Source organism: Meles meles, chromosome 5 (assembly GCF_922984935.1).
Source record: "Meles meles chromosome 5, mMelMel3.1 paternal haplotype, whole genome shotgun sequence".
Classification (NCBI taxonomy): domain Eukaryota; kingdom Metazoa; phylum Chordata; class Mammalia; order Carnivora; family Mustelidae; genus Meles; species Meles meles.
Genome location: NC_060070.1, coordinates 41,071,851 through 41,216,029, shown reverse-complemented (window position 1 = coordinate 41,216,029; position 144,179 = coordinate 41,071,851). Strand labels below are relative to the sequence as shown.

The following is a 144,179-nucleotide window of genomic DNA, read 5'->3' as shown; positions in this document are numbered from 1 at the left end:
GATAACTTAAAAGGGCGAGAAATTAATACGTAATGTATCATCACCCTTATGTCCTAGACCGAATACAGCCCAAATGGGCACCACAGGTCTGGGGTGGGCCTGGCCCCCTTCTCTGCCTGTAAGAGCTGAAGTCCAGTCATAGGAAGGTTTTAGCTCAAGAGCTGGCATTAGATAAGAGAAGCTGGACATAGAAGGCAACATAGAAGCTGACACATAAACTCAAGTGGAGGGAGATATTTGCCAGGAAAATTGTCAGGTGGGAGGAACCAGAGTTCTAAAACACTCAGAAGAGGGTAGTCGGGCACGAAGGAGAACCTCAGACTCGGGCCACTAGACCTGTGCCACAGGATTTCCTGATTCTCCTGAAAGGAGTCTCATCGTGACTGGTTTAAGTACAGATGAACAGCTCTCCAGCATGTACTGGAGATGAGCATTAATCGCTCATTTACATACACTCCATCACTTAATCCCCAAAGCGGTCCTGAAGTAAGCGAGCGCCCCTTTGCATAAGGAAGCTGAGGCTGGGAGAGGGGAAGTCATGCCCTCAAGGCCACATATCCCATCAGAGGCAGGGTCTGCCTCGTTCTAAATCCCCAGACTCATGGTACAAGTTCAGAATAGTCCGCTTTTGATACTAATATGAATTATCAGTTAACACTTACGGATTGCTTTTATAAAGGCTTCACTGTTGCATTTGTTCCTCACAAAAGCATAATGAGTTGATGCTATTATGTAAAAAGGAAACTGGGGCTGAGGGAGCTCATTTGTTCGGAGTTGCCAGTTCTTTAAAATTATGACAATGTGACGTCTCACCTCAAAGCTGGAAACTGTAACCTTTATTTACTTCCTTCCGCACGTCCGTTTGCCTCTGCTGCCTGGGAGATGGGAATGCTGGACCCAAAGCGCAGCATTCAGAACTCGCTGAAATTTTCTCCCACCACTGAACATTGCCTGTACTGGGCAGGGTTTACTGGAAGGGGATTCTATTAAATAGAATGAGTCTGATTAGGAGAAGGCAGGGCAAAGCCAGGACTGCAGAGTCCATGTGAATCTCTGAACTTGTTTTCTCGCTGTGAAATGGAGGAACTGGACAAAATACTCTCCAAGCTCCCCTTTACTTCCGATTTCTATGGTTCTAGAAGATGGAAAATGGACATTTTTGTGTGGAGAAGGGAAAGGTCTGAGAACATTACCACCAACTGTGTTCTCCAACTTCTAACCATATGGTGTTTGTTCTTTTTTAACTATCATGTAAAAAAGAATCAGTCCTTCCTTTAATTCCTGAATTTCAGGGAAATATTCTTAATCTCTGGAGACTTATTAGTTTCAAAATATGGGACTCTACCCTTGAATTAGTACCTTAAGAATATCAAACAATATTCACAAGGCCTTGTCCTCTGTGGGTGGTCTTCTCTTCAATTTAACAACAATTAAACAAGAGTTTTACCCCAGAATGTGCTGAGTCCCCAAAATGCAAAATTTGGGAGGTGTATTGAAGTAATAGGTTAAAAAATCCCAAGAGTTAATAATCTATAAGCATACTTCTAGCTGATTTTTAAAACTTACCAAGTGTTGTATATACTCCCAAGGGAATACTTACAAATACAGAAATTGAAGCTGGTTTATAAACTTCCCGTGATAGTCTGCCGCCTCTAACCTGTAGCACAGGACAGTGAATTTGTACTCCTCCCCTAGACTGCACCTGCCTGAAGGTTGGAGGCCACATCTCCTATATCTTATCTTTCCACAGCCCTGGTTCAGTGCTGTCCCTGTTTGTTGAACTGGATGGATTTTTAGGAAAGAAGAGTTCACCGGTTCACTTAGTGCATCTGCTGCTGGGCAGTTTTCATGGAATGTTCTTCTCCAACACAGCTAAGGCATATCTGCAGGTATTGTGCTCCTCATAGGTGGGAGCAGGGCAAAGAGCAGGGTTACTGGGAGCCTCTGCAAGCAGAGACTGGTTTGGTTCTGGAGATGACTCCCAGCTCATTTGTTGGTATTTTAGCAGAGGCCCAAATCACACCAGCACTATGTTGTAGGAACCAGCTACACATGAACACATAACTGGGCTTCCCTGGTCCCACCTCCACTGGCAATAGAAGAGGCTTCTTCCACCTTAAAAGCAAGGACTTATCCTGCATTTAGTCTCTAAGAGCTTGTGGTTTTCCATGTGGCTGGATATAAGGGTCATTACGAGGTCTCACCCACTCTGCCATCTTTCCTACTAATCTACTATCGTACGAGCTGGACGTTCCCATCTTTAGATTTTATATAGACCGTGTTAATACACATCATCACAAGTTGGTGATAGGGCCATCTACTCCTTCTTGAATGAACTCAGAGCAGACAGTGTAAAGATCCAGGTAGGGGGAGTCACAGGAAGCGAGGGAACATCGTGACTCGGGACATGGGACAGGCAAGCTCAGAAGCAGGTGTATGTTAGCCGTGACTGTATTCCCAGGGCTTGGACCTGAAGTCGGGACTAAATTGTGCCAAAGGAAACAAGGGTAGTCAGAGCTCCCCAAGTTGCTGGGTATTAAGCAAAGGGACCATAAAGGAAGATTAGAGAAGTCCAACCAGGATCTCCAAGAGAAGCAGAGTGTCCCTGTGCCGGTTTTCACTTTGTCTTGTCTTGGCCCTCCAAATTTCTTCTCTATTTACTGGGATGCAGGACACCATTCTGGAGCTGTTAACCTTTGCCTTAGTTCCTATTATATGAGACTGAGCAATGACGTTCAACCCATAGAGAAAACATAGGCCAGACATAGGTTAAAAGTTTTGTTTTGTTTTGTTGAGTAGCTGTAGATATGAACCATAGGAGTGTAGGATTAGAACTGGTTCTGATCTCTAGCACTTTTCCCTCCTGGGAACCTCACTGAACACCAATATCCTCATCTGTGAAATGGGACAACAGTAAGGATTCCTTGTCAGGACTGTTGAGGAGATCAAGTGGGGTAATGTTTAAGACAATGTGCGAAGCAGAGAGCTCCATAAGGTGTTAATTAGTCATTATCTTCATTGCCAGTCCCTCATTTGGTGCCTCTTTCACAGCAATTACGGTACTGAATTCTGGGTGGCCTCCATTACCTTAGGTTTACCAGATGTAAGTGTCTCCCCACCCCCCCCCACAACCCAGATTTATTGTGTTTAAACAATTGATGGATCTACCTAATGCCCTTATTTGAAGATGATGTAGTCACAGTCTATGTGGTTTTGTGAGCCAGCAAAGAATAGTTTAATGGTTCAATTAGCTCCTTGAGGAGATACATGGTGCTTGAGATATGCCAAATAAGCAGCATGCAACCTCTGTGGGGAGAGAAGAAGTCAGCCGACTTCTTGTGAAGACACAGCTTCCTACAGAGCCAGATGTAGTTCGCATTTTCCTCTTGCTTTTTCCCAATAGCAGTGCTCAGGGGGGATAAACTTTACTTAACCTAATTAATTTTAATCACAGCTTTCAAATCTCATACTGTGAAAAGAATTACAAATTGGAATACATTAATAGAAGCCATAGTTTATGCTGTAAGCTAATCATGAAATGTGCATTTACATTTTCTGCATGAGTTTGCAATTACCACTAAAATAAAATTCCGTTATGTCCTTTTAAATTACCAAAATGTGAAGAGCAGGTTGAACCAGGCCCATTTTTGTGCTAAATTACTAGCAGAATGTCTAAATTTCCAAGAATTAGACAGCTTTCTTCATTGGAGCTGTAACAAGGAATGATTTCCAGTCGTCTGCTCCAAGCTATTTCTGTTTTTAAATAATCTTTTAGACTAACTGCGCAAATGTCTCACCTGCTTTTCCAAGTGGTCCTTTGAGTTGAGTATAGAGGAGAAAATATTTATCTATATCTAGATAGAGAAATATGTGCCTGTATGCATACAGATGTGTATCTCTAGACCTATAGGTGTATTTAGATCTATATGTGTAATTTTGCTTTTTGGTTCCACGTAGACTTTTATTGTATGGAGGTGTGTATGCAAGTCAATGCTCCTTCGTTCCTCAGAGGATTTGAGACCATTTAGAGGAAACACAGAGGGTATGGTAATAAGATTTTTTTTTAAAGATTTTATTTATTTATTTGACAGAGAGAGAGATCACAAGTAGGCAGAGAGGCAGGCAGAGAGAGAGGAGGAAGCAGGCTCCCTGCTGAGCAGAGAGCCCGATGTGGGGCTAGATCCCAGGACCCTGGGATCATGACCTGAGCCGAAGGCAGCGGCTTAATCCACTGAGCCACTCAGGCGCCCCCGATAATAAGATTTTAATAAAGCATAAGTTCCCAAATTAGAATAGAATGGCCGGACACCTGCGGAGTAATGTCATTGCTTCTATGTGTGCAGGGCTCCGCGGGTTTTGTTTAGCTCCCTTCACAGGCTTCCCCTCCCTTGGTCCTGAGCGAGGCGCACAGCGGGGACCCGCTCCACCTCTGAGGAGACTGGGTGTGGCAGGGAGGAGCAGAGTGGGTCTTTCAACTCCAGGCTGAGGCTCATTCTAGAGAAAGGCTCCTGGCCGCTAGAAGCACAGTTTTTGGTCTGTGAGAGCGAGGACGAACAGGCAGGCATAAGCAGTGACCGGGTGCTCCCCGCAGGCTGATGTCCATGTGCACAGCGTGGCGAGGCCCTTGCTCCTCCAGAGCACTTTACGGAGCTTCTGCTGGCTGGTTTGGCCCCTCGGCTGAACTCACTGAGGCTCTGGCTTCCTGGGACTATTTCATATTGAAGTGCCTGGGAATGTTCTTAGTCTCTCTCTGGCTGGTTCTGAAGCAAGGCACAGACAGAGCCCCCATGACAACAACAACAAGAGGAAAAGCAGCTCCCAGTGACTGATGGCTTACGGTGTTCTAGACACTTTGTCATATTATATAGTCTTCCCATTCAGTGCCCTGTCTTCTTTCTTCTCAGGTAAATATTCCACTTCTGCCAAAGTTTCTATTCAGGATGGCTTTAAGATGCCCACCAGCCACTCTGTCTACCGAGGCACAGTCCAAGACCACGAGGGCTCTTCCCCTTGGCGGGTCTACATGGAGGCAGAGGACCTTCAGCGCCAAGAGGGCCAGGACTCTATTTCCAAGAGTGGTCTGGATGCCCGGTCTGCTTCAGATGCCAGCTCCTCCGGACCTGCTTTCCTCCTGGCCTGCTGCTTCCTTTATTCATGGCTCATATCACTTGCTTTGGATTCAGATATCCAGGGTGGATCTCATCCATCGTTATGAAGAACAGTGGACAGTGTGTGGCACCTGAAAGCCTTGGGCTTTCAGATTGTGCAGACCTGGGTGTGAACTGTGGCTCCACAGTGTGTCTGCTGGGAAGTTGGATGATTTACTGAATTGCTCTGCACTTCCAGTTCCTTATTCATTAGCAGGGATTTATAGTCTGCTTTGCAAGGGCTTTGGATGAAGATGAAATGCGACATCTGCGTGAAGCATAAATTCGGTCCCTGGCGCACAGTCAGTGCTAAGTACCCTGACTCTGAGTGAGGCTTTACCTGGGTCCTCGCCTAACTCCTTCTTCCTTTCTGTGCCCCTTAGTATCTTAACACCTGTCACAGGAGGTATCTGGGCCCATTTTCTGAGCATGTGCCAGCCCCATACAACTATCTCTACCTCCTTCGCTCCCATTTCCACCCTTTACTTCTTGGTCTGTGGAGCCAAACCTGAAGGCCTGGACCCCTGCCTTGTGTCCCAGGTGCCCGGAGGACCCAAACATGGGCCTCTGGCAGACTCTGCACCACTGACCAGTGATTTGAGGGTCGTGAGTCCCCTATGGTCCGTCTGGGTTGGCAGGTGACCAAGACTGCCACAAGTGCATCGGATCTTGCTACCCAGAGTGTGCTCCGTGGACCGCAGCACTGGCACCTGGGAGCTTCTTAGACATGCAGAATCCTGGGCCACTGAGTCAGAGTCTGCATCTTTTCAAGACCTCCAGTGATGCCCATGGGCATCAAGCCTTGAGAAGTCCTGGATTGGCCTCTAGAAGACGAGGGCCCCGCAAATCATTTCTACGGAAGAACTCGGGTTCTTTGTTCCAGGGCTGAGCACTGGTTTCTTCAGAGTCTCCAATAGATGAGTTCAAAACAAACGTTAAAGTCAAATTTATCTGTGTCGGAGTCAGTTTTGTCTTCTTTCTAGGTTGTCTAAAGCAAACCTTTGAATCTCTTTCTCGTGCTCGCTTCGGCAGCACATATACTGAATCTCTTTCTCTAAGACGCACAAATAATCCAGGATGCTGGTCACTTGTTTCAGATCAACCTGCGACGTGTCTCCACTGCCATTCAGTCAAGTGTCCCAGGCCATACCTCCTCCAGCTCTTTCCACTCATGGAAACACCATCACACACACAAAGGCAGACACATACACACAGTTGCATACATGTATGTGGGCATATATTACACACACACGCCCGGGGCCATACCACTTCCTACCCCTGGACCTGAGCTTATGTTGTCTCTTCTGCCTGGGATGTCTTCATGCCCTCGTTTGGCTGAATTTGAGTCTTCCTTTAAGTTTCATTTAAAGTCAGCTCAGGGGCACCTGGCTGGTTCAGTCAGTGGAGTAAGCCACCCTTCCCTGGGTCTCGGGGTTGTGAGTTCAAGCCCCACATTGGGTGTAGAGATGACTTAAAAATAAAATCTAAATAAATGAAGTATCCGCTCAGCCAGCGCCGCCATTTTGCCCTCACAGGACCTGTTATACAATGGCTGTGGGATGGCCTCTCTGCTGCTGCACATGGCATTACGATGTTCTGTTTATGGCTCGGTCACGTCCTGGAAACAGTGAACCCAGGGAGCGCAAGGACCAGGCCATATTTATTCAGCTTCGATTCTCCAGCACCGAACACAACGTCAGGGGCATTGTAGATGCTCTGAAAATGCTTATTGCATAAATGAAGCGGTAAAAAGCTCAGATTGTTCTAGTGGCTTGGCATTTTGTCCTTTGAAGTTTAATCAGAATGCAACAAAATGACTGCAGACTCAAAGCATTTGGGGAAAATTCTGTAAAACCTTGCAACCCGAGTGGAAAAAGCAGATCAAAGGGAAATTAGACGGTAATTTGTTATTCAAAAAAATTCTAATTAGAGAATATTAGAGAAAATATTAGAGAAAATTTTAATTAGAGAATATTCTCGTTGAAATTAAGAACTCCCAGGGAAATACTTCATATGTTCGAGTATCCCTCCTCACACTTCTCCACCAGCCGCGGCAGGCAGGACTGAGCAGCCTTTGTGAGGGAAAGCTCCGAGGAGGGCAGCACACAGCACAATGAGACGCCCGGCACTGACTTGGCATTCTGCCCTTGGCACCGGTAAGCCTTTCACCCCTCCTCGGGAGAAGGTGGCAAAACCGACAGGACTTGATGGCTGAGATAAGAAACTCTGAGCATAACTGTGCTGGATGCACACAACCGGACTGTCACAGGCAGGATTTGGCATTCTGGAACCTCCTCTCACATCAACCAGTCTTTCCCCCACCTCAGAAGGTCATCCTTTTTTTTTTTTTTATTTTAAGATTTTTTTTTTAAAGATTTTATTTATTTATTTGTCAGAGAGAGAGAGAGCACATGCAGGCAGGGTGGCAGGAAGAGGCAGAGAGAGAAGCAGGCTCCCTGCTGGACAAGGAGCCCGATGCAGAACTCGATCTCAGAATCCTGAGATCATGACCTGAGTTGAAGGCAGTGGCTTAACCGACTGAGCCACCCAGGTGTCCCAGGTCATCTCTTTTGACAAACATTATACACCAAACCCTAAGATTCTTTGTAAGGAGGGAGTCAGGACTGGATCAGTGTTTTCTTGACTTTGGGATGTCACAGAGCCATAAAATTGTTGAAACTCAAGTTTAAGGATGACTGCGTTTCAAATTGCCAGATTTGTTTTCCTAACTAGAAATGCTAAGAAAATCCATGATCAAAATTATGTCATAAAAGAAAATACATGTTGACATTTTAAAAAATGATCCCAGAAGAAAGCCCGGCTTTTTAAAAAGTGAATTCATTTAGCTTTATGAAACACTCACCATATTTTCGTTATTTTTTCTCATTTCACAACAGGCCAATGACAACGGGCGGTAGTTTGGAGCAGTGTTTGGGAGACACGGGCTTTGCCAACCTTTAATATGCTAGCTCTGTGTATTTGTCGAAATCCCGAAGCCAAGGTTTTGTAGCAGAAAAGTGGGTGAAAGCTTGTGTGCGGCCATTCCACGCCCGGGCAGTCGCCAGCTTGCTCTTTATGTAACTGTGGCCAGACACACGGCTCACTCATGCCGTTGTGTTCATTAAAGAAGATGGAGGACATGAAAGTTTGGTGTGATTTTTCTAGGGAGTTTGAGGTAGGATTAGGCCAAGCAAAAGGTTTGAGCTGAGGACTTTATCCCATGGTGTACCCTACTCTCTTTTGCTTTGTCCCTATAAGGAAAATAAAGAAGATAACTTAGTACTGGGATGTGAATTTGGGCACTTAATGCTAAGGGAAAATAAAAAAGAACAAAAAACTTCGTGTATAAGAAAACTATGGCATTAAAAAGACAAAAAATAATTACAGTGATTGGTTGAAGGAGGGGGGTTGTGGATAGATTTTTCTGTCATGAATTCCAAGTTTGGTTACTCTGTTTATATTAGTTTGGGAATTTAAAAGTGATTTTGAGAAAAATTGAAGAATTACGTCTTCTGGGACTTTTAGGGATGTCCCTGAAATGCTGTAAGAGCAAGGTGCAAACTAATGAATGTGTTGTGGCAGACTGTGTTTTCTAAAGATGGCCTAACACCACTGTCCCTCCCACAGACTTCTCCTCCAAAGAACCTAACACTCCTCCCACTGAGCTCTTCCCTTTGAACCTGGCCAGATCTTTGTAATGGCCTCAACCAACTGAGTACAGCAGAAGGGATACAATGTGACCTTTGAGGCTAGATTATGAAAATGTCATATACTTCTGCTCTGCTTTCTTGGGATACCACCCCTTGAATTCAGCGGCCATGCTATGATGAAGTTCAAGGAAGCAGCCCGTGTAGGTTGTCCACACGTAGCTGTTCTGGTTGACAATCCAAATGAGGACCCAATATCAACCGCCAGATGTGGAAGTGAAGAAGCCTCCAGATGATCCAATCTCCAGGCTTGGACTCTGTCTAGAGGCCTCAGACACCAAGGAGAAGAGATGGCTGGCTGTCCTTTCTGTGCCTGGGGGAAATTCCTGATTCACAGAATCCCTAATTCTAAGCAAAATTAAGTGATTATATTATTAAGGTTTGATACACATACCATTAAGGTTTGATACACATATAAAGAATGTGTGTGTAGTATCATTCTCTTTCTGTAAAAGAGCAATCAAGAGCAAAAATGAAATTCTTGTACATCTCTCTCTCTATACAGTGGACCTGCGAACAATGCAGGGGGTTAGAAGTGGCACCCCACCCACCCCAGCTGAAAATCCGTAGATAACTTTTGACTCCCCTAAAACTTAGCTACCTAACTACAAATAGCCTACTCATGACTGGAAACCTTACTGATAACATAAACAGTCGAGTAACACATACTTTGTATGTTTTATAGATATTATATACTGTATTCTTATAAAAAATAAGCTAGATAAAGGAAATGTAAAGAAAATCACAAGGAGGAGAAAATACATTTACAGTACTATACTGTATTGATGGAAAAAAATCCTGCGCAGCTGAAACCTGTGTTGTCCAAATGTCAGCTGTATATACAAAAACACCCTTGCACAGACACATAACTTAAAAAATTGTTAGTGTGTTAAAATGTACAAAACATAAAATTTACTATTTTAGTCTTTTGACTTTTAAAAAATATAACTGATATATAGCCATTTCAACCATTTTGAAGTGTAAATATGCACATTGTTGTACAGTCATTGCCACCATTCATCTCCAAAACTTTTTCCATCTTCCCAAATGGAAGCTGTACCTCGTTAACACTAACATCCCACTCCCACCTCCCCTCGTCCCTAACAGCCACCCTTCTACTTTCTGTCTTTATGAATTTGACTACGCTAGGCACCTCATGTAAGTGAATCATACAGTATTTGTCCTCTTATAACTGGCTTACAGCACTTAGCATAATTTCTCATAGGTTCACCCATACTGTAGCACATGTCAGCATTTCCTTCTTTTTTAAGGATGAATAATATTCCACTGTATGAGTGTACCATATTTTGTTTATACATTCATCTGTCAGTGGACACTTGGGTTGCTTCTACTTGCAGTAAATAATGCCATTGTGGTGTGACACACAGACTTGCTGAGTTACTATGATACACGCCTGAAACTAAGTTAACACTGTGTGTCAGCTACACACTTCAATTAAAAAATAATGTGATTATAAATAACGTTACAATGAACACAGGTGTGCAGATATCTGCTCAAGTCCCTGTTTTCAATTCTTTGGGGTACATACCCGGAAGTGGAATTTGGGGATCACATGGTAACGTTTTTCATAGTGACTGTACCATTTTACATTCCCACCAGCAGTGCATAAGGGTTCGTCTCTCCACCTCTTCAACAATACTTACTATTTTGTAATTTTGTTTTTTATTTTTTTTATAACAGCCATCCCAGTAGGTGTAAAGTGGTATCTCACTGTGGCATCTCAATTTCATTTGCATTTCCCTAATTATTATTATTGTTGAGCATCTTTTCATGTGCTTACTTATCATTTGTATATTTTCTTTGGAGAAAGAGATATTTAAGTTCTTTGCCCATTTTTATATTGGGTTACTAGGGTCTTTTGTTTGTATACAATCTCTTAAATGTATATGTACAAGAACAAGGCAGAGGCAGGAAAAAAAATGGACAACAGAGTGTTACCTCAAAGAGTGCGTTCTGGGAATGGGAAGAGCAGGACAAGTGAGTCCTCTTTGCCTATTATGACACATACTGCCAGTTTTCACTTGTCACCAACATGTGTCACTAATTGAATAAAGAAAAAAATGGAATGAAATTATCAATAAAATGTTATTTTGCTTAAGTATCTTAAAATACCTGACTCAAGGTTTTTTTGTTTTTGTGTTTTTTTAATTGTACAACCAGGAAAATGAAATAGTCTAGAGCTGACAGACCCCTCTAGCAAATTTCACAGGTAAAATTTCAATAGTGAGAAGAAAACTTCATTGTTCTGGTTGAAGATCCTTGGCCTGCCTTCCCTCCCCCGCCTCCTCCCTTCTGGAAAGAGCTCAGACTAAGAGAGGAGCCTGTCTCTCTTTAAAGAGAGTATTTGTTTCCATGGTAACTTGCGTTCTTCATCTTCAGAGTTGTAAAGTGGGAAATTCTATTACAGGTTTATCCAGGCACTTGCTTTTGAAATGGTGTCTGATATTAGCTGTTTGTTTCATTCACCTTTGCTGCTCAGGAATCTTTTGAAATATTGCTGAATTTTGAATTTGATCAAATAGAGGAAGTAAAAGAAAACAAAATGAAGCTGATTATAATCAGTCTGATTGGGCCTGCTGAACTGTATGCTTAAAAATAGTGAAATGGTTAAAATGTAAACTGCACATCATGTGTATTTTACCACAATGAGAACAGTATTCATATTTTTCCAACTGGAAAATACAAAAGTTTCTGCAATTGCTAAAGGAAAGCACATTAAGCAAAACATTATTACCTGAGAGTCTTGGGCTCCTAGGTTTTTTCCCCCAACTTTTTTGAGGTATAATGGAAAGAAAAAAATTATATATATTTAAGGTATATAACTTGAGGTTTTGATACATATTTTTTTTTTTTGGTGAAATGATCACCACAATCAAGCTAATTAACATATGTACCACCATAGTTTCCTCCGCCTCCGCCTCCGCCTCCGCCTCCTCCTTTTTTTGACTATTTTAGATTCCACATACAAGTGAGATCAGGAAGACTTTGCCCATGTTGTTGCAAATGACAGAATTTCCTTCTTTTTCAGGGGTGAATAATATTCTATTTCACACACACACACACACACACACACACACCCATTTTCTTTACCCATTCATCAACAGACATTTGGGTTGTTTCCATGCTTTGGTTACTGCGAATAATGATGCAATGAACACGTGAGTACAGATATCTTTTTTTTTTTTAAGATTTTATTTATTTGACAGACAGAGATCACAAGTAGGCAGAGAGGCAGGCAGAGAGAGAGAGAGAGAGAGGAGGAAGCATGCTCCCTGATGAGCAGAAAGCCCAATGTGAGGCTGGATCCCAGGACCCTGAGATCATGACCTTAGCCGAAGGCAGAGGCTTTAACCCACTGAGCCACCCAGGTGCCCCGAGTACAGATATCTTTTTGAGATTTGGGCTCCTATGAAGCTTTCCTTCATCCTTAGACTCAAGAAAATTCCAGATTTCACTTTCTTTCATTATCTTCAGTTTTGAAGCATTTAAAATGCTTCCCTTTTCCCATGAAAGATGATGAAAGTACTATGTTCAGTAGCCCTTACCTCCAGAGATATTACTTCATTCCCAGCTCTTGCCTGGGAGGAATCTGCTGTCTGACTAGGGTAATCAAAGAATACAAATTATCCCAGAATTGCAAGGAATCTCTGTGGTTAGCTCCTCTGTTGTCCTACCAAAGTAGGCTCCCCTCTCCAGTATCTCCAACAGGTAGGCATTGTTTGCCTGATTACTTCCAGTGATGAGTAGCTCTCTACCTCCCAGGATGCCCATTCCACCTTCGATCAGTCTCACTTTCTACACATTCAGCCAATGGTTTGTCTTGGCCCCGCGCCAGGCACTGGAGACACAAAAGGGAGTAAGAAGGACGTGGTCCTGCTCTCGTAAAGTTTACAAGAGATTCTTCATCTGTCTTTGAGGCTGAAATCTTGCTCCTTTAACTTAAGCTCATTTGTTTTAATTATGCCTGCAGTCATAAAGAGTGCACGATGCCATTCGTGTGTGCCTGCCGTGGGCAGCCCGGTGCTAAGAGCCTTGGTGGCTTTATTCCTTTCACTCTTCTTGGGAATCCTATGAGGGAGAGACCATCACTGTCTCCATTTTGCCACTGAAATTAAGATTTAGATTTTATTTTTTTTTTAAATTTATTTCACAGAGAGAGATCACAGTAGGCAGAGAGGCAGGCAGAGAGAGAGAGAGAGGGAAGCAGGCTCCCTGCCAAGCAGAGAGCCTGATGCGGGACTCGATCCCAGGACCCCGAGATCATGACCTGAGCCGAAGGCAGCGGCTTAAACCACTGAGCCACCCAGGCGCCCCTGAAATTAAGATTTAGAAGGTTAAGTATCTTGCCGAAGATCATATAGTTAGCATCTGCTTCTGCATTCATATTCATTCATTCATTCTTCACACACTGGCTGAGAATCTACCGTGTAACCAACCTGCAATGGAGAAAAACTTGGTGGTGGCTGTCCCAAAGAACTCACAGACAAATGGGGAAAGACATCGAGCCACGAACAGGTACAGTGCAATGTGCCAGCTGTGCTGTGACAGTGACGACAACACGGAGGAAGGTCTCTCATCTGGTCGTTGGGTCCAGTGAGGCTCCCGATGAACACAGCCAGCCCCTGCTGCTTTCTGTCACACATCTGACCCCTCTAATCCATCCATCCATCCATCCATCACCTGAATCCCAAGTGATGTTTAAACTGGGACCTGGTTTTGTCACATTTTTTCACTTCTTTGTGCAGCCAACAAGTATTTTGAGTGCATCAATCAGATATGGCCAGGACATTTACAGAATTTGTAAGGTAGGTAAGAAGAAGAGAGAGAGAGATCAAAAGGATCATTAAAAAAAAAAAAAAAGCATACAGCCACTGTGGAAAACAGTTTGACAGTTTCTCAAAAAGTTAAGCATAAAATTACCATATGACTAGCAATTCCACTCCTAGGTATATACCTAAAGGAACCGAAAACAGGTACTCGTACCTGTACACAACTGTTCAAGCAGCACTATTCACAACAGCCAAAAGACAGAAACAACCCAAGCGTTCATCAGGAGAGGAACAGGAAAACAAAACATTGTGGTATCTATACGGTGGAAAGTTACCTAGTCATATAAAGGAGCACCGAATGCTACATATCATACAATTCTTTTTATATAGAATATCCAGAATAGGTTAAATACATACAGACAGAAAAGAGATGGTTGTGTTGCAGCCGGGAGGAGGGAAGAATAGGGCGTAACTGGTAATGGGTACAGGGTTTTCTTTTGCGGTGATGAAAATGTTTTGAAACTAGGTAGTGGTGGTCCTGCAACACTGAATGTGGTCAATGCCGCTGAATCGTATGTTTCAAAAATGTTTTGTTATGCGAATTTCACCCCCCAAACCCCCCCAAAGCATAACAAAGGAGCCTATTTTAGATTGGGATCAAGGAAGGATTCTTTTTTTTTTTATTTTTTTTATTTTTATTTGTTTATTTACAGCATAACAGTGTTCATTGTTTTGGCATCACACCCAGTGCTCCATGCAGTACGTGCCCTCCCTATTACCCACCACCTGGTTCCTCAACCTCCCAACCCCCCACCCCCCTGCCGCCCCTTCATAACCCTCTGGTTGTTTTTCAGAGTCCATAGTCTCTCATGGTTCATCTCCCCTTCCAGTTTCCCTCAACTCCCTCTCCTCTCCATCTCCCCATGTCCTCCATGTTATTTGTTATGCTCCACAAATAAGTGAGACCATATGATACTTGACTCTCTCTGCTTGACTTATTTCGCTCAGCATAATTTCTTCCAGTCCCGTCCATGTTGCTACAAAAGTTGGGTATTCATCCTTTCTGATGGAGGCATAATACTCCATTGTGTATATGGACCACATCTTCCTTATCCATTCATCCGTTGAAGGGCATCTTGGTTCTTTCCACAGTTTGGCGACTGTAGCCATTGCTGCAATAAGCATTGGGGTACAGATGGCCCTTCTTTTCACTACATCTGTATCTTTGGGGAAAATACCCAGCAGTGCAATTGCAGGGTCATAGGGAAGCTCTATTCTTAATTTCTTCAGGAATCTCCACACTGTTCTCCAAAGTGGCTGCACTAACTTGCATTCCCACCAACAGTGTAAGAGGGTTCCCCTTTCTCCACATCCTCTCCAGCACACGTTGTTTCCTGTCTTGCTAATTTTGGCCATTCTAACTGGTGTCAGGTGGTATCTCAATGTGGTTTTAATTTGAATCTCCCTGATGGCTAGTGATGATGAACATTTTTTCATGTGTCTGATAGCCATTTGTATGTCTTCATTGGAGAAGTGTCTGTTCATATCTTCTGCCCATTTTTTGATAGGATTATCTGTTTTGTGTGTGTTGAGTTTGAGAAGTTCTTTATAGATCCTGGATATCAACCTTTTGTCTGTACTGTCATCTGCAAATATCTTCTCCCATTCCGTGGTTTGCCTCTTTGTTTTGTTGACTGTTTCCTTTGCTGTGCAGAAGCTTTTGATCTTGATGAAGTCCCAAAAGTTCATTTTTGCTTTTGTTTCCTTGGCCTTTGGAGACATATCTTGAAAGAAGTTGCTGCACCAATTCTCCTGAAGCTGTTCCAAAAAATTGAAGCAGAAGGAAAACTTCCAGACTCTTTTTATGAAGCCAGCATTACCCTGATCCCCAAATCAGGCAAAGACCCTACCAAAAAGGAGAATTTCAGACCAATATCACTGATGAATATGGATGCAAAGATTCTCAACAAGATCCTAGCAAACAGGATGCAGCAGCACATTAAAAAGATTATCCACCATGACCAGGTGGGATTCATCCCTGGGTTGCAAGGTTGGTTCAACATTCGCAAATCAATCAGTGTGATAGAACACATCAATAAGAGAAGAGAGAAGAACCACATGGTCCTCTCAATTGATGCAGAAAAAGCATTTGACAAAATCCAGCATCCGTTCCTGATGAAAACGCTTCAGAGTATAGGGATAGAGGGAACATTCCTGAACTTCATAAAATCTATCTATGAAAGACCCAAAGCAAATATCATCTTCAATGGGAAAAAGCTTGCAGCCTTCCCACTGAGATCAGGAACACGACAAGGATGCCCACTCTCACCACTCTTGTTCAACATAGTATTAGAAGTACTAGCAACGGCAATCAGACAACAAAGAGAAATAAAAGGTATCCAAATTGGCAAGGAAGAAGTCAAACTCTCTCTCTTCGCAGATGACATGATTCTTTATATGGAAAACCCCAAAGACTCCACCCCCAAACTACTAGAACTCATACAGCAATTCAGTAACGTGGCAGGATACAAAGTCAATGTACAGAAATCAGTGGCTTTCTTATACACCAACAATGAAAATACAGAAAGGGAAATTAGAGAATCGATTCCATTTACTATAGCACCAAGAACCATAAGATACCTGGGCATAAACCTAACCAAAGAAGTAAAGGACCTGTACTCGAGGAACTACAGAACACTCATGAAAGAAACTGAAGAAGACACAAAAAGATGGAAGACTGTTCCATGCTCTTGGATTGGAAGAATAAACATTGTTAAAATGTCTATACTGCCTAGAGCAATCTATACTTTTAATGCCATTCCGATCAAAATTCCACCGATATTTTTCAAAGAGCTGGAGCAAATAATCCTAAAATTTGTATGGAGCCAGAAGAGACCCCGAATTGCTAAGGAAATGTTGAAAAACAAAAACAAAACTGGCGGCATCACGTTACCCGATTTCAAGCTTTACTACAAAGCTGTGATCACCAAGACAGCGTGGTACTGGCATAAAAACAGACACATAGACCAGTGGAACAGAGTGGAGAGCCCAGATATGGACCCTCAACTCTATGGTCAAATAATCTTCGACAAAACAGGAAAAAATATTCAATGGAAAAAAGACAGTCTCTTCAATAAATGGTGCTGGGAAAACTGGACAGTGATATGTAGAAGAATGAAACTCGACCATTCTCTTACACCGTACACAAAGATAAACTCGAAATGGATAAAAGACCTCAACGTGAGACAGGAATCTCTCAGAATCCTAGAGGAGAACATAGGCAGTAACCTCTTCGATATCAGTCAAGGAAGGATTCTATGAGGAAGCACCGTTGTCTCAGCTGAGCAAGCGTTAGCTGGGAGCAGGTTGTGAGAAGACCCCTCTGGGAAGACGTGGGTGTGGACGGAGCTGCAGGGGAGGCCGTGGCAGAATGATAAGGATCTATAGACTGGTAACGGGTCTCTGATCTTATTGCAAATACCACGGGACATCTGGAGAGTTTTAAGCCGGGGCAGTCACAGTAGCCTACACGTTATGACTTTTGATTTCCACAGGAATGGACAGCAGGGGGAAAAGAGCAGAGCAGGGATGCGGGAAGAACGCAGTGCACAACGGCGACCTGGAGGAAGGCTCCCTGAGCTTCCAGTTTGGTTCCCTTCAGAGACACACATGTCATCGTGACCTTGTCCCTTCCCATTCCCCTGGCTCACTTCACCCTGCTCACCTCACAGCCTCTACTGCAGCCATATAGAACAGCCCTCAGAACTCAAGAGGTACCACAGTCTCTTACTCCAGGCCCCTGAACATTGATTGCTCTCCTATCCTGAAACATTTCCCTGTAATATCTGGCGAACTTCTTTTCAACCTGCAGTGTGCAGCTAAGGCTCATAGGGTCCTGGCCCCAGGCTACTGTAGGGTCCCCTCCCATCCCCCGGAGCTCCCTCCAGCACTCTGACCTAATTCCATGATGGCACATATCACAAGGTTTTGTTTTTTTTTTTGCCTATTTTACACCCTTGTTTTTTTTCATTAACCCATGAATGCCTCCAGGCAGGAACGCCTTTGTCCTGGTGCCTGCACCATCCACTGTGGTAAATGAATTCTTTTATGAGACGTTAGTCAGAACTCAAGGTGCCCCCCCCCATTCCCCTGTCCCACCCCAGGTCTGCTTTGAATTCTTGGTTAGCATCATTTCTTTTTTTCTCCGTAGATCTCCATTCCCACCCTCCCACAGATACGGTCCCTTGCTGAAATGTTTGCCTCTTTCCACTTTTCAGGGTATCCGTCCTTAGACATATCAATCACATTTTAGTTCTGCAGACTTCTCAATGGTGAACAAGCCTCCCATCATTGCTTTTGTTAGTGCTGACACACGGTTCAGTACAATATTTTCCTTCCTTTTTTGTGACACTGCTAAGCTCTTTAGTGTGAAGACCAGAAATTCAGAAATAACTGATTTTTAAATAAACACAGATGGTTCTAATGGACATTTAGCTCTCATATTGCCAAGTATTGGTCAAGTTTTTACTCTTGAAGATTCTGTTTTGAAGATACATTCATTTCGTCGTTATTCAGGACCTTATCCATTTCCTGAAAACATTTACCTATTACTTCCCGACTGTAGCATAACATTAAGAGTCCAAGCAGCTTGTACTGAGTCCCACCTCTGCCATACACTAGCAGGGTCACCTCAAGCAAAAAGTTTCACCTCCCCATGCTTTTGTGTCCTCTTTTGTAAACTGGGGGGGTGGGGGGGTAATGACGATACCTACCTGAGAGTTTCTGTGAACTCTGGACAAGTTACTACTTCTAATACACTCAGAACAGTGGCTGGAGTTTGCAGCAGCAACAATTACCTTCCCAGGAAGGGGAAACAGAGGGGAGTGGCTGTGTGTGCAAGGCAGCTGGGAGCTCCTGTCTGCACAACTTCTCCTGTTCCTTTCTCCTTTCTTTGCAGAGTGAAGACAAGCTGGAGAAAGTTGACTTGGGCGAAGTGTGCTGCTGCCTGTGCAGTGAACTCTAACAATACAACCTGACTGCAGAACACGTCTTTCTGAAGCCACAACAGCTCTAGGGACCTTGGTTTGGTCATCACGGTACCCTCCCATTTATCAAACTGATAAAAAATATTCTTTTGAATGCCTAGACCAAAAAATTGTCCCACCTAAAGAAAAAAGAAATAACATTCCTGACAACATAGCTTTAACTTGATTTTCATATGAAAGACTGAATTGGTAAGAAAAACCTAAAATCTAAGACAGTCCAAGGAAAACGTTGAGATGGAAAATACTTCTTTGCTTAGCTAAAGAAAAGGTGACTTTTGTCTTTAGCGGAGCAAAATCATCATGACTGAGCCATTGCTACTTTTTGACTCTATCAATTTTCCGATTAACCTTTAATGAGGATTTATGCCCTGCTTGCCTCAAAAAGTAGAAGCAGTTCATAACTTCAATACAATGGGTAATAAAATAAGAGATTAAAGTGCAGACTCACCACCTGCAGAGGATGTAGATGGCCTAGATGTCATCTACTTGGCACGTGTGTTCCTCAGGCGCAGGACATGGAGCCAGACACCTCCTTGGGGTTGGGCAAGGATTAGGAGAGGAAGGATTGGCAAACTTCAATGAAGGTTAGGAAGGCAGTTCAGCCAGGTAGTTGGAGCCTGGAGCCCAGAGAGGAAGGTGACCAGTGGAAGGTAACTGGCCATGCAGACGAGCAGCTGACCTTGGAAAGTTCCAGCAGGGCATCATGGGCTACAGGATGGGATCTCTGGGAACAGACCATATTTGGATGTCAGATAGGCAGGGAATGGGCAATCTGAGTTGGATCAGCTGTTAACGTATTTGGTGTTCTTGGTGGTGGGATTAGGGCCTACAATGGGCAAGATCAAGGCAGAACTCCAGCCCTAAAGGGAAACTGTCATCCTATGAGGATATAAGCTCAGCCAGATGAGCAGTAAGGGGACCTTACATTGAATTCCTGAGCTGCCCACACTCCCGGGGTGTGGATAGGCCTGAGTCAAGTCACGTGCAGGATGATGGCAGGCATGTGGTAGTAGGAAAAGGCTCTCCCTGACTGGTGGTAGCAGTTAGGTAAGCTATCTACTGCAAGAGGCTGAAAACCCAAGTTGCTGTAGCTTCCTGTGTACAGACATTTACTGCTTATTGATAAATTGGAGAGTACGTTCTCAGGGTTGGTGGGGCAGCACGTTAAGGTCATTCCCATCCTCTGCTCCATCGCCCTTATATGTGGGTTTTCGGTCACCGTCATCACATGATGGTTCCAAGTATTACATCCTCACGGTGTCTTAAGCAGGAAGGACAGATGGGAGCAAAGCCTGCTTCCTTCTAGGCCTGTCTAGAAAAAGGTTTTTTGGGAGCCCCCAGCAGTCTTCCTTCCCCCCACTGCCCACTGGCCATATCTAGGTTATTTAGCCACCCCAACTGCTAACAGAAGTTCAAAATGCAAATCTCTTGTGTCCAGCCTCCACAGAGGCGAGAGAGAAGGGTGATAAAGATAATGATTGCTGGAATTGTTTTTTGCATAAATTGTTTATTTAATGTAATTTTTCCCTCCTTTTCCCCTTAATTTGAACAGTACCCTAGATGCCCCTTCCCCCTCCCTTGTCAGAAGAATATTAAATTGCTTTGGCTCCTTTTAGGAAAAGATGGTATTGATTTTCTCATGGAGAGTTCATCCCTCTGAGACCGACCAATCAATCCTTATTCTTCAGGGTCAGGTGTTAAGAGTCTGTGAGCCTCGCCCTGCAACTTGCAGCCCACAGGGAGGGTGAGGCACCAGCAGCTGGAAGGACAGCAGCCGGAGACAATTCTACCCTACATCCCTTGTCTTGGAAAACTGCCAAACTCTCATGGGCCAAGAAGAGTCAATTTCAGGCAGTTGAGTTTTCACTTGTGACTTCTGTCTCACCTCATCCCAATCTATGACCTTGGACAGAAAAGGCCTAAGGATATAATTATAAAAACAAAAAGTATGTAACTGTGAGGCATGAATTTCCTTATATGCTAAAAGCATAGAGACTTGAAGACTGAAAATATCTGTTCTCCCAGCCTAAATGGTTTAGGAAACAGTTGAGCAAGAAGGCCATTTTAGGGTCGTCTGACCTGGAGGTACTGTCTTTAGGGGACGAACATGCTACCGACCTGGGTACACCTTGGGGAGGAATGTAGGGCCACTGAGCATATTATTTACAAGTATGGAGTTGTTAAAAAGAAACAACAGGTCCCAAATGGAGTCACCTATGCTAATCCCCATTCCAGCAGACCAAGACTTAATACCTAACCTAACTGAAATTCTAGCCTCCTCCAGGAATGGAATTTGGAACCAATCTGTCTGAAATATCCCTATCAACGCTAGTGAGATAATCTGCATGACAGACTCCTGCCTTTCCCCCACAGCAAAGTGGCTGGGGCACCTGGGTGGCTGTCAGCTAAGCATCTGCCTCTTGATTTTGGCTCAGGTCATTATCTCAAGGTCTTGGGATTCAGCCCTGAATCAGGCTCCCTGCCCAGAGGGGAGTCTGCGTGAGGATTTCTCTCCCTCTCCCTTTCCTCCTCCCCGCCCCCGCTTCTGCTCTCTTGGTCTCTCTAAAATAAATAAATAAATCTTAAAAAAAAAAAAAAAGGAAAGAAAACTGACATTGCCTAAAATAATTTTTTTTTTAAATGACTTCCTTCCCATACCCCATTCTGGCTATAAAAGCCTTCCATTTTGTACAGCTCCTCAGAGCTCCTTTCTCCTTGCTAGATGTGATATTGCTCAATTCATGAACTGCTAAATAAAGTCAATTAGATCTTCAGATCCACTCACCTGAAAATGGTTTTTAACAGGGCAAACAGAAGCAGATTGAGAGCCAGAGGTGGGGCATAACTTGCTCGTTTTGCTAGAAGATATATTGGATTTTAAAGATTTTTATTTATTTGACAGAGATCACATGTAGGCAGAGAGGCAGGCAGAGAGAAGAGGAAGCAGGCCCCCTGCTGAGCAGAGAGTCTGCTGTGGGGCTTGATTCCAGGACCCTGGCATCATGACCTGAGCCTAAGGCAGAGGCTTTAACCCACTGAGCCACCCAGGTGCCCCCATACATTATATTTTAAAACTAAATGCACGTATCACCTCAAAAAATTAAAATATATCTTTAAAATGCATCAAAGTAGTAAGACAAATTGTTAATTTACTTGCTGAGGTGTCTTCGGCTTCTTTGCTCTGAAGCTCCTGCCCCCCCAGCCTGTGGTCAGGCCGCCGTGGATGTGCTATACAGTCAAGGCCCTTAATGAGCTGACCCAGCAGGCAGTAGAGCAGGAGGCGTCAGCATTTCAGGGCTGATGTGGCCAATTTAGGCCCATCCATGTTGTGGCAAATGGCAAGACTTCATTCCTTTTTATGACTGGGTAATATTTCATCACACACACACACACACACACACACAATCTTTATCCCCTCACTTATCAATGGGCACTTTGGCTGCTGCTTCCGTATCTTGGCTATTGTGAATAATGCTGCAATAAATATATGGGTGCTTGTATCTTTTTGAATTAATGTTTTCATTTTTCTTTGGGTAAATACCCAGTGGCAGAATCATTCAATCATAGGGGAATTCTATCTTTAACTTTTTGAGGAACCTCCGTACTGTTTTCCACAGTAGCTGTGCCAGTTTGCATTCCTACCAACCGTACACGAGGGTTCCTTTTCCTCCACATGCTCACCAATACTTGTTATTTCTCATGTTTCGTTAAACTTATTCCAGGATAGTCTGGGAGTCTCCATGAAAAGTGAAATCAGGGCACCTGGGTGGTTCAGTGGGTTAAGCCTCTGCCTTTAGCTCAGATCATGATCTCAGGGTCCTGGGATGGAGTCCCACATTGGGCTCTCTGTTCTGCAGGGAGCTGCTTCCTCCTCTCTCTCTTTCTGCCTGCCTCACCACCTACTTGTGATCTCTGTCAAATAAATAAATAAAATCTTAAAAAAAAAAAGTGAAATCGCATTTTGGGATAGAACATTCCTTTTGAGAAATCTAAGGATTAGGAGCACCTGTATAGAACGATATATATGAAGAAATTATGAAATATTGCATAATGACCACAAATATTTAATTAAAAAATACGTTAAACCTCAGAAATGTCTACTGACAGGGAAAGATTAAATTATGTAAATGATGTAGTTTCTTAAAGGACTGAATCATATATGTTAAGGACTGATGTCCATGATCTATTGCTACATGAAAATATGACACTGAAGGGCAGATATATGATGCTGTTTTGGTTAAAAAAAAAAAGCAAAAGCAGAAGTCTGCATGTATAATATGACATGCATATGAATACTGAAAACAGTAGGGAAGGATACTCTTAATAGATTGTTACCTTTTATGTAATTGTGAATTATTCGGCATGTTTAATGAGAATAGGCAACTTTGTAATTTGAAAATCTAAGTTTGAAGGAGGAGGAGGCAGAAGTGGAGATAGAACAGTGGGAAGTCATGCATGGTCTATGGGGACACAGGTGGCTGTTGGAGGGTAGGAATTACAGATTTGTATTTGTGTATTTGCTAAAAGATTCTGCAACAAGAATATGCATTTCTTGGTTTACAAAAAAGTGATTTACATTTTTGAAATAAATGTTTTAAATCATAGTATTTTAAAGTCATTTTATCAATAAATAAGACTTCATAAAATGTATTTATAGGTATTTATAGCATACAGAATGTAACTAACCTGATGAAGGCCTGCAAAGATAATTGTTTTTGGATAATGAAGAATATTCTTTTCTTTTTAAATTGATCTTATGATTACCACAGTCTGTAAGTAGTGACACAGTCTAATAAATGAGGAGGGAAAGAGGGAAAACACAAGAGCACAGCATAATGAATTGGTCTATAACCATCTAGAAGAGAACAAATTGCAACTAGCAGTTTTTCAGAGTACATCTGCAGCCACACATGTAATGAATCGTAACTCTGCACCCCAATAAGTTTTCTGATCTGAAGCACACAAGGAAAGCTTCAAATCGCATTGTCTCCCTTAAGGGAAATAAATGGTGAATTCGAAAATCAATGAGGAACAAATCCCAATCTCACTGAGACAGGCAGCTTATAGTTATGAGCAGACTCCCATCAACAGACTACACAGGTAGACAGAAAATTTGCATAGATAAGCAAAGCACCTTTGTGCCTATGTGATCAGACTCTGAAGCCAGGAACCAGAGGAGCTGGGTCCTTTTCGTGAACACATACCTCTACTAGCAATGAAATGTCTTTTTTACTTTGCTTACTCATTCCTTTAATAGTGGATAGAGGGAGAGTTTCCTGCTGTGCCTCTGTTCAGGTCCTGCTGATACTGTCAACCACTTGCGGACATGACAAAAGACTAGAGAAAATACTGAAGAGAGATACCTTAGTTTTAAAGCTACTTTAGCTTATTCACATACTTAGGAAGCCCCAGATGAGTCTGCTTTTTCCAGTATTAGCTATGCCAACCATCACAGTTAAAACTACATGCTGTGGGGCGCCTGGGTGGCTCAGTGGGTTAAGCCTCTGCCTTCAGCTCAGGTCATAATCCCGGGGTCTTGGGATCGAGCCCCGCATCGGGCTCTCTGCTCAGCGGGGAGCCTGCTTCCTCCTCTCTCTCTGCTTGCCTCTCTGCCTACTTGTGATCTCTCTCTGTCAAATAAATAAATAAAAATTCTTTAAAAACAAAAACAAAAAAACTACATGCTGCTAGCAAAAGTGGCTATCTTTTCTCTTTTTTAGTACAGGATGCGGGGAGGGGCAGAGTGAGAGTGGAAGAGAATCTTAAGCAGGTTCCAAGCACAGTGCCCAGTGTGGAGCCAGATGCAGGCTTGACCTCACAACCCTGAGATCATGACCTGAGCAAAAATCAAGTGTTGGACACCTAACTGACCTAGCCACCCAGGCATCCCCATAACTGACTATCCTAAAAGGAAAGAAAGAAAGCACATACTCTTTGGTAGGCTGATACATCCAAAACATATAGGAAATCAGCTTTTATATTTTTCCTTGCCTAAACAAGCTAGTACCTGAGCCAGTTCTGCTGCCTGAAATGTTTAAACATTGCTATAATTGTTCCTTAGAACTTCATTTAGGATCTGAACAACCTGCCACTTCCCTTAAATAACAACCTGTCACAGTGACAAATGTGGAGGTGGCTGGTCCGCAATGCAAAAGTAGTCTGTTTCAGCAGACTGCTCCATGTACCAGAAACAGTCAGGTTCATTAAAATGAAGGAATAAAGTATGCTCCTACTGAGACACAGTGCTTTGGTTATTTGAGGGAAGAGGTTTTATTTTATACTTAAAAATAGTCAAATGGGGCTTAGAAGTATTAAATATATTAAAGATTTCCTTTACCATCTTTGTACCAAATTCTCTTTTTCTGCTAGCTGGTAGGATTGGGGCATTTTATGATCTAGTAGAATGTGACATTTCATCGCACAGGACTCTCCCCTACAAACTGATTTCAAGAATATGTGGATATACTTCTTCACTTTTCTTTGGTGAATAGTCATCTTGCTTTTTTAGTGAAGGAAAGAAGGAAAATGAAAAGAACCATAGTAGCGAGGACAGGGTCAGACTATTCACTGACATGACAATCTTCAGTTTTTATTATTTGTAATTCCAAGCTAGGCATGCCACCTATAGATGAAATGGTAACAAGTACATTTCTGCTTTCTCCTAGATTGGCATTCATCAAATTGCTCCTGGACATGGGGAAGGAGGTGCAGTCACAATGACTTTGCTTTGGAGCCTGAAAACCAGAGGGTTATAACTGACTGTGAAGGAAAAGCAATTCCCTGGAGGAAAAAGATCTGGGAGGCAGACTGGTTCTGGGCCTGGTTAGATGCCACCTTGTTGTTGGGAGTCAGGAGGCCCAGCCAGTTTCTATGCCGAGTGCACAAGATCGCCTAGATCCAATTCTAAATGCCTGTTATCCTAGTTTTGTTAATGATCCCTCCCGCATTCTCCACTAGGGCAAATTCATTTTTTCTGTCACATATACTTAAGGTGTTGATGATAAGAAAGAACTGAATCAAATTTTGGGGGGGAAATAGAATTGAATGTGTATTTGTCAACTCATTTCAGGAAAGATCCTAAGTCCTCTCATTTACAGTAACAATGTTAACATAAATTCTTTGTAGTTCTTTTAAAAATGTTACGGTGATTCAGGAATCAGTAAATGGTCTGTGAACGAATGTAAAAGTCAAGCTCCCCATAGATCTTTAAGACTGTAGGAAGAGTCCTGGATTTGGGCCAAATTATTGCTTCTCTGCACAGGGGATGCTCCTGCAAGGCCAGCATAATGGAGAGTCTCCGATAAAACGGCAGGGTAGCGTTCGCTGATACAACATATGACCCATTGTAAGACTTGCTGTATTAAACCTGAGGGACGCTGAAACAGCTGCCTCCAAACATAAGTGGAAATTGAACTTAATACTCTAATCACCATAAATTGTAGTGATAATTTGTGTAAAACCATAAGTATATGCTATGACTAAATGAGTCATTTACAGAATATCCTTTCAGTTATTAACTTGGCATAAATACTAATCCCTGAAGATTAAGTTGAACACTAATCACTTTGAACATTCAAGGACCTTTTGTAATCCCGAGTTTCTTATTTACATATGATAATTTCCCTGGTGGTAGCTGAGCAGGGCTGATCATTGCTATGTAAGCAATAATGAAGGACAAGGCAAGCTGGAACAAGGGATGGGGTTTTCCTCTCTTCTCCCAAACCCTCCCTTTCCTTCGTTCCCAACTTGAGCTTAATTAAAACTCCTCAGAACTTGGCTCTGATAACTAGAGGGCCAAACCAGCCCTGAAATGCTGACGCCTCCCGCACCTCTGCCTGCTGGGTCAGCTCTTTAAGGGCCTTGACTGTATAGCACATCCATGGCGGCCTGACCGCAGGCTGGGGGGGCAGGAACTTCAGAGCAAAAAAGCAGAAGACACCTCAGTAAGTAAATTAACAATTTGTCTTACTTCTTTTATGCATTTTAAGATACATTTTAATTTTTCAAGGTGATACGTACATTTAGTTTTAAAATCCAGTGTATCTTCTAGCAAAACGAGCAAGTCATGCCCCACCTCTGGCTCTCAATCTGCTTCTGTTTGCCCTGTTAAAAACCATTTTCAGGTGAGTAGATCTGAAGATCTAATTGGCTTTATTCAGCAGTTCATGAATTGAGCAACATCACATCTAGCAAGGAGAAAGGAGCTCTGAGGAGCTGTACAAAATGGAAGGCTTTTATAGCCAGAATGGGGTATGGGCAAGGAAGTCATTAAAAAAAAAAAAAAAAAAGGATTATTTCAGGCAAGGTCACCTTCCTATGGGGGGAAGGAGGGGTCTATAATGTAGATTAACTCAGGGAATTTCACCTAGAGTGTATAATGCTAAGTGAAATTAAATCACAGAAAGACAAATACCATATGATTTCACTAACGTGGAATTTGAAAAATGAAACAAATGAATAAAGAAGAAAAAAAAAGAGACAACATTAAAGACTTTTAAACACAGAGAATAAACTGGTGGTTGCCAGAAGGGGAGATGTGTGAAAGGATGAGAGAAATAGATAAAGGGGATTGGGAGTACACTTATCTTGATGAGTGCTGAGAAATATACGGAGCTGTTCAATCACGGTACACCTGAAACTAATATATAACACTGTGTATCAATGTAACAGTGTAACATTACACTGTATGTTAATTACACTTGAATAAAAACTACTAAAAATAATTTCATAGGAAAGAACAAAAAGGTTTTTCTTTGACAAATATGATTAAGAAAATGAAAAAGGCAAGCCATGGACTGGGAGAAACCATTCACAGCACAAATATCAGACGTAAAACTGCAACAAGAGTATATATAAGTCTCACAACTCAATATTACAAGTAATAACCCATTAAAAAATGGACAAAGGATTTTAACAGACACTAAACAAAATAAATTATATGAAAGCCCAATAAGCATATGCCAATATACTGATAATCATTAGCTGTCAAGTAAATATTCAAATTGAAACTGCTGTAAGTTATGACTACACACCCATTAGGATGGCTAAAATTAAAAAAAAAACTGAGCATACCAAATGCTGACAAGGATGTGGAGCAACTGTAATTCTGATACTTCTCTAGTACTGCTGCTGGGAATGTAGAATCACATAGGTACTCTGGAGAAGTTTGGCAGTTTCTTAATAAGTTAAATATATACCTACCATAAAACTTCAGAGTATTTACTTCCACTTCCACTTCCAAGTATTTACCCCAAAGAAATGAAAACACCTGTCTATGTGAAGACTTGTACACAAATGTTCATAGAAGCTTTATTTGTTAAGAGTCAAAAACTGGAAACCGCAAATATCCATCAGTAGTCAAGTTCATTGACAAACTGTGCTGCAACTATACAATGGGATCCTGCTGAAAAATAACAGATGGTCAAACTACTCACACACGCAGCAAGCAACGTAGGTGAATATCAAAATCATTATGCTGAGTGAAAAACCAGCCAAAAGAGATTATATTCTATAGGTTAAATTCTAGAAAATGCCAAATAATTAGTTATAGAAAGCAGATTAATGGTTGTCTGGGAAAGGGGGTGGGATGCATTATCAAGGGGTACAAGGACACTTTTGGAATTGGGGAGAGTCAACATCCTGACTGTGGTGGTTTCACAGATGTATACGTCTTACAAAACTTATCAAATTTACACCCGAGTATGTGCAGTTTGTATGAAAATTACACATTAACTGTTGAGCATCTGTTTCCTAAGAACTTTAGAATCACTTGGTCCAGTTCAAAACAACCTACTCCCAACCCTACTGGGTTTCTGGCGGAAATTACAGTAAACAAATAACCTATAATACATACAGGTACATAACAATTTTTATGATACTGTTTTCTCATTTAGGAAAATGTTAAGTTCGTATTTTATTTTATACTATTTATTATGGTTATAGTGTTCATCAGCCCTATATCCAGTATTTTATAGTATTATTGCCATTTTTAGTTGGAGTAAAAGAAAACCTCCAGTAACAATCTGATTGTTATTATTTATAGAAAAAAACTAATTTTTAAAAAAGATTTGACAGAGATCACAAGTAGGCAGAGAGGCAGGCAGAGATAGAGAGAGGAGGAAGCAGGCTCTCTGCTAAGCAGAGAGCCCGATGTGGGGCTCGATCCCAGGACCCTGGGATCATGACCTGAGCTGAAGGCAGAGGCTTTAACCCACTGGGCCATCCCGGCGCCCCAGAAAAAAAAACAAATTTTGACATGTATTAGATATAGTCACTCTAGCAAATTCTCTAACTTTTAGAATTTAAGTAGTCTTGTGGGATTTCTATATAATTTACATTCTGCAAATAAAGATAATCTTGTTTCTTCATTTCAGTGTTTATATTTATTATTCTGTTTTGGGGTCTTTTTATCAGCTAGAACTTTAAAAAAATGTTGAATGACAGTGTACCTGTGCTTTGTTTCAGATTTTAATTAAAATGTTTCAGATTTAGTGAAAATGATTATCATTTAACTATTTAATATGCTATTGGTTTAGATCTGTGATCTTTATCGAGTTTGGGAAATTCCATTTTAGTTCTTTTATTTGTAAAATGTTCCAACTGTCCTTTAGGCATCTATTGATAGAACTGTACAGTTTATTTATGTATGTAATGAATTACACTGATAAGATTTTTTTTAAAGTGCTGCATTTTTGTTATAAACACTACTTCATGTGTCAATCTTTCAGTATTTTCAAACACTCAATTCGGACAGATAAATATTATCAAGTGTAGAACTCTATCACACTGTCAGCCTTAAAAGTTATTTTACCACCAAAATGGATCTGGAAGTAGCAGAGGAATTGCAGTTCAGAACATATAAGATATGGGAAACCATAACCAAGTCAGATCAAAGGACAGGAACAGTACTTTATATAGAGAAAAGGAATGAGTTGGGAGGAACTCGTTTGAACCAAAGTCTATTGGGGGAAAGTAAGAGTTCAGGGTGGTGACAGTTTCTCATTGGCTGAATTGTGGTATTTTCTTATTGGTTGGGCTAGTTGCTGGGCTTGGAGAAATTTTTTCTTCCTTCTGCTGGAGTAGTCAAGGAGGTTTCTTTCTATTGGGAGTGTAAGTTATGTCTCTTCCTGTTCGGGTTTGCATTGGTAATGAGCACAAAAACTCCCCCTTCTGGCCTCTTGACTCCATTCTATTTTATTTTTTTATTTAAGTAATCTCTACACTAAACATGGGGCTTGAACTCACAATCCTGATAGTGAGAGTTACATACTACACCGACTGAGCCTGCCAAGTGTCCCTTCCATTTTAAAAGAGGTTTCCTTGATTCAGTTTCACAATACTTTTTAATGGACATAAAATATTACCTGGTGTAGATCTACTGTAACTTACTTAACATGGATTAATGGCTATTATAAAGACTTTATTTGAGAGAGAAAATGAGAGAGAGAATGAGAGAGAGCATGAGAGAGGTCAGCTGGAGAAGCAGACTCCCTGCGGAGCAGGGAGCCTGATGTAGGACTCGATCCTGGGACTCCAGGATCATGACCTGAGCTGAAGGCAGTCACTTAACCCACTGAGCCACCCAGGTGCCCCTAGATTGCTTTTTAAAACCTCAATGCTGGGGTGCCTGGATGGTTCAGTCGATTGAGCATCTGACTCTTGGTTTTCGCTCTTGTCATGATCTTGGGGTCCTGGGATCTAGCTCTGCATCAAGTCCCACATTGGGCTCTGCACTCAGCTGGGAGTCTGCTTGTCCCTCTCCCTCTGCTCCTCCCCTTGCTCTCTTGCAAATAAATACTTAAAAATAAAAACAATTCAATGCTGTGATAAACATAATTGTCTAAGTATAACTCTAAAATGATTTGATTTCACCTTTTTTTGAAAGATTTTATCTATTTGACAGTGAGAGAGAGCACAAATAGGCAGAATGGCAGGTGAGAGAGAAGCAGGCTCCCTGCTGATCAGAGCACCCAATGCAGGGCTCAATCCCAGGATGCTGGGATCATGAGCTGAGCTGAAGGCAGAAGTTTAACCAACAGCCACCCGGGCGCCCATCACCTTTACTCTCTATACTTCCTCCATAGAGATGGGAGTGGTAGAAAAGAGAAAGTTCGTATATTTAAAACTTCTTGAATTTCTGATGTTCAGGTATCAATAACTCCTTGTATAGAAAGGAAGTTTTCTCCCTCAGGCTCTACTTTCCTAAAGCCCTTTTGAGTTGCCCTTCTATAGTTTTTGAAGTTCTAGCTCTGCATCTTTCCTAATCTTATCCTTACCTCCATATTTCTGTGTTTCAAGAATCTCAGGGATATGGTAGATTTTATCTTTCACTGACTCATTCATGATTCTGACTCCAATTACAATGTGTGGGTGTTTCCCCCCATACCAAGCCATTCGACACCAGCTGGGTGTCCTACAATTCAACTCAATTCTGACACTGTCTACTCAGATACAGAATGAGATTCCACAGGTTAAGGGTTCAGTCCTACAAGACTACCTCCTGTCCCCATTTCTAGCACCAATTCCAAGTCCAGGTTGTCATCTGTGCTTCTGACCTGACTGCCTATGTAAGTCAGAGGTCCCAACAATATCTTCCTTGGAATGGATTAATTTCCTGAAGTGGCTCACAGAACTTAGGAGAAGCATTTTACTCACTAAATCACCAGTTTGTTATAAAAGAATATCACCCAGGAAGAGCCAGATGGAAGAGATGCACAGGGCAAGGTATTGGAAATGATACAGTTTCAATGCCTTCCATGTGCATCCCTCTCCTCCAATCTTCATGTGTTTACCAACTCAGGAGTAATCTGAGTCTTGTTCTTTTGGGGTTTTTATGGAGGCTCCATTACACAGGCATGACCAATTAAAATATTGGCCTTTGGTGACTGAATTCCATCTCCAGTCCTTCTTTCCTCCCTGAAGTTCAGCGGAGGGGAATGAAAGAAAGTTCCCACCTTCAAACCAGGTAGTTGGCTCCCCTGGCAACCAACTCCCATCCCCACCTAGGGGCTTTTCCAAAAACCATTTCATTAACAAAGTGAGACATCTTTATTGTTCTCACCACCTAAGAAATTCCAGCTGTGTGCCAGGATCAAGAAGGGAAAATATAGATTTCTTATTACACATCACATCTCACACTCCTCCTGTTAGCTTTCACAACACTAGATGGGTTAGAATCTAGTAAATTTACAATGGCAATACCCCTTCTATCTGCTCTATGGTGTGAGTAATTCTATAATCTGTCAGTGTAACAGAATCACTTCGGGAACTGGAAAAAAAAAGTTTATTTCCCTGAATAAATAGCCTGTCATTGTGAAGCCAAATTTCAGAGGCTGGGGTCCCTAGAATGTCTATTAATAAGAATAAGGAAACAATTTAGAGCCATTAAAATTCTGACTTTTTTTTTTTTTCTCTCTCCTCTTGTTGAGACTGAGCTTCATCCTCACCAAAATCCATGGGAGAACCTTTGGAATCCCCTCCCTTTGGGTCAACCCCTACCTGCAAGGATCCAGGTTGGGGCCAGTAGTGGAAGGGAAATTCCTCTCCCTGTGGGACTCATGCAAGGACTCCAGTGGTTGAGTGGTGGAGACTACCTGTCCTCTAAATCTTTTCGATCCTTCATTTGTAACTGAATTCCTACCTTCTGGTTAGGCATATGGCTGCCCATTTATATAGACTTCTTCAGCCTCCCTTCAAGTAGGGTAAATTCACATGACAGCGTTCTGGCAAGCAGATGGGAGCCTAAGTAACTGTACCTTCGCTGCTCTTGCCCTTTCTGCCTCCTCTTTGGCTAGGAGGCAGATGAGCAAAACTATATTACTTTAGACTTTTGCTCTGAGAAAGAAAAAAACTGCTATCTTGTTTAAGCTATTATTTTGGGCAGCAGCCAAAGTTATGTCCGTATGAATCACAGCGCATGGAGCACAGAGACTGGAGAATTTTCTGATATGACTGCAAAAGACAGTAAAAATGGGAGAAATACTCAGCTTAGGCCAAGGAACTTATACCACTTCAACTGTCCTGTACATAAAATGTAGAATCATGAATGGGGAGACAGGATTATGTAGTCGGACATGAGTTTTAGTATGAATTTTTAAGTAAGACTATTGTCCAGCAATGTACTAATATATACGAGCCCAAATGTACTGAAATATTGCTTGTAAGCATATAAATTTTAAATTTTGTATGTAGCTTAGAGAATAAAGACATGTTTCCAATCCTGAAAGAAATAATATCTGTTAAAAGGTTCTCATGGAAGACACAAAAGAAACAAGAGTGGTATCAATTTTTGCCAAGTAATATGCTCACATTTTAGATGATACTAGGATACTCGGATACTAGGATCTAGGTAGTATCTTTGCAGGAAACAGATTAAAAGTCAACAAGGCATGTGAAGTAATACTACCATTTTTACTTCAACCATAAAAAGTTATAACCGTTTTCAGGTTTCTTCAGTCTCTAATTTGAATTTAGTAAATTTATCAATGTTTAATGTAGTTTCTCCTATAATACCTAAAGAAGAGGTGTCCACCAGAAGAAACAAAAAACAAGTCTGAGAAGGAAATGCATTTTGTATATTACTTTTGTTTTTCAGAAGATAAATATCCAGCATTTGTTCGGTGATTTCTGGTGTATTCAAAGCAATTATCCTGATGCCATATGGCATCTACAAGAGATCACTGACCACTACATTACAGGATAAAAAAATGCATTTCGTTACTTGGAAATATAAAAGCACCATGGAGGTGCCTGGGTGGCTCAAATCGTTAAAAGCATCGGCCTTGGGCTTAGGTCAGGATCCCAGGGTCCTGGGACTGAGCCCTACAGCGGGTTCCCTGCTCAGTGTGGAGTCTGCTTCTCTTTCTCCCTCTGCCCCTCTCGCCTTACCCCCTCTCATGCACTTTCTCTCTCAAATAATAAAACCTTTAAAAAAGCACCACAAGACTCAGATAAAGTTAAAGAAGCATTTGATTCTCAAAAAGAGAATCACTGAAAAAACTGACATGAAGGGCAGTTCATTTCACAAACTGTTTTGGTGGGGCCTCATGGCAGTAGGGATGAGAAACTGAGAGCGGTTACTAATTACTGATGGAAAAGGAACACAGGCCCTGGCAGTAAGCAATACATGAGCTACCAGTGTAATCTTATTTATTTCTATGGGCACCACTATAGCAGACAGGACCACCAACAGCATCTGTAGAAAATACCCATATCAAATACTATATACAGAAGACTGTTTTGTTATTTGAAATAGAGTTTCCCAGGTTTCTCAGTAGCAGAACAGCAGCCACAATCTAAATGAAAATGGAAGGAGTAACTTTTAAGAAGTCACACTGATCAACTGTATTTGCTGAAAACTATCATGAACCTACTAATAGGCTGCTACTGTCCACATCTGTGTTGCATTTGTAACACCTAAATGCAGAGACAAACAGGCTGACTTTAACAAACAACCCAAGGGATTTTGTAAGCAAAGTATTAGGGTTCTGAAAATGTAAAAATAAAGTGATCTGATATGTTTCAGAAGAGAACATGACACAATCAAGCTGGCTACAATGGACACATCGAAAGTCTCTTCAAACCCATGTTTTCTCTTGAAGACTGACAGTGAAAAGTTCTCAAGTATCACTAAGAATGGTTTAATTAAAATTTCCTGTGAAAGGCATTAAAACAACTATTCAAGAGGGGAAAAAAAGCTTAAAAAGTAAATACATAATGAGTGATTTTATTGTTTACAATTGTAGAAAATGCAAACAAATTTTTATTGTTAGAAAGCACTGTGCCTGAGGCCTGAAGTAAAGGGAGGGAAGGACTGTAAAGGGGAATGGAAGACCCTGGGGAGTGGGGATAGAAATATTCATTACGTATTTTGTTTGTTGGATGGTTTCCTGAGTGTATGAGCATGTCAAAACTCAGTAAACTGCATTACACATCATTATATGGATGCAGTTTCTTATATAAAAATTATATCCCAATTAAAAAAAAAGAACAAAAAAGTAAAAACAGAAATACAAAAATAAACCAAAAATGAAAAAGCCTGAAGCCTTTCCGAAGAGTGGAGAACAAGTCTTCTTTCTAGACCAAGTCTCACAACATCATTTCCATTTCCATTTTTAGCATGTCATTCAGCTGAGGGGAGTGGAAGAATGAAGGCACCCCACTCATTGAATAAATGAATGTGAAAGCTGAAGCATTCAGCAAGTTTTAAGTTACAGTATGGCAGAATGGTTTGGAGCACAGACTTGGTTTTAAAAGACACATGTGGGTCTCAGTGTTGGCTTTGTTGTGATCTAGAGAGTGGTCACAAAGCCTCTGTGCCTGCAAGTGATCTCATATCTTCCCCCCATCGTTTGCATTTCTCATGCTCTTCTTCGCATCATGGGATGATGGGGGCTGCAGCATCCCCTTGCATGAGATTCTGCCTAAAACAGATGATGGGGGAAAAGGAGACTCAGGCACAAGTCTTAACCTTTAGCAGCCTAATTTTCCATCTGGGAAATGAGAATATGATCTAACTACCATGTGACTAAAGAGAACATGTAACTGGGCATTAGCCACAGGAGCTTCACTTATAACATGGCTCAATAAATATTTGTTAAAGGAATGAGTGAACGATGAATGAGCTGATTTGCTAAAATGAAGGTCGAGTTTGTAAAAGTTTATGTGTACCTTATGTGATGGCTGGGAGACTAGGAAGTTGATAAAGGAATGGAATACTTCATGTAAGGTAGATAACCTAGAGGAAATCAGTTTTCTAATGAGAAGAATCACTCAGTAACGTATATGCCATATTGTACTTTATATAAATCATGATTTAATGAAACTGTGAAGAGTACCCATTTAACAAAAAAATGTGAATTGTTATAGATGGATATGTTAACTGGCCAGTGACTTACCCTCTCAAAAATCTGATTACGTTATAATTGTGTTGAGTATTTTAAGAGTACTCACTTTTCAGTTTTTATTTAATTTCATGTAAGGTAAAACACTCCTATAGCAGAATAGCTCACAGCTCATTTGCTGATATAAATCATTAACCATTTTTATAAACAAGTTTAGAATAACCATCTGAATTTTATTACAAACAAAAATAAATCTAAAAAGCTTCCTTCAAGTATACAGTATACACAAGGATTTTTGCATTACACTGTTTCACATAAAATGTTCTGAATGACAGACGTAGAACTTCCTACCATTTGAAGAGAGAAGTTCACTGCTGAAAGCCACACACAGAAAGAAAAGAGCATCACAGGCAAGGCCTGTGATCTCTGGCTACAAGCAGGAGCTGAAACTAGGAACACAGAAAAACTTGGGAGAAAAAAAACCACATTAAGTACTCTAAAATGGTTCAGCAAAAAGTCAAACAATTGTAAACAACTTTTAAGCAAATCTCTTCAATATGCGGTGCTGCTCTAAAGTAAATGTTAAATGATTTTCATTTGACTCAGTTATTTTTAATGCTGAGGAGTGTCTCTCTCTAGACTTTGTTTTCTTTCGCTTGAGGAAAAAAAAATGTAATTAGGGATTGTTTGTGAATTTTTTACATGAGGGCCTTTAAGCCACTTGCTTGTCTGTTCACTATTTCTACCCAAAAATGAGGGTTAGAATAAAAAGTAAAATTTTTTTTATAAGTAAAACATTTGGCTCCTTGTTAAAATTTGTTTGAAGGTTTGATGGTGAGGATGCTGGATAAAACCGGCTGTAGATTTTAATTATCCCTGCTGCCCTTTTCTCCCATCAAGGATAACCAGGACTTAAAAGGTATGAGCTTTGCAACACAAGTACTTTAAAACCAAGTAGCCTGAAGTACACTCAGTGTCTAGGAGAATTACAGTGTGAGAATGAAGGAACTTACTGTAAACAAACAAGCAAGGGTTCAATAACTTTTTTTTTTTTTTTTTGCATTTGGCACCATGACTTAACACTACTGTTTTCTTCCATTTTCCTATGTGAGATTTTTATAAAGTAATTACATGTAATAATAATAAATTTTCCCTTTATGTAATATATAGCAAAAACACATTAATGACTAGAAATAAAATCTGAAATCTATAATGCTAAATCCTAATGGAAAGGTCAAGCATTAGCATCCACACTTGAAGATCTCATGCTCTGAAATAATCAGAAAAGTCTCTGAACACTGACTAGGTCCCTTTCGGTGGAGTGACACATACATATCACAAGCAGCAATGCTATGAACGGGTTATACTTTTCCTTACTCTACAGTTCTTTTCTATGTCAATTTTATTTTACTATTGATATGTTGAGACAGTATACTTTTAGTTAGGTAATCAAATTGGGAACGACAGCCCTTTCTTTTATTTAAATAAAGTAATGGTAGACATTTATTTACTGGAAACTTTCTGATAACATTTTGAGGAAGCTAAAAATGACACAGTTTAGTACAAACTGTCTTTTACCTTTATTGCTTGTATACACAGGAATACATTATAAAACTCAGAAGGAGGAGAAAAAAATAACAGAAGAAAAAGTTACCTGCTTTAGCATTTTTAAGAATAGTTTTGATAACTTCTTAGATCAACTTGCTTATCTGAAACAGAGCAAAACTACAATACAATCATGATGTAATTCTAATAATCACAGCAATTATGCTTTCATTTTTAATTTTCTCTTCATAAACATTAATGCTATAAAAATGAGGTTGATGACATCCTTGTTTAAAAGACACCTTGTACTGGTATCAAAATGTGATTTATTTTAATACCAACTGAAAAAATAGAGCTTATATAGTCTATTATTTCAATGAATTTATTACCTTTATTTTCAAAGTTGGTAGCAAAGTTATTGTTAACAATATAAATTTTCTCTTTATAAGTGTTGAAATTCCCTTAAAAGTGTTGAAAGGCAGCAGGCATTCTAGGATGGGCTTGCAAGGAAAATCAATTACTCCAATGTTGATAAATAGTATATTTCATGAATTTATATTTATTTCTTTAATTTCCTTACTAACTTCTCCTGATTTGCCAGGTTTTTTACTCTTTTGGTATCATAAAAGAAATCTAAGCCCAAGCCTTTTAGCTGGAGCAATTTATTCCATTTTCAATTATTTCTCTTTAGTTTTTCAAATATAAACAAACAATCCAATAATCATTGCAGGAAGGAATGATCATTTAAGTTGGATCGTGTTCATTTACCTTTTAATTTCATTTAAGAGATATTACTATTAGAGTGATAAAATCTTTACAGTTTCAACACACATACACTCAATCACAAAATTAAAATCTTTGTATCTTAAAAAAAAGGTTCCATTTTGTTCAATGTATCATAGTCAGATTTTAGTCAAATGAAATATGTTCTCATTAAATACAGCAGCCACCACTTACCTTTAAATATTTTATGGACGGAACTAAGTTTAGTACTGATTGAAGGATGCTGGCATCAGAGCCCTCACTCGCAACTATCGCTAAATGTTCTGGATTTCTATAATGTACCACCGATTATTCTAGATTTATAATACCCTGTCTTTAACTTGGTATATACCATCTTTTGGAAAAAAAAAATGTTTTTTGAGATGAGATACAAGAACAAAATCATTCTTGAGGTTCCACCTCGAAAAAAAGACGATGTTTGCACATAGCAGCTAGTTTGATACCCCCTGTTTTTGTTAGGCTAGCCTTCACACAATGAGCATGCATATACAGCCATGGTTCATTGCATCTGTTTTGAAGTTGAGAACTGCTGCTTATTCAAGTCACAGATGCCTCCATGTTATGCAAGGAGACAGTTGAACTGCATGTCCACCATAAGAAAAAGAAAATAAACGATGAAACAAAATGCAGCAAATACAGGCAGTTGGCATTCAGAACACGCCCAAAAGCTAATACTCATGAATTGTCATTATAAGGGCTTTTTTCCTAAAAAAAAAAAAAAAAAAAGTCTTTCTTTGCATATTTTAAAATTTAAAGGTCCCAGAGAATCATGAAGTGCCTTGTCGTTTTTGCTGCTGACTTCTGATGACCTCTAGTTGTTTTTTGCATTGCTGGTAGTAAGTAGAAAGGCTTTTGTTTTCATCTAAAAGCTTTTTATGTTCCTGTACCAGACGAGATGTATTTTGCTGGTCCTTTTCATCCTGGTCCAGTTCTGCAACTAGTTCTTGCCTGAAAACAAATACCACACAATAAAATATTGTATGTGATAGAAAAATTCATACTAATAACTGATGAGCTTGACTTTTTAGGACTTTTATTCTGGGTTGATCATTATGCATCTTAGGTATACTTATCAAATACACTTGTGGGCTAGAATAAAAACTATCACCCATTAGTCTGTGTACCCATAGAAACACCATAATCCTTTTGTAAGTAACTGTACTTAGACAAGTAGTGAATGCAGATAAAATGGTATAATACAATTTTTAGATACTAGTTTCCTGAGCACAGGAAAATAACATGTTTTATCATTCACATTCCACTTTTACACTCATGAACTTTTATTCATGCTTTGAAGTTACAGTCTTATTTAACTACAGTACAAAGTGGGGGCTCATATAACATGTGCAAGCTAATTAAAATAGATGCTACCAACTTAGAATCTATTTCCTATTTTAAAAGTGAGAACTACAAAGTACCACTTTCAAATGAGTTAACTCACTTTTACGAACATTTTCAGGAAAGAGCTTTAGACACTTTTACAGCCTGATAAAACTTTGGGAGATGTTCAATATTAACTCCTAAAGTGAAGTTCCTGGATATAACTGAATAATTAATGAAAAGCCTTTAGATGATTTTCTTATAATATTTCTCATTTAAAGTATTTAAAATTGATTAAAACTGTCACAATTTTCACACTCCCTTAATCCATCATTTATTTTTTCTAGCACACAACTAATTCCTCTTTCAAATGAACAAAGTATGGATTAATTATGTGAAAGAAAGAGATTTTTTTTTAACATGAAGTGTCAACAGTTCTACAATTAGCAGACTCTAATATTTATTTACTGTATATCCTTTAAGTTATTGAGGTGAAATCATTTTAACAGTAGGAGCTCGTTTTTCTTTTTTTTTTTTTGGGGGGGGGAGTACAAAAAAAAACTTTCCACGAATTACTTCAGGAAGCAAGAAATTTTCATTTATTTAGGTTAAAATGAACAGAGGGAATCCTATTACCATGTATACATATAGTTGCCTTGATTCTGTCCTATAGCATTTCATTTCAGTTACCACAATAATTAAGCTTCAGAGGTATAGAATTTCAGGAGGATCATGCTTAAGAAAACTAAGTTTTTGTTTTGTTTTTTAGAATTTCAAATAAAAGGACCATGAAAACTGGTTTTTAAGAAAAGGGAGAAGGAAGGCAGCCTCTTTATAACTCTCAGAAAAACATATGTGAGTATAAAACTCCCCAGAAAAACACTCACACGTATAAAATAAAGTAATTCTACTCTCTTAAACATATACCTAGAAAGAATATATCTACAAAATATTTTTTTATTATTATTTTTTATGTTAACATATAACATATTATTTTCCCCAGGGGTACATGTCTGTGAATCATTGGGCTTACACATTTCATAGCACTCACACCACGCACAGCTGAGTATTAGTAAATCAAGTTATTTTATCTATGTCTAAAGAAATAATAAATCTTCATACCTATAAATCTAAACAGCTTTTAGCTTTAAAATTCTTAGGACATAAAACATGTTTATATAACACCAGTTTATTTTCCTTAATTTTAATATAGTATATGTAGTCAAAAGGGATGAATTTTGCATTAAAAAAAAGCCCAAAGTTGCTTTAAACTTAAAGATGAACACATGTAAAACCTTCAAGTTGGAAATATAGTTGACCCTGGAACAACATGGGTCTGAACTACATGGATCCACTTACACATGGATTTTTGTACAGTACTGTAAATGTATTTTCTTTTCCTTATGATTTCCCTAATAAAACTTTTTCTCTAGCTTACTTTATTCTAGGAATAAAGTACATAATACATATAACATATAAAATACGTGTTAATTGACTGTTTATGTTATTGGTAAGGATTCTAGTCAACAGTAGGCCAATAGCATTTTTGAGGAGTCAAAATTTACATATGGATTTTTGGATGAGTAGGGGTTCAGCACCCCAACCCTCAAGCTGTTCAAGGGTCAACTCTGTGCTTAACGATTAGTTCTAAAAATTACAAAGTTTTCATGTTTTCCAACAATATTTCACCATAACATATTTTAAATTCAAAATACTAATGTGTTTTATTCATAAAAGATAACTTACTTTCTCTGTAATAACAATGCAATTTCTGTTTGAACTTTCATATATTCTTGTGCCATTTTACAATGCTGTTCAAACACTGCCATAGATTCTTTGGAGTTTGGGCACGGTGCTAGAGGCTAAAAATAAATCAGGACTCTTAAAACATAATTCAATCAAATTTCAATATCAAGCTGAGAGTTAAGACAGTAACTGTGATATGTTTTTATAGCACTGAAGCAGTTGTCTTTTAAAAATAAGTGTTAAACCATGGTCTAGAAAATTTCAGTGTCCTTTTGACAGAGTTAACTCAGAATATAAATTCACACTCGCTGTTTTAACACCTTTGTTGTTACAGAGAATCATGACCAGAGTATCACTGGCCTCTGGTTTTACATTTCAGGTTGTCAAACTGTATTATACCAAAAGAAGCTTCTAGCTCTCATACTCATGAGGAGACAGTGAAGTGTATTACTTAAATTCTCAGTCACTATGAATATGACAGTGTACCACGAAATCTATTAAGTAGAAATGAGCTTATGTAAATTTTTATACTATAGCACTAAAATTAAAGAGCAAAAATGCTATTTTTGATATTCTTGGCATTCCTTTTTTTTTTTTTGAGAAAGTGAGAGAATCTCAAGCAGGCTCCCCAACCAGTAGAAAGCCCAACATGGGGCTCTGCTTCATAACCCTGAGAACAGGACCTGAGCCAAAATCAAGAGTTGGATCTTACAGAGCCTGGGTGGCTCAGTCATTAAGCATCTGCCTTCAGTTCAGGTAATGATCCCAGGGCTCTGGGATCAAGCCCCACATCAGGCTCTCTGCTCTGGGGAGTCTGCTTCTCCCTCTCCCACTCCCCCTGCTTGTATTCCCTCTCTCACTGTGTCTCTGTCAAATAAATAAATAAAATCTTAAAAAAAAAAAAAAAGAAAAAAAAAGGAGTTGGGTGCTTAAGGAATCCAGGTGACCCTCCCACATTCTTGGTATTCTTAAACAAATAAATGGAAATATTTAAAGACAACTGTTAAGAACTTAAGACTACCAATTTTAACGCCCCCCCCACCCCCCCAGCCACCCAGGTGCCCCATGACTACCAACTTTACATCTGATTAACTTCACTGGACAAGTCATTTTAACTTGATTTTAGAAAGTTTAAGGAGGCCATCTAAAAGCATAAATAAATGAATATATGATGCCAGATATAAACAAAACTGTCCACTTTCTAGACAATGTCTAAACTTTTTCTAAGGAAAAAGTAAACATTCACTGAGAAAGTACTCTTTTACCTGTAGTTGGTGATCCAGTGTAAGATAAGCCATTGGGATAGAGTTATCTGATCCATTGGTATCTGGAATTCAAGTATGTGTTTTATTTTCTATCATGAATAATCACAAGCAAAACACAAGAGAGCATGCATGAATATTAGCATTTTTTCCTAAAGTAAATAATACATTAAAGTTATTGTTATTAATAATGAAGAGAGTCTATTTCTGAATTCTAAAGGTAAAAACGTAACATCCAATCACCAGATAATCAGAATGCAACCATACTCTAGCACAATTTAAGTTGGTTATAAATTGTGTAATGTGACAGGTCATAAGCCCTTGTTCAATTAAAAAGAAAAACTTCTACCCTTGAGACTAATACTACATTATATGTTAAACAACTTGAATTTAAGTAAAATCCTGAAAGAAAACAAAAACAAAGATAGTGGTATGGGACCTTTATATTTTAAATTCAGTTTTCATTGACTCTCCTAGTCTAACCTCATATCTCTTGATCATGCTGTTTACTATAATGCTGTGTCAATTCCCTGAATATTAGCATTCTTTAATGGAAAAAATGTGTGTGGGGGGAGACACATTCTCTTCCAGTGGACTATCTTAAAATCATATATATTCTAGTGTGAACCCCTTCCCACCTCTCCTAATGAGAATCACTGCAGAAAATGGAAGATGTTTTTGAGGGGAGTACATTGAACACAGGTGTAATGAATAGTAGGGAAACTGTAGCTCGATGTCATGGTGGGGGACGATTAAATCAAACCTGTTGATTTTATCAAAGCATTTAAACAGACAGCTTTTATTAGTATTTCATTTTTTCTTTTTTTAAGATTTTATTTATTTGACAGAGATCACAAGTAGGCAGAGAGGCAGGCAGAGAGAGAGAGGAAGGGAAGCAGGCTCCCCGCTGAGCAGAGAACCGGATGTGGGGCTCGATCCCAGGACCCTGGGATCATGACCTGAGCCGAAGACAGAGGCTTTAACCCACTGAGCCATCCAGGCGCCCCTTTTATTTGTATTTCAAAAGAGGTAAACTGTCATAACAACTTGCATGAGTCACATGGGATTAACGTTTATGCCTCCAGAAGCAGGCAGGGCAACTGTGAAGTAATATGGACTTTTTTATTTCAGAAGTAGCTACTTTCCCAATGTTAGGAAAGAGTAAATGAGTTAAATAAGTGAATTGTTCAAGGGCATCTGGGTGGCTCAGTTGGTTAAGCGTCTGCCTTAAGCTCAGGTCATGACTCCAGGGTCTTGGAATTGAGCCCCACGTCGGGTTCTCTGCATGGCGGAGAACCTGCTTCTCCCTCGCCCTCCCGTTCTACCTGTTTGTGGTCTGTCAAATAAATATATAAATAATCTTAAAAAAAGAAAGTGAACTGTTCATCCCTTCTCCTAACAAGTGACTCCTTGAAAGAGTGGTGCAGATAAATGTAAGTTCGGGCTGAAGCAAGGCATGGCATGCAATGCAATAAAAATCTAGGACAGTCTGATGGTTTGGTAACTTCAATAATTTACTACTGACTGATATTCTAGTTTTCTTTTGCAAAGCCATTGTGAATGTGCTTGAAAGTAACTCCAAAAGCTAAGCTAAATCAAACGATGTAAGAAAATGCATGTAAGAAATACCATACAATGCTAACATATAGTAAGCTGTCAATACGTGGTGGTGATGGTTACTATTACTGTTGTTATTATTGACGCTAAATGGAGAATTAGGAAAGAAGGGCAGTTTTACATACTTAAGTTTGTATTTCAGATTGAAAAAGTAATGTTTAAAAAAAGTAATGTTTATTATATACCGGAGTGCAATAAAGAGTGGAGTGTAGTGCCTAGTACAGTCTTCTTACCTACCCTAAAATCATATAGTAACGTAAGTATTCTTCTGGAATGGCTAAACAAAAACTACATTTACCTTATTATCTCTCTAACTCTTTCCCTACCCACAACAACAGTTTCAAACTATGCGCCCATGGAACACTACTTTCCGCAAAAGTACAAATGATTAAAAATTATTTCCCCCGGGCTTTATAGGAAGAATTAAGTATTGTGAACTCATTCAACATTTCTATTCTTATTACTTTCTTAAATCTTTCATACTTGATATATCTTATCAAATAAGCACCCTGTCATCTGATATATATTTACTTTTTAAAAAATTTTTATTTTTTTTAAAGATTGTATTTATTTGAGAGAGAGAGAGAAAGCACTAGAGCACACAAGCAGCGGGATGGGGAGCCGGAAAGGGAGAAGGCGGCCAGTGTCGGGTTCCATCCCAGGATCCTGGAATCATGACCTCAGCTGAAGGCAGATGCTTAACTGAAAGAGCCACACAGGTGCCCCTCTGATACATATTTTAAAATTAAGTATATCAGTGTTTCACAGTATTCAGGGAATAGAAAAAAAAATTCCTGGATTGTTCTATTAACTTTTAAAACACTGAGCTTTGCACTGCATATTCAGTAGTTTTTTAAATTACATAAAGCATGATGAGTTTTTTATTTTTAATGTGTCAGTATTATGACTCTAATAAGATTGTAAGCAGTGGGCCATGTCTTATACTTCGAATCTTTGCAAATAAGAAAAACTCTTTGGTGGGTTTTTCCCTCTCTGTGGCTCCCTCTACTGTGTCTAGCTATCTAACTGCTCTTGGGTATATATGTCTTTCTTTATTCTCTGTATATTATAAATATAAATCCAAGAGCACTCATTATGTGCTATGATTATTAAATTGATATGCTTTTTATTTTTCTCTGAAAATGGATAGAAATCCCTCCTCTTTTAAAATAAAACTACCTAATTAATTAGGTTACTTAAACTTATGTATGCACTTCTAAATTTTTCCTGAATCAGGGAGACTTCAAAGAAAAAGGCTTTACCAATAGCTCTTCCCTGTAATTTATTGTATTAGCTTGATTATCAGTACTTTTCTTAGAAACAATGCAAAGCTGAACATCATTAAATATAAGCTTAAACCAGTTTCAACTTCTAAAATTATATTCAAAATTATCTATAATTATAACCACATACTTGCTGTATTTCAAAGGAAAGACAAAATTCAGTTGAATTTTGGACCTAGATATGATTTCTAGCTATTGGTATTTTAGGTCCCAGCAAAGAAAAAAATGAGATTGGGTTTGAAAGGCTGGAAGAACACATGAAGTAGGGGAAAAAAAAAATCAGAAGTGAGAGGGACATAAGAGAATTTTTTTTTTCTTTTTACATAAGAGAATTTTTATTTTACCTCCATGAATTCACAATTCCATTGACTGGCATGGCTAGATTAGTCTAGGCTGAAGTCAGGAGGCCCTGCAAGTTGAGCACTAGGTCTCAGCAAATGCTGTAATGTCAGGGCAAGTACTCCCTCACCAGAGGGTTGATGAACCAGAAAAGAGCTAACCTTACCTGAATGTTAATGATCAAATCTGTCAAGAGCATTTCCCTACCTACCTCTGAGAAAAAGCACATTGTGACAAATTCTGCATATGTGCTGAGTAGTGAATGTTCTGGTCAATCCGGGGTTGGGCTTGCTAGGGGTGAAACTTAGAGGAGTTTTTGGCACCACTAAATTTAAACTTACTAAAACTAGAGGGTACACCCCTGGCTAAACTTAGTTGTATCTTACATGAAAGAGAGAAAGCTACTCAGTTAATTTTTTTAAATTAAATTATGAACTTGACTAAGCCATGCCAAATATCTATAAATACTTACAAGGAGTGTTTGTTTGTAAAGGGAGAAAGCGGACTTTTTAATTTCAATTTAATTGGCACTATTAATAACACAGTTGATCTTAAATAAAATCACAAATGGTTTCATTTTCCAAGGCCTAAGAGATCATCTTTCCCTCTCTGACACAATGACGTATAAATAATAAATTTTTATAGAACCATACTGATGAGTATTTATCAGGGAATTCTCTGAATGCTAAGGAAAGTTAATTCCACTGTGGCACATAACTTCCTGCTTGCCCATAATAAAAACTATTCCATCATTAGATTTTAATACTAGTATTTTGACCAGTTAGTCATTCATGTTAGGGAGTTTTAGTATTATTATTACTATTTTTAAAAGATTTTATTTATTTATTTGACACAGAGAGAGAGAGATCACAGGTAGGCAGGCAGAGAGAGAGGGGGAAGCAGGCTCCCTGCTCCTCCTAGTGGAGGCGCCACTAGGGAGTTTTAATTTAACAGGCTTTTTAAGGTCTAATTAACAGGAATTTATATAACATTAATGGCTAGAAATTTTTTTTCTTACTGAAGTACATGGTATCTCATGTCTTTAAAACAAAAGACTAAGATGATTATTTTTATTATCCTACTGATTTTAGTTATTTAAATGATAATGGACTTTACTACTATCACCTGTAGGATGGATCAAAAATAGGAAAATCTGAGACTTAAGAATTAAGAATACAGTATCTTCCTCTGTAGAGGAAAAAAACCATCTTTAATATAGATGGTTAGTATCTGGGGAGAATATGCAGAAGGCAAGACAATCTACCTCAGTACTCAAAAACTCATCTTTAAGTTTATTGCTAAATATCTGATTTTATTAATATGAAAATCTACTCTAAAATGCCTGCCTTTATAAAGATCAGTGTCATGACACAAATAAATGAAAACAAATATGATGAATTCAACTTCTTAATTATAGTGAGGAAATACACTGGTCACCTGTGGAATCATCAGGAGTCCATGGATGACTTCGAGTTGGCTTTTCTGAGGTTGGTCCTGAGGTAGTGATCATTCTGACGCTAGGACTGGACGACCTACTGCTTACCTATAGGAAGAAATGATAGGAGAACAAATGTGATTTTTATGTGAAAAAAAGATAAGAGAAAATTTTCATTATAAAGCAAAGGACAGCCTTTCATTTCTATCACTAGAGGTCTTGAAATACTCTTGAAAAAAATAAATAAATCCTCTAAGATTTTATACACAGACACATACACACACGTCTGTACATATGTATACACACAAACATAAAATTTATATGCACTCATGCATAATACCCCTTAAAAATTGATGAGCTTTCAAGAAAGTAAGAGAAATGCTCTGAGACCAGAAATAAAGCAGGATCAGGAGTCCAGTAAGTGCCTAAACTGTTAGCCCTGGGAATTTCAAATGAACACCGATGACCTAAAACTTTTGTTTTGACTATGTTCTGCACTCAGAGGAATAGGCATTAAGTCTTAGCCTTTGTAGGATGGGAATAAGACTGGAGAACTGCTGTGCTTAAAGCTAAAACCCAAGAAAGACTTCAGTCTTGGGGAAAGAGTGAACTAGGAATAAAGATCTACCCTACAAAAGCAGAGAGCAAATAAATTTGTCTGTCTTGGGAGTGGCTCTGGGTGGAGGGGAGAAATGTATCCACTGTGAATTCATAAAATATTTACATAACTGTTGGATGATACAACAAATCCCAACCACAATCAATCCCAAGCAGAAAAAAATAACAGAACTACAATAATGAATTAAACATGGGTCATATTATAGTCAATTCTAGAGAAAAAAGAAAATAGAAGATAGCAGAAAGTAGGCAAAGATAGATTATTCGCAAAACCATCCAGTTAGATTCTTAATAGCAAAAAGGAAGCCAGAAGAAGGTGGAGTATCTTTAAGCTGCTAAAAGAAAATAACTACTATCTTAGAATTGCTTGGCCAACAAAAACATAAAGAATGAGGTCAAAATAACATTCTTAGACAAAAATGGACTCTACCATCCATAAGCTCTTTTTAAAAAATTTTTTAAATTTTTAATTTTTTTTTCATCCATAAGCTCTTACAACAATTTCTAAAGCACGTAGTTTAGGGTTAAGAAAAAGTTTTCCCTGATTGAACGACCAAGTTGCAATCAGAAATACTGGTAAACATAAGGATGATTCTATGCACAGAAAGTATTAAACAATGGGAACATGACTAATTTTCAAAATTACCAAGCAAACAGATAATAAGACAGTACTAAAAACTTGAATAACAATAGCATAAGCAAGAGAAGCACTGATTTAAAAATCCTCATAATGTTGAAGATGAGGTAAAGATATTAACTTCAGGTTGAGTATGAGTGTTAAAATTTCACAGGTAGTTACCAGAAGTAGTAATATATGAGATCCCCAAATTACAAAGACAAATAATGGGATGAGAAATATATTTGTTCAATTCAAAGGAAGCCAAAAAAAAGAGCAAAAAGGGAAATAAGAGAAAGCATAAGATAAAAAGGAACAAATCAATCAGTAACCATAATATAAATGGATTAATTTTTTGAGTTAAGATATTTAAAAAATCAGACTGTAAGGTTGGATTAAATGCTCTTTATAAGAGACAGCTCTAATTCACAGGGTAGAGAAACCAGGAAGTTAAAGGATGAAAAAAGACAGGCAAACCTACCCAAAATAAAGTTATGTAGCTATATTAATATGAGAGGGAATACATTTTAGGATTAAAAAAAAATTACTACAGAAAGAGATAACATGATTAGTGAGTTAATTCATTACATAACAATTCAAAATTTATATGCTCTACCTATTGTAAGATATGCTATATCTATACATAGCCTCCAAACAGATATTCCAAACAATAAAACTGCAAGGAGAAAGGGACATAATCACCACTATATTTCAGTATTTTAATATTCCTCGGTAAATAATTTATAAAACCAGACCAAAAAATAAGATACGATACCAGTAAAACCTGAACTGCATTAAGAAGAAAGCTTGATCTAAACATATCAATGAACCCTATACTTAAAAACTGGAGAATATGCATTCTTTTTAAGCACCATGGAACATTTATGAAAACTGATCATGTGCTAGCTATAAGGCAAATCTCAAAAAAGTTAAAAAAAATTATTTTTGTACTGACTTAAAGTTAACCTTAAAAATCTCAGATATTTGGACATTTATTCTAAATAACTCACTGTTCAAAGAAAGCAACGTGGAAACGAGAAAGTATTTGAACTGAGTTTTACCATGAAACACAGTAAAACCTGTGGGATGCAACTACAGAGGCACTTGGAGAAAAATACTTAATTCCAAGTATTTAGATGAAAAAAATTAGAAGCAGTGACAGTTTATAAGCTAGAGATTTAACTTATAAAATTGGAAAAAGACAAAGTCATTAGCCTCCCCTCAAAAATAATAAAATAAGAATTAGAGTACTATAAATTGGTGATTAGTAAATTAAAAATAAAACAAAAAATTAAAGAAGTGAAATAGATTCTAAAAAATATAGAAATCACTGAAGTTTCTATACATTACAGAAAACACCAACCTCAGAGGATTTTACAGTTGAGTTCTATCAAGCACTTACCATTCTGAAGAAATTATTCTAGAAAAAAGAAACACTTCCTGACTCATTCTGTAAGGCAGTAAATCTGATTAAGAAATAAGGATAGAAAAAGAAAAACTGCTAGGCAACTTCACTAATGAATATAGGGGCAAAAGTCAAAGTCCTAAAAATTATATTAGCAAATGGAATTTGGCAGTATAAAAACAATAAAAATCATTTGAAAAGTAGAGGTTATCCTATAAATGCAAAGGTCACTTTGTGCTAGGAATTCTATTAATCCAATTCATCATAGTAACAGATTAAAGGAGAAAAATCTCAACAGATGCATAAAAAAAGCATTTGAAAAAATTTAATAGCCATTTATGAAACTACATTTAACAAACTTGAATTCCATTTAAGAGAAGATAGTTTTTTTTTTTTTTTTAAAGATTTTATTTATTTATTTATTTGACAGACAGAGAGCACAAGTAGACAGAGAGGCAGGCAGAGAGAGAGAGGGAAGCAGGCTCGCCGCGGAGCAGAGAGCCCGATGTGGGACTCGATCCCAGGACCCTGAGATCATGACCCGAGCCGAAGGCAGCGGCTTAACCCACTGAGCCACCCAGGCGCCCCAAGAGAAGATAGTTTCTTAACTAGAGAACTAGTATTTATAAAAAGTCTAGAAATGTGGTAGCACAGAAAATGGCATTGTAGGCTGGTGGAAGACAGAAAGGTCACAGGCAAGGAGCACACACAGGCAGAGTCATGGGAATTGATCATATTCCATTTCTTAAGCTGGGTGGTGGATTCATAAGTGTTCATTTTATTATCAGGCTTTATAACTTGCATATTACATATACTCTTATGTATTAATATTTCATATATTAAAAATTCTCAAAGGACATTATGATTTAAAATGGATTTTATAAGACTCTTAAAAAAAAAGATTTTATTTATTTGTCTCAGAGAGAGAGAGAGAGTGCGTGTGCACACACAAGCAGGCAGAGTGACAGGCAGAGGCGGAGAGAGAAGCGGGCTCCCTGCCTAGCAAGGAGCCCGATGCGGGACTTGATTCCAAGACCCTGGGATCATGACCTGAGCTGAAGGCAGTGGCTTAACTGAGCCACCCAGGCGTCCCTATAAGACTCTTTTTTAAAAAAGCACCTTTTTTTCTTAAAAGTGTTACGGATACTCAGAAAAGAATATGGAGTTATACAAAGTAAAACATAAAAAGTACATAAATTCAAAAAATCTTCAATAGAAACACTCAAAGACAGCATCAAGTAAAATGAGGGGCAATACATAGTTGTAGAAAGTCCCCATGAGTAGAAATTAGCAGATATGAGTTCTAATTATGGTACTATGTCTAATTTAGTTTACTTCAAGAAGTCTTGTTTTCTTTATCTAGAGAGGGGGTGGAGCTGGGTTAAAGATGTGGTAACTTGGGCGCCTGGGTGGCTCAGTGGTTTAAGCCGCTGCCTTCGGCTCAGGTCATGATCTCAGGGGCCTGGGATCGAGTCCCGCATCGGGCTCTCTGCTCCACAGGGAGCCTGCTTCCCTCTCACTCTCTCTCTGCCTGCCTCTCTGCCTACTTGTGATCTCTCTCTGTCAAATACATAAATTAAAAAAAAATCTTAAAAAAAAAAAAAAAGATGTGGTAACTTTTAGTATTTCATCCACTGCTACAGTTCTATTATCTTAAGCCTTGAAAACTCAAAATGGATTGAGGATACTAAAACTGTAAAAGGCACTTGTATAACAATTTTGGAAATAAATCACAAAATAATTCTGAAGAAAAGACTGATGGAATATTACTTTCATCTTGGGTACCTAAGAAATTGCTTTAGAAATTCCAAAAAAGCTTTCCTATACCACAAACAATTTTCAACTCCTTATTAGACTGGTCTTTCCAAAACCCTAGTTTATTCATGTTATACTTACAAAGGTGCCCTGTGTATAACAATGCTCATTGTTTTTCTCTCCTCATTGATAATTCTTCTTCATCCTTTAGGGCCCTGCTGGGATTGCCTTCAACACGTTATGTTCATTCTTGCTACATCCTTGGTTCTCTGAGCACAAAGCCAGATCCAATGTTTGAAGACTACTTTATTCTAGCAGCATCTACAAATGTTCATCTACTGGTTGTGAATGGATCAATTCTGAAATTCCCACCCTGGCATTCCTGACCCTCCATCGGCAGGTTTTACCTTACCTATCCGGATTATCTCTCCTCTGACAATTCCTTATGCCCCTCTTTCTCTTCCTGCTTTTAATCTTGACCCTATATTCATTTAAGGATTATATGGTCTAACGCAAAGAGCAAATATGGTAAGTGCACTACATGAATCTGACATTTTATACATCAAAATAATTGAGTATCAGCGAGTTCACATGATTTAGTCTAATACTTTGTGGATTTAAATCTCAGTTCTGCCATCGTTGGCTGTGTGAACTTGAATAAGTTGTCTTTTGGCGCCTTAAGCTCATTTATCAAGTGTGGTTGAATAATAGTAATAGTTAAGAAGTCAGGCACTGGAAACAATACAACCCAGAGTCTGAATCTCTGTCTGCTATTTATTAGCAGTGTGGCTTTACTAAGTTGTTTAACCTCTAAGCCTTAAGAAGTAAAATGAGGACAGTACTACCTGCCTCATCAGTTTGTAAAAAAATCAAATGAAATAAAGTATCTGAAGTATTTTCTGACACAATAAAAATGTTCACTAAGTGGCTGATTATTAGGTTGTAAATATAAGATGGGAATACATGAATGAACTTGCAGCACCTAACAATTCTCTCAAGATTAAAATCACAGTTCTTTTTATAAAACAGTGACTAAACCCTGTAACAAAGACACTTTTCTTCTTTGAATTTGGCTGTATTTATAGTCTGCTACTACATAAACCTCAACTTGAGACTGAAATAGTTTATATTACTCTCAATGTTTGTTATTCCTCAAAAACATTATAATATACTAAGGGCAGAGATCATGTGTATTTGTATACTGTACTCCCCAGGATTTAAGAAATTACTGAATATATAATAACTACAAAATAAATACTCATTGAATAAAATGGTAATATAAGCTCTTAGTACTCAGATATAAGACTGGTGCTTAGGCTTATTTACCTTTTGTATACAAGAAAGAATATAGACCAAAAGAATCAGTGATGAAATTCATTAACACTTACTTTTGGATGCTGCTACCCTTGGTAAAAAAAAAAAGTACAGATACTATGACATTACTCCTGAGTCCTTTAAACCTTCTTCTGTGTGTGTGTGTGTGTGTGTGTGTGTGTGTTTTAGAGAGGGAGGGAGGAAGGGAGAGAGGGAGTGGGAGAGAGAATCTTAAGCAGGCTCTATGCCTAACTTGGAGTCTGATATGGGGCTTGATCTCACAACCCTGAGATCATGACCTGAGCTGAAATCAAGAGTCAGATGTTTAACCGGCTGAGCCACCTACGTGCCCGAAGGCTAATATTTTGGTATATGTGCTGCCGAAGCGAGCACCGAAGGCTAATATTTTAAAGTCAAGTTTCAAAACTAGTTTTTCCTGAAAACTACAGGAAAAGCCATCATGAGCTAAATTTATATCCATAAATTAAGTCTTCATACTTCAATAAATTGGTTTTTCAATGAGTAACAATATGCTAAAACGTTCATATAAAAAAACTGAAGAAATATTAAAAAATAAGCCATAATTATATTTCTTGAACATCTGAAAAATATAAGGTAATAAATAAGAGGATCACGTAATATTTGACAATTAAAAAAATCAAACTAGTTTATGGGCTAAATTTATGTTGCTGCTTGCAAACTACTAAGGGAGAAGTTTTAGTTTATAGTAGCTACTAAAAAAATTATTGGTCAAATTCTTATGTTCATGTATGCTCTCAAATTAATAAAACTCATTTGGGTTGCCTCTTTCTTCAAGACATTTATAATTACTTTATTCTATTCTTAAACAAATTGTAAAAACTTTAAGAGAGATGGAAAAACTTGATTTACGACAAGGTTGGATGTGAAAGTGGTTACAAGAGTATAGAAATGCCATACTGAAATTTAAGGCAAAAGAATAAAAAGTCAAATTTAAACCAGAGGGCAAATTACCATTGGTAGACATGAAACAGGATTGGACTTTGCCCAGAACTTTATCTCAATATTTATAAAAAGGAATTGGGAGTTCTTTTGCAGACAAAAATAAAGCTTTGCTTTTTATGTCTCACCTGAATGACTGGGAAAATATTTTTGTAAGTAAAAAATTTATGGCCAGTGCTACCATTAAGACTGACATTTAAAAGCTATTTAAAACCTTCAGTTGCTAAAATTATATAAGCACAAAGCACAGAGATTAAAGATTTATATGATAATTTTGCTGAAGTAACATCTGAATAATATAAACATTAAAAAGAAACAGGTATCAATTAGTGATGTGGATTTACAAGGGTACTTCCTCCATTATGATAGTCACAGATAATTAAATCTATACATGACAGGTAATACTGAAAACATTCTTTCTAATCTGAAGGTATAGGATCAATATAATTCTAGCTTCACTATAGTTCATTATAAGGAAATTTTAGAATTTTATTATTCTTATATGGTCTTTAAATTCTCCAAAGAAAGGTATACTATGAACCAGGAATTATTTAAAACTATTATGTAAGCCTCTGATTTAGAGCTTTAACAGAAAATTATTTATACTGAAGGAGGTGCAGACTGAAGACAGATAGAAGTAGTAGTATAATAAATTATATCCCTTAAATAAATAACTGATATGTGATAAAAGGCCTTTAGTGCTAATACTTTCTATGATCCCTAACACAAACTTCTCCTATAATACAGAAAAAACAGAATGCCAATGGGACTCTCTCTTTCCCAGTGCTATTTTTGTTTTCTGGATAGTAATATATTATAATGAGAGCAAGGAAGTAATAAGACCCTTGGGAAGTACACTATGGGGAGGCAGGTGTACATTATTAAGCATCTACAGTGTGTCTGGTACTTTTACACATTATAAGAACCCCAAGGAGTAGGTGTTATGATCCCCACTGGTATATACGATTGCTGAAGCTCAGGGAAATTAAAGAACCTATCTAGAGTCACATATCTGACTAATGAAAGTAGATTCTAAGCCCATTTAAAAATATAGTAGGCCTAACTCTTAAACAATCATGGCATCATGTATCTTGCGGTTGTGATTCTCACTGACTGCTATCCCCCCAAGAGACATCCTGAAAACAGATCTATATATATATAAACTCCAGAAGAGTTATGCAGACATACACAAAAATACGTAATTTTGGTGAAATTTAAGGAAGGCTCACCCAGATATATAAAAAGTAAACCTGTGCAGCCATCTCAGGAAATTTATTATCAAGGTAAATTAGCCTTGCTCAGTAATATGATACAGCTAAAACTCATCATCATTAAAAACTACTTAAATAATTAATGATGATGTACACTATCATCCTGAAATCTTGAATCTTGAAATCAAAGAGATCTAGGAGCACTTTAGCATGCAATACGTTCAGTTTTACATGCAACACAGAATGACAGAATGTGTCTGTTTTGGAATCAGATCTGGATTCATAACTTGGCTACAGCAATTACTGGCAGTACAAGGGAAGACATTTTGGAAAGTTTCTCTAACCCTCAGTTTATTCATCTGCACAATGAGGAAAATAAAAGTACCAAATTTACAGGGTTATGATTTATTTATTTTTACAGGGTTATGATTTAAATAACATATATTATTGGGGTGCCTGGGTAGCTCAGTTGGTTAAGTGTCTGCCCTCAGCTCAGGTTATGATCCCAGGGTCCTGGGATGGAGCCCTGTGTTGGGCCCCCTGCTCAGTGGGGAGTCTGCTTCTCCTCCTGCCCCTTCTTCCGCTCATGTTCCCACACACACACACACTCTCTCAAATGAATAAATAAAAATCTTTAAAAAAAATTAGAAAGGCCTCTGCCTTCAGCCCAGGTCATGATCTCAGGGTTCTGGGATCTAGCCCCACATCGGGCTCTCTGCTCAGTGGGGAGCCTGCTCCCCCCACCCCCGCCCTGCCTGCTGCTCTGCCTACTTGTGATCTTTCTCCCTCTGTCAAATAAATAAATAAAATATTTTTTAAAAAAATTAAAAAATAAAGGCCTGACTAGCACAAAGTTGGTGCACAACAATATTACCACATTTCTCTAAGTGATCTGGGTATAAGTCTACTGTGCTCAAATACATTAGAGGGCTGGGTCTTCTTGGCACTGTGAATACTCTGTAGGCAAAGACCCACAATGGGATGAGATGAGTTTAACACTCACTGCAGCAAAGCAGAGTGCTCACTATGGGATAATGGGGGGTATCTCTGAAAGGACTGTAGAACTTGTTGTAGATTCCAGGCTTTGGATGAGTGATTTTGGAGCGGTTCCAAGGAAGGAGGGGTTAACTCTAGATTAGCTACTGCCAGAAAGCAGAGGCAATTCTCCAGGGAAGTTAGACTAGAATGAGGATAAAGCTGCAGCTGGTAAAGAAGCATAGTCACTCGCATCAGCTGGGAGACGGCAATGTCTGGTATTTTGTGTGTGGTACAGTGACCCTGTTTTTGTCTGTGCTGAGACACTAAAAAGTGCTCTTGTTTGTCTCACCTTATCATGGTCTCAGTATAATCTTGTCTATTGGTGTTCTGAGACATTGTTTATGCCCAGCTTCTAACAGCCCTTGAGGCCTCAGTGTCAGATCAGTTCTTGGACATCCTGGGGCTACTTTTTTCTTTCTCAGTATGTTTTCAAAGAGGCCAGATCCACTAAATGTGCTTAATAAGCTTTCTGCCTTAATAAAAACCTGAATGAATTTAAAGTGAGTTGTATGTTTAAGGACACAGAATTTTACACAAATCACAACTACTGTTCATTCAGAGGTTTGCTTCATTCACTATTCTGCTCAACAGCAATGGCAGTATAAAAACAACCTAATTTTAATTTACAGATATAAAATGTAAATGATTTTTAAGGTCAGTCTTGAATCAAGAGCCAAAGTATAAACTCCACAATCAGTTTACTTTCCTCTATGAGATATACTACTAAACGTAATTAGTAAGTTCTCTCTTCCTCTGATGACTGTACCGGGTGGGCAAATTCTTTTCTTCATGTTCTTTATCAATTTCCATGGCGAAAACCAACCAACAAACAAAACCCCCTATGCATTTGTTTTATCACCATTTAGCCAGAATTTAAAAAGAACTATACCTTCAATTCTGAAAATCCATATTGTGCATAATTTTTTTAAAAATAATGAATGCCATTTCATGAGTAATTAAAAAGATTCAATGGCTGTTTATTCTAACACTTTCAGAGGAAAATGTTTTCACAGTGTATTAGAACTGCTATTTACCATTCTCATCCCAAATTGGCATTTTTTTTAAAAGATTTTATTTATTTATTTGACAGACAGATATCACAAGTAGGCAGAGAGGCAGGCAGAGAGAGAGGAAGAAGCAGGCTCCCGGTGGGGCAGAGAGCCCGATGTGGGGCTCGATTCCAGGACCCTGGGATCATGACCTGAGCTGAAGGCAGAGGCTTTAACCCACTGAACCACCCAGGCACCCCTCCAAACTGGCATTTTAAGTTTATGATACTTAAGTAATTCTGAAAGAGTGAATCAGTTTTAAAAACTGGCTACACAATGGCCATCTATCACCGGTTTTAGGACAGGATGCACTGCCACCCTAAAATCCCCCACACTCTGAATCTTTTGCAGTAGTCCATGACAATTCATGCAAATGACTGTCACACAACCAAAGACTGCCTCAGTTCCAGTGTTTTCCTGTGGAAGGTATTACAAATGAAAAGGCTAAGAATCATAATCTCAAGTCATACAGAACTTGTGATGAAGTAACAAAGGCTGGTATGGTGAGGTGAGTCCCGAGTAACAGCAATGCCTTTACTACAGAGTACAGAGAAGAGCACTTGCACTCACACACGCTTCTGAACTGCCTCAGAGCACGCTTCACATTCTCATTCAAAGGGAGAACACTTGGCTAGCATTTCTCATAACTGAAATATCAATGACAACAGTAAACAGGGTTAAAAAGGCTGAGCTCATCAAGCCTCTAAGGAATCAAAGCAAATGCCAGATGCCAAACTATCTGTTACTAATTGCCCTCACCAACGCTTAAAGTATTTGAGGGGGAGAAAGTGGGAAATGTCATTCAAAAGTTCTAGGGTTTCACAAAAAGCAGATATACTGAAAAAGCCATTAAAATAAATGAAACAAAATGACTGTATTCATTTATAATAGTTTCAGATTTAGGGTTACTTCATATCATATATAATATATATGTACAATGTACATATGTGTGTATATGTGTGTGCTTGAGTGTGTGTATAGGCATTGTGAGAAATAAAAAATATATCCAGCTATAAATGAAGATCAAGGATATTTATCATTAAAATTTCAAGTGCTTTTTGTTAATTTGATACTTATAATGAGCTTTCAAATTTTTATTAACGACTACAAAGATTCTTTAAAATTTAAAAATATTATTAAAAAAACCGGGGGGGGGGTGCCTGTGTGGCTCAGTTGGTTAAGCATCTGCCTTCGATTCAGGTCATGATTCTAGGGTCCTCAGATGAAGCTCTCTGTTAGGCTCCCTGCTTCTGCCTCTTCCTCTGCCACTCCCCCTCCTTGTGCTCTCTCTCTCTCAAATAAATTAAAAAAAACTTTTTTTTAAATTTATAAAAATGAAATAATAAAACACTTTTCTAGAATGAAAAGCACTAGCATATTTTATCATAAATTAAATCTTCGTTTATAATAAATAATCCTGTAATTTTACATGAATATGGACCATAATGTGAGATTTTTATTGCTTCAGATGTATGTTGTGCTCATAACACTGTAATACAACTGAAAATAAATCAACAAGTACCTCACAATTTGTTCTCATTCATTTTAAAAATATCACATGAATTATGTGTGTAGTGTATTGAGCTGAATAACAAAAAAATACTGGCCGAGCTGCTACTTTTATAAACTTATTGTTAAAACTCTATCAGTAATGGCTAAAACTGTAACACTGTCTGGATCATTTATAAAGAAAGTGATAAAGGGTAAGACTTTTGAAGAACATCCAGAAATATACGGTGAAGAAAACCTTAGCAACTGTGATAGAAGCCTTTCCAGAATTTATCCATCCGCTTAGTAAATACTGTCTTAAGCATATTTCACAAAAATATAAATCCAGTAAATATGACAAATTAAAAGATGTTGGAGTCATCTAAGTATGTTAGTGCCTTACGTGATGCCACAGGAGTGACATTTTCTTGGGAAAATATTAGTAAATATTAGTAATTAGTAAAATAATTCGTAAATATTTTTTTGTCTTGTTAGTAAAAAGGAGGCAGCACTAATGACTCACTTTAGATCATAAGGATAACAAATGGTTAAATTATGAAGTTATTATTTATTAAATCATATATAAAAACCATGTAATGCACATGGAATACTACTGAATTAACCTACTATGATAAACTATCCTTCAAGTTCAGCTAATAATGGCATCTACACTTTTTTCCCAAGTATTTAAATTCAGGTGCCAATGAACTTCTCTACCACAATTTTAGATTAACTCATGAAACTAATTCTGCAAAGTATATATATTATAGTTAATTCTTGATTTCTGCCCATTATTCTTCTTCAAAGACAGAGAATTCAAATGTTAAGTCTTACCTGACCAGGTTCTGTTCCAGTAACAGTCAAGTCTTGGATGGATCTACGTCTTGGCTGTCCGTTGCCTTTTAAAGATTTAAAAAAAAAAAAAAAAGAATACTGAGATCTATTCAAACAGACAACAAGGATGTTACTGCTACAGTAGGAAGCTGGAATTTGTTGCTCCTTGGATCTATACAAAATGTTTGTGGGAAAAATAGTTAAGTCAGTTTATTGTTTAAAAAAAAAAAAAAAAAGAAGAGCATGTTGTAAGGAAAAGAAGAGAAACAGCTGCAGAGTTTTAACTCAAAAATTGCCGGCCTCCAACAAAGTAGGTCCTACTCCTACCCCACATGAATAGCTGCTGAACTCTCTTGCACCACCTTCTGTCATGTATTTAAATAGATGAATGTTTGTGGGCTGGGGCTGATGATGGCATCTATTTCAAGGGCCTTACGTTACAATTTCTACAGCAAGACAGCTAGCCAGCAGGTAGTATGACATGACTGGCTTTACCCAACAACAGTACCTTGTTCATTCAGGGCCTAAAAGGATGCTTAGGCTTAAATTTATTATACTGAGTCACACTTAACCCCATTAGTCTTTGTCAGAAATCTAGTAATTTACTACTGGTGAACAACTCTTTTAATTTCCTACTGAAGAAGAATGACTCTCATTCCATTCTCAAATATACAGCTTGTTGAAATGGGCTGCTTTAGGAACTTCCATGCTAATAATAATTTAATCTAAAAATCAGTTTATGAAAAAATTCTAAAAATATAAGCAAAATAGAATGAATTAAGCAATAGTTTCACTCAGTACTTTTATTTGGGCATAGAGCTGTTTATACAGTATCATTTAAGATGAGAGATCAGCTGTCTAAAAGGAAACACAAAAATATTGTGAGAAACAGCTGATACAATACTCAAAATTCTTTTGACTCTGAAAGCTACATAATTTCTAAACAGTAGGCAGCTTTGAGAACCTACACTGTAACAGTTTTGGTCCGATTAGCAGAGAGAATTCATTCTTAAAATTTTATATTTCTATAATCCTCAGTATTTTATTTTAAACCAAGGAGCAATATAACTTAGCATCTTAATCCATGTGACCCCATTATTATTTTGTATGTAAATTAAAAAGACCTTACACAGAATGTTTAATGCAGTAAAATATGTAGCAAATATAAAAACTCAAGTTTATAGCTACACTTCAGTTTATAAGACATCATTGTTTTTCATTTTAAACTATGTTTTAGAATTCTCTGCATAATTTTATTTCAAATTTACTTCAAATTTCATTTCATTCCAAGTTCCAACTTTTTTAAAAAAGGATTTTATTTATTTATTTGAGAGAGAGAGAACACAGGCAGGGGGAGTAGCAGAGGGAGAGGGAGAAGCAGGCTCTCCATTGCGCAGGGAGCCTGATGTGGGGCTTGATCCCAGGACCCCAGGGCCATGACCTGAGCTGAAGGCAGCCGCTTAACCGACTGAGGCACCCAGGTGCCAAGCAACTTCCAACTTTTGGATACAAATTAAAATAACACAAATAACAGCACATCTGTTGAATCAGGCACACTAAGATACTCTTGTGAAAATTTTTAACTATCCCTGTTTCCCAAGGACAAAAAGATCCCTACCACCATGACTAATAAGCAATTTTAGGCACACTTCATTCAACACAATCATTCTAAAATTAGCTGAGATGAGACAGGCTTATAAAAAAGTGTCTGGAATTCTCTTTTTAGATTAGCAACATTTGTGAATCTGGGGAACCACCCAGCACATGTCTCCAAAAATCATTACATCATTACTGCAATAACAACAAAAACAAACTCAAATCTAAGTAGGGTAGAAGGAAGGGGAATAAAAATTTTTAAGGAAATAGGGTAAATAAGAGGTGACACAGTTAACGAATGCCGTAAAATGAGAAATCTTCAAGCTACAAAATGAGTCAAAGCAAGCAGTATTAGGCAATGCATTTTAATTAGCATAACCATGGCAGAAACCATCTGGCAAAGTTTAGACAAAGCAAAAAAGTACTGTAATCAACAAATACTTGTTGCTCCAATATTAAGTTTTAAGTCATAATTTGGAAATGTGAATGTAAAAAAAAAGTAAGACTCCTATTATTGCAAATGAAAATTACTGGGTTGTGTTCTCAGTAAATTTAGCTGGAGTCTGAACTCTTTTTTTGCAATTAAAAACTAATTTAGAAACTCATTCTATATTTTTTCATGGTTCTTTGATATGTGCATACCTATATTACACATGGTAGTATAAGTGAAAAAAGTAGAATTGAGGGTCAGTATGATGTCCACAGATGCCTGAACAAGGAATCTGAAACCTGCAAATGATGTCCTGAGTATTTCATTTTATAATAAATTCTGGAACTTTTAGGACTTACCACAGGGAACAAGTGGTATTTTTTTAGAACAACTTCTCCAAGTAAGAGCAAAGAAAAGAATAAACTATATCCCTAGCCCATCATAATGCCCCCACATACCCCCTTTCCTCCCCAAAAGAAAGTGTGGTTGAAACAGCAGCTTTGTCAATTCAGTTGTTTTTACAATTAATGTCACAAAAACAGAATACATCTCTTCAAAAAGCTTCTCTTTGAAGTACAACTCATTTACTGAACTGGTATTTGAACAGAGCCCTTCCTAGACATTCCTGTGGCTTTTCTTATTGGTTTAAGTAAGCTTATTGTTTTCCTTACCTTAATTACTCTTATTTTTCTATTTTCCAAACTTCTTTAATAATCTTTTTATGTAAAAATCAACACTACATTTTCCTGGAGACATCTCCTGACAAATGTTGGAAATTTTGAGATTCATATGTTTGGAATATCAAAATATTAATAATTCTATAAATAATATAAAATATTAATGAATATTACATATTCATTAAAATATTTTAATATTAGCATTTTGATTAAAAACTAAATGGTATAAATTTTAATAGCAAAAATATAAAAATTGTGTCTTCATGTGCAAAATATACAAAATTTAAAAAATTTGTACAGCACTATACACTGTTGTGTTATATCACTGCTTCACATTAAATCATGCAATTTAAAAATGTATGTTCTCATTTAGGCTGCCACAAATTTCATATTCTTTTATTTCAACAAATTCTGCCTCATTCCTTAGAAGGCCCCTCACGGTGGGTGTTTTTTTCCTCCTACCAAAGGGAAGTAATTATTATTGATATTTTGCTTTCTAACAAACTAGCTTATTAGTTTTTCTATTACAAAATGTTATCTTGATAGGCTACAATATGTAAAGCCTACTAAATGTTCTCTTTAATGCTGGCTAGATGAACTCCTTTTTAATTAGCCACATTTTACAAAGTTTTATTGAAGGTGAGGTGGCTACACACAAGAGAAGCAGAAATTTTTTAGCATAGCTCTCCTTGGGCCACAGAGTCCCAAATTCAAAGGCTCCTAGCTGCTAAAGACACTATGTACTATGTGTCCAAGGTAGGAACTTGCCAGATGTACACTTTTTACCTGTCTCTTCACACGAGCACAGCACTATTTGGGTGGAAAAACTACACCAATAATTGATGTACTTACAGTTAAAGTAATGTTTATGAACAGAATCTACTGGTTTTGAACCAAATATAATATTATAAGGGGAGAAAGCCAAACAGTGCCCAAGTGCCTCTGAACCGTATCGCTGCCTCTAGCTGTCCAGGATTATACAAAGCCCTCACTGCACTACCCTCCCCCACCCCTCCACCCCTCCAACTACCCACCCTCACCAGGCCAATCTGTTTGCCTATTACCTAAGATCTCTGAAACTTCTGAAGGAGGAAAAGACTTAAGTATGAGAAACTCAACCATCCATTTATTTTTGTTAAATATGCTTGGACTCTCCCATATTCTAGTTATTCTATTTAATTGTTCATTATATTCTTGAAAACAACTAATACAGAACTAAATATGTCTAAATATTAAAAGCGAATATTCATTAAACTTTTCTCAGTTAAGATGTCTTTTTTTTTTTCTTTTAAATCTCAGTTAAGATGTCTAAATGTAGTTGAAATCATAAGGACACCTGAAGTTTCTTTCAGCTTTAAGAACAGTATTACAAACAAAAATATCAATTAAATTCAGGGTCTTCAGGGACCTAGGCAAAAACATTTTACACAACTAACTAAGAAATATCTGCACATTCAATCTTTATTATTTATTATATCCTTAAGAACTGCATGTAAGACACAAAAATCACCTCTGGTTAAAGCACTCTATGATTCTAAAATGCTATGCAACATTATTTTAGCCTTATAAAAGGTATACTAAATAAAGCACCACTGTTCAAGGCTCTCAAACAGAAGCACATTAAAGCAATTTTTATCTATGGAATAAATGAGAATTTTCAAGTGTTTTACATGAACACAAGAATTATAATTTAGTCTAACCCAAGAAATTCAGTACTACTGAGTATAACAGCATAAAAACTATTTAAACATAAAAATTCTATAAAACTTTGAAGGTTACTTTTTAAAAGATGTATATATAACTGTGGTAGTGATACAATATCAGTATTTGGAAAAATTTACTTTTGCAATATTTGGAAATATATATCATCTTAGAATAGTAATCAATCTGTTATAAACTGTGTGTAAGGGATTTCATATTAAGAAGTAAGGAACTACAGAAGACTAATGTTTCAGTGAAATCTTTCAAAGGCAGTATATGTGTATGTATTTGATAGTATCTTTTCAGTGGGTTTCAAAATGCTTTATTACTGCAGTTGATTTCCTTAAATGCTGTAATTATTCACACAAGGACTCCAGAGCAGAACTGCTGATTTTTTTCAATTACTGAAACTAAAGCCAGGAACAAAATTTGTATTAACTACCCAGTGTCTTATTCCATGCTTTAAATGGGAAAAGACTGTTGCTCCTGTTAACTTTTTTTTTGACATTTTACCTGGTGATCTTTGACACCTGGATTTTTGAAAGAAATATAAATGAGGTATTCTAACACTAGTAAATATTATCAAAATGTATTATATAATTTCATAATTCATAATGCCTATTTCATTTGAGTATCTGAGATGAAGATGGGGGAAAAAAATAGAACCTTGGAAGCCTGGACACAAAAAAATGTGGGAAAGTCAAGAAAATCCAAATAGAAGAACCAAATAAACAAAAATTCACATTTTTATTAAGATCTTGGAGGAAAAATAAGCAAATTTAAAGTAATCTAATAATAATCCACTCATTCATCTTTTCCTCAAATAAAACAAATGAAAATGAACTGGCTAAAAGGGAGAATTGATTATGCTTTTAAAACTTCTAAGTATTGGGGCGCCTGGGTGGCTCAGTGGGTTATGCCGCTGCCTTCGGCTCAGGTCATGATCTCAGGGTCCTGGGATCGAGTCCCGCATCGGGCTCTCTGCTCAGCAGGGGGCCTGCTTCCCTCTCTTTCTCTGCCTGCCTCTCTGCCTACTTGTGATCTCTTTCTGTCAAGTAAATAAATAAAATCTTAAAAAAAAAAATAAAAAAAAATAAAACTTCTAAGTATTAATGGAAAACATTTAAGAAAGTCTATTTCTTTTTCTCAAAATTCATTTCAATTTATCAGTTTATAATGTTCAATAAACAAATAGATCAGAAAATGGTAGGTCAGTTTAAACCCCGAGCAAGGCACTTCTATACTTATATTTACTTTGCTTAGGTAGAACACTGTTATTTGGCAGGGCCCTCTCCACAAATGAAGATTAGCAAAATGTCATACTCCACCAGCAATCTGCTCTTAACTATGTGTCACTTGGTAATAAAAAGCCAGATTGATCTATAGCCACTCTTTGTGGGCAGGGAAAAGTAGAAGGGAGTCATCCACAACAAACTTCGCCAACACTTCTTCAGAGCCAGGGTCAATGTAGAAAAAGTATAAAAAATTGTGTAGCTTAATCCATAGAACTCCTGAGGTATTAAAGGTCTATTATTGCATGACCTGAGTGACTATTATATTAATGAAAGTTATTGTAAGCCACAGATTGCTTGAAGAATGGCAAAATACAAAACAGTGCCGAAGAGCAAGCAAAAAACAAGACTTGAATTTATTCACCTCTGACTAGATTAGGCATTTCAGTTACTATAAAAATGTATTTTTAAAAAAAACTCTTTAGGGGCACCTGGGTGGCTTAGTGGGTTAAAGCCTCTGCCTTTGGCTCGGGTCATGATCCCAGGGTCCTGGGATCGAGCCCCGCATCGGGCTATCTGCTCAGCAGGGAGCCTGCTTCCTCCTCTCTCTCCCGGTCTGCCTCTCTACCTGCTTGTGATCTGTCTGTCAAAAAAATAAATAAAATCTTTAAAAACAAACAAACAAACAAAAACTCTTTAGAGTAACAGTGTGTATTTTACAATTTTAAAAACTTGGTACATTTAAAAAAGTTCAAGCAAGACACACTTTCAAAAAGATGTATTTGTACATTGCCAAAAGTACACATCAAAGTTTTCGTGATGCTCAAAAGAACACTCTTATTAAAAAAGACTCAGCTCATTCTAAGAAGTACATTAGACTCAGTATATTACATTTGGGCAATGGACACCATTATTCAAAATACTTATTCATAACAGATAAAAAAAAAAGCTATATTTTTAAAAAATGCTTACAAACGGGATCCAGTATTCATGAATACCTGTTTGGATATAGCAAGAGGTTTTGACTACAGAGCTTGTGGGAAATGGACTTTCAGGAAAAAAATTCTAGAAGGTACAAAGAAATTTTGGGAATTAAGGATCATCTTCCTTTATAAATTATAAAAGGAAGAAGTTTCTTCCTTTATAAATTAAAGTATAAGACATTTGAAATATTCCCAAAGCATGGGTTATATTTTTATATTTAATTTAACTTAAAAATACAACTTAAGAACACATTAATGTCTGGTTTTTATGTCCAATTGTTGTTAATTTCAGTGCTTGTATTCTTTTATTAAAGAAAGCAAAACTGATTAATGTTTAGATTATCTGGGGTGGGGGAAGTCACCAAGAATATTTAATAAAATGTGTTACTGAATACCATCTCTATTTGAACAGCATTGTTGCTCTGGCAGTTAAGGGCAGACTTAAGGTTTCCTGACTCCAACAAGGACTCAGTGTCAAAACAGGGTCTGCTGGCCAAAGAGCTCTCTTTAATGTGAACACTAAACAGGAACAAGGCAGAATTACTGTCTTCTCTGACTCAAACAAAAGAGGAGAAAATGGATGTGATTTGGAGTCAGATCTCGGTTGGGATCCTGGCTATGTGCCTCTGGGAAAACCACTCAAAGCCCATTAGATCTGAGTTCCTCATTCCTAAAAGAGAATTTAGGAATTTAATTTTAATTTAATCTGGTAACCCACTTATAAGACTGTTGTAGAGGTCAATTAGGATGGTGTACACTAAACTACTTTACAGGTCACACAAGAGTATTGAAGAAGTTTCTCAGCATTGGCACTGCTGACATTTTAGGCTCAGTAATTCTTGGCTTCTGGAAGATTATCTGGTACACTGTAGGATGTTCAGCAGTGTCCCAGGGTCCTGCTCACCATATATGCACCTGCCACTTGACAACCAAACATGTTTCCAGATGTTGCCAAATATCCCCTGGAGGGCAAATTCATCCTGGTTGAGAACCATTAAGACTATTGTTTCTCTTTTTTCTCCCTCATTATTTTGTACAGTACTGGCTATATCATTCAACACATGTGTGTGTATGTATTCTTATGCTTACTCATAAGACATGGCTTAAGATTATACTGCCAAATTCTAAATTCTACTGATTCAAACATTTAAAGTAATCACAGCTTAACAGTATGCATGTTTAAGTGTTCCCACTTCTTTAGTCAAAATATTCCCTTAAACACTGCACCTTTCAGTACAGAGGTAAAATGATCTCAAGTACTCTGTTAATTCTGCAAGCAGGCCATGACTCCATAAATGAAATTACTATGTGAGAAATGGGTTAACTCTTTTCTCTGAACAGCAATAGTGATGGTGTTACAGAATAAAGCACTTTGAAAGAATAAAAATTACTTTAATATAAAATGGTTTTATACAGACAAAATACCTAAGAATTGTATTATTTATGTTTTATGCATATTTATAATTTTTACAGATTTTATATGTATCCTAGTTCCTAACCATGGGAGGTCAATCACAGTTTGTTCATTTAACAGGCACATATTTATTAAACACTATGTGTGAGGCACTGTGTCAGATAACTGCTACCATCAGTAGTAAGTAACAAAGACATGGTCTCTATTTTGTTTTCATTTTACTAGAGGAGAAAAATGACCTCTAGGTTTTCAACTATGATACAATACTATGCTAAAAGTACAATTACAGGCAGTGTATAGAGTGCTGAGGAATTGACCCAAATCATATCCATGAATGTGTGTGGGGGAAAACTGTGTATTTCTTTTTGGGGAAGAGGTGAAGGAAAACCGAAAGCAGATGGAGAAATAAATGATAATTTTGATGACATATATTAACCAATAATGAAGGTTACATATGCCATTTAAGTTTCTGTCAAATATGGTGATTTAGATTCATCTATGAAATTATTACCATAACAAATAAAAGCAATTTACCAATTTGAGATGCTGAAGTACCATGTGTGAGTTACGTATAAAAACATGAAATCTGCAAGAAGATTCTCTTGATAGCATATAAGAATCAGAATTGACCATGATTATTTGGCAGGATACCATGCAGCAAATCTCATTTGGTTTTACTTTGTTTCTATTTTCTAGGTTAAGGCAAAATGGTATTTAGCAATTCTTTTTTCTTAACTTCATATTTCACTTGCTACCAACAGAAAGAGGCTTGGATAAGAAGCCTAGAGGGAACCCCAAAAGTAGAAAATAAGGAAGGAAAGGAGCCAAGGGACAACAAATATTTTTAAATAGTTGTTTCCTCTTTCTGCTGGGTGCAAAAAAAGTCTTGGTTCAGCTCATCTGCTCATTTAAAAGCAGCGAACAAGCTGGTAAAATTCTAGGCTAGTATTCTCCCTTCTGGGAAAAGGTTTACTACCCTCCTTTTTGGGGATTTAAGGTATCCTGTCAAGTCTGCTTCAGTATATATAAATGTGTAGTTTCAATCTGTCTTCCTAGTCACTGCATGCAAGGTATTTATTTTATGTCCTAGACGAATTGGAGCAAGAAGCATTTTATAAGTACCAGGGCTCATTATTTCGGTCCCAAAGCTATTAGACCACCTGAGTTGGTCTATGATACCTGATATGACGATCTCAGGGACATCCAGAATGTTGCCAAATGAAGCAGTTTTACGGTGGCCCCGTTTAGGCTTGGAATAGGCTGCAAAAACATATATATACAGTATACATGCAAACAACCACAAACAGTAAAACAGAAAATGATTAACTACAAAAACAGAGTACTTTTCAAATAGTTATGTTAATAATACTTCATGCAGAATGGCATGCAGAACTATCTAACTTTTTATCCATGCTTAGAAAAGGCATGATTTAGAAGAAACAAACTATCAATAAAGATGTTTCACATACTAGTTTTATTAGCAGGAAAAGAAAACAAAAAGGACAGAGACAAACAAAGCTGCAGGGTAATAACAAAGCTAAATTTCAAACATGTTCACAGAAACAAACTACCTAAGTGAAATCACTAATAAGCGATGGGAGGGCTAGGATGAAAGTGGGAAGGGAGAGAAGAGTTAAAAAGAAATAAGCTGCCATATTTGTTTTAATCACACAAACACAGGAATATACGTTCAAATCAGATGTTTCTTGAAGTGTGCTATAAAGTAAAATTTGTGATTAAATGTAATTACTGAATTAAAGTGTGAAATGTTTATGCTTTTTAAAATAAATATTTACATATACTCCTATTAAACTGAATATTTACTGTACTTTCCAAAGTTCAAGGTGCATTTCCATTAAATGTGAACAGTATTAAAAGCTGGAGAGTATGAGTTTTTCAAAGTAAGGCAATCATAAAAAATCTGAACTATATAAAATTCAGTGATGTTCAACAGCATCTATTCTATATTGAGAGAGGGTAGGATAATTTAAATATGGTTGTTTTTAATCTAGTGAAATATCACTTCTGTAAGGAATAATTACAAACCAGTGCCTGACTAGAAAACTGACACTAGCAAAGATATAAAAACCGTTATAACACTTCTTTTTTTAGAGTAGCAATCATTATTTAGCAGTTCTAACTTGAATGATATCCTTCAAGTGAAAAGGTTCCCCAAGTGTGAAGATCTATCACTGTGTGCACTATTCATCTGCCACTACACTGAGATGCCCTCACTCCACAGAAAAACACCTGTGATTCAGAGACCAGGAAGGCTTATTAGTGGCTGGTGAGCTTCATTCAACTTGATCATTTATAAAGATCTTCTGTGTGGCCAAGACTGCCAGTCCCCTGCCAATCTCTATTCTTCCCTCCTTCTTAGCAACAGAACCCTGACTTTACTCAGGATAGCAGTGTTCCCAGATAAAAGATCACAGATCCTTTTTCCCTTTGCAGCCACGAGTAGCCATTTGACCATATTACTATAGCCGAAGGCATCTATATGGAAGTTGTTAAGGGGAACTTCTGGTAAAGATCCTTGAAAGAGCCTGGGCATGGACCCTTTGGCCTTTTCCTAATTTTCCTTTCTTGCTGCCTGGACTGTGGATATGATGACTGCCGATTATGATCGCTATTCTGGACCACAAAGGAACCTTGAGGATGGAAGCCACACAATAGGACTGTGGCCCAGAGATAGATGAGAGAGACCTAATGATCCTAGAGCCTACCTTCAAATTTCTTTATATGTGAAAAAGAAAGCTTATGTGTTCAAGACACTGTTATTCTGAATATTCTGTTATAGCTGATTCTAATGCTGGTACAATCAGTGTTCATTATTAGATGAAGACAAGTATAGTATGATGGTCCTCTGGAAAACTTCTTTCTGAAAAGAGCTCCACAAAAAAGGGAGAATATTCTATTTAGAAAACAAAACAAAACGAATGAATGAGAAAAAAGACCTAAAAAAACAAACAAACCAACCTGGTTAGCTAAGTTAAAAAATGTATATGAAAATACATGATACATGAAAATACACATGTATACACATATATGGTTAAAAGACCAGAGGTAAATACACAAAACTGTTAAGTGTTTAATTTCTTAGTAGGACAATTATGGAAAACTGTTTTTTTGGTTGTTTGTTTCCATTTCCACATTTCCCTTAAAAGAAATGTATTTACTTTTATAAATAGTTTCCCTCTACCCCTGGAAGAACTGAAAGAAAACAAATTAAGCCAGCATTACTAAGCTGAAACCTGGTTAGAAAGAAGGTTACAATTTCACTCAGGTAATAAAACACATACAATTGACCCTTGAACAATATGGGTTTCAATTGCGTGGGTCCAATTATATGTGATTAAAAAATATTGTATAGTATTGTAAATGTATTTTCCTTACAATGTTCTTTTTCTTTTTTTAAAGATTTTATTTATTTGACAGAGAGAGAAAGAGTACAAGCAGGGGAAGCAGCAGAGGGAGAGGGAGCCAGATGCGGGGCTCAATCCCAGGACCCTGGAATCATAACCCGAGCCAAAGGCAGAAGCCCACCCAACCGAGACACCCAGGTGCCCCTATTTTCCTTACAATATTCTTAATAACATGTTCTTTTCTCTAGTTTACTTTACTGTAAGAATACAGTAGAAAATACATATAGTATACAAAACATGTGTTAACTATTTGTTATTGGTAAGGCTTCAGGTCAGTATTAATAGTTAAGTTCTGGGAGAGTCTGGGAAAGTTACATGTGAATTTTCTTTCCTTTTTTTTTTTTTTTTAATGATTTTATTTATTTGAGTGAGAGCGAAAGCATGAGGGGGTGGGGAACAAAGGGAGAGGGAAAAGCAGGCTCTTCACTGAGAGTCTCTTCCCTGACACAGGGCTCGACCCCCTGATCCTCAGATTATGACCTGAGCTGAAGCCAGACACTTAACTGAGTCACTCAGGTACCTCTGGATTTTCATTTATTTATTTATTTAATTTTATTAGGTTTTATTTACTTATTTATGTAGGGAGACAGCATGAGCTGGGGGAGAGGGGTGAGAGAGGAAGAGTGAGAAGCTCAAGTAGACTCCCTGTCAGACACTCAAATGACTGAGTCACCCAAGCAGGCACCCTACATGTGGATTTTCAAATGCGTGGCAGGGTGATGCCCCGAACCTGGGCGATGTTCAAGGGTCAACTGTAATTGTTTTTGTGCTAACCAATGCTTTTGTAATTAATCCTTTTAAGAACTGAAAAGATGTAATTTAAATGCTAGCTTTTCCAAGATTGAATAAAATTACCACGATCTTTCATAGAGCAATTAAAAGAATTAGCTACACCCAACTTAGCTATTTTTGCTACTGGAAGGAAGAGGAGCAGATAGTAAGGCCAAATCACATTTGGATCTAGAGTACATTTTTCTACTACTTTCAAAACAAAGTATTTGCTATTATTTGAAGTCAGCACAAATTCTAGAAGAATCACTAAAAATCCTCTAAAACATTTTGGTTTTGGCAGAATTTCAATTTTCCACTTAAATTTTCAGTTCATGTTCGAGCTGAAAGAATTACAATTGATAAAAATATATTTTATGATCCAAATAACTTTACAAGTCATATCTGCTTTATTTGGAACTGGAGAAAAACATATAAATTATCTGCTAGAAGCTTAGAAAGTATCTTGTAAGCCTATATCCTGCTTTAAAAAATTTGATGACACAAAAAAATACTCCCACTACTGAAACAACTAAAACTACTCTTTCTACTCCTCTTCTGATTTTTATTTCCTTTTTACCTGTGGTTGCAGCAATCCTGGCTTCTATTTCAGACATGTCAGCACTCATCCTCTTGCCCTCGGAGGTTGGGGGCAAGCTTTCCACGCTGCTCCCACGGGAAGCTCCCAAGCTTAAACGTCCCGATTCACTCTGTTAAAATTATAGGTCAATTTGAATTACTGAAGCTCTTTAAATTGAAAAATCCTGGGCAGCCTAGGATGAGAAAGATATCACCTGAGATCCTTAATGGATTCTGTTCTGTTCTGAAAGAAAAGGGAAGTTTTAAGGGAGAGGAAGCTGCAGGGCTAAAGGACAGCAAGCTCCATAAGGGGCCTTTAGGAAAGGGTAGTCACTGGAGTTGGGAGTTAAAGGCTATAATTATGAGTTAACCTAAATGCCGCAGGTAAGATGAATGAAATCACTTAAAATACTTTTAAATCAATAATAGCAAAAATATATCTGGACAATATGAAACGATAGACTTAGGGCAAACTCCTTTAACTGGGTAGTAGAACCAAGAAATAAGCATTTTATTTTATTTTTTTTTTAGCATTTTTACATTTTTAATCATCAACCATTAAAGTTAGGGAACATCACAGGCAGGGAGTTGCACTGTTGGCAAAGGCAGCAAACATCAGAAGGAAAAATAATTTGGTCAGTGATAAATGGTAGGAGAATCTCATTTTATGTCTCTATTCTTATCTGTCTGCTTCAGTAACAAGATTCAGCATTTGTATAATGTAAGATAACAAATAATTTCGGTTAGTATAAAGTTATGACTACTAGTAAGGTCATCACATAATTTTACTTTTAGTAACAAAACAAACCTGTTGCTTTGCCTGATTTTTCAACAATTTTGATTCTAAGCGTTTAATAGTATCATTTGTGGCAGGAACTTGCTCCATATTAGTGTCACTTTTATTACTGGTATTTGTAGAAGCGATGTCCATGAATGAGCCTAGGAAAGTAGAAATATTTATGACTACAGGTTGGGAATAATACAGAGGCTTCATTCAATAATATATAACTTAAACTCTTTTCTAAACTAACAAGACACGAACAGAAACAAAATAAGACTTTTCAAGCCAATGAAGAGATCCAAACCCATTTTAAATGAATTTTAAGGATAACACAAAAAGGGAACCAAAATGTTTAGTCTTCTAAAAATCAAGGATGACTATAAGGTTCTTAGCCTCAACTAGTAAATCAGAGCAGCCATTAATCAAAGTTAGGAAGACAACAGGAGAAGTAAGTTTGAGAGGAATGTCAGGAACTTAGTTTTTGGAAAATAAGTTTGAGTTTCTATTAAAGATTTGTATATATTTTGACAGAGAGAAAAACAGCGAGAGAGGGAACACAAGCAGGGAGAGCGGAAGAGGGAGAAGCAAGCTTCTCGCCGAGCAGGGAGCCCAACATGGGGCTGGATGCCAGGACCCTGGGATCATGACCTGAGCCAAAGGCAGACGCTTAACCACTGAGTTCCTATTAGATATCAAGCAAGGAGTTGGATACAGGAGTATGAGGTTCAGGTCAGGGAGGGAAGAAAATATCAGCAAATAGATGGTATACAGAGCTGTATTATTGGATGAGACTACTGAGGAAACGAGTATAGAGAGATAAGCAAAAGAATATTAATGACTGAGCCCTAGGCATGCTGACATGAATAGGTTGGGAAGGTAAAATTACCAGCAAAGGAAACTATCAGAGAAAGTGGCCAGAGATAGAAGATGGAAATCCAGACTAGTAAGATATCCAAGAGACCAACTAAAGAAAGTGCTACATATAAGGAGAAAATAATGAACTGTGTCAAATGTCGCTGAAAGCCAAAAAAGATGACAACTGGGGGCGCTTTGGTGGCACAGTTGGTTAAGCATCCAACTCTTGGTTTTGGTTCATGTCAGGGTCATGAGATGGAGCCCCAAGTCAGGCTCTGTGCTCCTCAGGGAGTCTGCTTAACATTCCCTTCCTGTCTCCCTCTGCCTTTCCCCCACGCATATGGATGCACTTCCTCCCTCCCTCTGAAATAAATAAATCTTTAAAAAAAATGATGAGAACTGAAAATCATTTCAATTTAGTCATGTGGAGACAAATGGTGACCTTGATAAGAGCAATTCTGGAGTAGTGCTATAATAAAAGCCTCAACAGACTGGGCAATAGAGAATGAGGAAGAGAGAAGCTAAGAGGATGCAAATACAGACTATATATGCCCTGGGAATAATTCCAGTAGAAAGGCTGGTGATACAACAGACTGAGGGAAGAACTGCTGCAAAGAGCAGATGGGATATATTGCACAAGTAGACAAGTTTGCCTCTGGTGAGGAGCGTGGAGAGCTCAGCCATAGTAACAAAAAGAATGTAGAGCAGATGGGCACAGACACAGAGGTAGGTGGGCAGATGTAGTGGGGGAGCCTCTGGGAACTATCTTCTGATCATTCCAATTTTTCAAAGAAATAGGCAAATAGGATCAGCTAAAAGTGAAGAGGAGGTATTTGAAGTTTGAGGAGAGAGGCTAAAGTGTAAAATTAAGTCATCTAGGCAAGAGGAGACAAACTATAGTACAACCATCCAGCATCACTCTATCACTAAAGCATTTGAAGACAGTAAACACGTGTTATCTCCGGCCACATTCAGTTGCACAGTTACAGGCAATGGCAAGCCGAGTGTCAGATGAACCACTTGTGGTTTAGTCAAACAAGCCCAAGACAGGAAATTATAATAACTATCTGGAATTAAGTGAAGGGAGGATGAAAGGAAGGATCTAAGAGAACTGTGGCTCAGTGAAAAGATGGAAGGATCAAAGGCCTGAAGGTCTTTGGGTTGGGAAGGTAAAATTACCAGCAAAGGAAACTATCAGAGAAAGTGGCCAGAGACAGAAGATGGAAATCCAGGCTAGTATGATATCCAAGAGACCAACTAAAGAAAGTGCTACATATAAGGAGAAAATAATGAACTGTGTCAAATGTCGCTGAAAGCCAAAAAAGATGACAACTGGGGGCGCTTTGGTGGCACAGCTGGTTAAGCATCCAACTCTTGGTTTTGGTTCATGTCAGATCAGGGTCACATGAAGGTCACAGTACTTAAACAGGGACAGAGTTTGGAGGTGGTGGTAGAAACAAATAAAGAAATTTTAGAGGAGTTCACTTTAGAATTCAGAGCAACTTAAAGATTTTCAGTAAAAATAGAATTTGGGAAAAACTATTAAACCAGCTTAAAATAAATGTAATTATTTTTGAGGTGAAGGAAACATCAGCGAAAATATTTTTCAGTAAAAATAAAATTTTAAGTACAGGATAAATATATGTGTACATATACGCATGTATCTTTTAGTTGTAATTAAATTAATGAGTGCTTAAAATGCCATATATTTTGAAAAGCACAGTTTTTCTAAGTTAGAGACTTATTTCTACTGTCTCTTCTGATGATCACAAACTACAGATCCCACTACTACTTCGTATTTAGAAAACTAAGGAACCTTGAACTAAAAATAAGAGTTCTTAAATAAGAGTTTCTATATACTCTTCTATAAAGACCAAAAAGTAGAGTGTTCATGATGAAAAAATATGTTTTTTAAACTTACAATGATTTCTAATATTATTTGGTTTACCCATATCTGTGTAAAAATGATTATTTTTCAAATAAAGAATGACATTCCCATCAATACAATATATTATATTTTTATATTTAACTATACAAGGATTCTAAGATTTGGAAGCAAGACTTTAGTAACTCTTTAATCTGGGTACCTTCCTGAAGAATGATGCACCTGGAAATCCAAATTGCAGTCAATTATATGAAATGAAGAAATTAAAATGCAAATGGAGACATCATTCATTGCCTCTTGATTATAATTTCATGGGAACAGAGACAAAAAAAAAATTAAGTTATTACTCTTCCCATCTATCCATTTACCTGTACTGGTGGCAGAGTTGCTCTGTCCTTCATCTGAATACTGACAAGGATACTGTAATGGCTCATCTGCTCCTGGAAAGTACTATATATGAAAAAGTAAATCAAAATTTAAAATTTCTTTAATACAAAATAAATACTGTAAGAGTTAACTTGAAGAATACATATTAATTATTTCCTTGTCCTGGGATGTGAAAGTAGTGGAGATGGTGCTTTATTTTCCCTACGGCACATACTGAATTTATAGATGTCTAAACTCAGTATATGCCTTAAGTTTGTGATTTTGCAAAGATGGTGATAATGTGCTACTCTTTTAAATTTCAACTGTGATCAATGCTGTGTATGTACTTAAGTAGTATCTATTTTACATAGAGCCTAGATACTCAAGAAAACAGCTATATTTTTCTAGAGGAACATATCAAATATAATAGAATCATTCTTTGTAATTAGGTAAAATGTATTTATGTTCTCATAGCACCGATACAAACTTTCAAATTGTTAAAATTATTGTCAGTCTGACAACTGAGCTTGGTATGCCAGAGAATAATTGTTAGAATATTTTGAATATCAAAGACAGATTATGGCTGTTCCTCTATAAAATGGATACACAATATTGGAAATTTTGCTGGTCAAAAATTAAAATTCAGGGGGCGCCTGGGTGGCTCAGTGGGTTAAAGCCTCTGCCTTTGGCTCGGGTCATGATCTCAGGGTCCTGGGATCAAGCCCTGTGTGGGGCTCTCTGCTCAGCAGGGAGCCTGCTTCCCCCCACCGCTCTGCCTGCCTCTCTGCCTACTTATGATCTCTGTCTGTCAAATAAATAAATAAAATCTTAAAAAAAACCAAAACCTAGAATTCAGGGAAAAAAAGAAAGGTGTTCTTTTCAAATCAGACAAAGCAGATATAAGTACAATGACAATCTGAACAATTTATATATCCCAATGTTTTAAGGTATCTCAATATGAAAAACTAAGTTGTGTTCTTATGAGCACATCTTTAGGGTCTAGAATTCTACACGTAGCTGGCACCCACATATGATGGGTTATAAGCTTTAATCAAATTAGTTCAAGCTTGGTTTGCCTAAATCATTTTCAATAGAATAAACAAATCTTTGGCCATCTAGGAAGTCTACATTTAAGGAGACTGAAAGGTTCTTCTACCGAGCAAAATTATTCTACTGTTCTAAAATTCAGGCACTTTCATAAGTATGTGAAGTTTTAAAGTCAAAGTACCACTTGGGAGATTTTGTTAATGTACCAAAAACTAGAGGCCTAAAATTATTCAAATAATTCTAAGTGTTTGCTTATAGACTAAGAAATTTTGATAATCATTTGAAAGGATTCTTCTAAATTAAAAATTTCTATCTATTAAGTCCTAGATGTTTAACTTTTTAATGGTACAAGAAAAGCTAAAAATATGTGATGAAACACCAGAAGGTAAAAATCATGAAATACATGTGTCTGGGAATACAACCATTCTATTGCCTTGCATAAATGCTTGATGAAGACCTATATTCAAGAAAATTTCAAATTTAGTTTGTCAAGTATTAGAGTAAGAAAATACGCAAGCCCTGTATAAAGACATCGAATTTAACTTCTCAGATTACAGATGAGGCAACAGGCCCCCAAACAAACACATTTGTTCACTAAATTAAGCAGGAGGAAAAAGCAAGTTCAGAAATCTAGTTAAGCTATCCTTCCATTACAAAGAACTAGATTTTTTCCCCCAAAATAAGTCTTCTGCTCTGATTATATGAGTAATAAATGCCCATTCTAACTTGGACAATAAGTATAAAGCAGAGAACAACAATATGTCTTTTCACTTTAAAATCCCAAACTCAGTATCTATCAAATTCCCCTAAATCCAAAGCCCCTCAAAAGAAGGATTATACCCGCATCAAGTGAGTCATTATTTTCACAATTTCCTCCATTGAAGGGCGCTGAGAAGGATCTTTAGACCAACAACGAGTCATCAGGCTCTCAATGGGCTTAGGTAAATTTTTGATCAGTGGTGGTCGAGTACCTATAATTGAAAATTAGAGGGGGGGAAAGAATGGATTTACCCAAAGAATGGTGTAAGCTTTTTATATGTACTCCCAATACAGTATTTATTTTATAGATCTTGTAATTTAAGATTTATTTTGGAATAATAAAAGTACTTTTTTTTGTCTATTAGGCTATTAGGTTTACATTATATTTTCATAAAGGGGAAGGTACACCTTTTGCAAAGTTAAATTAAAATTTTTATATGCAGTACAGTAGGACTAAGACTGAGAAATAATATCTCATTTGTTCTACACATTGTTCTTTTAACAAGTAATAATGGCTTAAGGGGTGCTTTGAGGTAATCTTACTTGAACTAGGTTTTCAGATTCACTATAAAAATTTCAAATGTGTTTGAAAAATCACCTTCCATAACAGAAAAGTCATCAACTATGGTGTTATACTCACTGATCTCTAAATGACTTTTGTCAGTGGCAGACCGTTCTGGCTGCTGTGAATCCATCACTTCACCAACAGAAAACTGTCAACTTTTGTGTAATTACCAAGATTAACAGAGAGGTCCCTAACTGAAAAAGAGCCTCAAATATAATGAAATCTTTGTAATTTTACCAACTAACAAGTTAGTTCTTTTATTCAGTACTTCCCTGACAATTATTTACTGACAATTAATAGAAAAACAAAACACACTGTTTTAGTCAATGGTCTAGCATTCCCTACAATGACATTAAAGGTAGTAAAATGAAAGGCAGTACAGGAAACTAAAAAGAACACTTAGAATTACTCATATGATAGTACTGTTTGACAAGTCTATGAATGACCTAGTTAGGCAGGTATTTGTATGATCTGTGGAATAGTGTACTAAAATGCCAATAAAATTTAAATGCCATAATCAGAATGATTATAACCAATTGACAGAAATTAAATAATAGAGAATGATAAAATTAAAAAGGTTAAGCAATTTCCCTCCATGAAGAGTTTATTTTCCCAAATCAAATGTGAAATAACTTGATTAATGAAGAACATGTATTTTAATATCCTCAGTGGTTAGAAACATCACAACTACATGTCTAAAAAAAGCAGGAGGAATAAAGGACACTGAGCTCATAAGTCAATGTAAGTTAAAAATAGGGACACTGGGAATCAGAAATATCTGGATGGGAATCCCAGCAATACTTTACTAATCTAATGACCCTGAGTAACTTCCTTTCCCTCTATAAGTCTTGGTTTCTGTGAAATCGTATAACTGTTAAATGAAGCAATAACATACTCCCCTGATAAGGATGAATGAGAAGATAAAAAGAAAGCATATGTGAAGCAATTTATGTTTTGCCTTTATGAATAGCTGAAGTAACAATTCTTATTATTATTCTTTGCTCCATCAGGAGAAAAGGCTATACCTCCTCAATTACCTTAACCTTGATAAAGATTTTATTTATTTATTTATTTATTTTTAAGTTTTATTTTCTCCACAAAGTCCAATCTGAAGCTTCTCTATCCCCTAGAGAAAGCCAACCTAGGTAGTCGGCTCTGGCTGTCTACTGATGGCCTTTCCTTAATTAGCAGGATCAGCAGACCTCCTCAGCCGTGGGCAAAGGACAGGACCACTCTCAGTCCTGCCCTACCTGATTCTGGGGGTGAGAAGGAGGGTAGGAGACTGATGACAGCAAAGTATTCTGGTAACAAAGAATTGGACATTTTAATGTTAGAGATAAATGGTCTTCTTTGGGGTAGATACAATTGTCCAGACAGAAAATACGCAAAATATATAAAAGAAAAATTTCTTTTTACGAACCGTTATGAACAGCCCACATGATACGGAAAGCTGGGCCACCAATCTCATCAAAGGGTTTCCGACGTGTTATCACTTCCCAAAGGATAATACCCCAGCTGAAGACATCACATTTTTCACTGTAATTGCTACCTAGAGAAAAAGGTGGTATAATTTCAAGACTCTTTCCCACATGACTTACAGGAACAACTGCTTTCATAAATTTTGAAGAATGAGCACTATGTACAAAAACAGGAGGATGCTGCATGTATAGCTCAGAAATTACTCTTTCTTAATTTCTTAAGTAACTTAAGTCTCTGCAACAAAAGATTTATTTATGAACTGAATATTAATGATGCACTAAAAAAACCCACCTTAGAGAGGTGGTCATTTTCTACCTTTTCATGGAGAGGCACAGGATTTGTCTTTTATTTATTCAGACTTTCATTTTCTGTGGGGCAGAGTATAAGACATTTGTACTTTCCTTTCTTTCACTTTAAGAATTTAATTTCATTCTTAAATTTTCCTCCCCCATTCATTACTCTACTATCACAGCAGAAGAAATTTCTAATTAAATGATAAAACTTTCCTTTCAATATCTGGTAAGACAAAATTCTTAATTTGCAAACTTTAAAGTTGTAAGCAGTGAAAATGACGGATAACAAATTTATAGTAAGCAGATTATGCTGCAAAATTTATGGGATCACTAAATTGGGCCAATTAGCAAAATAAACAGCAAAAAAACTCTCCAAACCCCTAAAATCCATGTAAGAATGACTACAGTACCACACATGCACTAAGAAGTATACTGTAAGCACTAAAATATTAAAATCTAATTTGGGTAACAGGGACTGACATCTTTCAGAAATGAAGAAATCACTAAAGCCTTACAGTATGAACTTTATTACTCTGAATTATTTCTGGTCTCTGGTATAAATAAGTCTTTTTGCTCTTCACACTACAGTAATACTATATGATTTTAACTCACAGAAAAGCATTTTAAATGAATTGTTTCAGGGGCACCTATGTGGCTCAGTCGGTTAAGCGTCTGCCTTCAGCTCAGGTCACAATCCCATGGTCCTGGGATCGAGCCCCACACAGGGCTCCCTGCTCCATGGAGAGCCTGATTCTCCCTCTCCCTCTGCTTGCCACTCCCCCTGCTTGTACACATGTGCTATCAAACAAATAAATAAAATCTTTTAAAAAATTGAATAGTTTTAAATCAATGTATTCTGTATATGAACTTAAAAACAGGAAACACTATTTAATTTTGTACAATTTAATGTCTGCTGGTTCATTCACTTTTTAACTGAATTTTATGGCAAAACAATTCCACTGAAGAGACCAACTGCATGGCAAATTTCTCTTTCTCTCAGGTGGCTAAAAGCAAAGAAACAAAAAAACTTTAAATTCATCAAAAATAAAAGAAATAAGCCATAATCAGAATCTGATTATTGAACATACCTGAATTTAATGGACATACTTTCTAACACACAAATCATACATCTTCAGTTCAACTTTTCTCATTTAAAAGATAACTTGATGCTTTCATACAGAAAGGTATTATGAAATTTATGGATCATTCTTTTAGAACTTGAGTGAGATACAGAGATGTAAAAGAAATTAAACATCTCATCCTTTACTTGTCTTTCTCAGTATCCTATTTCTACCAAATTACTTGCATTCCCTTTAAGGCATGCTCATTTAGACTGTCAATTTTTAATTGCTAGGAAATCAATACAAAGTACAGCTGATTCTAGTTATTCTTGGTGTCTATGTTCTATAAAGTTTCTGTGAAGACTGGACTAGTGAAAGCTGAGTCAATTGCTCAATGGGGGCAATCAGGGTTAGGTTCCTGTGATCCTCTTAATGTCATTGATCAGTATATAACCTTGTTTTATATGGGTTTCTGTTTAAGACACCTTATTTAATATATATGTGAGTTCATTAACACTGACCTCATGGAACAGCACTACAACTCCTGTCTGAATAAAGATTAGCTAGCATATTTCTCTGTTAAGACATATCACGGCCTTGTTATACTTAGGACCACTAGAAAGCCTTCAATGCTGCCCTTGGAGGCCATCTTAAACAGCGAAATCACCAACAAAAAGCATATAAAAAATGAAAAAAACACAGCACTAAGTAGATCTTTAAAATGACACAATGTAAGAGCCAAAATAAGAAGAAGGCAGTGTGTTGCCTTGTTCCTTAGCTGAGAACATATGTTGGACGACTCAAAATTTTCCCCTGCTCTATACATGCCTGCAAATAACCATGAATACTGATTTTCAGGTTAAAAATAAGCACATTTTACAGTTGCAATAGGTGGACTATGAGCATGAGGCTTGACTGTACATATACTTGAACTTGCATAGGACACTGCTAGACAACACAAATCTTGCTATGAGATTTAAGATCTAGGGCTGTATTTATTTACTGCCTCTTAGACTTTAGTACAGTTGACCTGTGAATACTGGTATGAATAAATGTAGTTCTCTGTTTTCTTCATAACATTTTCTTTTTTCATTTATTTTCATGTAAGAGTACAGTATATACATACATAAACACGTGTTAAAAGGCTGTTTATTTTATCATTAATGCTTAAGGTCAACAGTTGTCTATTAGTATTTAAGTTTGGGGGAGTCAAAAGTTACATGTGGATTTCCAACTGCATGGGATGGTCAGCACCAATAACCTCTATGTTGTTCAAGGGTCAACTGTATATCCTTTCTAGTATGTACTATAAAGAAATAAAACAACTGAAACAGGGTAAAGCCATAAACACACTCTGGATGTACATGGAGTAAGAAGGCAGATTATCAATTACGACATGCTTTTGTCATTTACCTTCAAAAACTTCAGGTGCCATCCAAGCAGCACTCCCCTTGTTATTGGTCATATGAGTCTGAATGTCACAGGCTGTACCAAAGTCACAGATTTTTAATACTGTCCCGCCTGCAACCAGCAGCAAGCTGTTTACAAAACAAACAAAAACAAAGGTTGTTAAGACCAACACTTGATTATCTACAATAAAAGAGGAGGCATTTGTGGTAATAGAAATGGTTAAGCAAAATGTCATCAACTTTTGTCAAACGCTTCTTGGTCACTCTAATAGCTCAATGGTTCAGAGGAATATTAGCAAGAAATAAATCACCTTAACCTAGTTCTCTTAGGGAGACTGCTAGATCCACATTTTGATGTCTTCATCTCTATCTCCATAATCTTTCCTGGCTATACATCTCTCTGGGCCAAAATAAAATATGGATTTAAAAAAGTTCTAGTAGGCCAACATTATGTGTTCTAAAATAGAAGTAAATGGATATCAATACTTTTTTAAGTCACTTGTCCCCTAAATTCAATCTACCTACTACAGTGTTTTTTAAGCCAATGGGCTGTAGCTGGAAGTGATGTACTTCACTTTTAAGCCTGGCCATAAAAATCTCCCACATATATATATTCCTTTTCCTTTCCTCATATGCCATGGAGTGCAGAGGATTTTGAGCTACAAGGAGCCTGGGATCCTGAGCCACCATATGAGAAACTTGCTACTTCATTTTGGACTTCACATGAGTGAAAAAAAAAAACTTGTATTTTGTAAAGCCATGAGATTTCAGAGCTTACCTACTGTAACAGTGCAACTCTAACCGATATAAGAAATTGGTATAGAAGTGGATGCTGCTATAACAAAAATCTAATATATTTGATATTAGTTTAGCAACAGGCAGCAAGAAAGCTAAAACTGGAGGCTGTAAAGATACCGATCCATGTAATGACATGGCAAAACATTTTGTAAAAATTGTCTCCTATGATAATCTGTGGCCTTGAAGGACTGGAAAAGCTGACTGCTTCTAAACTCCAAATAGCAGGAAATAAGACTGACAAAAGCCCTTAAGACTAAGTACTGCAGCAAAGAACAAATTAAGAGAAAATACTTCCCACCCGAACGTAATAGTTTAGTTAAAATGTTCCACTAAGAAAAGGCAATGTGGCCAGAAATCAAAGAAACCAGGTTCAAGATTTTGCCTAAGAAAGAATTCTGGTAATAGTCACAGGCATATGAAATAGACTGGAACCAGGGCGATCATAAGCTTACTCTTGAGGAAATTAATATTGTCAAATGAACCACAAATTTCTAAATAAGACTTTTGATTATTTTGAGTCTTACAACAATCCTCAGGAGCCCAGATCTACATAACCAGTGTGCAGCTGTGAAATCTGTACAGCTTTGGAGAGTATACACCAATACCCACATCTGGCATGGTATAAAGAATGCACAAGGGGGAACCCACAAAAGGATGAAGCTTGGAATCATGAGCAATGGAAAAGGGAGTTCCTTTTCAAGGGCCGAAGGTCTGATCAAGACCCCTCTTACAAATCCAGGGCAGAGGGACCAGACGATGCCAAGACTTCACCCCTATAGACTGGGAACTACTGTATGCCTCCATGCTTCCCTTTCCCCAGTGGAAAGTTTTACTGCTTGTCCCATCTTTCAGCTATTATGTATTGGGTGAATGGGGAGAGACAGGGGTGACAGATAACTTGTCCGTTCTATACATTTGTTTCCAAACTATGGAAGGCCACATCCAGACCAGGTGGAGGACTGCATGTCATCTTGAGCTGTTCATCCGGATGGTGAACTGGATGGTGACTGTTAGAGCCTTTGGAATGTTTAACTGGCAAAGAGCTGTGAGTGGTTCTAATCTGTGGTTACAGCAGTAAATACTCTGGTGACTGGGACTGGCCATCTGCTCATAAAAGCCATCCCCTTCTTCCTCTGGGGCATACAAGACATTTCCCAACTTCTACTGTAGGTGATTATACCTAAGACTAAGCTGTGGCCACTGATACGTAGGTAGTGGGAGGGTCACTTCTAGGCCTTGTCCAAAAAACATCTCATATGTGATCTCCATTCTCTTTATCTGCTGGCTAAATGCTTAAGTTCCCAAAGTCCTGGAGGACGGTGGAAGTACAAGACGGAGGGAGCTTAACTGAGTCCTTTAATGACAATATGGAAGGTCATCTGCCAAATAGGAACCCCTCTTTTGGATTTCACATGCATGAGCAATAAATTTCTATTGTGATAAGCCCAGTATTAGCTACAGCAGCTGGTTTTAACTAATATTCCTAGCTATTAGGATTCCTTTAAAGAAACTCATACTCAAGAGTTTTAGGTTTTTTATATCCCAATGTAACTTATTACTCCTATAAAAACTGAAATGAATATAAAGCATTTTAAAAGTGCAAAAAGAACTAGGAAAGTAAAAGACAATTTTATTACCTTACTCAAAAGTTAAACATTTAAAATAAATGTGTAAAATACTCCCATATCATTACCAAAAAAGCTGAAAGTCACATGTAAACAAAAATTCTACTTGTGTTCTATAAAGAAATAATTCTTTATTTTGAATCCCTTTCAACCACCTTCTTTTACACGCAAAAAGATATTTTTGTTTTACATAGCCAACATTTATCTTAATTTATTTTTACTTATATTGTTTCACCATTCCTTCTTGAATCTTATACTTGTCCTACATAACCATTCTTTCTATCCCAACTACCCTCAATTAAGGTCCATTTATAGTGAATTCTCTCAGGTTTTGTTTCGAAACGTCCTTAACTCCCACCCTTCTCCTTAGAAAGTAATTTAGGAAAGGTACACTATTTTCTCTCAGCTCTGTGAAGTTATGATTCCAGTTTTCCAGATTCTACTAATGGTGCTGGAAACTGTACTTCAGTCTGTCAATACTTGTGATTTAAAAAAAAAAAAAAATTGGAGGGGGAGGCGAACCATAAGAGACTATGGACTCTGAAAAACAACCTGAGGGTTTTGAAGAGTCAGGGGTGGGAGGTTAGGGGAACAGGTGGTGGGTAATAGGGAGGGCACATTTTGCATGGAGCACTGGGTGTTGTGCAAAAACAATGAATACTGTTAAGCTGAAAAATAAATAAATTAAAAAAAAATCTCCCTTTTGTTTTCGTTCTTCTGTAACTTCACTAAGGTGTGTCACAGGTAGACTTCATTTATCCTGTTTAGAAATCATACCTTTGTCCAGAAAATTCCTGGCCAATCTCTCTTTTTATTTTTTATTTTTTTTTAATTAATTTATTTATTTTTATTTGCTTATTTACAGCATAACAGTGTTCATTGTTTTGGCATCACACCCAGTGCTCCATGCAGTATGTGCCCTCCCTATTACCCACCACCTGGTTCCTCAACCTCCCACCCCACCCCACCCCCTCCCGCCGCCCCTTCATAACCCTCTGGTTGTTTTTCAGAGTCCATAGTCTCTCATGGTTCATCTCCCCTTCCAGTTTCCCTCAACTCCCTCTCCTCTCCATCTCCCCATGTCCTCCATGTTATTTGTTATGCTCCACAAATAAGTGAGACCATATGATACTTGACTCTCTCTGCTTGACTTATTTTGCTCAGCATAATTTCTTCCAGTCCTGTCCATGTTGCTACAAAAGTTGGGTATTCGTCCTTTCTGATGGAGGCATAATACTCCATTGTGTATATGGACCACATCTTCCTTATCCATTCATCCGTTGAAGGGCATCTTGGTTCTTTCCACAGTTTGGCGACCGTAGCCATTGCTGCAATAAACATTGGGGTACAAATGGCCCTTCTTTTCACTACATCTGTATCTTTGGGGTAAATACCCAGCAGTGCAATTGCAGGGTCATAGGGAAGCTCTATTTTTAATTTCTTCAGGAATCTCCACACTGTTCTCCAAAGTGGCTGCACTAACTTGCATTCCCACCAACAGTGTAAGAGGGTTCCCCTTTCTCCACATCCTCTCCAGCACACGTTGTTTCCTGTCTTGCTAATTTTGGCCATTCTAACTGGTGTTAGGTGGTATCTCAATGTTGTTTTAATTTGAATCTCCCTGATGGCTAGTGATGATGAACATTTTTTCATGTGTCTGATAGCCATTTGTATGTCTTCGTTGGAGAAGTGTCTATTCATATCTTCTGCCCATTTTTTGATATGATTATCTGTTTTGTGTGTGTTGAGTTTGAGAAGTTCTTTGTAGATCCTGGATATCAACCTTTTGTCTGTACTGTCATTTACAAATATCTTCTCCCATTCCGTGGGTTGCCTCTTTGTTTTGTTGACTGTTTCCTTTGCTGTGCAGAAGCTTTTGATCTTGATGAAGTCCCAAAAGTTCATTTTTGCTTTTGTTTCCTTGGCCTTTGGAGACTTATCTTGAAAGAAGTTGCTGTGGCTGATATCGAAGAGGTTACTGCCTATGTTCTCCTCTAGGATTCTGAGAGATTCCTGTCTCACGTTGAGGTCTTTTATCCATTTCGAGTTTATCTTTGTGAACGGTGTAAGAGAATGGTCGAGTTTCATTCTTCTACATATCGCTGTCCAGTTTTCCCAGCACCATTTATTGAAGAGACTGTCTTTTTTCCATTGAATATTTTTTCATGTTTTGTCGAAGATTATTTGACCATAGAGTTGAGGGTCCATATCTGGGCTCTCCACTCTGTTCCACTGGTCTATGTGTCTGTTTTTATGCCAGTACCACGCTGTCTTGGTGATCACAGCTTTGTAGTAAAGCTTGAAATCGGGGTAACGTGATGCCGCCAGTTTTGTTTTTGTTTTTCAACATTTCCTTAGCAATTCGGGGTCTCTTCTGACTCCATACAAATTTTAGGATTATTTGCTCCAGCTCTTTGAAAAATATCAGTGGAATTTTGATCGGAATGGCATTAAAAGTATAGATTGCTCTAGGCAGTATAGACATTTTAACAATGTTTATTCTTCCAATCCAAGAGCATGGAACAGTCTTCCATCTTTTTGTGTCTTCTTCAGTTTCTTTCATGAGTGTTCTGTAGTTCCTCGAGTACAGGTCCTTTACTTCTTTGGTTAGGTTTATGCCCAGGTATCTTATGGTTCTTGGTGCTATAGTAAATGGAATCGATTCTCTAATTTCCCTTTCTGTATTTTCATTGTTAGTGTATAAGAAAGCCACTGATTTCTGTACATTGACTTTGTATCCTGCCACGTTACTGAATTGCTGTATGAGTTCTAGTAGTTTGGGGGTGGAGTCTTTGGGGTTTTCCATATAAAGAATCATGTCATCTGCGAAGAGAGAGAGTTTGACTTCTTCCTTGCCAATTTGGATACCTTTTATTTCTCTTTGTTGTCTGATTGCCGTTGCTAGAACTTCTAATACTATGTTGAACAAGAGTGGTGAGAGTGGGCATCCTTGTCGTGTTCCTGATCTCAACGGGAAGGCTGCAAGCTTTTTCCCATTGAGGATGATATTTGCTGTGGGTCTTTCATAGATAGATTTTATGAAGCTGAGGAATGTTCCCTCTATCCCTATACTTTGAAGCATTTTCATCAGGAACGGATGCTGGATTTTGTCAAATGCTTTTTCTGCATCAACTGAGAGGACCATGTGGTTCTTCTCTCTTCTCTTATTGATGTGTTCTATCACACTGATTGATTTGCGAATGTTGAACCAACCTTGCAACCCAGGGATGAATCCCACCTGGTCATGGTGGATAATCTTTTGAATGTGCTGCTGGATCCTGTTTGCTAGGATCTTGTTGAGAATCTTTGCATCCATATTCATCAGTGATATTGGTCTGAAATTCTCCTTTTTGGTAGGGTCTTTGCCTGGTTTGGGGATCAGGGTAATGCTGGCTTCATAAAAAGAGTCTGGAAGTTTTCCTTCTGCTTCAATTTTTTGGAACAGCTTCAGGAGAATTGGTGTTATTTCTTCTTTGAAAGTTTGGTAGAATTCCCCAGGGAATCCATCAGATCCTGGGCTCTTGTTTTTTGGGAGGTTTTTGATCACTGTTTCAATCTCATTACTAGATATTGGTCTATTCAGGTTGTCAATTTCTTCTTGGTTCAATTTTGGGAGTTTGTAGCTTTCCAGGAATGCATCCATTTCATCTAGGTTGCTTAGCTTATTGGCATATAACTGTTGGTAATAATTTCTGATGATTGTTTCTATTTCCTTGGTGTTAGTTGTGATCTCTCCCTTTTCATTCATAATTTTATTAATTTGGGCTTTCTCTCTTTTCTTTTGGATTAGTGTGGCCAATGGTTTATCGATCTTATTGATTCTTTCAAAAAACCAGCTTCTAGTTTCATTGATACGTTCTACTGTATCTCTCGTTTCTACCTCATTGATCTCTGCTCTAATCTTGATTATTTCCCTTCTTGCATGTGGAGTTGGTTTGATTTGTTGTTGATTCTCCAGTTCTTTAAGGTGTAGAGACAGCTGGTGTATTCTGGATTTTTCAATGTTTTTGAGGGAGGCTTGGATGGCTATGTATTTCCCCCTTAGAACCGCCTTTGCTGTATCCCATAGGTTTTGGACCGAGGTGTCTTCATTCTCATTGGTTTCCATGAATTGTTTAAGTTCGTCTTTGATCTCCTGGTTGATCCAAGCATTCTTAAGCAAGGTGGTCTTTAGCTTCCAGGTGTTTGAGTTCCTTCTGAACTTTTCCTTGTGATTGAGCTCCAGTTTCAAAGCATTGTGATCGGAGAATATGCAGGGAATAATGTCAGTCTTTTGGTATCGGTTGAGTCCTGCTTTGTGACCCAGTATGTGGTCTATTCTGGAGAAGGTTCCATGTGCACTTGAGAAGAATGAGTATTCTGTTGTTTTAGGGTGGAATGTTCTGTATATCAATCTCTCTTTTTAAATATTTCATTTATTTACTTGACAGAGAGAGAGAGATCACAAGTAGGCAGAGAGGCAGGCAGAGAGAGAGGAGGAAAGCAGGCTCCTCTGAGCAGAGAGTCCGATGTAGGGCTCGATCCCAGGACCCTGAGATCCTGACCTGAGCCGAATGCAGAGGCCTAACCCATTGAACCATCCAGGTGCCCGTAGTCCTCTTGAATTATAAGTCCTCTCCATCCTATTTCCTTCTACTGGAGTTCTGTGCTGTTAGTCCTGTCTTTCCTTTCCCTGTGTTCCTTAGCCACTATTTCTCTCATTTATTTGTTTGTGTTGCATTCTGGGTAGTTACAGATATATCTCACAGCTCACCAATTCTCTTGTCACCTATTTCAGATCTGCTATTTTAAATTTTTAATTATTCTTAAATGTTGTATTTTGTTCTTTTGGTCATTTTGTACAGTTTATTCATTGCACACTTTAATTCCTTTCTGGGGGTAAATTATGTAAGCATATTTACTTTGTATTTCATATTGATAATTCCAAATATCTGGAGTCTTAATATTTGAGGGCTTACTTCTGCTTTGTGTTATTTCTGCTCACTTTTACCCACGGTAACTTGGACCCTTATGGATGTGGTAATTTTTATTGTGGCTTCATATCTGATCAATTTTAATCTGAAATAATTAAAATCTGGACTGAAAACATAGGACTTAATTTTTAAATTTTTATTATTTTTTAAAAGACTTTATTTATTTATTCATGAGAGAGAGGCAGAGGGAGAAGCAGGCTCCCCACTGAGCTGGGAGCCCGACGCAGCACTCGCTCTCAGGACCATGAGATCATGACCTGAACCAAAGGCAGATGCTTAAACGTCCGAGCCATCCAGGTGCCCCAAAACATAGGACTTTAAAATAGAGTTCACTTACTACTAGATGCTGTGGGACACTACCAAGCCCAAAACACGTTTAATCTATTTTGTTGGGATTTTTCTGGATTGTGCAAGCAGGGCAAATTCAACTCGCAACAACATATGGGGAGACCTCTGTTAAGAAATAAATGTTTGCCTAGTCAGAAAACTGGTATTCTTTCTAGCCCACTTTTAAGTTGTTCCCTCCAGGGATCCTAAATTTATGGAGAGATCTCAGTTCTGCTACTTCACCTGGTGCAGAACGCAGGACCTACCTCCAATTACACAAGAGCCATTAACACCAGGGCTTTACATTTTTGATAATGACAGCTCACAACAGTCTTTAGCTTCCATGCTTGGATTAATTCTCTCAGGATTCAGTGCTTTCCATTTTTTGCCCTGATGATTTCCCTTTTCTTGTAAGATCACCTATATGTGTAAAAGGATATTTGTTGTCATACGCATTTATCTCTCGGTGTTTGTTGTAGGACGGTTTTTCAGTTGATCTGGTTCGCCATACCGTGGAGTGTCAAATTCTCAACATGTGAGCATAAGAATCAAAGCCACATTTCTATACAATCTCTATCAGCACACACAGGTTGTTAGGATTTAAGTGCATAGATATCGTGGCTTAACTTTATGTGGTTTTCAAACCAGGGTATGAAACCTTGCCATTATATCAGTGTATGCCAGGATAAGTGGCAGGGAGCCTACAAAGCCTTAGGTTAAAGCTAGCACTTCTCCATGGACCATCACTTTTACTCAGTTTTAAGTATTTTTAACATCCTAACATTGACTTTAAAACAAATTACATAATACATGCAGGTGAAGTAAAATTTGCATGCAAAATTCCTAAAGAAGGGTTATTTGGGCTCTGTCCCTAGTCTTAGAATGGCTGAGGTGACATTATATCACAACTTTGTTCTGAGGGGTGGGAAAGTTTGAGAAGCACCAACTTAGGGCATTAAAAACTACGCAGAATCTCAAAAACACTAAAAGACTCAGTAGCACTCTGTTTTCTAAAAACAGCTCGACAAGACAAATCAAGTCTTCTGAGTCTAAGATTGCTTATAAGACCAAGAATAGCTTCAAGTACTTACTTAAGAGGTAACAGGAATATTATTTATTAAATATTATTTATTATTATTTATTAAAAATGAGGTTAGAAGAGGTAAATATCTGAATACAGTGATATGAAAAGATGTCCATGTAAGTGAAAAAAGCATTATATACAGTATAACCCATACATTGTTAAAAAAACAAAACAGTGGTTACCTTTGAGGAACAGGAGGCAGGAAAGACGTGCTTTATATTTTCTAACTATTTGAATTTGTTTTTAATCACAAACATGTATTATTTGAGAATAATAACATACAATTTAAAGAAAAAAGTAAAATAACCTCCAAGGAAGAAGGAAAAACATGGTCCTTATTTTAAATGTCTTTATTTTAAGACACTTCTAAAAATGTTCAAACCCAAACCATTCTTATGCTTTGAATGTGTGTGTGGGAGGAACATAACTCTTATAATGGTTAGAATAATTTAATGAAAGATTTCCAGAAAATTTTCTGAACTTAAGATTCTGATTTTCCTAGGTGCTATATTACCCAAGTATAATCACCAAGTAGTATACCCTTACTTAGGTTTTCCTCTTGATGACAAACAGAAATAAAGATAAGTTGTACCATCACACTGTAGTAATATTCAATAGCAGTATATAGATGGGGTCCACTGAAATTACAATTTTTGTCCATTCTTTATATATAATTTCATACTAAAATTCTAACTGGAGAGATTATTTAGAAATTAGTTTCTTTTTAGTCCAACGACTATGATAAACCAGATAAACTGCTATACACATTTCCATAATGTCACAAATATTCCTATAATAACTGAAGTGGAAAGAATGCTAAATGCAATTTACCTTTATATGCACATCAACAAAAAACTTCCTGTTACACTGTTCTTGTTCTAGCTCTAACTACTCTTTACCCAACAAAAGAACAATAACTGGTTTTCCTTGTTTCATCTTGATAGATTCAATTTTTTCTGGATGACTTTTACATTATTATTATTTTAATTAGTACTCCTTCACTAAGATTTTAATATGCCACTAGCCATGAGCATGATATTCAAGGCTCACTGAAATATGCACCTAAACGTTCTCTGTAGGCTTACATTCACACAGCTGGGATCAAAAACACACTTTTATTTCTGAAGTACATGCGAATGAACCTGCAAAAGATGAATAAAATAGGGCACAAATTGACATTATATAAAATACCTAACCAAATCTATCAGGTGCCTTCTTTACATGCCATTCTGAGGAATTCTTCCTGACCACAGAATCCACAGGTTTTCCAGTGACAATAACATAGTACATGTGCTTGTATATACAATTTCATATGAAAACACAGCCATTTCAAAGAACCTTCTTCAACATTCAACATTCTGAAGAATCAGTTCTAACTCTAAAGCCCAATTTGTTCCAAAGATAATGTGAAATACTACAGGATGAGTGGACACATAAGGTTGCCCAAGAGGAATGCATGACCTAAGCCAGACTTCCTGTAAATATACTGATGGTATTTATTAGCAAAAGTTAGAGGCCATATCTACAAATGATTTTAGTAGGACATAACTGGTCTAAGTAGGTTCGGTAAATACATCTAATATTTATGGATTTATGGGGTATGGGTAGATGGAGAATGAAGGTAGTTATTTTAGTTGTAAAATTATGGAATAGAAAAGATGTTGGAAAACTCAAAAGACTTTCTTTTGTGAGATATTTTCATGTATATTGTTTAAAAATAGTTATTTCAAAGCTGAAATGTGACCTAATGCAGAAGAAAAGGGATACTTTTGAAAAGTTCCATCTGATAGTTTCTGGATCTTTCAGAAAAAGATGCTATGTACCTGATGCTTGCTTATATCTTTTGAATCATTAGTCAATTTGTTGCTGGATAAGAGCTATTATTCTCATTAATTTGTTTTGATAATTCAGCTGTGTACTAATTAAGAGGAGCAAAAGAGGACTCACGCTTCATAAAAAAGAAAGAAAGACAAAGTGGTTTCTTCTTCACTATTCAAGATAGGCAGCTAAGGCAATAGCCTCAAGGAGTCAAGTTAAAAAAATACATGTCATGTGAGATTAAGAGTCATTTATGGTTTATGTGCTGTGAAGTGTGTAAACCCGGCAATTCACTGACCTGTACCCCTGGGGATAAAAATACATTTTATGTTTATAAAAAAAAAAAAAATTGGAAGGGGAGGCAAACCATAAGAGACTATGGACTCTGAAAAACAACCTAAGGGTTTTGAAGGGGCGGGGGTGGGAGGTTGGGGGAACCAGGTGGTGGGTAATAGGGAGGGCACATATTGCATGGAGCACTGGGTGTTGTGCAAAAAACAATGAATACTGTTACGCTGAAAAAAATAAATAAATTAAAAAAAAATACATGTCATGAATCTGGGTTTTAAACATTATTTGACCAGGGAACCGGGGCAAGAGAAATCAGTTTAAGTCTGAGAGTAGAAATAAGGTACACTAGTGAGAACAGTCATTCCAAGAGCTGAAACCTATGTAGAACGTATCAGATCAGACATGAGAGTGACAAGTTGTACCCAGAAGGGACACTTTAAAGCTACCTGTATCAAGAGAATCCAATATTTGAGACTGATTTCCTAGGGGGAACCTCTTACACGAGGACTGATGTGGTGGCAGGGGGAGTGGGAAGAGAGAGAATGGCATGTGGACTTTTTTTTTTTTTAACTCTGTCACAAGTGGATAAAGAAGAAAAAAAAATCTGAGAGAAAAGGGGACAACCCACATGTGTATTTTCTTTAACTGAGTACCTTTGCAAACAAAAACCCCTAAAGTTTTAGCCTTCTAAAGTACTTATTTAGGGAATTTTTAAGTTCTTTCAAAGTCCTAGGATCCTTAATAAGAAGAAATCCAGAATATTTTCATTTTCTACCCAGAAGCCAGAAATGTCCTTTGCCTTCCTCTAAAATGGCAAATAATAATGACTTGTACAGTTTTGCAGAATGTCCACTACATGTGGACAATGTACTAGCTATTAGGAATACAGTGGGGAATAAGACAAACTTGTCTTTGCTTTTATGGAACTGACTGTCTGGGGGCAACAATATATACAGCAGGCACAAAATAAGATTTATAGGCTAACGAACTTAGAAGTACACTAATCTACAGCAAGAATTATTAAAGTAAAAATCTGACGAAGATTTAAATCCTAGTAAAGACAACATTTTAAAATGCAAGCTTAGAGAAATGACTAAATAATGAAGGTGAGTTAAAAATAAACACTCTCAAACAAGCCAAAAAGGAAGAGAAAAGACAAAGTCAGGTGCAACAATTAGCTTGAATTAAGAAGTGGGTGGAGGGCTGGGTGGTAGAGACAGAGACAGACACCACACTATTAGAACTTACTTCGGTGGTTTCAGGTCCCTGTGAATTAGAGCTTTGGGTTGCATGCTGTGAAGATAAGCCACTCCTTGGGAACACTGTAAACACCAACTCATTGCATGGGCAGCAGTGTAATATGGCAATGGTTCAGCACCATGCAGCACTGCAAAAGAAAGGCACAAACTAAAAAGAACTTTATTGCATATAAAAAAAGACACAAGGTGAATGCGAGCACTATTGGAATACATGACTGGGTATTTTTCTACTCATGCTCCCATCACTTCTGCTTTTAATTCTTTTCTAAATACAAAGATGGAAATATCTAATAATTTCAAATGGGTAACTATCACATAAGCACCTAAAATGTAATAGTACTTCTATTAAATGTTATACCTACACTCGAGCAAAATTAATATGAATCACCACACTTTTCCACATTGACAGTCTTTCACACAATAATATGACTTATAAGCAATGTGATGGCATACTACTGTAAGAGAAGTACAGAGAAGTAGTACAAAAAGAAAACAACGTGTGTCAAGATACTTACAATTATGCTTTCTACAATAGCTTAAAACTAGAAATAGTTCAACCAAGTAAGACAATGGAGTATTAGAGATACCCATCAACAATGAAAACATGGGCAGTGAATATAAGCAAAAATTTAAATAAAATGGTAATTAAAAAAATAAAATACAACCATTTATTTTATACAAATGCAATAATTAATATACTTACTATATGGTTGGTGTTTCTTAAGAGTGAAAAGGTTAGCTCTGTTCTGTAAATATAACTAAATGACCTAGTTTCTTTGTTATAATTAAAATGTTTTCTGAAGTTTTCACAATTTCATTTTTTGTAAAGAGAGCAAATTAAGAGGAATAAAATGGAAGAAAGTATGCTTAAAGAGCTCTCAAATGAGGAGGCTCAAAGCTAAGAGAGGACAAAAAGAAAAACATTAAAGTATGAAGATATTTTAAAATCTATTTAAAAAGCAAATTTTACTTGACTTAAATGCTTTTAACATCATGAAAAGTACCATCGATTGAAAAGATTTATATACTCAGACTTCTAAATTTCACATACTAATGTTCTTTTCATTTCTTATCTTTTAGCAGATTTATTTTTAATTACCTCCTTTTGAGATTCTGAAGGTAAGCTGTAAAGAACAATAAGTAACGGTGTATATGAAAAGCTTTTCAATGATTTTACTCTATTAGATAAAGACAGGTCTAATGACACTCACCATTATATAAAGAGCCCCCTTCAGCATACTCCATTACAAGACATACCTATAAGAAACATATGTCAGTATAATTAACCACAGGGCTATAACATCTTAGGTGACTTGAGAGAGAACTAAGTTCAATCTTTAATTTTATAAATGCACAAGAAATTATTCTTTTGATTTCTACTATGTGAATGGTACTAACGGAAAAAGAAGGGGATCTATGATCTAAGGCCTTGTCTTGTAGGGGCCCACTGTCCAAGAATGCAGGTATGTGTAAAAAGATAATTGCCAGAACTTCGAAAACTTTCTCCAGTGCTGAGTAGATCCTGGCACAGAACATCATGAGCCTCATAAGATGAGGTTAGTGGATAAGACCACCCAAGATAACTCCTGCAATATACTGTGTTGCTAACAGACTACAAACAAATACATAAAGGGTAATTTTTACTCTTTTAATTTAAGAAAAAATAACAGATCAAAATAGCTTCATGAACTACACACCTGCAAACATTTACTATGTCAATGCTTATAGACAGGTGACAATGAAAAAGTGACAAACTTACTGGATTCAAGCAGGCTCCATATAGCTTTACAATATTAGGATGGTTCACACGGGATAACTGACGAAGCTGTAACAAATTAAGGTTTCTTTTAAAAGATGCTAATTTTTGAGGAATTGATTACATTATATCATTACAATTTTAGGGTATATAAAACATTAGTTTAATCATTTAACAATCATTATTCACTATGTAGTAGGTGCTGTGTCATAAATGCCTGCCCAGAATGGAAAAGATTCCCTGCCCTGGAGCTCTCACACTTTACTTGGGAGATAGACATGTAAACGAATAACTAAGGCAAAATGCAAAGTGCTATAACAGGAGTATGAACAAGCCATGATAAGTACAAGTAAGAAAAAATAAACTTTAACAAGAAATGTTAGTACACCATTCCAGAGAGGGCACTGAGCTTAAGTTATCCAAGGCAAAAGAAGCTATGTCACCATCATCACCTTCAGAGTTACGGCTGCATAGCCTACCTCACTCTGTGCCAGGTCCTGGTGGGCACTTAACCGATACTATACAATTCTCACAACTCTGCAAGGTAGGTATTGTCATTTCTGCCTATAAGAAAAGAGACCTTTGGGGTGCCTGGGTAGCTCAGTCAGTTAAGTGGCTGCCTTTGGCTCAGGTCACAATCCCAACGTCCTGGGATTGAGCCCCATCTCAGGCTCCCTGCTCAGCAGCGAGCCTGCTTCTCCCTCTCCAGCTCCTTCTGCTTATGTTCCCTGTTATCTCTGTTATAAATAAATAAAATCTTAAAGAAAAGAAACGGGACCTTTAAGATAAAGCTCAGACATGGATAAGGGAGAGGTTAAATAACCTATAGCTACTGCCAGGGTTTCAACTTTGGTTCATCCAACTTAAAATCTGCATTCTTTCTGTGTATGTGTACGGTCTTCTTCCTTCTCCCATCTCTTGAATTAATCACGTCCTCTCCATTCCCATTACCACTGCCTTAGTAATTCCAACTTGAATTGCTGCAGTAATCACTATGGTATTTTCCTAGCTGTTCTCCCTATTTCCTAATGGTAGTACCAGGTACCTATGCAAATAATCTTCCCCAATCCAATGAATCATACTGAGGTCAGTGAGAGGTTTGGCTGTACTGTTTCTCTTGCTCTACACCTCAAACTTCTATTAATGTGTCCCTCCAAACTGCACATACTCTTCCTTCTCCTCTCTTTTCTGTCTTTTCTCCTCTTTCTCTTCTCTATTATCCACACTATACAGCCGGCTCATATGAAGGTAAACCTTTTTACTATATGTCACTAGAAAGCTGTATTTCTCTACAGTCAACACTTGTGTATTTTCAGTCCTAACACAACAATTACTATTTATTATATTCATTTATTATACAAAAAATATATTTATTGTATTTCATTTTCTAAAGGTTTAGTACTGAGCTTCGGATGGCATATTATTTAAGCATTTCTTTCTTTTTTAAAGATTTTATTTTATCTATTTGTCAGAGAGAGAGAGCACAAGCAGTGGGAGAAGCAAGCAGACTCCCCACTGGGCAGGGAGCCCAATGTGGGACTTGATCCCAGGACCCTGGGATCTGACCTGAGCCGAAGACAAACACTTAACTGACTAAGCCACCCAGGTGTCCCTTAAGCATTTATTTCTGCTCCTTCCCCAAATCCTACCAAGATATTAAAGGCATTTTTTTCAAGGCACAAATTCAGAAGGATGAAGAGAATGTCAAATGAGGAAACAGCACATTTCTGGAAGCTGAAAAGCAAATGACTAGCAGTAACTGACAGAGCAGACCTAAAAAAAAAAATGAGAAAAAGTGAGCAGAAATGAGATTAATTTCATAAAACCTCCAAAGGGTTGGACTGGTGGTACTACCAGGAACCTATACAAATAAGCCAACAAAGGAACAGAGAGATTAGTTGAAAGGCAGACCAGATTCCCTCCTTTCCTGACTTCAGTTTAGTGACTGCCTCTTTATCATCCCAATGATTAGAGTCTCTGGATTGGGGGCCACAAACAAAACTAAGGGATGAGCTCAAAGTAGTTGTCTCTGATAAGCAGAAAACTTGATGGGAAGAGGTCTGAGTATTAAAAAGTTTTTAAAATAAGACTAAGTGGAGAACTATCTGACAATCTGAATTACCTGTACGTATAACCTTGATAAATTTTATCCAAGCTATTATAATGTTTTGATTCCTAATTCCTAGCATTTAACACATATGCTCTTAGCTAGTTTTGTGAAAGTGCCAATGCACTCTTAGACCTTATCTCAACCACAAACAAAAATCATGAATAAGGCAGGCTGAGGCCACTCTTGGAGCACACTACTAGAGATCACCTTTTCTTCATAAGGACCCCAAATTATCAACATTCCTCAACTCATTCAATTAATTACAAAAATCCCCTTCATTGTATCCCAACTAAATTTTCATTCTCCATATTATATGTTTAAAAATATCATAAAGTATATTTGCAAATTATAATTAAATATAATCACAGACATAAATTCAGAAAGGTTTGTAAGGTAAAGATCCATTGGCCAATGAGGGGAAAAACCGCACTAGCTTAAGGAACTACTGTGATCTAATATACAAAATAGTTCAAAATTAATAAAGAATAAATCTGATAATACAATTGCTATTGATTATTAAATTCATGATTACTGAATTCTTGAACACTGAATCTGTAAGAGAACAGAGTTGTAGATTTTCATGCTAAATGAGAAAAAAATCAAATTTGAAATTATTTCCCTGTAAAGTGATCTCATCTGAATTTCTAAAAATATTCAGTCAATAATGAATGCCTAAAATTTCCCTTCTTAATTTTAGATAATGGGAAAGAATACCATTTCTATTTTAAAATTTAAATCCTATGCCTTGAAATAGATCTGAATTACACAGATGATCTGTATTTTAATTCAGGGATGAATTCATTTATGCGGTTAAAAGTCTTTTCCCCCCAATTTTTAATTAGAATTAAGAGTGTGAATGAAAAATGTTTCTACAGCATTATCTTTGGTTCAACCAAATTGCTAAGGTTCAAGTATACAGGGAAATGACAACTGGGAAATAACTTTTTCATAATATTAAATTCACAGAATATCTTTGGTAAAGAATTATACATTAGAAAAAACATTTCAACTTACCTCTACAATAAAAGCTTTCCTCTCAGATTCACTTTCTATTTGTTTAATAGCAACATCTTTTGCTCTCCACTTAGCTTTGCAAACCACTCCAAAGGCTCCTCTTCCAACAACCTGAGTTAAAACAAAACAAAAAACAAACACCCATGAGAATCAGAAATAAATAGATTCAGCCCAACACAGAACACTGAAGCCAACTTGAAAGACTTATTAAAAGATTTAGAAATCATCACTATCTGGATTTGCCACTGAGCAAGTACAATGTTTCATTAAAGTGAGGAAATAAAGAAATGAACTTATCTCTGTCTCTGAAAGTTTATGGTCTAGAGAACTCTTCATTGTCAGGTAAAACCAAACAACAAACAACAAAGACAAACAACAAACAACAATTAAAACTGGCAAGATGAATGAGAGGACAGAAAGACTACATTTGGGAAAATAAATATAAAAAGCAAGAACATACAATGTTTTTAAGCTATCACATTCATGAAATTAAACATAGCTTTTGTATAGTTCAGTAGGGGGATGAAACAGATGTGAAAGGATAAAAATACAGATGATAAAACACTGGGACTGCAAAAACAAATGAAACAAGGTATTACCTATACAAGAGAATACACTTTTCAAGAGAAAGAAATGAACTACTAATTGATACATGCTATAATGTGAATGAACTTTAAACACACTATACTAAGTGAAAGAGGCTGGACACAAGAAACCACATCCTGTATGATTCCACTGACATGAAATGTCCAGAAAAGGCTAATTCATAGAGATAGAAAGTAGATCAGTAGTTGCTTGGAACTGACTGTGAAAAGTGGGATTAACTGTAAAGTGGTAGAATGAATATTACCAAAGGGATGAAAATGTCTGAAAACTGATTTATGGTGACAGTTCCATAATTTGGCAAATTTGTACAAATGACTAATAGTTCAAATGGGTCAATTTTATGGTATGTAAAATATCTGATTAAAGTTATTTTTGAAAGTTATAAAAGAAAGATTGTCTATGTATTGTATTACTGTTGACAGCTAAGTGATGGGTACCTCATGGGTTCACTGCTGTCTCACATTATGCTTTCTACTTTCACAAATGTTTGAAATTTGCCGCAAGATAAAATCAACAAAAGAACAACTTTTTATCCTTGTAAATCAAAACCATTTTTATCACTGTGAAGGACCCTAGTTAAGTGTCATCTACTCCAATTTTTCAGTTCCCAATGTATCTAAGTACTTTGTATCAATGCTTTCTCCTTAAGTGAACTATCTACCTCTGTACATCTCTCATTTACGATGTACTGTCTATGTAAAGCTTTACTTACATTACCCCATTTACATAACCATAGGAGACAGGTACTAATGCTGTTCTTATTTCACAGATAAAGTACCTAGTTCTAAAGAAGGCAACTAACTTGCCCAAGGCTATATTCCTTCGTAAAGAGCAAGTGCAGTTTGATGCCAGAGAGTTTAACACCAGAATGTTACGGATGCTAATATACACCCACAATCTCTATTCTATGTCAGAAAAGTACCCGTTACTTTTCCGTACAGGAGTTTTTACTTTAGACAAACTTTCAAGAACAAATCCCTGGGTACAAAGCTCTTCTATAACAAAGCTGGCTATAGCTAGGGTGATTAGGTAATTTATTATTTATATCAGAACTCTTTTTAGAGTAAGAAGAAAGTGCGAGTAATTACCAGGACGGTGGCTGTAAACTGGGATATATGGCCACTCTAGCCATAGCTCAAATTCTATTTCATACGTTACACAAAGCAGTATAGACGTTTCTCATGTTAAATAATATATAAAACTACCCAAATGGTTAAACCATGGGCCATTTATTGAACGTTCACCATGTGCCAGGTACCAGTCTATGCGCTTTTCATGCATTCTCCTCTATTCTCATATTCTTCTCTATTTTATTTTGTCATCTCTAAGTATTTTTTTAAGTTTTTAGTTTTAATTCCAGAATAGTTAACATACAGTGTTATATTAGTTTTAGGTGTACAATATAGTGATTCAACAATTTTATACATTATTCAGTGCTTATCATGGTAAGTATACTCTTGAATCCCTGTTACCTAATTCACCCATTCCCCCTCCCACCTCCCCTTTGGTAACCATCCATTTGTTCTCTACAGTTAAGAGTCTGTTTCTTGGTTTGTCTTTTTATTTTTCCTTGGTTCTTCTGTTTTATTTCTTAAATTCCACATATGAGGGAAACCATATGGTATTTGTCTCTGACTGATTAGCTTGGCATAATACTTTCGGGCTATATTCAGGTTGTTGTAAATGGCAAGACTTCATTCTTTTTTTATGGCTGAATAATGTTCCTGGGCATGGGTGTGCGTGTGTACATATCCACACATCATCTTTATCCATTCGTCAATGGACACTTAGGCTACTTCCATTATCTTGACTACTGTAAATAATGCTGCAATAAACCGGGGGGAGGGCATGTATCCCTTTAGTGTTTTCATATTTTTTGGGTAAATACCCAGTAGTGCAACTACTAGATCACAGGGTAGTTCCTTTTTTTTTTTTTTTTTTTTAACTTTTTAAAGAACTTCTATACTGTTTTCCACAATGGCTATACCAGTCTGCATTCCCATCAATAGCACACGAGGGTTCCTTTCTCGCCACATCCTCACCAACACTTGCTGTTTCTTGCTGTTTTTGATTTTAGCCACCTGACAGATGTGAGGTGATATACCATTATAGTTTTGAACTGCATTTCTCTGATGATGAGTGATGTTGATCATATTTTCACATGTCTGGCCACCTATAGTCTTCTTTGGAGAAATGTCTGTTTGTGTCTTTGGCCCATTTTTTAATTGGGTTGTTTTGGGTGTTGAGTTATATCTCTTGTAAGAGAAAGAAACCAGCATCAATCATTGCACTAGTCATCCAATTACTTTAACATGAATAGGTATTGGCTAAACCTGGCACCATCAGAGTAAAGGAAAGAGCAGATCTCAGCTCTAAAACCCAACAGACTTGAGTTTGAATACAGGTTCTGTCTACCTACTAGCTATTAATGTTGGGGAGATTAACATCTCTGCACTTCTGTTCTCTCAACAGTAAAAGGGAGATGCTTACAGTGTCCTCAGTGATATCTATAGGGTTCTTAAGAAAGCCAAACCCATGCATTTTCTTAAATCCTACAGAAGAATAAGTGCTTAGAGTTAGGTATGAATCAGTGTAGGGAGCTATACTACTTATTTGTCTCACAATTAGCCATGATGGAGAGCAAAAAGGTCCTGAAAGAAATTTCAACTTTATGGCAACATTAGGCTAAGAAGGTATGGATAGAGACCAGACTATTAATATTACTATGAAATAATGATTATGAATTTGAAATATTCTTCAACCATGTATTTAAAAATAGCTCAAAGCAACTGGTACTTAGTAAGTCTCCTCCTGTTTCATTTTCCTATTTTCAGGAATGCCCATGCAGGAATTCTAACATTACATTTGTGGATCATTCACTTGTCACAAAACTGTTAGGTGTTGTATGACTAGTTGTGATGCAAAAGTGCCATCTAGTGCTGAGATAACGGCTGAATCTTGAGTTTTCAACTTAAAATCATGGGAACATAATGTGAACAAAAAAGAACATGAAAGACTTTCTTCCATTTGCTAAAGAAACTAATTTCTGGGAACACTGAAATATAAAACAGGCATATTCTTAATAATCCCATAAGATGAGAGCTCATGGCTTATTAAAAAAGCCTCCACTCATGTTAGGGCCATAAGATACTTCACATATACAGTGAAACATATACGCCTGGGTGGCTCAGTGGTTTGGGCCGCTGCCTTCGGCTCGGGTCATGATCTCAGGGTCCTGGGATAGAGTCCCACGTCCGGCTCTCTGCTCTGAAGGGAGGTTGCTTCCCTCTCACTCTCTCTGGTTGCCTCTCTGCCTACTTGTGATCTCTGTCAAATAAATAAATAAAATCTTTAAAAAAAAATACAAAATGATAGTAAAGAAAGTATAAGATGCCTAAAGTTGTATACATAAACTGAAATTCATGATTAAAAAGATAATTGCTATGAATTCAAAGGAGTGATGTTAGAAGCACAGAATCAATGCTTAAAAAATTAAATTTCTGTGTATCAAATGATTCTGATAACCATTTCCAATGAACGAAGAGGACTTTCTCCACACCACCAAGCAGTGCTCAGATACCAGCTGGGTATCTTATAATTCAGTTCAATTCTGACACTATCTACGTGGACATAGCATCAGATCCTGCAGGTTAAGGGCTCAGTTCTATAAATCTGCACCTTCCTCCCACAACTTTAGATGCCAGTCACAAGCCCAGGTGTCACTTGTGCTTCTGACCAATGGCGACAGACTGGAGGTTCCAATGGCTCCCTCCTTGGGTTCACTTAATTTGCTAGAGTGGCTCACAAAACTTTAACATTTTACTTACTAGATTAGCAGTTTATTATAAAAGGATATAACTCAGAAACCACCAGATGGAAGAGAACCACAGGGTAAGGTATGCAGAAAGGGTAGAGGGCTTCCATGAGCTCTTCAGGAAAGCCACTCTCCTAGCACCTCTATGTGTTCACCAACCTGGAAATTCTCCAAACACTGTTCTTTTGGGTTTTTACAGAGGCCTCATTAGACAGGTATGATCGATTAATCTTTGGTTACTGGCAAGTGGTCTTGACCTCCAGCCCCTCTCCTTTTTTCTCCTCTCCCCTCCTTGGAGGTCAGGGGGATGGCAATGAAAGTTCCAACCTTCTAATCACAAAGAAGCTTCTCCTTGCACCAACCCCATCCTTTGGTAGTGTTCAAAGTAGCCTCATTAACATACCAACATACCACATCATCTTTATCCATTGGTCAATCAATGGACACTTAAGCTGCTTCTGTATCTTGACTATTATAAATAATGTAATGTAAATAATGCCAATAAATACAGTAATGACTATTGTAAACAATACATACGAGAAAGAGAGAGAGAGAGAGATTTTTATATCTCTCTTCATTTATGAACTTTTGAGGGTTTTGGGAGCTGTGAGCCAGGAACTGTGAAAAAGGCCAAATATATATTAAGAAATACACAGTTGGTCATTCAGAATGCAATATCAAAAAAAACCTCCCATTTTTTCAAAGGTATAAATGTAGAGACATTAAGAGTTAACAAGTAAAAAAAAAAAAAAAAAGAACTGACCTTGTGAGGTAGAAAAATAATTCAAGACAAAACAACAGTTAAATAATTTTTTAAGTACTTAACCACTAAAGTAAGCCAAAGGTTAGTCTATGATGGCGGCTAAAGTATCACCCTCTTCCCTTCAGGGAATAGGCTTAGGGATTCAGGATAGGTTTAGGGATTTGAGGGCAGAAAGGACTTTTATCCCTTCCACTTCTCAAAGAGATCCCAAAGAGAGGAGTGCTTCATGCAGCTTAGCTAACAAGGGAAGCTACAGATGATGGAGAATGCAAGGGAGGCAGACAAAGGGAGGCCCTACTCAGGCTCTCTCAGCCCCAAGAGAACATGGAAATGATACAAAAAAACTCTTATCAAGAGAAAAGTGAGACAACTAAAAATTAGAGTTTTCTACACTGTTGGAAGGAGGCTGTTGTAGAGCAAATTGTTGGAACCTATATCAAAGACAGTGGGATGGCAGATAATTCAAATACTGGGAGCTCAGCAGTTTTGGAGAATCAGTGTAGGCCAATGGAGGAAGGATAGGTAAGTTCTCCTTTCAAAAGGGGTAAAGGTGAGGTTCATGCCAAGAGAATAATGAACTTCATTGTTCACTCCTTACACCAGTACTTTCTGAATGTCTACTATGTCCAGGTACCATTTAGGATACCAGAGATACAGCAATAAACAAGACAAAGGCCCTGATCTACACTGAATGTGCTTTTAATTAAAGGAGGTGGGGGGGATGACAATCAACAGACAAAAAGATGAATGAGAAAAATACCAGACTGCAAAAAATGCCATGTAGAAAACACAAAATGAGGATGAGAGGACAGAGACTAGTGGAAACCTTGGGATGTTACTAACTTGGTACTTGAATGATCGAAGGAACCAACCAAAGAAGAAACAAGTAATATGAAGGCCTTAAGGAGGGATGGAAATAACCCATTATTCCCTATTCAACAATATCTGAACTCCATCTATAAACTAGGTGGTATCCTAGACACTCAAGGTACAGAAGCAAACAAAATAAACCATAATCCTTGTTCCTACTGCTTATATTCTTGTGGAGAAAGACAAATAAAGAGGAAGCAAGATATACAAGAAAACACATATATTTTAGTAAATCACAAGTGTGCTAAGAAGAAAAGGAGAAAAATACTGTGTGTACAAATATGTATGTACAACCCCCACCCCGGTCTATTTCAAACAGGGTAGTCCATAAAGCTGTACTGAGAAAGGTGACATTTTAGTGATGACCTAGAGAAATACTTGGAAGGTTTGGTGTGGGCGGTGCATAGTGGGAGAAGGGAAGAGTGATGCAAGATAAGGCTGGAGAGATAGGCAGAGTCTGGATCCTATATGACTCTCTCCATCATGAAAAGGAGTTTGGATTTCAGTCTAAGTGCAATGGGAAGAAACAGAAGGAGTTTAAGAAGAAACGATGTGATATGATTTTATATTTAAAAAAGTCATTCTAGCTTTACATGATAAATGGACTGTAGGGAAGCTAGAATATATAGAGAGACCAGATACGAGGCTATTACAGCAGCTCAAGCAAGAGAGAAGAGCTGTGAGGACAAGACTGATGGTAGTGCAGAAAAATGGGCAGATCCGGGATATGTTTTATAGCAGGGTTAAATGAGCTTGCGGAGCACCAGAGTGGCTCAGCTGATTAAGTGACTGCCTTCGGCTCAGTTCATGATCACAGAGTCCTGGGATCAAGCCCCACGTCAGGATCCTTGCTCAGTGGGGAGTCAGCTTCTCCCTTTCCCACTGTTCCTGCCTCCCTGCTTATGCTTCTTTCTCCCTCTGTCTCAAATTAAAAAGAAAAAAAAAAAAAAAGGCTTGCTGATGGTCTGCATGTAGCAGGATGGGTGGAGAGGAAGAGATGAATCAAGGATAATGTCTAGATTAAGCAACAGCTTAATGAAGGAAAACAAGGAAATTTTATATATATATGTGTACATATATATATATATATATACATATATAATGTGTTTTTTAAAATAACACATTTAGCAACTAAATAACAGCATTTAGTTGGTTATTTCTAGTCAATCAACTGGGTGAGATTACCAAAAAACAGTATCTAAATACTGGGGACCCAGAATTGAGTTCCAAAGAACTTCAACATCTAGAACACAGAGGAGGAAGAACCAGCAAAAACTGGGAAGGAACAGTCAGTACTGTAGCAGGCAAACCAAGAAAGCAAGTGCAAAAATAGCAAAGCATTAATTCAATGGCTCTCTCAAAGTGTGGTCTCTGGATCAAAAGCATCAGCATCACCAGAATATTTGTGAGAAATATAAATTCTAAGGTTCCAACCCGAAAGTACTGAGTTTGAGGGTAGGGTCCAGCAATCTGTGTTTTAATAAGGTCTTCAGGTGATACTGGTTTGAGAATGACAGCATTAGGTTATATTAAAAACATAATTAATAGTGAAACAAAATATTCTGGTGGAAGCCATCACATAGACCAGGTGACATTATTTATGAAAGTCTCCCAGAGCACTAAGAGGCTACCTTGGGCAGGAAGAAAGGAAAAGGGGATTCTTGTTAGCAACCCAGTGTTTTTCTTGACACACAGTAGGTCAGTAGAAATGAGTGGCATAGATGACAAGTTGAGACACACTGGCAACTGAGCTAAACAATGAAAAACCTAATATTCAAATTACAAGACAAGGAAAGGAAGTACTTTTTACTTGCTACTAAATTTCTAATTCAAGTTGACAATCAATATGCTTTCTGGGTTGCATTCATATCCAAATAACATAAGTTTCTTTGACATATCATTAACAATTATTCTGAATGACTGTTTTCTCCAAGGATCAATTTTCGGCAAGGGGGTAAAAAGGGCACACATCCAAATTACAAGCATCTCCCCTATCATACACATCCATACAAAATGGCAAACCCAGAAATAGATATTAGCTATTTTTCACAATCTATCCTCTGTAAAAATAGAAGAACAGAAGAATGCTAAATGGATTTTGGTTTTAACAGGGAAGTTAATTTAGAAATACTTCCTTCAAATTTATGAAAGTTTTCTAAATTAAAATGTTGTTAGATTAATTCTCTTAATGATATGCATCTTTCCCCTGTGGTGTATTCCTCTTGGTTTTGGGTCCATAACTTTAGTTTCATATAGTAAAAGCAAAGTTTAAATGTAATTTTAAAATGAAAAATAGGACAGAAAAATATGAGAGATAATGGGAATATTTATAGCAATTAATATTAAAAAGCACAAAAATCAAAATCAGAATTCATTCTGTGTGTTTAAGGAAAGCAACTCCTTTAAAAACTAATTTCTTTAGGATGGAAGACTATTCCTTTATCCAACTCATATTATTAAAAACTAATGAACAAACAAAACAAAAAGCCCACCTAAGCTATACTAAATGGAGAAGGATGCTTGTATGCTCTTAATTTACTATGAAATAATTCTTCTTAATTGTCCCCAATTCATGTTATTTTTAGTTCAGTGACTATAGTTGTCACTTTGATTTGGCCCTGCTCTGTGGACTATGTGAATGGTCCCTGGCTGTGCTGCCACTGCTCTGGCTAGAAATATGGAACATGACAGAACAAGCGTAGATCTTATATTTATTTGTTAGAACTTAGAGCCTCCAACTATTTCAGAACTTAGAACTTCAATATCTATTAATAAACCGTGGCAGAAAAGAACTGCCATCTGCTGACAAGACAGGCTTGATAACATAAAAGTAAAGCTTTGATTATCCAAACTTACTTTTGAATTTTCATGCAGTCTTTTAAAATCTGGCATAGACATCTGACCTAATTAGTAGGTCTTTCTTTCAAGTAATATGCCCATGTCACCTTTTAAGCCACACACACACACATGCAAAGTTATCATGTGCCTATCTCCTCGTTGTGATAACAATTTCAGATTTCTAATGAAACCAAAGATCATTAATTTTCACATGGTAGAATTTATTAATAATTCTGGATATCCACAATTAAGTACTGACTCACAAATCTATAGACTCAGTTTTTTCAGGCCACTATAAATGAGGTTTTTCTCCACTATGTTGCCCATACACTTCTAAAATTACAAAATATACATCATTGCCAAAGCTTTTTCTATATTTCCCTTTAAAACAAACCCTATGGGTCTCTATAATAAAGCTTAACAACATATAAGTACTGTAGTGATAATATGTATGTTGCTCCTATTATACTTGATGTCAACACTATAGGTCTCCCTTTTAAAAAGCAGCCATGCCAAATAGGGTCTTTTCAGGATGTTAGTAAAAGCCCACCAATACATGATTTACTTACAGCATCTGACCCTTCATAGCACTTCTAAAATACCTGCTAAACAAATGTATTTGCTAGGTATGGAGTATAATGGAATCAACATTTAGACAGAGAATCAGATTTCATTTCTAGTGTAAATGCTGCCTAAGCCAAATCACAAACTTACTGCAACCTCTGGTTTTATCACATGCAATACGACAGAACTGGATGAGCACTAAATCTTCATGATTATGCTGTGATAACTTCAACTACTCATTCAACCAATATTTATAGAAAAACTAGGTGCTACGCATTGGTGTTACAAGTATGAATAAGGCACCTTACGTTTTGCTGGGGGATACATAATTTTGTTTACTGGTTAAGTTCCACAAAGGATAACGGAACTGATGAAGATCTGGGAAAGTTTCCCTAAGGATTAAACATTTGAGCTGGGACTTGGTGAGAGGAGCCAGACATGTGAAGTTCTTGGGGGAAGAGAATGCTAGGTAGAGGAGCAACTGCAAAGAAAATTCACCTTTGTGCCTTTCCCAACGTGTGATGCTTACTTTATTCAAAATCTGGCTTCAAACTATTTTCCATACAATGAAGTCTTCTGTGATTAACCCTACTTTCAAATTATGGCTTCAGTGCTCAGTTATCTATAGCCACAGTTTTAAATTCATGGTTCTAAAAATGTTAATTATTAACTGTTCTGTGTTTATTCTAGTCTCACAACAAGTCAAAAATTTCAAGGAGTCAGGACGCCTGGGTGGCTCAGTGGGCCTTCAGCTCAGGTCACGATCCCAGGTCAGCATCTCTGCTCAGCAGGGAGCATGCTTCTTCCTCTCTCTCTCTGCCTGCGTCTCCACCTACTTGTGATCTCTGTCAAATAAATAAATAAAATTAAAAAAAAAAATTTCAAGGAGAGTATCCTAGCATTCTTCTATTCATCTTCCACAGTACTTTAGCTGTATTGCACACAGAAAAGAATGTTCACTAAATGTGTAGGACCAACCACCATAAAGAAAATCAGTATTTTGTTTCTCCATTCTCAGAATAAGGTTTGGTCAGAGCACTTCACTGTAAATCTAGTAGAAAGAGCAACTGACTCATGAGTGAGATATCTCAAATTCAAATTTCCCAGCACTACCATTTACTTAGGTATGAGGCTTCTAGTAACTGATTCTAGTAAATCAAACTCTATGACTATTTGTCAGAATCTGTAAAACAGGGATATTTGTCTTGTCTAACCAGGGTTAGTTACCAACTACATTCCACAAGAGATCATGTAAAGCTTACTGTGGAAACAGAGCAAAAATAGTAGAAGTAATAAATGTGTTTTCATTTTAGAATTGGAAGACACCTTAAATGATCATATTTAATCCTTCAGTTCACATGAAAAGTCAGAGACCCAGAAAAATTAAGTTACCTGTTCAAGGCTACTGAAATATATTACGCTAGAATCAGTACGGCATTCAATTTTTTTTAAATACCCAGTCCAGCACACTTTTAACCACACCACACTGCTTTTACCACTTTTGCAACCTTGTCTTCAATGTACATACCTCACAATTTATTCTAACATTCTCTTCACTCAGATCCAGAATGGTAAAAATCAGGTAGCTTAAAACAAAACAAAACAAAACACAAAAATAATACCCCCTCAACCCCAAAAACCTATATAAGTTTCTGAGTCTGAGACCTCACATAATTTGATACCAGAACTGAATTTAGGAAGTGCTGCCCTGTTATTACTGAGTCACAAGATTAGGAATGTAAGGATTACAATCAGCTGATGCCTTAAAAATATGCATCTACGGAATGACTGCATATTTGGCTTGTGGTTGGAGTATTTTTCTTACACAGTTTCTAACTGAATCAATATAATGCTGCTTCAATTACACTGTTACTTAAGAAAAACAAATTTAATTTTATTTATAGACAATGTATTTGTATAATATGAAATACTAAAAGCAATGTAAAATACTTTTTGTTTCTGGTCATTTTTCTTTGTTCTCTTATTTTTGATTTTAATCTAGAAGCAAAATCTAAGTTCAGAAATAGTTATTAACTAAGTACCTATAGTAAACGCTGGATTATAGAACACTGTTTTAATGTGTGCAAATGAATGTAATGGGAATTACGTATGTTTTCAACAACAGAAAGGGCCAAATTCAATCTTTAAAGTGAAAATAAACTGGGTATTAAAAAAATGAAAACTAAACTAGATAACCAACTAGTATTAGAAATTTTCATCTGAAAACAAAAATTTACTCCTTAGGAATATCCTAAGTATACTAAAGGTTGAAACAATATCTAAACTGAAAGAAATATCTTTAGAAACGTAAAACTTTATCATAGGTTAAACGGTTTTCTGGGAAGAGCAGTAAAATGATGAATGTCCCCTCACTAACTTCCATTCTTCCAAGAAGCAATAATGTAAAATGCTTTAGAAAGTAGTGTGAGAAAATGAAGGTTTTAAGAATCAAATGATGTAAGTCTGTGAAAGCATTTGGTAGACGGTGAAGTACCAGTTATTATTATATAACAATTTGTAGTCTACAAGTAAAGCAGTTTGCCACAGAGTAGACGTAAATGCTTATTTAAAAACTGCAATTCTTTTATACTGACTCACTGAATTTTTATTCTTAAAAAAGAAAGCCATGAAAGCAGATCAACTATCCACTTCTGAAAAAGGAATTTATCATAGCCTCAATAGAAAACACACACCCCCATGATCACAAATAAATTCTCCCCTCTTTTCAAAATACAGGGCCTTCTTTTAGCCATGTGACCTTAAAGAGGGTTACTATTCCTCTCTGGAACTCAGTTTCCTAGTAGGAAGTGTCAGGTACTGTGTTGGGTGTTTTGATTTTATTGCCTAATAGGAAGTACACAGATAAAATTAAATGGAAATTATTATCCCTGTTTTATAGTTAAGGGATAAAGCTATAATGCTCAAAGGGATTAGTTAGGAAACTGGCTTCAAATCACATGGCGAACTCCAAAAGCCTTGTTTATGCTACCTTGCAAAATGAGGCTGTTCTCAACGATTACTTTATGCCACAAAAAGATATGATTAAGGAATCCATTTTTCTTCCAAAACATGCATAGAAAAAAATTATTTGTTGAATGATAATTATCTCACTACTTTAGCCTGCCACTGTCCAAAAAGAATTTTCGATTTTCAAAGTAGAGATAATCCACTGAAAGTCTGCAACATAGGACACACAGAGTTCTTTATGGCATATATACTGCAAAGTATTTAACAAATTTTAAAAATGAAGAATAAATGGTAACTGATAGATACTATTTTCAGCTAAAGGTTTAACACTTTCTAAAGTGCATCTTTAAAATATGTACAGTTTTTACTTCTCTAAACTTTGTGGTCCTTAGAATCAATCTACTCTGTATATTTATAAACAAACAATATGTTAAAAGCACATTATTATCTTTCTCTAAAATAACTTTTTATTACAGAATGAAGAATGCATTTGGGTTTTCTATAGTGATTTCTGGTTTGGTGTTATATTACGGTTGTCACCGAAATCATTAATTATCTCTTCGGAATATGCTACCTTGAAGCAGTTTTTCATCATAGTCAATATTACTAACAGTAAAATTTATCCAAATTAGTCCAACTGAAGATAGAACACTTAATATTATGACTACTACTCTACAGAATCAGCGAAAGTGAGGAACCATTCGGTAGCTGGGGAAACACTTTATTTAGACACGATGATATATTGAACAAGCATTTACGTACCGGGCACTGAGCTATAAGTCAAACGTAATACAATCGTCGGCCCTTAAGACAAGTCTCAGTGAATTGAAACTCCAAAACGGCCATGGTCTTTGATGAATTTAAAACACACACACACACGCGCGCGCGCACACACACACACACACACACACACACACACACACGAACTGGTGGACCACACCATCTCACCAGTTGAGCTGTTTGAGATAACCGAACTCCAGGCACCGTAATACAATCGTCGGCCCTTAAGACAAGTCTCAGTGAATTGAAACTCCAAAACGGCCATGGTCTTTGATGTACACACACACACACACACACACGCACACACACACACACACACACACGAACTGGTGGACCACACCATCTCACCAGTTGAGCTGTTTGAGATAACCGAACTCCAGGCACCGGACCAAACACAAGAGTGCCGAAATGAGGAAAAAGCAAGCTTCCCCAGAACATCTGAAGGCAAGGTCCGCTCTATACCTAGCCTGTGTGGGGACTCCCGAGTGGACCCGACGGGGCCCTGAGAATCAGAGGAGCCAGGGGAAGCACCTTAAAGAGTCGGAGTACCCAAAGGCCGGTTCCGGCGCCCCCGTGTTGGGCCTCACTCACCTCCTCCACCTCGATTTCCTTGTAATCGATCTCTTCAAAGTTGAGGACTTGGGAGGGGGCTTCGATCATCTCACCGGCCGAAGACGAGGAAGAGGAGGAAGCGGCGGAGGCTGTAGACATGATCCCTCACGGAGCCCGGGGGGCCCGGGAAGGCTGCCACCCCGACACTCCGGGGGAGAGCCGCGCCCACCCGTCTCCGGACAGACCTTCAGACTGAAGCCACGGCGATCCGTGGCAGGGGCAGGGACAGCGGCCACAGCCGAGTCCCGGCTCCGGCTCCTCTGCGTTTTCCGCCGCCGGGCCCGCCCACCGAACTTCCGGTTCCGGCCTGAAATCGGAAATAGGTGGAGGGCTGGGAGCTCCAGAAATGGGAGGAGAGAATTTTGTGACTGAGACTGGGAAAGGAAGGGCAGATTGGGGGTGGGGTGGGGGAGAGTGAGTGGCCGACTTGGAACTGTAGCACAAATTTCGCGAGACCTTTATTAAGGGGTGGGGGGTGGGGTCAGCATCGGGTGATACCGCGAGAGCTTATGCTGACGTAATTAAAATGCGCGAACGGAAGTGGCGCAGAGTACGACGGTATATTAATGCGGTTGGTCGTTCAGACACCGCGGGAAAGATAAAAACTAAGTTTTCAGCTTTGCTTGGTAAATTGTGTTGTATCTCCGCTCCCTTTTCTCTCAGAGACCTGCGGACGGATGGGCTAGTGTTGGACTAAGTTTTTGTGACGAAGCTTTTCAGTTTCACCTCTAAGCTAAACTGAACTATTTCTTTAAGAAGTCTTGGGAAATGTGTTTCCCTCAGTGCAGTGTGTGCAAGAAAGCGGTTGCTACTGTTACTTTGAGCCAGTACTTGATGCTATGAGAGATTCTAAAGAAAATAATACAGAGCGAGCCAACGCATGTAACCTGAAAAACTGTAGGCTGAGTGCACACGAACAGAAGTTAATATTAGGTAAGGTAGATATTTATAACTTGTATTCATCTGAAGTTACGGGTTGTATTAATAGTACTTACCGAGTGCGGAGCACTCAGATGCTTTACGTTTATAATTTAATCATTAATACCCTTGCAAATTAAATATTTTGGCTGCCATTTTTAAGGACGTGAGAAAATAAGCTTAGAGAGAGGAAAAAGATTATGAACGTCACAGGCTATAAGAAGCTAGGTCAGTGTAGCTCCAAGGTGTTGCCTTTGTTGTGCTATTAACTCAATTTTTAGTTTTAAACTAGCTTTTAAACTTTATTTAGTCGACTTGACCTAAAACTGAATTGGTAAAATTGGAGTTAGAAATGAAGGCTTAAGGACCGAGGATGAAACCCTATAAATGTCAAATCTAAGGCTCAGTAAGCTAAGAGACAGAAAAGGAACAGAACAGGGAAAGAGAGGGGAATGGTGATGGGAATATCACTAGAAGAGAGCTTTCCAATTAAAGAGTAGCCGACCCAGTAAATGCTGTACAGACGTAAGAAACATATTTGGGATAACAAACGGGTCATTGGATTTGAAAATTAAGTTGTTTTTTTAAAAAATATTTTATTTATTTGACAGAGAGAAATCACAACTAGGCAGAGAGGCAGGCAGAGAGAGAGAGGAGGAAGCAGGCTCCCCACGGAGCAGAGAGCCGGATGAGGGTCTCCATCCCAGGACCCTGAGATCATGACCTGAGCGGAAGGCAGAGGCTTTAACCCACTGAGCCACCCAGGTGCCCCTGGAAATTAAGTTTTGAACTGAAAAACACGTCATTTTTTGTAGTTCTGGTAATAATGATAGTTTGGTGAGTGGCTATAAAAAGAGTGAAAGAATTTCTTCTTCATATACATCCTGGATGATACACAGTGTCTTGGATACCTAGACCACTTTTATGATGATGCCCAATCTCTCCCAATGCTCAAATACTACCTGCATTCCCAGCCTATTGAGCATCTCTATTTAGGTGTGACATAAACACCTAAACTTCAAGATTCCAAAAGCAAATGCAAAAGTTACCCAGTACAAATATGTTTTTCTGTGTGCATTTTCTATCTCTGTGAAGGATAATATCCATCTACTCATTTGTCCAAGTGAGAAATCAGAGCTTTATTTCTACATTTAAAATAATGCTTAGTGCACTAATAACTAAATAAAAACAGATTAAGGGGTGCCTGGGTGGCTCAGTGGGTTAAAGCCTCTGTGTTCAGCTCAGGTCATGATCCCAGGGTCCTGGGATCGAGCCCCGCATCGGGCTCTCTGCTCAGCAAGCAGCCTGCTTTCCTCTCTCTCTGCCTGCCTCTCTGCCTGTGATCTTGTGATCTACTTGTGATCTCTCTCTGTTGAATAAACATTAAAAAAAAAAACAAACAGATTAAGTCAATGGGATAACCATGTTCACCTGTCATTTCTGGATTTCCCAAATTAGGATGGTCATCTCTTACCTCATGCTATCGCTCTGCAGGTCATTACTGATTTCTCTTTAACACCTAGATCTTAATTCAGTGGGTTTACCAAGTGGAAGCTCAAGAAATGTTTGTTCTGTGTTCTGGTTGAATGAATAGGTTTTGCTAATTCTCCCTTTGCCTGGGGTGTAAAGTCTCTTTTCTGTACCTTCAGTTTAGAACTAGTATCCTGCTGGGGCGCCTGGGGGCTCAGTGGGTTAAAGCCTCTGCCTTTGGTTGAGGTCATGATCTCAGGGTCCTGGGATCGAGACCCGCATCGGGCTCTCTGCTCAGCGGGGAGCCTGCTTCCCTTCCTCTCTCTCTGCCTGCCTCTCTGCCTACTTGTGATCTCTGTCAAATAAATAAAATCTTAAAAAAAAAAAAAAAAAGAACTAGTATCCTGCTGACAAGGGACTAATCCTTATAGCCATGATGCTATTCTGCTTGATTTCCTCTCCCCGCCCCCAACATATTGTTGAGAAAAAGAAAATCAAACATACAGAAAATAAGAAAGAATTTTATAGTGAACTCCTATATACTAGCATTAACATTTTACTCTACTTGATTTATTCTATATTTGTCAATCTATTTATTTATTTATTTTTGTTTTGTTTGGTTTTTTTTTTTGGTCTTTTTTTTTTTCCATCTATTTAACCATGTACACATACTTCCATCATTTTTTTTTTTTTTTTTTGGTGGATGCATTTCAAAGTGAACTTCCTACATGATTTTGAAATCTCCAGTATTTCTGCTTCTATATTTTATCCATTGATTTGGACTTATGATACTGATACTAGTCTAAAGTCAGTTCCCCTGTGTGCTTGCAGACTGCTTTTTATGGGGTACAGGGCAGGCAGGGAGGTCTGTCTGGAACCTTTTCAGTAGCTTCTCATAAAGTCCCAGCACTGATCATGTCTGGATCCAGTCAGTCATCCCCAAAGTCCAGATCACCTCCTGTGATTGATTATGTGGATGGTAAATTTCCATTTTTCAATTAAGCCAAGTCAAGTTGTATTTTTGTCACTTGCAATCAAAGATTCCTAAGTAATTCAGTTTGAATCCAGAGAAATGAGGGGCTGGGGCTGAACTTGTCTTAATTCACCTCAGGTTTTACTTTGTATTCCTTTTAACTTCTTTAACTTTCATGAATTGAGAATTGATGGTTGGACCTCACAATTTGAATTTTATTTACCAGTCTAATTTGTCTACACACATTTCCAGAGATATAAGTAAGGTTTTAAAGGAACTTCTTGATGTCGCTCTCAATTTGAGCACTTCCACCAACCACCCTCATGTCAGTGTCCTAATCACTACTCTTTAACCTTCAACCCTGTCTTCAATTTTAACTCTTCTGCACTATCCATGGGATGAGGACTGAGAGTTTTGAAATCCATTTCCCACTATCTCTTTGCATGTTTTAAGTGGGAATCTCATCCAACTTGGCTCATTTTGGATATGAAGATATCTGGCACCTAATTTCATGGAGACTTAGCAGAAACAGACTAAAATAGTTCCACTTTAGTGTTCTGTTGCATTGGCATGTATAATATATCAGATAATGAATTCCATATTTTGTCAGTTAATGACGTTGTTATAAATGACAGGAAATTCAGCACATAATGGCTTAAACAATAAAAGGAATTTATTTGCTTAGTTAAGTGGAAAGTTGAGCTAGAACAGGTTTTGGTGTCATAAACTTAGTGATAGCATCAATAATTTACTTCCATTGTTGTCTTCTGCCTTTTGTGGTATTTGCCATTGCTCTAGAACATAGTTTCTCCATTTTTTATCTTTAATGCTCCCCCAAAGAGCCTTTTAAAATATTTTTTCTCAATGCTCCCCCCCCCAAGTTTTAATACCACAGATATGGTGCATATCTGTTTATGGACTGCATGCTTTTTTTTATGCATTATACATAAAGAGAGTAAGATTTTTTTCTCTCTCTCCAATTTTCACCCCCATTGAGAATGTAGGCTCTAGAAATTTTGCTGTTCAGGTACATATCCTCCAGTACAATGACAGAGTATCTCTTTTGGTAGCTATTTCAGAAGAGCATGGAACTTCTGTTTTCAAAAAGTTCTTGGCAACTGTACCCTTGAGTGAGCAGTAGGGGACAGGGGGTTTGAGGTTGAAAATATCTTGTATAACTTAGACTGGGGACTCAAAGAGTCATGAGCTTTGAGAAGGAGGAGTTCCTAACCAGAAGAAAAATCTGAAATCTGAAGCTCCCAACCAGAAGAAAAACTAGAAAACCAGGGAATGTTTATTTGTTTTGCAACCAACAAATGTTCATTATTCGTATGTCTATTCTGATTGAACTAAGTATCTAGAAAGTATTATCCTTACTGCCTGTCCTAGAAACAAACTAGCCCAACCTGATCAAATATTATTCTTTCCAGGTAGTTCAGAAATAGATTTCTGTTCAAATATTCAAAACTGCAATACACAAAGGATAGCCAATGACTTAGTAATTCAGTGACACTGCTGGAGAGCAGCTCCCCCAATTCATGCATTTCTTAAATATTTGAGTTTGTTCCATATTTGCTACTCCCGACATCTTTATCCTAGGTCTTTAGCAGCCCATGGGGCTGAAGAAAGGGTTTGTGTTTCAGATGCCCACAGTGTGGATGGTAAAGGTAGGCCTCTACTACCTGCGGGAGTAGTACAGGTAGGTACAGTTCTAAAGCATTCTCGACATTACATATAACGGACATTTCTGTTTGTAGCTAACTAATGTTTTAATTCTTACTCCCTCAGCTAAGCTGGCTGTAAGACAACTGCCTTGATGGTGCCATTATGTCCTGCAGATAAAGTCTCCCTTATTTTTGAAATATTTGAAAAAGTTCAACTGGTTTCAAAATCCATTCATAGTATCATAAAAATTTGAACATTACATTTGTATTTTAAAAAGAGGAATTTTTTCACTTGTACAACTTGGATAGGAAGGATGCTATTTACAGAAGCAGAGAAGACTGGAACAAGGTTGTGGGAGAAAAGAATAAAGAAATCAGCTTTAGACACATTGAGCTAGAGGTACCTGAGAGACTTCCAAGTGTAATTACCAAATAGACAGGGAAAACATGGGACTAGGGAAACAGGTACTGGCCTGCTGACAATAATTTAAATCACGGAAATGAAAGGTCACTTAGGGAGGATGTGTCAAGTGAGAAAGAATAGGATAGAAAACAGCCTTAAGGAATGAAATATTTAAGGCCATGGGTGGATGCAGAGGAATTGTTAAAGAAATTTGTAGAAAACTAAAAATTATGATGTTGTGGAAACCAAGATAGAAGGGTGTTTCAATGTTCAGTACTTACAGGAAGTTAAATGTGTGGGTGTGTAAGGTTCCTTCAATATAGACTTGAGTCCAAAATAGGAAAAGGGGGTCTAGGTCAGGAGCTGAAGGCAGGCTTTGCTCATACCACCACATTCTGGTGAACTTAATATCATCAAAGTAGAAGGATGGAATATATTTCCTTTACCAGGTTGTTATCTTGAGTTAGAACCTATAAATATTTAGAAATGTAGCATGTGAGTCCAGGCATTTATGTCCCGGACCCATACATATTAGGAGAAGCTCTGTTTTTGTGTGTGCTAGGTTTCTATTCCTACATACTAGTCTACAGGTAAGCCATTCTCAACTTGGATTTGCGATTTCCCAAATTTCCTCCCTTCAGCAACATACTCCTTCACTTTCTATCCATTACTCAGTTTTATTTCTAGCCCTTACCTATCTGACATCACCTTATTTATTTATTTGCCTCCTTGTTTATTTTTTGTACTCCTACCCCTCCCCACTCCTGCTCATTGGATGTTAGTTAGTTCCACTTATGGGACAGGGATTATAAACATTGTGCTCACCACTGTCTCAGAACTTAGAACAGCACCTGAAAAGTAGTAGACATTTAATAATTTTATAAAATGTAAATGAATATCTTTATTTCTAAGCAAACACTGTTTATTTCAGGTATAAGGAATGAGTTAATCACATATTTTCTATATTATCATTGAGAGAAGATTTAATAAATGGCTAAATTGATAAATAGCATATCAATTGTTTATCATCAAGATTTCTTAAGTATTTTAGAGTTTCGAAAATGCTTTGTTCTCCTGGTCTATTTAAATCTTTCTCCAATCTTAAAATGATTCATTTTTAAGATATTTCTGGGGACGCCTCAGTGGCTCAGTCAGATAAGCATCTGCCTTTGGCTCGGGTTGTGATTCCAAGGTTCTGGACTCCTTGCTTAGCAGGAAGTCTGCTTTTCCCTCTGCCTGCTGTTCCCTGCTTGTGCTTTCTCTCGCTCTCTGACAAATAGATAAGTAAAATCTTAAAAAAATTGATATTTCTGTTTCTAGATTTTTCAAGGATAAACTCGTTCTTCTTTTTTCCAAATACTCATTAGAATGCAATGCATTTAAATTGCATTTTGAAATTGAAATGTTACTGTGATGCTAATGATTGCTTTCAGAAATAACTGGTATTTTAAGGAAAATAGATGTAAAATCGGGGTGCCTGGCTTACTCAGTCGGTAGAGCATGAAACTCTTGATCTCAGGGTCCTGAGTTCAAGCCCTGTGTTGGATGGAGAGCTTACTTAAAATAATAAATAAATAAAACAGGTGTAGAATCAATAGAATAGGCAGGTTTTTATTTTTTGGGCTTCTTTTTTTTTTTTTTCCCTTTTTATTAATTTTTTCAGCGTAACAGTATTCATTCTTTTTGCACAACACCCAGTGCTCCATGCAAAACGTGCCCTCCCCATCACCCACCACCTGTTCCCCCAACCTCCCACCCCTGACCCTTCAAAACCCTCAGGTTGTTTTTCAGAGTCCATAGTCTCTTATGGTTCGCCTCCCCTCCCCAATGTCCATAGCCCGCTCCCCCTCTCCCAATCCCACCTCCCCCCAGCAACCCCCAGTTTGTTTTGTGAGATTAAGAGTCATTTATGGTTTGTCTCCCTCCCAATCCCATCTTGTTTCATTTATTCTTCTCCTATCCCCCTACCCCCCCATGTTGCTTCTCCATGTCCTCATATCAGGGAGATCATATGATAGTTGTCTTTCTCCGATTGACTTATTTCACTAAGCATGATACGCTCTAGTTCCATCCACGTCGTCGCAAATGGCAAGATTTCATTTCTTTTGATGGCTGCATAGTATTCCATTGTGTATATATACCACATCTTCTTGATCCATTCATCTGTTGATGGACATCTAGGTTCTTTCCATAGTCTGGCTATTGTAGACATTGCTGCTATAAACATTCGGGTACACGTGCCCCTTCGGATCACTATGTTTGTATCTTTAGGGTAAATACCCAGTAGTGCAATTGCTGGGTCATAGGGTAGTTCTATTTTCAACATTTTGAGGAACCTCCATGCTGTTTTCCAGAGTGGTTGGACCAGCTTGCATTCCCACCAACAGTGGAGGAGGGTTCCCCTTTCTCCACATCCTCTCCAGCATCTGTCATTTCCTGACTTGTTAATTTTAGCCATTCTGACTGGTGTGAGGTGATATCTCATTGTGGTTTTGATTTGTATTTCCCTGATGCCGATTGACGTGGAGCACTTTTTCATGTGTCTGTTGGCCATCTGGATGTCTTCTTTGCAGAAATGTCTGTTCATGTCCTCTGCCCATTTCTTGATTGGATTGTTTGTTCTTTGGGTGTTGAGTTTGCTAAGTTCTTTATAGATTTTGGATACTAGCCCTTTATCTGATATGTCGTTTGCAAATATCTTCTCCCATTCTGTCAGCTGTCTTTTGGTTTTGTTAACTGTTTCCTTTGCTGTGCAAAAGCTTTTGAGGCAAACTTAAAACATCATGATATATTTAGCGTTGGTTTTTAAAAGCAAAAACTTAATCAGATAAGAACATACTTCAGAAATAAAAATAACCTTCATAGAAATAGTGCTCTTCACCACAAAAGTGCATTCATTAAATGTGTTAGTTCACAGACTAATATGTCAAATCAGTGTTCTTAGACGGTCTATCTCAGAAGAAACTCCAGAAAGCAATTTGGCTTCATTTACGGGAATAAATGAGGGTGGTTTTTTTTCACACAGCCTCAGGGAATCACAAATTAAAACTTTCCACTAAAATGGATGCCATCTACTATTCATTATTTCAACAAACAAACCACTCCACTCTGCTGAAGTTGCAATCAGGGTAAGGGATATATAGTGCTTGAAACCTGCAAGGCTGAGGGGGCCTACTTTGCATTCTTATTCCAAAGCAGCCCATTTCACATCTTCCTCTGAGTTCCCCAGTACCCCACAGAGCTACTCTCAGTGGTGCAAAGCTCCATTAAGTAAATAGAGGCTCCATATTTAGAAGCCATCTCTGGGAATTTAGAGTGTTCTGAGAAGGAAATTGGTACTATCAAGATTAAGGTATTAATGAAAAGTTCTGTTAAATTTCTGTTGGGATGCTAATTAATCTTCTAAAAATTCTTAATCAATTCAATTATGTAATGCACTTAGACGTTAACATGTAGTACAGGAAAAGAAACAGGGTCTTTCAATTATGCCCAGAGGCATTCAGAAAGTTAAGGGAAGTAAGTCTAAATGAAAATCATCCCCCAGTGGTGTTTTAGCTTGATCTTCAGTTTTCACTTGTTCTGTCATATTTGGTAAGTTTGGGAAATCAATATTTAAAGCTCAGATATTTGAAGAAATACTGGAAGTATTAGAAGAATTCAGGAAATGGAATTATAATGATTATTCTTTAAATGGAATTTTCTACCTCTAGTGCAATAGCATGGAGTATTAAATTCATGCCGGTAGCTTTAGCTTGAATTGTTAAATAATCCAATAATTTTTTATTTGAAGCCTGACTGACCACACTGTCACTGTTGAGTTAAATGAATTACTCTGTAAGTTATGCTATATTCCTATTAATATTACAATATTTCATTTGTGTTGTTATGAATATGAATCATATCAAAGTTAAATATTAAAATGTCAATCCATCTTTAAATCTTAATGTATACGAAACAATATGTGAAAGTATGTAGTACAGTGCCTGGAAAATATATGGTGTTCAGAAATGTTAATATGAATGAAATACTACATAGAGGAACATGATGTGATAAAAATTAGCCACAGCCTAGAGTTCTGTCAGTGAGTATTACTCCTGGAGAATTTGATCAGGTAGGTCTAAAATGTGACTGAGGCAGCCTTAAGCTTCTATTTCACAGCCTAGTCAGAGTAGAGAATTGTTAATGTCACATATAGGTAGCAGCATGTATTTTAATAATTCATTTTGAAGAACTAAAAATTATACAACAGTAATCTTGGGCCTATTTTTCTATTGTTTAAAAGAAAAAAGTTGATGTTAGTGATGTTAGTGTCCTGATTTATAATACATTTCTTTTGGCTGCAGTTGAAGACTGTTTCCAGTAGCATCTATGGAACAATTCACCTTGGTGAGGACACACTGATCTTGACTATAATCTTTGGTTTTTTAAGTTCAATAACTCAATTTTATTGGTTCACTCAAAGATGATTAGGCTTTAGATTCCTGCTTGGCAAAACCACTGGTGACCATAAGAACTAAAAAGCCAATACTATAGTATGGTGCTTCTGAGTGAGAAGCTGGAGAAAGGGAACCTAGTTCTAATAATAGAATATATTAAGAAAAGAGGCTTGAAAGGGTTGGTGTATTAAAGATTATGGTACGTTGTGATTAACTCACCACAGTGTCCTATGAAATCATTTTACCAACATTCTCTGAACACTTTTGTAAAGACAGTAACCAGCACTGTAAGTGTAGGGCGATGTTTCATTTTAATGGACACTTGAGGTTCTTTGTAAAATCACCAAAATCTATTTGCCTGAAAGTTTAGGGCCAGATTACTAGTCCTAGCTTCTATTGAGCTATTGAATTAGATTCTACTACTACTTGTAGCTGCTAACAATCCAGTTCTAGGCTTTTGCATATTGAACTCTCAGATGATCAAATTGCTTTGGGGTATATTGGGGTCCCTTAAGAAAAACAGATTAATTGTAACTTTGTTTGCAGGATATTTTTTGAATATGGGCCTACCCCGGAAAAATATGGAACCTTTTCCATTTATTTGATGAGATAATTATACTTTAGGTTTGCATCACTATGAATTTTCTAATAGTATTTTCATTCTTATCCGATCATTTACAGATGTTGTGGTGAGATTCTTTGGTTTCAGGGGGAAGAAATTAAAGGTGAAATTTAAGTGGAGTAAAACATTTTAAAGATTTTACTTATTTATTTGACAGGCAGTGATTACAAGTAGGCAGAAAGGCAGGCAGAGAGAGAGAGAGAGAGGAGGAAGCAGACTCCCTGCTGAGCAGAGAGCCTGATGCGGAGCTCAATCCCAGGACCCTGGGATCATGACCTGAGCCAAAGGCAGAGGCTTTATTCCACTGAGCCACCCAGGTGCCCCGGAGTAAAACATTTTAAAGAGTACAGGTTCAATTATTCATTCAGAATGAATCTTCAGGGATGTTTAGGAATATGGTCATACTGTAATGAGTATATCAAATATAATATTGTTTTACTGCATGGCCATTAAGTAGGAATTGGTAATTTGGGGATGACGAAAAATATTATCATTCAGTTTATGTTAGGGTTTTAAATCTCTACTTTTTTATTTTTTAACTTTCCTAGTAAATACTTGTGTTTCCTTGATAAATGGCACTTGCTTAGGTTAGTATGTCATTATCCTGATCAAACTAGATTCATAGCCTAAAGAGAGATTTCTTTCTGGGATCAAATGAAGCAACACTTGATCAATCTAAATGAGAGTAAGTTTTACACATCCTCATATATCCACACAATTCAGAAGTTTATTAATCAACATTAGCTATCTTCATTAAAAGAGAAATGATAACATATTTGAATTGACATATGGTGTTTATTAAACTAACAAAAATGGAGTCATCTTTGATTTCAATTTCATATAATATAGCTTATCATAACTTTCTTGCTCAGAATTGATTTCTCCTTTTTCTAAAGGACTCATTATCAACTTCAGTAAACGTCTAAACAAAGAATACATTATTTCCTGTGCCTCTAGATTAATTTACCAAAAAAAAAAAAAAAGCATATCATCAGAATTGATAATTCACCTCCATTTGAAGCATATTGAACTGACATACAAAAGATTTCTGAAAGCAACAAGATTTAGCTGTAGGACTGTAATAAGATGTGAAATCTGGGTTAAAAAAATGTAGTTTTGAGGGCTTCCTGGGTGGCTCAGTCTGTTAAGAGGCTGCCTTTGGCTCTGGTCGTGATTGCAGCATCCTGGGATCAAGCTCCGTGTCAGGCACCCTATTCAGCAGAGAGCCTGCTTCTCCTTCTGGCTGCCACTCTGCCTACTTGTGTGCTCTCTCTCTCTCTCAAATAAATAAATGAAATCTTTACAAAAAATTTAGTCTCTAAATGTCATTAGATCTTGAGAAAGAATGTGGGAGATTTAGGATATGTAGAGAATAAGGAGTTAAATTACTACACTTCTTTCAAGATGCTTTTTTACTTTAGATTTTTAGTGGACTAATTGTGTTTATATTAGGAGAAAGTGTTGGGGTTTAATCTATTACTTTTATTTTTGATATTTTATGGCTAAAACTGTATATAACTATCTCTTAGAAGAAAAAGCCCTACCTCAAAGCCATGCCCTTTTAGCTAGGTTGTCAAAAGTAAACATTAAGGGGCGCCTGGGTGGCTCAGTGGTTTAGGCTGCTGCCTTCAGCTCGGGTCATGATCTCAGGGTCCTGGGATCGAGTCCCGCATCGGGCTCTCTGCTCAGCAGGGAGCCTGCTTCCTCCTCTCTCTCTGCCTGCCTCTCTGCCTACTTGTGATCTCTCTCTGTCAAATAAATAAATAAAAATAAAATAAAATAAAAAAGTAAACATTAAAAAGTAAAATTTAGAGCTCACTGCCAGTGAGCTGCCATGATTGTCTGTAGTGTTCTGGTTTTATCTGTTCTTGGATAGCACAGTCCAAAATCATTTATCCACTCCTCCATCAAGCAGCAGTGAGTTACTGAGTATAGACAGTAGTAGCTACTCTACTCTAGTGCCCTTAAAAGCTAGTTAGCATGGTGCTATGAAGAGTTTTATATTCATGCCCTCTCATTTTCTCTAGAGCCTCTTCCACTACACATACCAGTTGCCATTTCTTGCCTGTTGTAGCAGATACTATGAATGCCATATTCACATCCTCAGATTCTTTTAGTATTTCCAAGCATGCCAACTTGATTTTTTAAGGGCCAGCTATTACATCTTTACTGTGGGGGCTAACTTTGGGTTACCAAAACTCACATTGTTGACGTGCTTGGGTGCTCTGAAAATGCATGAAACGTAATATTCCTTAGTTGATCACCCTTAACCCAGTCACCGTTGTATAGAGGTATAAATACGAGGCTCTTCACCCCTTTACTGGCATAATTCTGGAGCTTTCCTATGTGTCCACTGATGTAGTTGGCTTATGCACCGTGTCTCAGCTGCTTTTCCTTTTCTGCATTATCTTCTCATGTCCTTGTCAAGGTCACTATTTCAAATAAACAAGGTACATTAAATCCTTGTCTCAGGATTTGCTTTTAGGGGATACCTAACTAAGAACTTGGTATTCTCTAAACAATAATGATAGAGTCTTGGTTGTAGCCATGCAGGTCTATAAAATTCAAATAGTAGGTATGAATTTTTTTTAACTTTTTCAGGACTGAGAACTTATATACCCCAACATATGACTGGCAGAACCTTACTGGGTATATTGTAAATTCACATTCTAGTAAATGCTGTATTGGATTCACCAAATGATCCACCCAATTGTTCACTTTAATTAATGGAAGTAACTGGAATGATTACATATGCCCCTTTTTTAATTGAACAAAATGTATTGAACATCCACTATGTGACAGGTACTATTCCAGGCTTTAGATTCACAGCAGTTAATGAGATTATTGATTAGTCGTTTTAACTCTCCACCCTTTTATGGAAACTTAAAGTTGAGCTGCTTATTTTGTTGTTTACTTACTATTCTTACAAATCTTAATAGTTGTTAATAAATTATTGATTTCACTCAATGTGTTTAATACTTTTCCCTAGTATTTGCATCGCAAAACTCAAAGTTGTAATACATTTTCTCGATTATGATTTTCCATATTGATTGCAGCTTACTGATTTTGCATATCTGGTAGTTCTACTTAATCAGTTCTTTTTTTTCCCTCTTCAGTTTCAGATATTCTTCTCTTTCAAGAATCACCTCAATACTGTAGACTCTGTTTCAAGGTCTTTATTATTCTAGGAATGTCTCACTGAAATTAGCATTTTTCAGTGTTATCACACTTGGTTCAGCCATATTTATACTTAATATTTTTTTAAGTTTTTGATAAAGTATAAAAATACTTACAACTGAATACATTTTTATTAAGTAAATAAGTGGTCCAAAACACTAGTAATTCTTTTTTTTTTAATTTATTTATTTTTATTTGCTTATTTACAGCATAACAGTGTTCATTGTTTTGGCATCACACCCAGTGCTCCATGCAGTACGTGCCCTCCCTATTACCCACCACCTGGTTCCTCAACCTCCCACCCCACCCCACCCCCTCCCGCCGCCCCTTCATAACCCTCTGGTTGTTTTTCAGAGTCCATAGTCTCTCATGGTTCATCTCCCCTTCCAGTTTCCCTCAACTCCCTCTCCTCTCCATCTCCCCATGTCCTCCATGTTCTTTGTTATGCTCCACAAATAAGTGAGACCATATGATACTTGACTCTCTCTGCTTGACTTATTTTGCTCAGCATAATTTCTTCCAGTCCTGTCCATGTTGCTACAAAAGTTGGGTATTCGTCCTTTCTGATGGAGGCATAATACTCCATTGTGTATATGGACCACATCTTCCTTATCCATTCATCCGTTGAAGGGCATCTTGGTTCTTTCCACAGTTTGGCGACTGTAGCCATTGCTGCAATAAGCATTGGGGTACAGATGGCCCTTCTTTTCACTACATCTGTATCTTTGGGGTAAATACCCAGCAGTGCAATTGCAGGGTCATAGGGAAGCTCTATTTTTAATTTCTTCAGGAATCTCCACACTGTTCTCCAAAGTGGCTGCACTAACTTGCATTCCCACCAACAGTGTAAGAGGGTTCCCCTTTCTCCACATCCTCTCCAGCACACGTTGTTTCCTGTCTTGCTAATTTTGGCCATTCTAACTGGTGTTAGGTGGTATCTCAATGTTGTTTTAATTTGAATCTCCCTGATGGCTAGTGATGATGAACATTTTTTCATGTGTCTGATAGCCATTTGTATGTCTTCGTTGGAGAAGTGTCTATTCATATCTTCTGCCCATTTTTTGATATGATTATCTGTTTTGTGTGTGTTGAGTTTGAGAAGTTCTTTGTAGATCCTGGATATCAACCTTTTGTCTGTACTGTCTGGGGAATTCTACCAAACTTTCAAAGAAGAAATAACACCAATTCTCCTGAAGCTGTTCCAAAAAATTGAAGCAGAAGGAAAACTTCCAGACTCTTTTTATGAAGCCAGCATTACCCTGATCCCCAAACCAGGCAAAGACCCTACCAAAAAGGAGAATTTCAGACCAATATCACTGATGAATATGGATGCAAAGATTCTCAACAAGATCCTAGCAAACAGGATCCAGCAGCACATTCAAAAGATTATCCACCATGACCAGGTGGGATTCATCCCTGGGTTGCAAGGTTGGTTCAACATTCGCAAATCAATCAGTGTGATAGAACACATCAATAAGAGAAGAGAGAAGAACCACATGGTCCTCTCAGTTGATGCAGAAAAAGCATTTGACAAAATCCAGCATCCGTTCCTGATGAAAATGCTTCAAAGTTTAGGGATAGAGGGAACATTCCTCAGCTTCATAAAATCTATCTATGAAAGACCCACAGCAAATATCATCCTCAATGGGAAAAAGCTTGCAGCCTTCCCGTTGAGATCAGGAACATGACAAGGATGCTCACTCTCACCACTCCTGTTTAGCTTTTCACATTTCAGCTTAATTTAAAAAATATTAAGTTAAAACTTCCTTAGAAATGCATAAAGTTCTTGTAAATGGTTATTACTTTCCTGTCATATCAGGGTAAACATTTATAAGTTAAAAGCTGTGTTTTTTTTTTCAAGTGAATGCATTGATAGGAGCGTTCACCTGAAATTTTCACTCAGCTGAACCTTGAGGAAATAGGAAGTTTGTATACAGAGTCTGTTATTTAAAGGTTTGTACTTATTTATATGTATGGTCTATAAAAAATTATTAGTCATTCTCTGCCTTTAGAAATTAAAAAGAATATTTTATTATTTATTTATTTGAGAGAGAGAGAGAGCAAGTGAGAATGAGTGCAAGCAGGGTGAAGGGCAGAGGGAGAAGCAGGCTGCCTGCTGAGCAGGGAGCCCTATGTGGGACTTGATCCTGGGACCCTGGGATCATGACCTGAGCTGAAGGCAGATGCTTAACTGACTGAGCCACCCAGGCACCCCTGCCTTTAATACTTTTTTTTTTTTTTAACATAAAAATTATTCTTAACACTCTGTAGTTGGCTTTTTACTTGTCCACCTAATACCCATTTCCCTTTCTTCTGGCATTAGCATCTTGGTTTTCCTTTGAATAGTGACCCCTCTCTGTACTTGGTTTTCAGGTGAGGTTGACTGCTCTACCCCCCACCCCAACTTTCAGTGGTGGGAAAACCATCTAGATGTGGCCACAAAGAATAGTATCTCTCTTTGGTCACTGTGACTGGTTCAGGAGTAGATATGTAAACTAGGTCAGGCTAATCAGTGCCAACAGATTTTGGCTAGAACGATGGGAAAGAGTCATTCTCTTTCTGCTAGGGTTGCTAGACTGGTAGTTTGTTTACCCAAAGCTACTACTAACTGTTCTTATGACCATTTGGGGAGACCTTGCTTGAGAACAAAGCCTGTAAGAGAATTGCAGCATGGATGGAAAGAGACAGGATCCTACTGACAATGCCTGAACATCTGTGTTCAGAGGTGCCTGGAGTTCCACCCCTGAAGTGTTACTTTCATGAACCATTAAGTTCCAACTGTTCCACCAAATAGACCCCACCACCCCTTCACAATTTGCATTTTTTTCTCACTTGTAATACTGTATACACTATATGAAGCCATTGTTTTCCTTCCCCCAACAAGATTTATCATCAAAATACCAAACACATGAACTTACATTTTAAAAATCCTTTGGCTTTTGGGATATATGCTAGAAAGTTAAGCTCTCTCTTCTGTAAAGCAATAAGAAGAGTCTGTAATGTTGCAACTATTGTTAGATGCTTAAAGGAGAGCAAAGCCATTGAAACTGAGTATGACCTAAATCTGCAATCATAAAGAAGACCTATTATGCTTAGAGATACACTGTTTATTCAACAAATGTATACCAAGTTCCTGATGGAAATAGAGCAATGAGCAATACAGATAAAAATCTCTGAACTTTCCAAGCTGACATCCTTGTGTTATTTCAGAAGTCTTAGTACCCAGAACTGGAGCCATTTTGGGGGCAGGTGGCACTCAGGAAGACTTAATTCCTCTGCCTAAAACCCAATGGTTTCCCACTGTACGTGATTAAAATCGAGAGGCCGTAACATGCTTACCAGTTCTGCATGGATCTGGACCATGTTCAGTTGTCTAAAACCTTATCCAAGAACTTATATTCCCTTACTCATGCTGCTCCAGGCAAACAAGCTTTCTTTCCTTCCTTGAACATTGATCTGTCTCACAAACATTCACGTCTTCTCTCCATCTTGTCTGTCTCTTCCCCGACACTTCACATGGTCACAGCTTAAATGACACTTTTTAAGAGAGAGACATTCCCTCTGCACCCAGTCTAAAGTGGGTCTCCTTAATATTTGATCTCTTTTTTCATAGTATTTGTAATAAATTTAGTATGTATATATTTTTAAATATTTGTTTTTTAGTGTTTTTTTTTACTACCGCTGCCTCTCTGTGAGGTCAGAGACTATATTTTGTTCACCACCGAATTACTCAGTGCCTGGCATAGTACCCAACACATTGTAGGGACTTAAATATATTTGTTGCATCACTGCGGCTTGACCTCAGCCTCTTTAGATTTATCTTTTACTGTCTTAACCCTTCTTTGAGACACATGCTTTCCAAGTCAAGGACCCTTGTACTCTTGTTAATGATATGAATGTTGAAGCACTTAAAGGAAAGGTGGCCCTCTTCTTTAAGCTGCTTATCCCAGAGGTCATTCTGGTACAGCAGGCATTATCTGTTTATGTGATAGTCTGTGCTGCAGGTACCAAACTGGGAGAGTGACCACAGAAACCTGATGAGATAAATGGAACCAAAACAGAATCCGCCCTTCCAACTAGAGTTTTTCAGAACTGAAGTTGAAAGGGGCAGGGTAATCCCAGAAACCCACTGGTCATTATGGAAGCACTGAATCTCAAACCTGACTGTGGGCTAAAGAGCTTCAGGCCACAATATAGAAGCCGGTGATGAGACTGGGATTATGGGCAAGTGTGCCAGCGTCTAAACTTGTTTGTTTGGAGTAGAAGTTGGTGTGAGTTGGAGGTGGTATGGAGGACAGCTGTAATTATTTTTATACTGACTGCCTGATACACAGAATGGCTGGATAAGCAGGCAAAGGTGGGAGAATCAAAATAATCTGAGGTGCTGGGGAATGCTGGGGGAATTGGAAGCAATAAAAATGAGATGGGCTGACATACTGCTCTTTCCTATTCCCTTCCCATACTGGTTATTTATTTTAGTTGGGTTATAAACAGATCCTATCAGCCCACTCTGATCCCTTTTAGACTTCAAATCTTCTTAAATCCGAGACATTAATTTTTTTCTCCAATGTTTCATTATGAAAGTTTTCAAATGTACAGCAAACTGAAAACTATTTTTATCGTGAAACCTCAATATTTGCCTTCTAGGGTCTAACATTAACATTTTTACTTTACTTGTTTTATTACCTGTCCATATAATTAACCCTTTATCCACCTATTGATGTATCTGAACTTTTGATATATTCACTGGTGAAAGTAATGGAAGACATTGGTACATTTTCCTTTAAGTGCTTCAACATTCATACCATTAACAAGAGTTCATTATTTTTTACATTTTTTTTCTTTTGAGGTAAATTTTACATACAATAAATGTACAAATCTTTAGTATTCTATTTGCTGGATTTTGACAAGTGAATACCTCCATATAATCCAAACCCTATTAAGGGTATAAAACATTGCCATAATCTGTGTATATTCCCTTATACCCTTTACCGCTGATTTCTGCCCCAAAGGTCTCAAAGGCCAGGGCTGTTCTGATTTTTGGGTTTTGTTTGTTTCCCTATCATAGTTTGGAGACATTAGTTTTTACAAATTATGGTCATTAAGGGCCCTTAAATAATTTTTCTTTAGTAGTTATTCTTCTCATGATTCAAATAAAAATTCTGCTTCCAAAATTAAAAATCAATCAAACTTTGAAAGAAAGAACTTGGCACAGTATCTGTCTCATAATGAATTTTACCAGTTGGAGCCTAGTGTTGTATTGTCTAACTCACGTTTTCTCAGGGTGCCCCAGATACAGAATATAGATAGGATAAAGGGTACAAGTTTACTGTAACAGAAAGCAAACAGTATCTCTCTGGTTATCTCCTCCCCCCTTCCTCCCCTTAGCCCTTGCACCAGGCCACTCCAAGGTCATTCTGGTCTCTTAAATTCTTACCAGTGCTTTTAAGAAGTCTCCATACATGTCATATATAATCTTGCTAACATGATCAAAATCATCCCTTTGTGTTAACACTAGCTTATTAAAGATGTATTTCCCAGGATCATTCTTGGTCTATTTTAGAAACAGGATTCATCCGTGTGTTACAAGGTGGTTCAACATTTGCAAATCGATCAATGTGATAGAACAAATCAATAAGAGAAGAGAGAAGAACCACATGGTCCCCTCAATTGATGCAGAAAAAGCATTTGACAAAATCCAGCATCCATTCCTGATTAAAACACTTCAAAGTACAGGGATAGAAGGAACATTCCTCAGCTTCATAAATCTATCTATGAAAACCCACAGCAAATATCATCCTCAATGGGAAAAAACTCATAGCTTCCATTTGAGATCAGGAACACAACAAGGATGCCCGCTCCCACCCCTCTTGTTCAACTCTTGAAGTCCTAGCAACAGAAATCAGACAACAAAGAGAAATAAAAGGTATTCAAATTGGCAGTGAAGAAGTCAAATTCTCTCTCTTCACAGATGACATACTTTCTATGGAAAACCCAAAGACTCCACCCCCAAACTACTACAACTCATACAGAAATTCAGTAATATGTCAGGATACAAAATCAATGTACAGAAATCAGTTGCTTTCTTATACACTAACAATGAAAATACAGAAAGGGAAATTAGAGAATCAATTCCATTTACTATAGCACCAAGAACCACAAGATACTTGGGAATAAACCTAACCCAAGAGGTAAAGGATCTGCACTCGAGGAACTACAGAACACTCAAGAAAGGAATTGAAGACACAAAAAGGTGGAAGACCATTCAGTGCTCATGGATCGGAAGAATAAGCATTGTTAAAATGTCTGTACTGCCTAGAGCAATCTATACTTTCAATGCCATTCTGATCAAAATTCCACGCGCATTTTTCAAAGAGCTGGAGCAAACAATCCTAAAATTTGTATGGAATCAGAAGAGACCCCAAATTACTAAGGAAACATTGAAAAAGAAAAACAAAACTGGGGACATCATGTTGCCTGATTTCAAGCTTTACTACAAAGCTGTGATCACCAAGACAGCATGGTACTGACACAAAAACAGACACATAGACCAGTGGAACAGAGTGGAGAGCCCAGATATGGACCCTCAACTTTATGGCCAAATAATCTTCGACAAAGCAGGAAAAAATATACAGTGGAAAAAAGACAGTCTCTTCAATAAATGGTGCTGGGAAAATTGGACAGCTCTATGTAGAAGTATGAAAGTAAACCATTCTCTTACACCATACACAAAGATAAACTCGAAATGGATAAAAGACCTCAATCATCAGAACCATAGAGGAAAACATAGGCAGTAACCTCTTTGACATTGGCCACAGCAACTTCTTTCAAGATATGTCTCCAAAGGCAAAGGAAACAAAAGCGAAAATGAATTTTTGGGAATTCTTCAAGATCAAAAGCTTCTGCACAGCAAAGGACACAGTCAAAAAAACAAAGAGGCAACCCAAGGAATGGGAGAAGATATTCGCAAACGACAATACAGACAAAGGGCTGCTATCCAGGATCTATAAAGAACTCCTCAAACTGAACACACACAAAACAGATAATCCTGTCAAAACATGGGCAGAAGACATGAACAGACAATTCTCCAATGAAGACATACAAATGGCTAACAGACACATGAAAAAATGTTCATCATCACTAGCTATCAGGGAGATTCAAATCCAAACCACATTGAGATACCACCTTATACCGGTTACAATGGCCAAACTTAAGACAGTATACAATGTGTGTTGGAGAGGATGTGGAGAAAGGGGAACCCTCTTACACTGTTGGTGGGAATGCAAGTTGGTGCAGCCAATTTGGAGAACAGTGTGGAGATTCCTTCAGAAATTAAAAATAGAGCTTCCCTCTGACCCTGCAATTTCACTACTGGGTATTTATCCCAAAGATACAGATGTAGTGAAAAGAAGGGCCTTCTGTATCCCAATGTTCATAGCAGCAATGGCCGTAGTCACCAAACTATGGAAAGAACCAAGATGCCCTTCAATGGATGAATGGATAAGGAAGATGTGGTCCATCGGAAAGGATGAATACCCAACTTTTGTATCAACATGGATGGGACTGGAAGAGATTATGTTGAGTGAAATATCAAGCATAGAGTGTCAATTATCATATGGTTTCACTTATTTGTGGAGCATCAGAAATAATACGGAGGACATGGGGAGATGGAGAGGAGAAGGGAGTTGGAGGAAATTGGAAGGGGAGATGAACCATGAGAGCCTATGGACTCTGAAAAACAATCTGAGGGTTTTGGAAGGGCCGGGGGTGGGAGGTTGGGTGAGCCTAGTGGTGGGTATTGTGGAGGGCACATATTGCATGGAACACTGGGTGTTCCATGAATTCCAATGAATTCCAATGAATTCTGGAACACTGAAGAAATAAAAAAAATAGACAAAATTTAAAAAAAGCAAAAAAGAAATAGGACTTTGGCAACCCAATCTCAGTTGTCTTCGAGATATGTATACTCAAACATGTCTGAATTTTCTGTGGGTTCATAGCTTAGCTTTATCTTGGTGGCTGCTGTATTATTACAAATGATATCCTTGAAAATTAAACCCCTGAGAAGGGCACACCTTTTTTCTAGTTGTTACTCTTCTAATACTATGGAAAACATTTTATGTTTTATGTTGGCCTTTAGCTTTCATACATTCCTTTTCATGTATTAAAGTGAAGACTTAAGACATTTAAACATTGACACTCCTGAACTACGGAGCATATTGAATTTGGGCTCTTATACACCATCTTATTAGTGCTGATTTAGAAATCAACCAAAACTTTAGCTTCACCTGTCTCCTTGGTTTTATCCAAGTAGCAGTATTTATTTAACAGTTGAATATCCAATTATATTTTATCTTTATTTGAAAAATGAATTAACAATAGAAAAATGAATGGGCTAGGTAAGAAACAAAGGTCTAAGTATGTTAATAATAAATTTAGGACAGGGAGCCTGGGTGGCTCAGTTGGTTAAGCAACTGCCTTCGGCTCAGGTCATGATCCCGGAGTCCCGCGATCGAGTCCCACATTGGACTTCCTGCTCCATGGGACGTCTGCTTCTCCCTCTAACCTTCTCCCCTCTTATGCTCTCTCTTTCACTCTCTCTCAAATAAATAAATAAAATCTTTAAAAAAAAATTTAGGACAAAGACTATAATCTTTAAATGAGATGAAAGCAATGACATAAATTTCAATCAAAGATTTGTTAGAATTAAAAGTGGCTTATCTGTATGTTGAGATATATTTTTTAAAAGGAAAGAACATATGTGGGATGCTTTAGAAATATACCACCACAGATTGGGTTTAAAAGGTAAAGAAGAATGAGAGGTTTTGTAACATTTTGCAGCTCTTTGAGAAGAAAACCCAATTTCTTTAAATAGTTTATCATAATGTAATATTCTTATTACTATGTATTAAAATTAATAATGACAAACATACTATATGATTATTTATCCAGTGCAGATTTATCCCAATATCCTATAATCGCTATGGGTTGTTGTCTCTTCGTCCTCCCCTCCCTTCCTTTGCTTCTTCCCACTCTTTCATGAGAACCAACATCCACACTTTATTGATAGGTGCAAGCAGATTGTTCTCCAAAAAGCATAAATCCAATTCTTGAGGTAGGAAAATCCAAAAAGGATGTAGGTTTATTACTTTCATGTAAAGAAATTAATATGCTTTAAAAAAATCCTGTGTTACTGTGTTTAAAATGTTCAGGTAGAGAAGAAAGTATGTTGTATTAAGAAACTATGTTTCAAAATTTTGAAATTGTTGCTTCTTAGAGGTTGGTAGTGTGGTTACTCTAACATAACATAAAAAACTGAAACTTGTATGTGTAGGTGTTGGCCAGGTGGAATGTGACAAATGCATTTTGGATCAGGGAAGAGCAAGGGCAAATATATAATATACAAACAAAAATCCAAATATTTAACATTTGAAATGAAATTAAGTTTATATGGAGTCAGTTACAAGATGGAGTCAATACAAGAAATGAGGTGGTTCTGTAGGCAGTGACAAAGAAAGATAGTCTTTATTGTTTTATTTAGGGCAAAAACACAGATGTTAAAATCCCGTTTTTTTTAAACAAACACTTTGTGTGTATGTATCTGTGTGTACGTACCCACACACATTTGTATCTGTGCTCACAGAGATAAAGTTTCGGGGGGGGGGGGTACAAACCAGAATGTTAATTGTGTTATTCTTTGGAAGTGAGTGGGTTGAGGTGGTAATACAGAGATTTTTTAATTTAATATTCTTATGTTTTAACTGAGTTTTTAAAAATACAGCCAAACTCTTAAATTTTAGTTCATTTTGTAATGAACTATTCTTTTTTTTTTATTATTAAAGAAAAAGAATATTTTATATGGAAACATGGTGGGCTACTCCTAAAATGCATTTGTTAGTAAATGTACAGGAAACATCAGGACATTTCTTGTAGCAATTCTTCACTAATCTTTTACAAAAGAAGCTATGTTAGATTAGTGATTTTCTAACACTTTTAAAGCCATAGAGCCTGTTGTTTGAATGATGAAAATCAGAGTGAAAATGATGAAATCATAGTCAGTTGGTGGAACCTAGGAGTGAGGGGCCTCTGCTGGTGTTCTCCTCCCCTTCTAATCTTTTGACAGACCCTAGGGCTTGCCGAACACAGTTTGAAATACACTGTTCTCTTCCTGGGATGCTTTTGATTTAGTCCTTCCTGAAGGTCAGAGGGATATCCTAGCTCTGTGATTCTAAAGCACAGAGAATAAAGAATGCCTACAGGTAACCCCAGAATTCTCTCTTGCCTTGCAGAAAACACGTTTAGAAGCAGGAGACATCCATGTCATGTAAGATAGTTCCAGATGTACAATAGAAGAGACACAGTTTTTATTTTGCATTTCTTGTCTTTGGAGTCTTATAATCTTAAAATGCAGTCTTTATGATCTATGCCCTTTTTATATGCACTAAATGACTAGAACAGTTGTTAAACTAACAAATATAGGCTCTATACACATCTGGCTTTTCTACCAATCTTAAAAGTAATGAAACAAACAGATTTAAAAAAAGTAAAACATTGTTTTGTATTTGTCTAAGAATATCCCTCTTTCAAGGCTAAGCAACTGAACAAAGAAATTTAAAAAGCATAAATAGTACTTAATAAAATTTAAACCAATTTTGAAAGACTTATTTTTCTTTTGGGATATGTACATAATTTTATATTTAGTGTTTCATGCTTAACATTGGATTTCTGGGATTAGTATTAGAAGCAAGATTTCTTTATTGGAAGAACAAACTAGCATATTGTTATGCTAGTTTGTTAATAAAACTTGAAAGTTATTTTGACATAAACATGCTAGTGTGTTTAAAATAGAGAAGGCATATTATCATAATTTATTCACATAGACCCAAGTTTTTGTTCTGTGCTTTTAAAAGGTTTTATTTTTATTTAAAATTTGTGTGTGTGTGTGACTATATAGTGAAGGGACATAAAACAGCCATAATACAGATGAAAAAAATCTCAGTTCCCCACAAGGTGGTACTGTGGTTCTTTTACTCTTTCAAAAATCTAAGCACAGAATTGGTATTTCTCCACTTGTCTTCCTTCTCCCAACATTTTAGAGGTGATCTACAATTAGATTCTAATAAAAATGAGAAATAATTTTAAGGGAAACTTGATACTTTTAAGTTTGAGGTAAATGGCAAGCAACTAAAAATTCTCTAGTCTTCTTTGGAAGAATTTTTCCCCTTAGCTTTTTGCTTCTTTTTAAAAAGTTCATATACAAACTTTGGTTATAGTTTTTGGTATTTTATTTATACTTTTTATACTATATATACTATGATAGTGTATGTAGTAGCAGTTTTCATTATTACAAAAAATAGCATTATCAGACATCTTTAAAGTATTTCAATAAATGAACATAAATGTAACTCCTTTTAAAGCAATGCAATATTCTTCCTGTTCTAACCAATCTCAATAAAGAACTTGATCTTAAACTTCAGTTCTATAGGTAAAAATTACAGAACATGGCTTAGAAAAAGACAGCAAAACACTTGAGTAAATCTTGTGTTATTTCTTTTTACACTTTATCTTTTAGCTTAATCAAAGATTTGAAAAAAGTGTTCCTATATGAATATAGAACCTTATATATAAGTTTGTTTTTCTCTTTAGTAAGAAATCAAGGCAAGTCAGTTCAAGACTGGGTTCCAGTTTCAGCTTCCTGCTTCTGCTCCCTGGTAGCTTGTGTCGTTCTTAAATCCTTGCATAGATTTCTGGGCCTGGCAGAGGGACACAAGGACAAAGATAACACAGCGGCCCTTGCCTTTAGAGCAGCGGGGGTTCAGGGGTCCTGCATAACAGAAAATTACTGGTTGGAAGTGGGGCTAGGGCACGTATATCTTGAGACCGCATTTACATAGTAAGCAGAGCTCTTCCTTGACTGCCTGATTATTTGGGGTGGCCCGGGGAGCGGGCCCGCGGAGATGATAGGGATTTGCCTTGGGAATCCTAAAGTCTAGGAAGTGGAAACAAATCTTTGATGAATTTGTTGGCTATGATAATGAATATGGAAGGAAAAGGAGAAATGAATAAAAGAAGTAAAAGGATTCTGGGAGAGATTGGGGAGATAAAATCAAGGGAAAACACGGGATCAAAAATAACAGCAAAAGCCAGGAAAGAGAGAAGGAGATCATAGAACAGGAGGAAGCGGAACTGAACGAAGACGGGGCACGGCACTAGGAGTTCGAGGCGGGCGTAGTTCCTCTCATTTCATCCCACAGGGAGCCGCGGAGACCGCATCTTCGGTCCCGTTTAACGGGTGGGAATCACCGACCTTAAGAGGTTAGATAACTGCTCAAGGTCACCGAGCTAAGTGCCGGAGGCAGGATTCTCACCCGATCGCGGTCTGGCTGGATCGTGCCAGCGGCCCAGGGAAGAGGGCGCACAGGGCAGGCAAAGCGAAGGACCCGCCGGGCTGCAGTCTCTGCTCCGGAAGAGCGCCGCGCAGGCGGCGGGGCGGGGAACAGTCATTACCTCCCCAACCAAGGGCGCTTTTCAGGGGCGCAGCACAGGTTATCTCTAGCCGGAGATAACCCCAGTCGGAGTCTGGGCAGAGGAGTGAGGGCGAACGGCACTGGGGTCCCGCAGGGGGAGAGGTGACTCATCCCTCTGCTCCCCGTCACATCCAGGTTCTTCCAGCTCTGCACTTGGGTCCCCCAGTTAAGCCAGCGCGAGGTGCCTCCGCTTTCCCTCTCGTGGCCTGTACCTCCATCCCCACCTGCACCCACCGACGGGGGATGGACTGGGGATGGACCCTGTTCCGGGTGGGTGTTGAGTTAACCTAATGCTTCAGGCCGGGCTCTGAGGACAATGTTTCCCAGTGCCTGTGCTCACACTCTGTGGTGGAGAGTACCTGTCAATGAGACCAGACGCAGACACAGGGAAGCCGAGGTTATTTACTAGCCTCATGGTAACTTACAGGAGTATAAACAAATAAATGAGTAGAGAAGTGTGTACCTCATAGGAAGTAAAAACAAAACAATCATGAGGAATAGTGATGCCCAGTTTGCATTGTAGGTCAATGCGGTTTCATATTATGAGCCTCAAAGTTTGATGAATATCTCCTGCCAATTCTTAGTGATTATTCAATGATTATTAATTGACGAGACACCTTTCACCTGAAAATGGCTTGTCTGCATTGTCTTCGCAGAGAACTGCGAATTAAAGTTTCTTTGTTAGGGAGAACAAAGAAGAATCCAAATTATTTTAAGGAGGCTTTAGCATTTGACTTGGCAAACCGTTTTGCGAAAAGAGCAACCTTCGCTCTTTGATTCGCCCCCTCTCTGTCATAGCCTCAGTGCAGGCTTGTCTTTGCAAGGCTAATGCTCCCAGTTGGTTTGGGGCCCCTCTTAGAGTTTAGCAGTTCAGAAGTAAGATGAGATTGAGAAGCCTCCTAGCACATACAACCTTTACTGTCACACAGGAGGTAAAAGAGGCCTGGAGAAGTTAAGGGCATCTTGCAAGTTTGTGCCAAAGCATGGGGCCAACACTAGGTTCCCACCCTTGTCTGCTTCTTTGTTGGAGTGGTGGTCAGCCGTTCCCATTGTTTTCCTTCACTTGGCCCCCTACCCTACACTCATCCTCCCTCTTGGGAGCCCAGTAAAAATTCCCTTCTTGGAAGTTTGTCAAGAAGGCAATGTCTTCTTCCTTTTCATCTTAAAAATTATTTTCTTTTGCTGTCAGATTCATTCTGACATAGATCAGGGGTGGAAAAGTGTGTGGTATAGAATAGAGTCATTAGTAAATCCATCTCGTTTTTTGTTTCATTTGACAGCAACACATTAAATTAATCCCTGTCCAAAAGAATCACATTAAGGGAGCTGTCAATGCTAATCCCCAGCTCATTGTTGCTACCTAGCTCTGGGTTGACTTTAATAGGTCGTGCTGACATTTGTTTCTTCAGAGACACATCGGTGACTTCATCCAGACCCAAATCTGTTCTCATCAAAAAGTGGAGGCACTGGCAAATTTTTACAGACCCTGAATTCTTTGGGTTTCTAGCTTGGGGTTTGGGTTCTTGTTGGAAACACTGATTCACATTTATACATTTAACTGAATAAAGATGCTTATAACAATAAAAAGAAAATAAGGTAGAAGCTTTGAGGAAAAACACAAAGCAGATTTACAAAAGAAATTAAAACTAGAATGATGCTTTTGTTCTTGTACTTATTTGTAGCATCCTGTATTCACTAATACTGTTATCTATAGATCTGATTGTATGCAAGCCAGATTTAAGATGAGAAAAAAATTGAGAAATAAAGTGGTTAACGAAGAATAGATTACATAGACTAATGAAAAGGGGAAAAGAAGCAAGGATGAGAAAATTTGAAGGAACATAAAAGATCTATAGAAAAGATGGAGAAAAAAGGAATTTACTAGCAAGGAAGAATAACATTTAAGCAGAAATTTGAATAGAAAGAATTCAGGCAGTACAGGAAGTAAGAAAAATACAGTAGAATAAGATTAAAATGTTCCTTTAACCAACATTTAGAAACTATGATTATAAAATTTTTTCTTTAAATGTAATCTCTCTGCCTCTCTATTCTGTTTCCCATACCTTCCCCAAGCCGTGCGCACTGATATGGATTATCCAGCTTTGTGCTTATGACATTTATGGATTCCAGATCTGACAATCATATATTAGCCTTTGTCTGGGTGGCTGAGAAGAAGCAGAGGACTGATCCAATCTTAAATCATTTAACCTGTTCTTGGGATATGCCTCTCACCTGGTTATTCTTATTTTTGTAGATATTTGGCAAGGTTTTGAAAATGAAGTAGGAGCCAGAAATTGAGAAGGTGGGCATCAGTTATCAAACTTATGCTGAGTAAAGTGTACAAATACTGCAGATTTGCTATATCAATATATACTAGAAAATGGCATGTATATTCTCTTTTTACTAATTGAATTGTACTTTATTCATATTGGAAAGTGATATTGTAAATCTTTTTGTCAAGTGAAAACTCACCTCTGCTTCGGTTTTTTCTGCCCTGAAAATCGGTATTTTCAAGTAAACATGGCACAGTTATGCTTTTTACTTTCAGGATTTTAGTTATTTTAATTTTATTTTACTTTTATTATAGTTTTCATCTCCTTTTGCTCCCTTTATCTCCTCAGAATTACCTCTGAACATAACTATTTAAAAAGTGACTTTTATATAATCTCTGTAAAACACAGAACTATCTATTGAAGGCAATTTCATTTATTTAAATGATTGAACAACTGAGGTTCATTCTCAAAAAATGAGCTAGGGTTTTTGTGGTCTACATAATAAGACTACCAAGGATCAGTAAGAAAAGAACTATGCATGCATTCAACAATCTCTAGACAAATGCCAGGAGTATGAGGAATAAGAACTTAGGTTCATATTGCATCAGTGGACTAAGACCTGGTTGACATTTTAGAAATTGGTGGGCTAGAGCAGACATGAATGGAATGCTAAAACTCCAGGTACTCCAATGCTTTGTACTCAGCATGATGTCTTGTACATAGTAGGCATTCAGTGAATAATTCTTACATCAATAATGAATGTTTGTGTAACACCTTCATGCAGGAGAGAATGTAGGATAGAATGAATACAGATAGGAAACAAAAAAGAGAAGGCCAGAGGAGGTGGCAGAACTGGACATTGTTAGTTGTAGAAATGGGCATAATTGGTGGTGTTTTACTGGGTTGCAGTGACTGAGGCACTGGCTCTGGAAATTAAAGCAGAGGGTAAACCTGGTGGCAATAGTGCAGTGGACATGTATACATACGCATGTATACATTGGAAATGTATACATATGCACTGGTCACTTTATAAGAGCTTTGCCTTCAAGGAATATGTATTTTAAAGGAAAAGCATATATTTTTGAATTTAGATAATTCACTGTGCATAATGATGTATCAGGAAATGGCTTTCAGTTATTGAACTTCTGTGTATATCTCGTGGTTCTGTGCAATCAAGAAGAGCTCCTTTCTTTGTTCTCTGCTGGATGGTAGAAGCAGGGAATTCCCTAATGCCAAACCATTGGTGGTAGATCCCAGGCTACTAGTGGAGGCTGGGGTGGGACTTGGGGGATGTTATCAATTTGGTGGTGACTGCAGTGGCAGTGAGGTTATAGGGTGGGAAACTTTTTAGTAAACCCCCAGTAACTCTCCAGAGCCTTAGAACACTTCCTAATACCTCCTCCCATCCACCAATCCTCCTGTTGTTTTCTTCACTGGCCCAAGGGTTGGTCTGCCTGTTTTCCTTTTCCACATCTGTTTCCTATGGTTTTTGTGTGCATTTTTCTTCATTCTGTGGTGGAATAGGGCCCCATTCACTGCTTTTGTCCTATCACCCATCTGACCTTGAAGCAAATACAGCATTTTTTTATTTTTAAAAATAATTGTTTTTATTAGTAATAATGGGAAAGCAGGGGGGCAGATAGAGGTGTGAGAGTATCCCCATTTTTCCTTTCTTTTAAATAACTAATTTTTTTTCCATTTTATTTATTTTTTCAGCGTAACAGTATTCATTCTTTTTGCACAACACCCAGTGCTCCATGCAAAACGTGCCCTCCCCATTACCCACCACCTGTTCCCCCAACCTCCCACCCCTGACCCTTCAAAACCCTCAGGTTGTTTTTCAGAGTCAATCGGAGAAAGACAACTATCATATGATCTCCCTGATATGAGGACATGGAGAAGCAACATGGGGGGGTAGGGGGATAGGAGAAGAATAAATGAAACAAGATGGGATTGGGAGGGAGACAAACCATAAATGACTCTTAATCTCACAAAACAAACTGGGGGTTGCTGGGGGGAGGTGGGATTGGGAGAGGGGGAGCGGGCTATGGACATTGGGGAGGGGAGGCGAATCATAAATAACTAATTTTTATGGAATCAAAAATAATATACAGAAGGATGTAAATCAGAGGATAGGTTTCAGATATCACTTTTGTTATTTGTCAAAGAAGTTGGAGAAGACATCAGGGAAGGACAAGGTTTCTGAGGGGATGGTGAAGATTTGGAACAGGTATGGGCACTGTTGGCCATGTCGCAGGTTGGACTGGGTGGGGAAAGTTGAGGATAGGGAAGAAAAAGTCAGTTCCGGGCCTCTGCTCTCCACTGACTTTTCCTCAGTTGCTACTGTTTCTGAATACAGGCTCCCCAGCAGCT

At 37.6% G+C, this 144,179-nt stretch overlaps 1 protein-coding gene across 3 annotated transcripts; it reads right to left on the bottom strand.

The window, feature by feature from the left end:
• Positions 1-38,569: 38,569 nt before the first annotated feature.
• Positions 38,570-113,649, bottom strand: MAP3K7 (mitogen-activated protein kinase kinase kinase 7). 3 transcript variants are annotated; one of them, XM_046005904.1, is made up of 17 exons: positions 113,323-113,648; positions 99,530-99,640; positions 96,409-96,474; positions 95,861-95,906; positions 94,639-94,777; positions 82,479-82,603; positions 79,653-79,781; positions 77,749-77,879; positions 75,864-75,945; positions 72,783-72,913; positions 71,976-72,105; positions 68,382-68,462; positions 59,170-59,234; positions 46,863-46,968; positions 42,190-42,251; positions 40,925-41,040; positions 38,570-38,806 (listed from the first exon to the last, which is right to left on the bottom strand). In XM_046005904.1, exons 1-17 carry the CDS (start codon positions 113,440-113,442, stop codon positions 38,626-38,628), a joined length of 1,821 nt encoding a protein of 606 aa, XP_045861860.1. In that variant the 5' UTR covers positions 113,443-113,648; the 3' UTR covers positions 38,570-38,625. The 3 variants fall into 3 exon arrangements, with proteins under 3 accessions (XP_045861860.1, XP_045861861.1, XP_045861862.1); XM_046005905.1 differs by lacking the exon at positions 68,382-68,462; XM_046005906.1 differs by lacking the exons at positions 38,570-38,806; positions 40,925-41,040 and having other exon boundaries at positions 42,190-42,278; positions 113,323-113,649.
• Positions 113,650-144,179: the final 30,530 nt, after the last annotated feature.

Bases quoted from the DNA above. Each gene is read 5' to 3' on its own strand.
- MAP3K7 (XM_046005904.1), bottom strand. From the start codon at position 113,442: ATGTCTACAGCCTCCGCCGCTTCCTCCTCTTCCTCGTCTTCGGCCGGT. The intron at 94,778-95,860 runs GTGAGTGTCATT...TTTCTTTTGCAG, and splicing joins AGGGGGCTCTTTATATAATG to TGCTGCATGGTGCTGAACCA. The intron at 59,235-68,381 runs GTATCATAGACC...AATCTTTAAAAG, and splicing joins CCCTGAGATCGTCATATCAG to GCAACGGACAGCCAAGACGT.